This window comes from Danio rerio, chromosome 1, assembly GCF_049306965.1.
Source record: "Danio rerio strain Tuebingen ecotype United States chromosome 1, GRCz12tu, whole genome shotgun sequence".
NCBI classification, from domain to species: domain Eukaryota; kingdom Metazoa; phylum Chordata; class Actinopteri; order Cypriniformes; family Danionidae; genus Danio; species Danio rerio.
In genome coordinates, this window is record NC_133176.1 from 34,001,738 (window position 1) to 34,131,765 (window position 130,028).

Genomic DNA, 130,028 nt, shown 5'->3' on the forward strand with positions numbered 1-130,028 from the left:
TTTCTATCACTCTATTATGACTGTGTACGCACTATAGACACAGTTCTGTTCAAACATTTTTATCATGGGTGCCCTTTAACACACATACACAGGCTGTCTGCCTTATGTTAGACACAAATGGCCCATTTCCACTGAGCGGTATAATATGGTACAGTTTGGTACTTCTTTACAGTATGTCCATTTCCACTGTCAAAAGGTACCAAAAAGCAAAACGTACCATAAAACTTTTTGGGTACTCTTTCAAAAGGTTTTCAAAACAACAGAACAGTACCAGGAACAGGGATGGGCAAAACTTGATCCACGAGTGTCTGTGTCTCTGCAGTTTTTTGCTTTAGCACTAATCAAACACACCTAAACAAACTAATCAATGACTTCAAGATCACTAGAAAGCTACAGGCAGGTGTGTTTGATTTGGGTTGAAGCGAAACTATGTAGGACAGTGGCCCTCCAGGATCAAATTTGCCCATGTATGCGCTAGTCTTACAGCTGAACGCTATTGGTTTACAGAGAATCATCAACCATTTTTGACTCAAGCTCAAACAAATTTTGCCGTGGTGTTAAACAGCCACATGCCAAGAAGAAGAACAGAATCTGCTGTGCGTCCTGTTGTTGTTATGAGGTTGTCTGAAAGTTTGTGGAAAGCACGAGTTGTTTTACTTTCTCTAGAGAGCTATAATTGCTTGCTGCACATCTATTTGGAATAATTAACTTGAGCTCAAATAATCCAGAAAAAAACAGAGAGGCAAATGATTCTTTCAGCAACATAAAACATGAACAAACTGCCATGTTTAATTATTTTTATCACCTTTTGGACTATTATGAACTTGGAATGACGGAATTACTTTCTAACGTTCGAAGTTAAAGAAGTAACCCTTCGTTCCCCGAGTAGGGGAGCTATACAGTGGATTTGATGTTGGGAAAATCCACGTATGGGAGGATTCGGATCAGAAGCCGCTTGTCTGAAGAGTATTGAACGGGCCAATGAATGAAATGAATTGGCATCGTAAGCTTGCGCAGGTGTGCTGCATTGCCAATTATCCCAGCATATAAGCACACCTGGAGCGAGCAAACACCATCCTTTTAAGCTGAAGAGACTTTAAAACAGCTAAGGGACAGTCATTACTTCTGTAACCTCGAACGTTCCCCTTCGGTTGGGGAACTTCAGTGCTATACAGTGGATTTGATCTTGGGAAAATCCACGTATGGGAGAACTATGGAAAGCGCCATAATGACTGCACCTTACCAACGCCCCCGATGAGGGGATAGTCAAGCAAGCGTGACGCACCCACATCATGGGAGGCGCGGTCCTCCAACGTGTCTCTGGCCCTAATTTATCCTACTTCAACAGAAGTCTTACGGATTTAGATATATTTTTTGGGAAGTCGTGGGCATCTAGATAATTCTAGGAAAATCCTCCCGATAGGGAGGACGCTGCAGAGGCCATCCGTTACCCAAGGGGGGATAGATGGCAGAATTTACATATGGACAAGCCCTAAAAAGGGGGAGTACGCATAGCAAAAAAGTGGTTAGAGGAGAGGGAAGACACGGGTCCACCCAGGGGGGGGACTTAACCGTGGCGGAATAAGCATATGGGATCGCCTAGTGGGGATCACGAATAGCAGGCACCTATACCCAAAACGCGGGCTGACCAGCGGGCAGACCTACAACGTAGTGGGCCAGCAAGTGACTCCTCCGCTGAGTCAGTGCTGGGGGCCACGGAGGAATCTGCAGGGCTCACCTGACGGGGAACTTTACTGACAGATAAAAAAGGCGCACGTACCTCCGTGTTAGGGAGAATGGCGCAGCAAGCGTGTCTCAACACCCTACCGAGTTGTTTCCTCAATCACCAAAGGGTTACCTAATACCCTTGAGGAAACCGGCTCCACTCGCAAATTGTAAAACTTTGCAAATGTGTTGGGTGTCGCCCAGCCCGCAGCTCTACAGATGTCTGTTAGAGAGGCGCTGCGTGCATGCGCCCAAGAGGATGCAACGCTCCGAGTGGAGTGTGCACGCACTCACGGCTGACCTCGACTCGAATAAGCAAGTGAAACGGCATCCACAATCCAGTGGGATAATCTTTGTTTCGATACGGCACTTCCCTGCTGCCGACCGCCATAACAGACAAAGAGCTGCTCAGATGATCTAAAATTCTGAGTACGGTCCACATAAATGCGCAGAGCGCGAACTGGACAAAGTAAAGAAAGGGCTGGGTCTGCCTCCTCCGGGGGCAGCGCTTGCAGGTTCACTACCTGATCTCTGAAGGGGGTGGTAGAAACCTTGGGCACATAACCCGGGCGGGGTCTCAGGATGACGTGAGAGTAATCCGGCCCGAATTCCAGGCACGAGTCACTGACCGAAAATGCCTCCAGGTCCCCGACCCTCTTGATGGAGGCCAACGCGACCAGCAGAGCTGTCTTCAGGGACAGAAATCTTAGAGATACTGAATAGAGTGGCTCAAAGGGATCTGCTCGCAAACTCGTGAGAACAAGGGCGAGATTCCAAGAGGGCATGAGAGGGGGGCGAGATGGATTATTTCGCCTAGCACCCCTAAGGAACCGGATGATGAGGTTATGCTTTCTCACGGTGCCGCCAGCTACCGCGTTATGATAAGCGGAGATGGCGGCCACGTAAACCTTGAGAGTGGAGGGCGACAGCCTGCTGTCCAACTTCTCTTGAAGGAAAGAGAGCACAACACTTATCTGGCAGTTTTGAAGGTCTTCTCTGCGAGAGACGCACCATTTAGTGAATAGACTCCACTTCAGGGCGTGATGGTATTAACCACCGCAGTCGGTAGGTTACCTAAGTCGTCCTCGCGTCTAAGGACCACACGTGGAGGTTCCAAAGATCGGGGCAAGGGTGCCAGATGGTGCCCTGTCCCTGAGAGAGTAGGTCTCAAAGGGATCCGCCAGGGGAGGGCCGTCGCGAGGAGTGAGAGCTCTGATATCCAGGTCCGGTTAGGCCAAAGGGGCGCAACTAGCAGAACCTGTTCCTCGTCCTCCCTGACCTTGCACAGTAACTGTGCGAGCAGGCTCACTAGGAGAAACGCATACTTGGGGATGCCCCGAGGCCAGCTGTGGGCCAGTGCATCCGTGCCGAGAGAGCCCTCAGTCAGGGAAAAAAACAACTGGCAATGAGCGTTCTCGGGGGAAGCAAACAGATCAATCTGGGCCTCCCCGAATTGCGCCCATATCAGCTGAACGGACTCGGGGTGGAGTCTCCACTCTCCAGGGCGTAACTGCTGCCGTGAGAGGGCATCAGCTGCACGGTTGAGCATGCCTGGAACGTGAATGGCGCGCATCGATTTCAGCCGCGGGTGACTCCAGAGGAGCAGACGGCGGGCAAGCTGAGACATGCGGCGAGAGCGCATACCCCCCATGCAGTTGATATACGTCGCCGCTGCCGTCCTGATTCCAGCACCGGTAAAAAGTGGTGGAGAGCGAGGAACAATGCCAATAGCTCTAGGCGATTGATATGCCAATGCAACTGGGCACCCTTCCACAGGCCCGCAGCTGCATGCCCGCGACACACGGCCCCCCCCCCGACCTGTGTTGGTAGCATCCGTTGAAACAACAACATGGCTGGACGCTTGTCCTAGAGGCACACCAGCCTGTAGGAACGAGGGGTCGTTCCAAGGGCTGAGGGCGCGGTGACACAGCGCAGTAACAGAGACCCGGTGTGTGCCCACGTGCCATGCGCGTCTTGGGATCCGATCGTGAAGCCAGTGCTGAAGTGGTCTTATATGGAGTAATCCGAGCGGCGTGACGGCGGCTGCGGATGCCATATGCCCCAGGAGCCTCTGAAAGAACTTCAGTGGGACCACTAGTTTGCTGTCGAGCTCTCTCAGACAGTTCAGCAACAGGTGAGCGCGTTCCTCGGAGAGGTGCGCTACCATGGTGATCGAGTCCAGCTCCATCCCGAGAAAAGAGATCCTCTGCATGGGGGCGAGTTTGCTCTTTTCTCGGTTATAATATAAATATTGTAATGTAACGTAAACATTAGGCGAGCAGGTTACATTGTAACCCTGTGACCTAGCTACATGCTTCATGAAGAGATACGCAATTTGAGATATTTGGCAGTTTTCTCTAGACGAAACACATCAGAAATTTAAATACAGCCATTCAGAAGCACAGAATAGGCCCTCATGAAATGGTAAGGTTTATAATAAGTTTAATATATATTAACTCTCGTTAACATTATAAAATGTATATGCTGTATTACTGATATGTCTTCTAAAGTTCATTTTCAAATGGTTTATTTTATTTTCAAGATCTGGTGAACTATCTACTGCTGCTTTTAGTATATGGCAATAAATGTCATATAAAATTTGTATTCAACCTCACATTGTTAGCATTTAACACTGAATACAGCACACGAGGTGTACCTGATAAGATCATGTCAGTTTTCTGTTGTTCACCTGTGAAAAGTAGAAAAAGTTTCTAATATATAAATTCGAGGTAAAAAACTTAATTTAATATGTAAAATATTCCTTCTATCGGGTGCTGTTGCTTTTATTTAGAACACAGTTTAAATCGCTCGCTCCTGTCTTCAAATTAGCAATCTGCACTTGCGTTTGTTTTGAACCAGGGGTGCAATACCTAGTTCAACCACTGGGTGTCAAACTTACATACTGCACCTTTAATACCTTTAGTAATCTCTTGTAGTCTTGAACACCTTGATTAGTTTGATCAGCTGTGTTTGATTAGGGTTGGAGCAAAACTGTGCAGAGCTGACCGTGGAAACGCGTCATGCGTCAAGTTTCACAGGATGCTGCAGTGCAAAGTTCAAGCTTGGTGAACTCTGACCTGCGAAATCGCATTACTTGACTGCGTGAGACCAACCAGGTATCAAAACATGACCTCTCTGGACAGAAATTTTAAACATTGAGCAATGGCTCGTTTTTTTAATGTCTAATCATCTTGTTTAATCCCGCCCCTTTTCGCAGCGCCGTACGACAGAATTTCGCACGCTAAAAATCTAGTGTGACCGCAGCTTAAACCTAATTTGAGCTTGATTAGCTAATTCAGGTGTGTTTAATTGGTGTAGAAAATAAAATATGCAGGACACCGGCCCTCAGGGACCAAGTTTGGACACCACTGGTTTATATGAACAGTACCACTGAGAGGAAACTAGGCAAAAGGGGTTACCCCTTTAAGGAAACCAGGTGTGTGTTTTATTTACTTTTGAGGGCGTACTCACACTATGTACAGTTGCCTCGAACTGGGCTAAAGAATGCTTGTCCCCCCTCCTGTCTCCACCGACGGCCCGCACTCACATTAAAGTCTGGCCTGGGCACGCTTTCGTCATCGTCATTTCTCTAGTTATATCGCTTTAGTGTCTGTGTGTGTGTGCATTATTTTAATATGCTTACTTTTATGGTTATTATTTTTAATAAAAAAGAAAACTAAAAATATTTTGATTTCAGTTTTGGGATGTGGATGGTCAGTATTGAGGGGAGAGTGACACATTGCACTTATGAGTAGTTTGATTTCACTGCAGCCCTTTCAATGTCTTTGGTTCCTTTTACATTTCTAATATTGAATATCAGAATTCAACCAATACAACAATAGTGCTTATTCAAAGGGTAAGTATTACATAGACAAGATACATTTGAAGACAAAATTATTCACCCTTTTTGTTATAATTATTTTATCAAATATATTCCAAGTGATGTTAAACAGAGCAAGGAAGTTGACAATTATAATTTTATTTTATTTACGTTTGCTATATTTAACCTACATAAGCCTTTGAATTGCCCATTAAGCTGAATATTAGTATCTTACTAAATAATATGCAGTAGCCTAATGAATTTTACTGGAAAACTTCAAATGAAGTAAGTAAAATGGTATTTGAGTTAGAAAAACTTTCTCAAATAAATGCATAAATCATTTATTCATTGGTTTTCTTTTCAGCTAGTCCATTTATTAATTTGGGGTCGCCACAGCGGAAAAAAAACACTAACTCATCCAGCATATGTTTTAATATCCCAACCCATCACTGGGAAACATCCATACACATACACTACAGACAATTTAGCTTTCACAATTCACCAGTACTGCATGGACTGTGGGGGAAACCAGAGCGCCCGGAGGAAACCCACGTGATTACAGGGAGAACATGCAAACTCCACACGGAAACACCAACTGACCCCGCCAAGGCTCGAACCAGCGACCTTCTTGCTGTGAGGTGATCATGCTATCCACTGCGCTGCCGTGATGCCCAAATGCATAAATTGGATTGTTATTATTTTTATTTATTATTACTACAGATTTGGAGTTATTTATTTGTTTGTTTGTTTTTTATTGGGTATGTGATTGTGATATAAGTTGGCAGTTGCTTTAAAAATAGGTTATATACTATTTATGTCAAACTCCTGGAGGGCCGCTGCCTAGCAGAATTTAGTTCTTTCCCTGCTTCAGCAACTAACAAGCCAGATGGACTCAATTAGTTTGATCTGGTGTGCTTAAAAAGGGTTAAAGCTTAACTGTGCAGAGCTGTTGCCCCGAGTATAATTTTTTAATGAGATGATTTTTAAATGTTTGACACCATGTGTGCTACTCACTGCACATGTTGTTTATTAGTTTAACCTTTTTGTTTAATTGTAAATAAAAAATTCATTGTTTAATTTGAATATACATTTTCTGTTGTTTATTTATTTGCTGCCAAAATAATAAAATACATTTGTCTGAAGAATTTATATGCTCTCTATTTTTAACAACAGATAAGAATACTGATTCATTTTAGTAACACTACAATAACTATATCCAGTGCATCTAGAAAGTATTCATAGTGCTTATTCATAGTGCTTCATTTTTTCACTTATGGCAAAATGGATTAAAAAAAATAATAATTAAACATTCTGCACACAATACCCCATAATGACAATGTGAAAAAAAAATTTGCAAATTTATTAGCTCTAAAAAACCTCTTTATTAGCTCTAAAAAAGAAAAGCTCTAAAGCTCTAAATTGAGCTCAGGTATACATTCTGATCATTCTTGAGATGTTTCAGCAACTTAATAGAAGTTCACCTGTGGTAAATTCAGTTGATTGGACATGATTTGAAAAGGCATACACATGTCTATATAAAGTCCCAGGGTTGACAGTGCATGTCAAAGCACATACCAAGCATGAAGACAAAGGAATTGTCTGTGGATGTCCAGTTCAGGATTGTCTCGAGGCACAAGGCTGGGGAAGGTTACAGAAAAAGTTTTGCTGCTCTGAAAGTTCCAATGAGCACAGTGGAGAAGAGCCTTAGTCAGAGAGGTGATCAATAACCCGATAGTCACTCTGTCTAAGCCCCAGCGTTCTTGTGTGGAGATAGGAAAACCTTACAAAAGGACAACTATTTGGGCAGCAATCCACCAATCAGGCCTGTATTAAGGCTGTAACATAAAAAAATGTGCAAAAAGTGAAGCGCATGTATACAATATTACTCTATGAGTAGTAGCTACACTGTTGTTAATTACAATTAGTTTAATTACACTATTGCAAGTTACTCACTGTAACCAAACCATTAAAGTGACAAACTGGCAACAGTGTTACCAATGTTTCACTGTAAAAAGCCTGATAAGGTCTAACAGTGCAGACTCAGTCAGTTCTTTTTAAATTTCAAAGTGTTTGTTTGCATTGCATGTGTAATGCCATGAAGTCTGTGCTTTTAGGGCTGTTTAAGAGTTTAAACTCCAAAAATGTCAAGAATCTACAGATTTTGCAGAATTAATTGAACATATACTAGTAGATATGAGGAGCTGTTAAAGCAATACTCAAACTTAAAACTCATTTACAGGGCCTCCCACCCGACCCTGCACGTTTTGTATGTATTAGGACACCTGATTCAGATCATCAGCTTGTAAACAGAGAGATCCATGAACTGATCCTTGTGTCAAATAAGAGAGACATACACATTCTGCAGAACCACTGGATTAGGGGGATGACATGTATCATGGAAAAAAATCTTTTCCATTGCAGGAATAAATAATAATTTTGAAATTTAAAAATAAATACATAGCCTTCTTTTTAAGCATTCAACATTTTTTTACTATAGTAGTAGTATTGAATTTTTCCAAACATTATACAATTCTAGTCTTTGTATGTTCATGTTTTTTTTATTTACTCAGAATTTTTCCAGAGTTACCTCACCATGGGCTCAAATATTTGGGGGGTCTCATGTGACAGATCGGTCCACCCTCATAAGGGGCTTCACTCACACTGTCGCAATACAGTAAGTCCACGTACTTCCATGAGCTGGAGACGTAACATGTATAAACTGCCCACCGACCGGATCTGCTATTTAACAGGTGTAGCAGCAAGTGCAGAAGGGTCGGTTTTAGGCAGATCTATCCCGGGACTATGCGCTCAATTTGGGGTTTAATCGTTCTGGTGGCCGCAGCAACTTTTTACTTATATCTGCTGTCTGCCTTCCTGCCGCCGGGTCCGCGTGCTATTCGAGTTCACGACACGGGACCAGAACACACAGACGATGAGCCGGAGGAGAAAGTGCTCAGGTAAGGTAATTGAACTTTTTTACGTTAATGTTTTGTCAGTTTGGTGAGTTTTTAAAGGAGGCGTGGCACCCAACCCCACACCTACCTAACCGTGATTGCGAGATAATCATACTAAATTGCAAGAATGAGATCTTACGAATTCACAAGAATTGATAAATCGAAACGTTACGAATTGCTGTGAGATAGCTTTGCAACAATCTGTCTGATCCTGGGGAATTTTATGTTTGTATGTATAGCTAAATAAATATAATGAACTCAAATTGGATATTGAGTAAGTTGGTAACACATGTGTCTACAATGTTTTAATTAGCACAGATTACAACAGGGTTAATTTATATATGGCCAATATTCGTGTAAAATAATAGGGAAAACATTGTTTTATTTTACTAAATTATTATATCAATTATATATATATATATATATATATATATATATATATATATATATATATATATATATATATATATATATATATATATATATATATAAATTTTAATTATTTGATTAATTATAATAAAACGATCATATAAGAAAATATATGGTATGTTTTAAACATTAGGGCCTATGTTATAACAATATTAAGATTATTAATACGCTGATTTAAATATTTTATTAATATGTTTAATAATATTAAAGGAGCAGTTCAACCAAAACTGACAATTTAGTCGTTAACTCGCCCCACTTCCAATCCTGTTTGACTTTCTCTTTTTTAAAGTAAAATGTTTTAAAGAAAGCTGGATTTTTTTTTTAATTTGATGTGATTGTAATAAATAAATAAATTAATTGCCACTTACTGTAAATTGAATCATTCTATCTGAATTGAAAAGTGTACTGCCATTATGACATTCCTACATTAAAAATGTTTTGGTCTATCTGAATACTGTTGAGTTAAACATGTATCTCTTTGATTTGGACACTGCACATAATGCTTTTCTTACTTTTTGATCTTTTTTTTTTTGTTACAATATCTAAATATTCTTAAATCAAGAAACAACTAAAAAGATTGTCTAAATCTTATTTCAAAGAGAAAACAAAATTATTTTGATCACCCCATTTTTTAATAAAAAAAAAATTGAAAACAACTAATTTTGGGGGGCATATAGTTGATAAAGTTTCTCAAATTAGGAATTTTAAGATATTTGCACTGGAAACAAACAAAAATTAGACAAAAAGAAAATCATTTTTTGCAGTGGATAGAGTAATTTGACATTTTGTTTTAGCTGTACATTGTCAAAACACAATATATTATATATATTAATATATCAATATATTAGATATTCATCCATACATTTATTCATCCATCAATATCTTTAAAATAAAGCTTCTTTATCTCCCTTAGTTATTTCACAAAGAATTTTTAACATCCATACTAACTTTTCATTAGGACTGAACAATATATTAATTGAGCATCAATATCATAATGTGTCACATCACTGGATTAGATTTTTTTTTTAAAGATTAAAAGATAAAGACATTATGAAATATTATTTTGTAAAAATTACTATACAATGATGACCATGTTATTTTACATTTAATTGATTGTTAAGTTTCTGTATTGAATAATATTTGAATAAAATTTCTCTCTCCAGAAAACTATAAAGCATTGTTTATTTAACTCTGTTATATTTATATTGTGACTTATTATATTTTAAGCAGAAGCACTGCAAATAAAAAGACTTATTTTAAACTAAATTAATGAAATCTTTCCAAATAGAGCTATCTAAAGTATCTGGTGAAATTATATTCATGTCACAATATATATTGTTACAATACAAAATATGTGTAATTTTTCCACTATCAAGCAGCCATACATTCTATCCCACAAAGCATTCTTTATAATTTAAATAAAAACATTATTTACACAATCAACATCTTCTTCACAATAAGAAATAAATGTTTAGCTTACAAACCTTTCACCAAATATGTTTTTGTTTCTATGGCATCACTGTGACAACACTTTGTTTAAGTTTTTTATCAATTAAAGCATATCCATCCTTCCATCCATCCATCCGTCCGTCCATCCGTCCGTCCATCCATCCATCCATCCATCCATCCATCCATCCATCCATCCATCCATCCATCCATCCATCCATCCCCATCCTTTCATTTGGAACATTTCAATTGTTTATTATTAATGAATTATATAAATGTATTTATCTTTGTGTTCTCTCTTGATATGTTTGAAAGCTGTTCAGCATTAGCAGACAAGTCTCGGGGGCCTGGCGGAGGGCATGAGGTGACAGTTATAAGATCAGGCAACTGCCTTCTGAGTGTTTTGAAACCCCCTTGAATTTGCTGTGATGTGCAACACAGTGTAAAAAAAAGATGGAAGTTTCATACAGCATACAACATGTCTTTGGCAGCACAAGCTAAAATAAATCGAGAGAAGAAGGTCTCAAAAGCTTCCAAGCTTAGGGTTAGTTTCATCCTGTCTTCCAGATATTTTGAATAACAAAGAAGTGAAAAGGACGTTTCGTGTTGAGTAATGGATCTGCTGTACTTCCACCATCATCACATTCCATCTAAAGATCTGACCTTTTCATAGTATCTTGTGACCCGCATGTCGTGGTTCATTTCTTGATTAGCTCACTCTTCTGTACCCTGGGAGCTGATGAGGCTGAGAGGAAGTTTTTCACATGTTGTTCAGCGGTGATGTCAGAGACAGCTGTACTCTGTGTACTCAACAGTGGTGGAAATAGATGCTGGAGTCTTTAGGATGGGAATTTCAGTGGTTATCAGAGAAGGGAAATTTTGCGTTAACATAGCACATGCATGTATCGTGTTTTACATCAGCATAGCTATAAAAATCTGCAGTTTTTATGGCCTTTTAAATAGACTGAACATGTAAGTGCTTTTAAAGGAAAAAGTATGTAATAAATAAACAATTAAGTAATTAAATGAATAGTAAAATACATAACTATGTAATAATAAATTAGATTTTTTTGTTTTAGTTAGATTTCTTTACATTATTCTTTAGTTACATTTAGTTACATTTTTGTTAGTCAAATTACAACTGTGTAAACATTTTAAATCAACATATATTAAAGTAGTCATATTTTTTTAAACTAAGTTCTAATTGGTTTAGTTAAACTTAGTTTAAACTAAGTTTAGTTTAATAACTCATTTTAAATAAATAAATGAATAAAATACTATACATTATTTATTTCTTCAATACTTATCTTACCTCTTTAGCAGTTTTTCGTTTTTGTTTTAAGCAAAAAAATTTGTGTTTTATACATTTTCCAGAAAATAACATTTAAAATCTTTTGTATTTTTGCTTCTCAAATAAATGATTGTGATTATTTTATTGCAGAACAAATTCATTAGATCTACACTGAAAAAAGTGTTGCATGCAGAACTGTTGCAAACAATTTATTTGTGTTGAATTTAAACAATCAAATTAAATTGAATAATGTTCAACTTAATGTGTTTGTTTAAATTCAACACAATTAAATTGTTTACAACCACTTAACATAATAAAATTGAGTAAACCCAAGGAATCATGTTTGAATAATTTTTTTCAGTGTACCAGAGCACATTTTTGTTCTATTGTATTTATTATTCATTCATTCATTTTCTTGTCGGCTTAGTCCCTTTATTAATCCGGGGTCGCCACAGTGGATTGAACCGCCAACTTATCCAGCAAGTTTTTTTTACGCAGCGGATGCCCTTCCAGACGCAACCAATCTCTGGGAAACATCCACACACACATTCACACACACACACTCATACACTACGAACAATTTAGCTTACCCAATTCACCTGTACCGCATGTCTTTGGACTGTGGGGGAAACCGGAGCAGCCGGAGGAAACCCACGCGAATGCAGGTAGAATATGCAAACTCCACACAGAAACGCCAACTGAGACAAGGATCGAACCAGCGACCTTCTTGCTGTGAGGCGACAGCACTACCTACTGCACCACTGCTTTGCCCTGTATTTATTATATAATATAAAATTATATAAAAACATAGGCGTCACGGGGCACAGTGGGTCATTTGATTTCTTCATAGTAGGAAGGTCGCTGGTTCTAGCCTCAGCTGGGTCAGTAGGCTTTTCTGTAAGGTGTTTGCATGTTTTTCCCGTGTTGGCATAGGTTTCCTCCGGGTGCTCTGATTTCCCCCGAAGTCCAAAGACATGCAGTATAGGTGAATTGAATAAGCTAAATTACCCATAGTGTATGTTTTTAAATGCAAGAATGTTTCACAGTGCTGGAAGGGCATCAACATATGCTGGAAGGGCATAAAGCATATGCTGGATGAGTTTGGAGATTTATTCCGCTGTGGCAACCCCTGATTAATAAAGGGACTAAGTCGAAAGAAAATGGATGGATGAATGAATATAAAAACATAATAATAATAAAAAAATGTTTTAGTTAGATTTCCTAGTTAAACATTTCTTAGTCAAATTAAAAATGTATAAACATTTTAAATCAACATATACCTTATTAAAGTAGTCATGTTTGAAAACATAAAGCAATTTTAAAATAAATAAATAACATATGATAAATTATTTTTTATTATTTATCTTACCTCTTACCTTACAATTTTTTTAAAAGTGTTTTATAAATTCTCCAAAAAATAACTTGAAAATCTTAAGTATTTTTGCTTCTTAAATAAATGATCTTGATAATTTTATCGCTGAATAATACACATTTTTTTCTATTGTACCTATTTGCACTCTTGTCATTTTGTTTAAAAAGGTTTGAGTAAAGATTTTTTAAAAGTTCACTTACTTTTTACTTTATTCATTAGAATCTTTTTTTTAAGTTTAAAAAGTACTAGAAGCTATAAAAACAATTGCTAGAAAATTATATGGTGTAAGAAAATGTTTTTTTGTATTATTGAGGTTGTTTGTTGTCCAATTGGTCCACACTGGTCTCTCTTACTGTTGTACTTGTGAGCCACTCACACTAGTGTACACTCAGCATTAGGAATAATCACAAGCTTATATTCGTCACACTGGGTACACATGTGAAATCAAACCCTCCTCTTTGGCACATGGGTGGGGAATACAGCCCTACTGTGTGCCCAAATTACCCACTGGATGGCCGCAAGAAGCTTAGATTACTTTCAGCTGCACAAGATATGATTCATGTGCTGCAGGCCAATGACCAGAACTACAGTCCATACTACATACACATTTATTGATGATGTTGTCAGATGTGTTTCAAGACATTTCAAACAATCTGGACCTCAAGTACAGCCAAGCCTGTACAGACACACAAGTGTATTTTCACAGCTGAGAGTCTATTTCCATCCACTTGCTGGATCGTGTTTCGTTCCTTTGCTCACACTGTGGACAGTTTTCACTCTTATCTTGCTGACAGTCTAGTGTCTATCAGGAGTCTTAAAACTTTTTCAGGTCAAGAAAAACCCTTGGGGAATAACCTTCATCTGCCCCAAAGGTCATTTTAACATAAAATGTTTTTTTTAATCAAGTGTTATTTGTATAATTTCGAATAAACTAAAAATTATATTACACACTCCAAATTCAATACAATTCAATTTTGTTGTTGGTACACATAATAGTAATAAATCCTTCACTCTACACTCAATTTGAACTGCTATAAGAATTCCTGAGATTGGTTGATTGGTTGGTAGGTAGGTTGGTTGGTTGGTTGGTAGGTGGGTTGAGAGTATGATTGATTGATTGATTGATTGATTGATTGATTGATTGGTTGGTTGGTTGGTTGATTGATTGATTGATTGATTGATTGATTGATTGATTGATTGATTGATTGGTTGGTTGGTTGGTTGGTTGGTTGGTTGGTTGGTTGGCAGGTTGGTTGGTTGGTTGGTTGGTTGGTAGGTTAGTAGGTAGGTAGGTTGGTTGGTTGGTTGGTAGGTGGGTTGAGAGTATGATTGATTGATTGATTGATTGATTGATTGATTGATTGATTGATTGATTGATTGATTGATTGATTGATTGATTGGTTAGTAGGTAGGTTGGTTAGTAGGTTGGTAGGTTGGTAGGTGGGTTGATTGATTGATTGATTGATTGATTGATTGATTGATTGATTGATTGATTGATTGATTGATTGATTGATTGATTGATTGATTGGTTGGTTGGTTGGTTGGTTGGTTGGTTGGTTGGTTGGTTGGTTGGTTGGTTGGTTGGTTGGTTGGTTGGTAGGTAGGTAGGTAGGTAGGTAGGTAGATTGACAAATTAATTAATTAATTAGTCCATTAGTCTGCACAATCCAAATTAATGTTTGTTTTTGTTGTATATGGATATAGAAAAACTAAATTTGCGAGTTGTGTGTGTGTGTGTGTGTGAGTGCGCGTTGTCAAATTCAGATGTTTTCTCAATGTGTTGGTGTTTGTTTTCTTTGCATGTGTTTGAGTTTTCTCTGCCACAGTGACGTTCAATAGATCAGAAGGTTATGAAGTGTGTAAGCGTCATTCTGTCGTTTTCTTTGTCAGTAACATTCCACATTGTACTCTGTCCACTTTTGATTGATTGTCCACAATCTACAACTACATGCAAATTAACCCGTACTGGAGAATTAGAGCAGTATTATTAGTAGACTGGTAACTACGTTTAGATCTAGTAGAAATTGTTTATACCCTTAAAAAGTTACATGAGCATCACATACAGGTACGTTAGCTGTCACTATGGTACCTTTTCAAAGGTACACATTTGTACTAAAAGGGTCCATAGTTGAACCTCAAAAGTATATATTATAGTATATAAAGAAGAACACTTTTGTACTTTTAAGGTACTAATACAGTATGTACCCTTGAGGTATTAATATGGACCTTTTGAAAAGGTACCAACCCAGTCACAGCACGCATACCTGTTTGTGATTCTCATGTGACTGTTTTTAAGGGTTACGTTTTTTGAATGAGAAACTCATCCCATCCTTGCTTGGGCTCAAGCAAAAGACATTTTTGTTGCAAGTAGTGCATAAAATTGTTGCAATAGTTTAACCACTGAACCACCGTGTGGTGTGACTTTAAAGATAGATATGTCCTTCATTTTTTCCAGGTTGAAGTTCCCATCTGATCTGGAGGAATTGAGGGAACTAGCCGAACTTCTGAAGTTCTACAAGACAGAACACACAGGCTATGTGTTTATCCTCTTCTGCAGTGCCTACCTCTACAAACAGTCCTTCGCCATTCCAGGCTCATCTTTTCTGGTTGGTAACAGAAATCCACTGTGTTAAACAGTTTATTGTAATTGTTTTTCTGAACCACCTTAGTAGACTGAACTTAAAGTGCTTAATATTAAAAATATTTTCCCAATCTTTCTTGTCATGTCTAGAACATGCTGTCAGGGGCTTTGTTCGGGCCATTACATGGACTCATCATTGCCTGCACTTTGACTACAGTGGGTTCCACCAACTGCTACCTGCTGTCTCGCACGTTTGGCAAACGTCACATTGTCAGGCTCTTCCCTGAGAAAGTGGCAATGCTGCAGAGAATGGTGGGTCACCCCTAACCCTTCAGCACATTAATTAATGTTCTAAAAATAGTCAGGAAGTGCATGTGTGACTTTGCATTTTGTTTGTTTATACTGTACTTTGCATGTGTTGTTACTCTGTAGCACAACAATGGCAAGGTTATAGGTTTAATTCCCAGAGAATGCATGAATAAAAAAAAGAAGCTAATTCAAGCATTCTATGAGTATCATATATTTATTTTATATTGATTTATTTATTTTTATTTGATGTTTTGTTGACTATACTTTATATTGCAACTACATGCAAACTAATTCTCATTAGTTTCTCAGATTATAGCAGACTGTCTGATTTACATCTGCTGATACTGCTTCAAAAACAGACATTCAATGTAACTTATAATTATCACAATCTGGTGTTTTTGTTGTGTCGTGTTGTGTTTCATGTGCTCTCTGTTATTTTCATGTGATTCTTTGTTCAGTTTTACTGACAATTATTCCAACTGTATATCCACCTGTGTCCCCTGTTAGTTATCAGTTCAGTCATGTGTTTTGTATTCGTCCTTAAGTGTGCTTAGTTTACAGTTTTTCTCAGTCGCTTTGGTGCATTTCTCACAACACTGTTTACATTTGCACAACAGTTAATACATTTTTTTTTTTAAACAATTATTCATTTGTGCACATCATAGTAGCAGTTTCTCATTCCTTCCTACAAATTGCAAATGCTATTGTGCGTGCATCAATTGCTTTCATAGAACTCTCTGCTGTTCTATAACATACATAATTATTTGCCTCTGTCATGTTAGTCAAAATTAACTAAACTTTTGAGTGCTGAATAGTCTATCCATTTAAAACTAATAGTCCTCATCTCATCACTTGAGTCAGCATATAAAAAATGTTGAACTAATTGTCAAAAAAATGTAAATCTTTATTTTCCTGAAAACGTCTTAAAAATTTTACAATTTCAGGAATGATTTACAGACCTGTGTATGTTGTTTGTTCAGTTCCAATATGTTCTGCAATATTGTTTACAGTTGTGCACAGCTCTACCCAAAGAAAGTTTATGTTTGTTGTAAATAAGGTGTGTTTATTCTTTTGCACAATGATGTGAATAAATTAGAATTGCAAAGAGCAAATGCAGTAAAAATGTAAAACACATATTCAGTGTCTTGTACTCAGATACCTCACTAAATGCAGTGATGTCTAAATTCACTGTAGTTTTCAAATGGCTGTGCAAATAGTATATAGTGCTGTCTTGAGAATTTTCAGGAAGTGTCACCAAAATCTGACTTTTTTGCATTGGAAAAAATGTACAGAGTTAACTGTCATAATGAAAACATGACAAAGCCATTTGACTATCTTGTTCATAAACAATGGTGTCAGGACTTTCACTGACATGAATACTTGCTTTTGAGGAATGAGCTATCCATTTTGAGCAAATGACACTTTTACAGGTTATCAACTAGATTTTGCAGTTTATACTATTTGTTTTGAGAAACGCATTAACTATTGTGCAAATGGAAATAGTGTTGTGAGAAATGCACCAAAGCGACTGAGAAAAACTGTATTGTTCAGTATTGTCACAACTTCCTGTCCTACCTGTGTTTTGGTGTTCTAGTGCCTGTTGTGAGTGGTTTTGTTAATAAATATGTGTTTTTCATATTTCCTGAGATGCATGTTTTTGTGAATAAGCTTACGCATGACAATAATCAACAACATTTTTATTGAAGGGACCATCAAAGTAAAGTGAGACAGACAGACAGACAGATATATAGATAGATAGATAGATAGATAGATAGATAGATAGATAGATAGATAGATAGATAGATAGATAGATAGATAGATAGATAGATAGATAGATAGATAGATAGATAGATAGATAGATAGATAGATAGATAGATAGACAGATAGATAGAGGAAAAAGCCAATGTCAGAGTGTATTTTTAGGCTAAGTGCAAAAAGCACACCTAGTTGGAATAAGGTATATTCATGGTTTACGCCCATCAATGCCTGATTGACAGAGACAACATGAGTAAAGAGCGAAGCAGGATTACAGCGTGGATGGCGTACCTCGTAAAGCACACAGCATTATCCTTTGATGCGATCGATCATCAAACTGGTTCGAATCCACCATCTGCTGAAGTTGTGCTACTTTTTCTCTCCCCATTACATATCAGATTGAAAATATATTTATTTTTAATAGAAAAGAAACATTTAAAAAAAAATGCAAATGTGATATAAAGTCACAAGTGCCTCGTGGGTATTTAATAATGTTTAACTTTAGCCTATTTTATCTGTGTAACAGCATCTACAGTAAGTAGTGATTATATTTTTAAACAGTTGTTTTCCACCTGGTGTTAAATGTTAGCAACATCAGGTTTATAATCAAGTTATGGTGTTTGCCTCTTCATCACGACGAGAGTAGAGAAAATACAGGGAGAGGAGGAGAGAGACAGTAAATCATTGATAAGTGTGTGTATTATGAAAGACTCAGATTCATAGAACTAGATTGGAGAGGCATTATGTGTTATATGCCATGGCAATAATATGCTTTATATGTTTGTAAAAGTTTTAAATTAAAAATGCCCCTTATAATACTTTAATAGATTCATTTTATTTGAAAATTATTATATTATTCTTATTTTTTTAATCCAACTATAGGGGTGCGGTGGGGTAGGGGGCCTTACAAGAAAATGTGCCCCTGAGTTCTTAATCTGGGCCTGGTAATCACAGTAATAAAACTATAATGCATAATATTTCAGATATGCTCCAGTCATCAGTGTGACCTTCAGAAGCAATATTAATATGAATAATTCATTATCAAGAAACATAAGTAGACAGTTGTGGAAACTATGATATAATTAATTACTCTCTTTACTCTTTAAATAAATTACTTTATTACTTATCAAAAGTGACAAAAAACATAGATAGATTTATATTGTTGCAAAATAATTTATTTCATACATATGCTGGTCATTTTTGAGCATAATATAAAGTCAAATTTATGTTTCCAAAAAACACAAATGAAAAAATGATTCATAATAAAAACCTTTATGAATAGTAATATATGACTGTTATAAATTAGCAGATAATCATAATAACACTTGTTCTGAAAGTTACACTTAACTCTGAAGTAATTATGCTGAAAATTCATCATTTTATTATTATTATTTTGAAATGTACTTTTGGTGAGCAGGAGAGGCTTCTTCATATGCATGAAACAAATATGAATGTTTGCAAACATTTGACTGATCGTCTGTTTACTGTACAAATGACATGTTTAAGTTTACAGTCAGCTATGTGTGGAATAGCTTAGAGTAAATAATGCATGAGTGGAACTGAACTTTGTACATACATGCGATGAACCCACACCGAAAAGGATAAACAGTTGGCTGATGTTATTGATATTTCAGTTCCACTTTATATTAAGTGGCCTTAACTACTATGTACTTATATCAAAAATTAAATACAATGTACTTACTGTGTTTATAATGTATTTGTGAACACTTGTGGTGCTTTTGAGTTGGGATGGAGGTTGGGTTATGGACAGGTTTGGTGGCATGGGTAGGTTTAAGGGTGGGTTAAGGTGTAAGGGATGGTCAACAGTGTATTTACAAATGTAATTACAAAAGTTAAATACAGATGTAATTACATGTATTAATCAAGCGTAAGTACACAGTAAATACATGTATTTACACAATAAGTACATTATAACAAACTATTAATTCCTATATAAGTACATATTAGTTAAGGCCACTTAAAATAAAGTGGGACCGATATTTCTTTAAATGTGTGTGTGTGTGTAAAGGATGTAACTAATCCATTAAACTAGTTCTTTACTAAGTAAAAAAGTGTACTTACGTTACAAAATTAAGCTAGAAATACAGAAACATAACACGTAAAGTGTAACACTGAAGTTGATTTATAGACCATTTTGAGTAATGTAAACAATAACAATGGTCCTAACATATTTCTCGTATTATATGTTTAATTTGCATAGCTTTCAAGAATCTAAAAATGTCCACATATTAATAAATAATGTTATGACATGCATTTTAACATTAAGATATGATTTTCCTATTGTTAAATTGACAAAATAGTTTGACAACAAGCAGCAAATGTTTATGGGCCAGTGACATCGCCACATTGAAATGGTCTATAGTGTAGCTTGCACTTCAGTTACAAAAAAAAAAAAAAAAAATCTTTGAACTATTGTCTAATTAGGATGTTTTACAAAGTTTTTGGTCCGGTTGGCAATGAACAGCTTCCTGAAGGGAAAGTTCAACCCAACATGAAAATATTTTTACCATTTGCTCACACTGAAGTGGTTCTAAACGTTTATAAATTTTTTTCTTCTACTAAACACAAAGCGACATGTTCTGAGAAATGCTTCTGTTGGAAACCAGTAAACCTTGATTTCCATATTAGGAACTGAAAATACAATGGAAATCAATAGCTGCTGCTTTCCAACCTTCTTCAGTATATCTTCATTTGTGTTCAACAGAAGAAAGTAGAGTAAATGTTGACAGAAATTCTATGTTTGGGTGAACTATCTCTTTAATATTTTTTTTCTAAATGATTATAATTATTTTCATCTGTTATCTTTACAATTTCTGAGTTGAAATATGATGATGATATATGTCTTTTTATCAGGTGGAAGAGAACAGGAGCAGTTTGTTTTTCTTCTTGCTCTTTCTGCGCTTCTTTCCCATGACACCCAATTGGTTCTTGAACGTCACTTCACCAATCTTCAACATCCCCATCCCTATATTCTTCTTTTCCATCCTCATTGGTGAGCATTACTTTACTCATGCACTTATACATGAATATATTTTCTTTGTTGGAGGTGTAATAACAGTACATTGCAGTTCTTTTTTTTCTGAGCTTATAATAAAAATTAATCTGTTGCATGTTGACTTTAAGTAACTTTAAAACTTGTCAGCTAGCAGTGATTAGATTATTAGTAGACTGTTTGGTTAATATCTGCTTAGCAGTTTCAGAAATATTTGTGTGACAATATTTTATTTCATTACCTAATTATTTGTTACTCTTGTCATGTATGTCAAATACATATTACTTATGTTATCAGTTTCTCATTTGGAATTTTTACCAATAACTTTCTAACAAAATGTTATCAGCAACTGTTTAAAACTGTATATAAACTATTCCATAAAAAAAAAATCCTATACTCAATACAGAGTAGGGGTGCAATATCAAAACCAAAAAGCATTATTGCAGAATATGGAATGATGTGTTTTGTGGGAAATTGTTTGTCATAATATAGCAACGCAAACAAAAATGCTGATGTTAGCACAGCACTATGAAATAATTTGTTGGGGTGCAAACAAAATTTGTCAGTTTACAAACAACACCTAAATTTAAGTGCAACAGAAAACTGTGTGATTGGTTGCAATCAATCAATCAATCAATCAATCAATCAATCAATCAATCAATCAATCAATCAATCAACCAACCAATCAATCAATCAATTGGAAATTAATAGACAATTTAAGGTGCTGGATGTATGACATCATTGTCTCCATTCGCAATGTAACATTTCACTTGAAATGTACGGTATAGAATAGAATAGAATAGAATAGAATAGAATAGAATAGAATAGAATAGAATAGAATAGAAAACTTTATTGTCCACACGTGTAGTTCATTTTTGGCCTCCCAAACATCACAAATACAGAACACAAACACAGAGCACAAACACAAACACAAAGCTTTCTACACCACAGATTACCAAACCTCAACCCTAGACATACATTTATCTACTTCATTGTCATTTATTCAATATGGTAATAGCAGACGGTATAAAAGATTTCTTAAAAATATTTGTTTTTGCTGTGGGTACTCTGTATCGTCTACCAGAAGGAAGCTTTTCAAATTGAGTCCTGAACTATCTGTGAGGCTTTCCGTCTGGTTTGATTTATATACAGTTCCACAAGCTACTTCTGGGGGTCCATTCTGATCTTACTACCGGTGTTAACGATCTTTACAAGTTTATACATGCTTCTAGCTCCAAGATTTCGGTACCAGCAAGAAATATTATAGGAGATAATACTTTCAACCAGACTGGTATAAACCTTTCTCAGAATACCCATACTAACATTAAAACTATTTAATTTCCTTAAAAGAAAGAGTCTCTGTGTTGCCTTCTTATAGATATAGTCTGCGTGTTCACCAAAATTAAAGCCACTATCTAAAATCATCCCCAGATACTTAAAACTGTTTACAATCTCCACATGTTGACCCTCAATGGTAACTGGATGACATATAGGCTGCCCTTTCCTACAATAATTAGTTCCTTAGTTTTCAAAGCATTTAGTGACAAAGCACTCTCCTCGCACCATGTCACCAGATGTTCTATGTGCTCAAAGTAGACCCTCTCTAGCTCCTCCTTTCCTTTGACCCTAAGTCCAACCACAGACATGTCATCAGCATACTTAAATATGGTAATATTGCTTTCAGAAATCTGCATTTCACTTATATACAGTTGAAGTCAGAATTATTAGCCCCCTTGTGATTTTTTTTCCTTTTTTAAATATTTCCCAAATGATGTTTGACAGAGCAAGGAAATTTTCACAGTATGTCTGATAATATTTTTTCTTCTAGAAAAAGTCCTATTTGTTTTATTTTTGCTAGAATACAAGCAGTTTTGAATTTTTTTCACATTCATAATAAATTATTTTGCTGTCTGATGTATTCAATATGTTCTGTCCTGATGGGATTTTTATTGTTTAACTTTAACCTGTTCATATATATATATATATATATATATATATATATATATATATATATATATATATATATAATCTACATTATTTACATTAAAAATAAAAACGCTATAGAAAAAAACTTAACAAAACCTTTATTTCTCTCCCCAGGTTTAATCCCTTACAACTTCATCTGTGTCCATACGGGTGCCGTCTTGTCAGAGATCAACTCTCTGGATGACATCTTTTCATGGTCCACCCTACTGCAGCTGCTGCTGATCGCGTGTGTGGCGCTGCTTCCTGGAGCTCTGATCCGCCGCTACAGTAAAGACCACCTCAAACTCCACGGCCTGGAGCCCAATGGACACCAGAAGATCCTGAATGATCGCAAGACTAGATGACCCAAGGAGAGACTAAATAGGACACTGTGTCTGTTGAAAAAGGACTGATCATTGGCCTGGGGTCAAAGCCTTATAAAGGAGAGTGGAAATTAAATGGACGTAAATACTAAATAGTAGTTATCAGATGCCTAAGTGTCAAAGAAGAGATTGTCAATGTCTTAATGGAGGATACACTCCAACTGCTGATTTATTACATACAATATATAGCACTGGAAATTGCCTCATTTTATAGGAAAACAGATTAGTAACAGCTTACAGTTTTGAAGAGCTTTAAGTTTTTGATTGAAGTAAAAAAGATTTAGCTATGTTTGTTTGTATGCTAAGGCTTTATTTATTTGTAGCATCTGTAAATATCTAGAAATGTCATGTGTTTTGTAAGGTTTACACAATTAATAAAAGTGAACAAATATTTTCCCTTAAATATTTTATATTAAATGTATATCAATTCATATTTACACGTGAACACTTTGTTTTAGCCACTGAAAAAAAAGTTCATTTGTAACTAATATCTCTCTATTCTGACTTGGCTATTTTTTTTTTCTGAATTGCAAAGCTGTGAAATGTAAAATGTGAATTTTGAGAAAGTCAGAACTGCGATAAGACAGAATTCCTAGCTCTTCTTTCTAGAATTGTGAAGCAAAAAGTTCCAATTACTACAATTGTGAATACAGGATTGGTAATTATAGTCCTGCTGTACTTATCACCAGAGCCTCTGTGCACTTAAGGCTCTTAAAAAGCTTTAAATATTTAAAATATTAAATATTTTATAAGTGATTTTTAGAAATCCTACCCACACATTTTCCTTAAGCAACATTATGTTCATTATTTGCAGTTTGTTACTAAGGCTTATTTGACATCCTTTGAAAAAAATATATATAAATTGCAATTGTAAGAATTGCATGAACAGGTGCTGCTTGATTAATAAGTACATTACAAAACTTTTAGGGTCTTGTGCTTTTTAAAGTCAGCTAAAGCTGGAAAAATAAACTGTTGTCTTAATGCATACTGAGGTTGTGAACGTTTCTTTCTTTAAAAAAAAGAAAAAAAGTAAAACTTTGCAATTTTCAATATTAAGACGTTTTTTTTTTAAGTTCAAAACATTAATGTAATAAAAAGCATTCATTTGAAACTAAATCATTTTCTCATAACCTACTATACGTTCAGGGCCATATTTCACAAATTTTCTGCTAATTTTAAAAATCTGTTAAAACCCATGGAACATTTACACAGTAAGTACAATGCAGTTGAACTAAACAAACTTTAGTTTGGCAGCTGCACAGCAAAATCAAATGAAATATTTCCACATAGTTCAATGTGAGGAAGCTTATACACTCTCACACTGTAAAAACGCCAACTTTCAAAAAGTCCTCTGAACAAAGATTAATAAGTTAACTGAATTTAAATATTTTCATTTGAAATGCTGACAAATAATAGTTAGTTTGTTCAACAAATATGGTGCTTCAATGTGAAAAACTTAAAATATTTCGTTGAACTAATACAAAATTCTTAGTTTTGCGTTGATGCGTGCCCTTCTTGTTGGCGCATGCGCCTTATAAGCTTCTGGCGCATGCGCAATTTACTTCCATAGCTCACTGCAGGGGGTACCTGTCACGTGCGCGCGACAAAACGAACCATCTTTCTTTCTGCGGAGCTACGTGTCAATCGTTTTCATAATCGATTGTATATAATTGTATACATGTTTTTGTGCGATGTGCTACCCATCTGACTGCCCGATCTATTTTACCAGTGTATTAATGATGTGAGAGACCGTGATAGAGCGGTTAAGAGAAGTGGTGGGCAAAGCGAGGCTTCGTGAAACACTGAAACAGTCGAAGCAAATGTGTCGAAGCTTCGAAACGTTTCGAAACCTCACTCTACAGTGACATCTAGTGGTCATTTTTTTATATATATTGCACTGAAACAGCTTCAGCAAAGAACGATTGAACAAATTGAGGGATTAAACCCCACTTTGTAAAAGTGGAATCCTTCAAATAACATAGTACAGTGGTTAAGGTGTCAGACATCCATGCAAGAGTAGAAGGTTTCGAAGCCAGTCAGTAACAGTTGTTTTAAAATGCTTTAATACCAGTTGGTAATGCTTTGCTCTTGTATCGTTTTGTTTCAACATTGGTCTGATATCCGAATAAACAATTTGTGAATAAATATGTCTTGTTTTTGTCTTAAAACAGGGTTGTTGCTAGATCAAAAACGGTGGCCTGAAGTTATCAAGAATTATTTATATTATTCATTAAATTTCCCATTTATTGTATTTTATTAATGTCTACCCAAACCCTAAACCCAACCATACTGTAAAAATATTTATTATTGTTTTACAGTGTTACAAAAATGATGCTAAATTGATGGCGTAACTGTAGCTGTATCCTATTTAGGCTACACAAAACAGAAACATGATTAAAATACATAAAACCATGATTTCGAAGTCGGGATTCGAACCCAAAACATCATGCTAAGCATAGATTCAATAAGCAAACCCACAGTGCTCTAAGCCATTTGAGACAGAGATAATTTGGAGACCTTGGCAGTCAAATTAGGATTCACCAGGTCTCGAAACGTATCTAAGCTGATCGATGCTTTGAATCGCTTTAGTCACGTGACTTGGGTGCTTCGGATCATGCTTCGGTGCAGTGATTGGAAACACTTGCGCTTCGGGATCTCGACACTGTGTCAAAACATCAGTTTCACGTCAGCCATCCCTAGTTAAGAGCAGGCCAACGACGTTTCTGCTAAATCATAGGTATGTATGTCTTTTTTTGTTGTCATCTAACGTTATATTATTTGATATGTTGGCTTTGATGTGCGCGTGTATCCTAATACGGAACTATTTGTTATAATTTAGCCGTGAGTTACTTGTTTCGTGCACTTGGTTTTGGCTATTTACATCAATAAAAGTTTAGAGTGAATGTATTTAAAACAAATAGCGATTTCAATCGAGTCATTTGCTTTAATAACTCACGATTAATACAATGAGTATCATATAACATACCAGATCAGGTATCCAAGTCAAATATAACATTATGTCCTGTTTATCTAGATTGCTGTCAGCATTGCGCACATCATAACCTTTTTTCCCTTCGAACCAGAGCCAGTGGAACAAACGGTGACGTGTTTAACTGTGTAATTTGTGTGAAAATCGTGTGATTTTCATGTAATTCATTGCTTGATTTGTTAGCTCGACTAAATGTCTATCATATTCAGACCAACTTGCTTTAACAGCCAGCTAGCTTTTATTTACATAAAAAATATAAAGGGCTAAATATATATTTTTCTTTCTTTTTGCTCAAAAGGACTGAAATATTGACAATGACATAATTCAATGCAAGATTTCCTTGAGGAGGTGAGACTTGCTATCATCAGTGAAATTTGACGGTCATTCACCAGCAGATGCAAGAAACCTTTTCTCTTTGCCCAAAAGAAGTTGTTGAGATTTAGCCAGGAAGAAATTAGAGAGAGATAACCTGGACTTTAAGGAAGAGGTAAGTCACTATATTGCAATTGCTTTAGTTTCATTCAAGGTAGTAATGATAATGCTAAAAATAACAAACAACATTATTATTATAGGTAATTCAAAATACATCTGTATTCAGCATTTGAACATTTAAATATTTGCATTTATATATTTATATATATATATATATATATATATATATATTGTAGATCTGCACAGAGTTTTCTCAGATCTGTAATGTAGATCTCCTGAGACAGTTAATCGAGTGACTTGATAAATATACAGCACCTCTCCTGAAACTCTACAGAAAAGAAGGGATTCAATGGGTCCAGAGATGGATACAACTTTAAACAAGATGGATGAGCAGGTACTCATTAAGATTTTTTTTTTTCTTATACACCCGTCTGATGTTTTTAACATGTGCAACATATTTTGTCCTGTCAAGAATTTCATGCTCAGGTAATACAGTCTAATAAAACGTAATTGCAACAATTTAATTGTCCAGCCCTTTTGCATTAATTTTAATTGTGTCAAGTTGTGTTTTGATTGTGAGATGGAAGTAAGATAAATAACAGATGTTTCACTTGTTTTGAGTGACCATTTCAAATGAATACATTCAAAGAGGAAAATAGAAAATAATTGCTGTAGTTTTTAACTCAAAGTAATTGTCACATGAAACTAAACATTTTTCTAAATTTGCCAACACAACCATTATCAAATTCCATTGTATGGAAACCACAAAATTCTTTTTTAAAAATAAAGCCATGTGTTTTTTCAACAGCATGAATAAAATACTATGCTCATTTAAATGTACTAAGTACATTTTTACTTACAAAACAATAAGATTGTAAAACACCCTTTGTAAATGACTTTCCTGTAGGTCACTGATATTGTCACCGATCGAGAAAGAGCAGCTCTTGAGGGATTGCCAATTTTTCTTCGTAAAAATTCTGCTTGCTTTCTCAAGATATGTCTGGTAAGTTACCCATTTTCATACCCTATTCTACATTTATTAGTCTGCTTGGTAACACTTTTAATAGCTGCACGCCATAAATAATTTATTTAGTATTAGCGAATAGTTAATTTATTTTCTGTTAAGCATAACTCTACATGAAGTGCTCAATGATTGTATATTTTTAACTTTAATGATTCATTTGTATTACTAATTTAAGTATTGCATTATTTACAAACCAGTTATTTAAGAATAGTTGGTGTTTTTAAGATCATTCAGAATGCTTAAGTACACGATTAATAAACTATTCAAATTAACATTTAAATATCCTAATATTAAGGTATGTAATAATAGCTACTTTGTATGTTAGTATATGCTTTATGAGCTTAACTTCATCCAGTTGTGACCTAATCTAAAGTGAGGACTATTTATGCTTTATAAATCCCTTATGAATGACAATTAAAGGCTCAGTTATATTCTAAACAGGACAATAAACAACTTTCACAATTGAAACTGTATCAAATAAAAGTAAATCTTTGCAATTTTATGTAAAATAAAAGTTTAAAAAATTGCTAAATATTAAAAAGTTGTCAATATATTGTTCAATTATTATATATTATAGACTATTCAAAGTGTTACTGTTTGTATGTACGAAAGTATTACATGTTTTTATTTTCTTTGCATAATAGTAATAACATTAATAAGTAGTAATTAATATTACACATCAATTAATTTTCCCATTACTTAATCTCCTATAAGGACACGGACCCTGAAGACCACAGCACCAGAGATTAAAGGATTGGAATCTTCACTGTGGTGGAAGATGATAATGGCACTTTTGCATCCCTGCAATATGTGATGAACCTCGTTAAAATCTTGGAGGAGGCCATAGTACTTCAGGATATCACACATCTGCCTGCAGCCTTCGCTTACTTGTTCAGCCTCTTGTATAGACTGAATATGGAACACCCAAAAGAACTCAAATATACTTTTTAAGTGATTCAGCATGTTTTATGGAGGTTGGTGGCACATGATCTGCGAGAGTTCAGTTCATTCATTCATTCATTTTCTTTTCGGCTTAGTCCCTTTATTAATCTGGGGTCGCCACAGCGCAATGAACTTGTTTTACGCAGCGGATGCCCTTCCGGCTGCAACCCATCTCTGGAAAACATCCATACACACTCATTCACACATACACTACGGACAATTTTAGCCTACCCAATTCACCTGTGCCACACGTCTTTGGACTGTGGGGGAAACCGGAGAACCCAAAGGAAACCCACGTGAACGCAGGGAGAACATTCAAACTCCACACAGTAACGGCAACTGACCCGTGACCACTTCCTAATGTGCCACTGTTTCAATGTTTTGAGGTCTGTTTTTGGACTTTATGTACTTTGTTGACAAAAGTGCAGTACACTTTAAAGACTGTATGAATGGAGTGGCTTTTAGGGTTTACTCTGATTAGATGATTGCATATTCACCTGGTTTGAGTGTTTAGACACACTAATAGCTTGGTTTTAGTAAGGTTGCCAGTTATTTTATGTTGAGGCAGTGTACAATCTTTTCAAATCTGGAAACATTCAGTACTAGTTGTGTACAAACTAGCCCAATGCTGAACACGGCTAATGTCAAATGCTGATTTTGTATGCAAATGTTTTGGATTGTGATTTGAACACAGTTAAAAATAAAAAAAAGTGAATTGACTATTCTTGTGTATTTAATTTGAATCCTAAAAATTAATAGTAAATGCATAATGAATCAGTTTGTTTTATTTTGTTCAGTAAACTAAAAAAATCTTGTTGGGTAAACATAATCATTTTTGTTCAGTAAACAAAAGATCTTGTTGAATAAACGTGAAAATTTTTGTTCAGCAAACAAAAGATCTTGTTGAGTAAACATGATAATATTTGTTCAGCAAACAAAAATATCTTGTTGGGTGAACATGACATTTTTTGTTCAGCAAACAAAAATATCCTGTTGGTTGAACATGATATTTCTTGTTCAGCAAACAAAAATGTCTTGTTGGGTGAACATGACATTTTTTGTTCAGCAAACAAAAATATCCTGTTGGTTGAACATGATATTTTTTGTTCAGCAAACAAAAATATCTTGTTGGGTGAACATGACATTTTTTGTTCAGCAAACAAAAATATCTTGTTGGGTGAACATGACATTTTTTGTTCAGCAAACAAAAATATCCTGTTGGTTGAACATGACATTTTTTGTTCAGCAAACAAAAATATCCTGTTGGTTGAACATGATATTTTATGTTCAGCAAACAAAAATATCCTGTTGGTTGAACATGATATTTTATGTTCAGCAAACAAAAATATCCTGTTGGTTGAACATGATATTTTTTGTTCAGCAAACAAAAATATCCTGTTGGTTGAACATGATATTTTTTGTTCAGCAAACAAAAATGTCTTGTTGGTTGAACATGATATTTTTTGTTCAGCAAACAAAAATATCTTGTTGGGTGAACATGATACTTTTTGTTCAGAGAACTAAAGAATTCAACAAAATATTTTGAGTTCACTGGTCTTCAAACCCTGTTTGTTGAGTTAACTCAAAAAGCTATGTGTGATAGGTTGCCTAATTATTTTAAGTTTACTCAACTTTTTTTTTTTACAGTGCAGAGATAAAGGTACAGTACCTTTTTAAAAGATACATATTTGTACCCAAATTGTCCACATTGTCACCTTTAAGATGCTTAATAGTACCCAAATGTACCTAAAAAGTACCTTTGAGGTACTATTATGGACTCTTCGGGTACAAATATGTACCTTTTCAAAAGGTACTGACCCAGTGACAGCTTCTGTACCTTTATTTCTGAGAGTTTAGTTGATCACACAGCTTACAAATTATTTAGCTTACTTTGAATTTCTTTGAATTGCAATGTAAGCTGAATACCTTGTAAATAAAGTATCAAACAAATTATGTATTTATTGTCAACAAAATTATTTAGAGGGAGACATGGTGGTTCAGTGATTAGCACTGTAATGTCACAGCAAGTAGATCGCTGGGTCGAGTCCCGGCTCGATCAGTTTGTATTTCTTTGTGGAGCTTGCATGTTCTCCCCATGTTCACGTGGGTTATCTTCGGGTGCTCCGGTTTCCCCCTACAGTCCAAACACATGCGCTATATGTGAACTAAATTGGTCAGATGTTATACCAGTACTGGGTTGCAGCTAGAAGAGCATCTACTGTGCAAAACATATACTGGATAAGTTGGCGGTTCATTCTGCTGTGGTGACCCCTGTTGAATAAAGGGCTAAGCCGAAGGAATATGAATAAATAAATAAAAATTGTTTAGTTATTAACTATTAGTTGCTTTTTTCTGTGTTAAAAATCTCTTTATTTACAGCACACTATACAAATAAGTACAATTTCAGAGTAGGGCCAACAATTTGACCAACTGTATAATTACAAGGTGATTCAAAAAGAATACCACAACTTTGAAAATCTGTATTTAATCGGATGAAATATTATGGAACCTTGAATAATCAATATGGAGTACCTTAAGTTTTTTTTTTTTTTTTCCAGTAGAAAACAAGTTCATAGATGTTCAATATGACCCTCTCCAGATACAGTGACATCAACCCAAAAATTGTGGTATTTTTTTTTAAATCTCCCTGTACAGTATACAAGTTTTGCTTTAACATTCAAAGCTTTTGAGTCATCAGTGACACCAATAAACTGATATACTGATTTAGATGTTGTTTTAAACACTCTTTATTGCTCAAATCCATAAGGAAGGTATTGTGACCCTTCCAAAAAACATAAAAACAGACAAGTGTATTCATGAATATTCACTTAACCCTCCCACTTTTAACTAACACCCTAAGTCTGAAATTAGTTTGTTTACCCTTCATTGACTTCACATGATGTCATTATATGAATCGATATCAAAAACTGATGTCAGATCAGCATTAACACCCAAAGTGATTTATTATATGTGGTCTAGAAAGACATGAGAAACAGACACAGAAACAGCTGCAGATAAGTACTACGGCAAAGATTATGTTTCATCTACATGATGTCTTTGTAAATGATATGAGAAGAGATGGTCTTGAGACAGCCGGACACCATCCGGTTTGACACAGCAATTTTTTTTCTACAGAAACCCAAATTGAAAAGATCAAATTCAATCGTGCCTACTGTTATTACACTAATATTAAACTGTCGGAGATTATTCCTATACTAAAACCTCACACAAATACGATGTTAGAATAAATTCAAAGCTGACGTGTTAGTGGCCATTTCATCAGACATGACCTTGAAATACAGATTATAAACTACAGAGCCATTTGTAACAGTAACATAAAGATAACATTTTCTAAATGTCTCCATACAGGCTGAAGAACACTGCGTATAGTTGGATTAAGCTGTATTCTTAGACAAGACTACTTGTTGAGACGATTATTTTAGTACAAACATAAAACTGCAAGAAACGAAGTACTGTCAACCCAAATGTTCAGTTGCCCAAGAGTTGTTTTAACCTCAGAGTTCATTCGATCCAAACGGTCCATAAAGCAACGATTAGTTTCTCGTGAAGCGGCCTGAAACCTCTTTTTGCAAGAACGAGCAGGTCTTATTTGTGCCTTGCGCTAACTCTTTTTTTCTTGTTCTTTTATTTAGAAAAATAAAAAAAGCTCTAAGTTTGAGAGCTCTACAAGGTATACAAAATATGCAAAAGGGAGAAAAGATCGGACTGAGGTACCCTGTTCTTGAGGTAGAACGTTATATTGTACTGATTCACACACAGCTGTGTGGACTTTCAAAATATGATTTTCATATCTCAATCGTGGATGCTTAATATCAATCTTACAGTATGCTCTATGATTAGGTTTAAACTGTACATTACTGCAATGCTGGTTGTTTGCATTTGATCAGTCAACTGCATTTAGAGCATATATACATTTATATTTGATTCCATTGGCCTTTCCAACGTGCAAGGGTTAAGGATGTCATTTTTATTCTTCACCTATTGAATTTATCGTCATTATATATCAAAGAAATGTTTTTACAAATAAAAATTCAAATAATAATAATAGTTTGCAGACATTTTCTCCGTCATTTTCTGATGTCACGTTTCAAAAAGAACTTTCAAAAGAAACAGTGCACTCATTTCAGCGCATAACAATAGGGGGAGAAAAAAAAAAGGGGGGGGGGTATATTGATTTGCTCCACAAAAAGTATGCTTGCGGAAGGCATTAGCATCATATACAGTACATTCATGAGTGTCAGGTAGACCTAAAAAGGCTTCCATGGGCTCCTATTACAGGACCTACAGACACATTGCAGATTACACATCAAATTCTGCTTTTTCAAGTGTGTACACTGCTGTTTGGGGTCAGTAAAATTTGCAGATTAAATCTGAAACACTGAATAAATTTTAGTTTAAAATACAATTTATTCATGTGATAGCAACGCTGAACCTTTAGCAGTACTTCAGTTTTATAATTTATGAGAAAGTTAATTTGGTAAAAGATTTATATATATTTAGTAATATTCAAATGCCTTTACTGTCACTTGATTTATGCAAATAAAAAGTATTTCCATTATACTCACTGACTCTAAACTGAATGCTAGTCGGTTAATATTAAGATTACGTGTAAAATCACAAGTGGGGTGTACAGTACATTTAGATTCCCGAAGATGATGCACATTTTTTTGTGCTTTGCAACTGTACAGTAATTCTGCTTTTATGTGCAGTTGGCACACAGACAGCTCTCGTGTTGTGTGAGGAATAAGATTTGTGTTGGGAAACATTTAAAAATGAATACAAATAAGAGCGAGAAAAAGAGAACAGAACAGCAAACAGAGATAAAAGCTCAGACTCAGCAGTATAAAAGAGGATCTGGAAGTCAAATGCTGGCACACATGTTAGCGCTCTACTTTCGTCATACATGCTATAATATCATTGAATGTTTCTAGGATATATTTGTAATAATTTGGCTGAGTACACACTAAAGATTTTACAAAGCACATTAGATTTTCTACATGGTAAACACCACAAACATGAAGACCAAAAACATAAAAATTTAATTCACTATAGGAGTTTTGCTCCTATAATGTGTGTTGTGGTGTAACAAAGTCCCGAATGTGAATACTTTAAATCTCATAAAATCTCTTGAGACTTGAAAAATACACATAAATAAACAAACATTTGTGCTGTTGCCACCAGGCACGTGCACACATAGGGCTCAGGCTCAAACTGTGCAGTGCACATGCCCTTTCTACTCTTGGATAGAAAGTGCCCTTCCAAAATGATCAAAAGTGCCCCCGCGACAGCCCCAACCCTCCCCGCCCCCCACCCACCGCCCTTCAATAGGCGCGTGACAACACCGCTCTTGAGTACGCACGCTCCCCACCCCCAGCTTTACAGTAAACGCGCAACAACACAGCTGATCAGAATGCGAGCGACAACACCGCTCTTCAGTACACGTGTGACAACATCAATGTTTAACAACAACAATGTTTAACTTTGCAAAATAATCTCTTACTCGTATTCTTTAGGCCACAGCTAAATTAGCCTGATTATCTTGTGGTGTGTATATAAATATATTACAAAAGCAAATTTTCCTAAATAAATCTATAAAATATTTTTTTATTTTAGGATTGTTTTAACATAGCTGTGCAATTTATTATATAAGTTCATTAATTAATACACCTAAAGCCCAAAGTACACTTTTTTTTTTTTTTCATATGTGCGTGCACATAGCCAAAACAACAGACTCAAAAAATTCTCCATTTGATAGTGTAAATGAATACAACAGACAAGACACTGAAATGCATAATAGATGTCTGTGTACTCTCTTAAAATAGTTGCATGTATGCCTTTTTATTCCCTTATATAACTGTACTGTTTTTGCTTTGTTCCATATTTCTTTAGCTCAAATTGTAAAGCAAAAGTTTTAGCAATGCCCACCCACCAAGCAATTTTGTGTTTAAAAGCCTATAATAAAAATCTAAGTATAAAAATCTTGGCTAATACAAAGCTAAATTTGGAATTTGTATTGGTTATACTAGGTAGGGAACTATGAAAACTATGCAAGCCAGACTTTCAAATTGAACTAAAAAATGAAAGTACCTCAGTTATCCAAAGAAATCTGCATCACACGCAATGTATGCAGATTCTAGCAAACACATATATGACAAAGTATACTTTGGGCACAATCCACATGTAGAGATCTACCCACAGTGTGCCATCATCACATCCAGCACTCACATCACAGTGCACATACCCTCCATACATTCTTTCGTCTTTTCATTTTTTTTAAAAGGGCTCAAAGAAATATCAGGTATCTCTTTGACCTGATAACACTTTCAATCATCACTTTTGGGGGTTTTTCATGCGCAAAAAAACACGTTTTTGTGCTTAAGGTTCTTTGGTTGTTTTTAACTGCTGGTCATCTTTATCATCTTTTCTCCCTCTCTCTGCTTCCTGCTCTGTCTCATTCGCATTTTGAGTATCTCTTTAAATCTTTCTTTCTCTTTAATTCTTTCTTTTAATTTTTTTCGATTTGTCCTTGCATGAGCTACATTCATTAGCTGCTGCTTGCTGGCGTCTGCTGATCAATTTGATTGTTCAGAAGGTGTTTGCTGCATTTGCTGGTGCTTCCGCTCTTGCTGTTTGACCTGTTGAACGATCTCCCTGATCTTGCGTTGGGCCGTCTGTAAACAAGCACATTGTAGCCAAAAGGTGACTGGAGGGCACATGCAAATAGATCATTTACATCAACAGCTAATGTTTATACATTGTTATGTAGTGTAAACCTGTCTCCAGTGACCTGTGGAATAATTTGTCCAAATGAATCAAACATTCCGTTACTTCTCTAACAAAAGTGGCAAAAAAATTAAATAAAATTGCCCCCTGTTGGTTCGGCATGCCCTTAACATGCATCCTAGAGCATTTTTGCAATTTCATGTGGACAGAGATTTTTTAAAATTAATTTTAAAAATATCAATGTATGTGTGGGTATGGCCTGCAACGTTTCAATAATTTTTGAAATGCCACTTTTTGTTCAAAGGTAAATAAAAGCTGAGAAATACATTTGTTTTTCTACAATGATGTATTTTGTAAATAATGAGAAGCCCATGTAATTTCTGGTAAAAAAAAAAATTGCTTCAGAATGTGCCAGGGGTATGAATAATTTTGGGTTTGACTATATACATACATATACATATACACTTGTTTAAAATCCGTTCTGAGTTAATTTGTTCTGTTTTACACAAAGAAAGAAATACTGAAGCATGTTGGGAAAACAGCAGTCGTTGAATTCCATAATATTTTAGTTCTTATACTGTGGCTGTTTTTTTCCAATGTATTTCTTTAAACAATAGATTCACTACTCTTGTGTTACTTACACTCAAATAGTTTAAGGTAGTTACAGTAGTTCCCAATTAGTATGATTTCCCTTCTTGGGTTACTCCTTTGGGCATTAATTCATGTTTGTATGTAAATAAAATCATAAAATAACTTTTTATTGTCTAATCAGAAACCTTAGAATGAAAATCAATTTTGAGTTATTAATTTTGATTTGATTTATTGTAATGACGGCTTGACACCAGTCTTTTAAACAACAAAAAAGTAAAAGGTTTAAGACCTGGGAGATTGTCAAAACCATACCTGACTGGCAAAGAAATGTCCAATTATTTTGACAAATACATCATCGTTCTCATCTGGTGTCTGGTCCCGTGGTACAATGACCTCGGCGCTGGTGAGATTCTGCAGCTCATTGACCTGTGGGTGATAGGAGGTCAGAGGTCAAACACACAGACTCTGTTACAGAATTTTCATTCTTGTTTTAACTTTCCTTAAAAGAGGTGCCATTATTCATCACAAGATGAAACAGCAAAATATGAATTATTGGTTTCTGTTTTTTATTTTAAGTTAATATTAATCTTAAAGTTAATGTTTTTATGCAATTTTCATTACTTTATTGCCTACTCTGTGTGTATGTTTTACTGTTTTTTAACACACAATGTTATTCAGTGATTGGTGTTGGGTGTAGTTACTTTTAAAAGTAACAATCTTACTCTTAAACAACACAAAAAAAGTACATAACACATTCAGTGCTCAGCATAAATGAGTACATCCCATTTTGAAAAAGAATATTTTATCCATTTCTCAGTGAATATGGGTAATGTATATTGGTGCATTTGCACATTGCAGATTTGTTGAACAGATTTATTTAGTAAAATAATAATTCAGTCACCAAACTGAAAAAAAGTAAAAAAAAATAAATAAAAAAAAAACTACAACAATTCAACATAATTTTATATGTACTTTGTTTCTTTTAATTTTTGCTATTTTGAAAATGTTATTTACTATTTTTCCCTAACATATAAAATTGGGCTACAAATTTTTTAACCATTATTGTAAGTTATTTTGTTAGATAAGCTCCAGATTTGGCTTTAGTACTGACTAAACGAATGTATATGCACAAATATAATATAGCTTCCTATAGAAAATATTAATTTAAATGAGAGATTAGTGAGGGGTGTACTCCAATATGATGAGCACTGTATTTCACATTACTTTCCTTAAAAAGAAGAACAAAAGAAGAATCCAATTAGTAATGTTCAGTCCCTTGATGAGAAAATCAAGTTGAAACACAAACAAGCACACCTACCGTTTTGCCCCCCTTCCCAATGACTCGTCCTGCAGCAGTTGATGGCACCTTTATATGCGCCTCCAACTTCACCTCTTCTTTAGCTGTGAAAAAATTCTCTTCTTTCAGCTTCCCATATATCCTTCCCTGTGCCTACAACCACACACATATACAAACAAGATAAATAAAGAACAAATATACAGGTGGATGTGAAACATGCCTAATAGAATCTATTTTTACGACTGGGAGTGTAAGCAATCAAATAGCATCTTTTACCTTGAACTGAGCTTCTGGTGGTCCAGTGATAATGACCATCCTCTCGGGTTCATCAGGGCTCTCTGGTGCAGCAATCTAAAGAAGCACAAAACAGATTTTTTTTCTATTTAGTCTTATTTAAGCATTTAGGTAGCAATAAAAAAGAATCTCAACTGCTACTTTCTATGTTTACTTCTATATTTCAGCTGGGTTCTGCAGCACTGTGATTGCAGCCTTTAAACGATGGGTTGTATTATTGCATCAAATCATTAAATTACAACTGACTGTCTAGACCAGGGATGGGCAAACTTGATCCTTGAGGGCCGGTGTCCCTGCAGAGTTTTGTTCCAACAGTAGTCAAACACACCTGAACAAACCAATAAGTGTCTTCAAGATCACTTGAACTCTATAGGAAGGTATGTTTGAATAGGGTTGGAGCTAAACTATGCAGGACACTGGCCCTCCAGGATCAAGTTTGCCCACACCTGGTCTAGACTGTAGAGCCACTTTACCCATGTAAATATGAATCATTTTCCAGAAAGTATTTCATTTTTTAACCATATTTTGTGGCTGGGCTCTAGTAACTGCCAAATGCCACAGAACTCAGTTTGGCATTTTTTGCCGCTATGGGGTATGGGGTCAGAGGCGATCTTTTGAGGGCCGTCTCGTCCCTGTATGAACAGTAAGAGTCTAGTTCGCACTGCCAGCAATAAGTCAGATTTGTTTCCAGTGCATGTTGGACTCCGGCAACGCTGCCGCTTGTCATCAATTTTTTTCAAAATTTTTATGGACAGAATTTCAAGGCACAGCCTTAGGCTAAGATGGTCTGGTTCGGGAAGCACAGGATTTCATCTCTGTTATTCACAGACAATGTTGTTCTGTTGGCTTCATCAGACATGGACCTTCAGCATGCACTGGGGCAGTTTGCTGCCGAGTGTGACGCGGCTGGGATGAGAGTCAGCACCTCCAAGTCCAAGGCCATGGTGCTCCACCGGAAAAAGGTGATTTGCCATCTCCAGGTTGGAGGAAAGTTCTTACCCCAGGTGGAGTTTAAGTATCTCGGGATTTTGTTCACGAGTGAGGGAAGGATGGAACGTGAGATTGACAGGCAGATTGGTGCAGCGGCAGCAGTAATGCGGTCGATGTACCGGTCAGAAGTGGTGAAGAAGGAGCTGAGCCAAAAGGCAAATCTCTCGATTTACCGATCAATCTACGTTCCTACTCTCACCTATGGTTATGAGCTTTTTATCATGACCGAAAGGACAAAATCTCGGATACAAGCAGCCGAAATGAATTTCCCTTGTAGGGTGGCAGAGCGCACTCTTATGGATAGGGTGAGGAGCTCTGACACCCAGGAGGAGTTCCGAGTAGAGTCGCTGCTCGTCCACCTCGAGAGAAGTCAGCTGAGGTGGCTCGGGCATCTGTTTCGGATGCCTCCTGGACTTCTTCCTAGGGAGGTGTTCCAGGCATGTCCCACTGGGAGGAGGCCTCGGGGAAGACCCAGGACCTGCTGGAGGGACTATGTCTCTCGGCTGACCTGGGAACGCCTCATGATCCCCGTAGGAGCTGGAGGAAGTGTCTGGGGAGAGGGAAGTCTGGGGTTCTCTCCTAAGACTGCTGCCCCCGTGACCCGGCCCCGGAAAAGTGGCAGAAGATGAATAATTGAATATTATATTATATTATTAATTCCTTTTTGGCTTAGACCCTATATTATTCTGGGGTCGCCACAGCGGAATGAATCACCAACTTATCCAGCACATAATATAATATAATATAATATAATATAATATAATATAATATAATATAATATAATATAATATAGTGGCGACGTAGTGGCGCAGTAGGAAGTGCTGTTACCTCACAGCAGAAAGGTTGCTGGGTCAGTTGTCGTTTCTGTGTGGAGTTTGCATGTTCTCGCTGCGTTCGCTTTGGTTTCCTCCGGGTGCTCCGGTGTCCCCCACAGTCCAAAGACATGCGGTACAGGTGAATTGGGTAGGCTAAACTTTCTGTAGTGTATGAGTGTGTGTGTGAATGAGTGTGTGTGGATGTATCCCAGAGATGGGTTGCAGCTGGAAGGGCATCCGCTGCATAAAAAAAGTGCTGAATAAGTTGGCGGTTAATTCCACTGTGGCGACCCCGTATTAATGAGGGGAGGCGATGATTACTTATAATATAAATACTTATATTGTATTATATTATATTATATTATATTATATTATATTATATTATATTATATTATATTATATTATATTATATTATATTATATTATATTATATCCGTCTTTCTGATGAGACGTTAAACCGAGTTCTTGACTCTCTGTGGTCATTAAAAATCCCATGGCACTTCTTGTAAAAAAGTAGGGGTGTAACCCTGGTGTCTTGGCCAAAAGTCCCTTAATCAGCCCTTACAATCATGGTGTCTTAATCATCCCCATCCACCAAATTGGCTCTATTACTGTCTCTCCACTCCACCAATAGCTGGTGTGTGGTGAGTGCACTGGCGCCGCTCTCCTTTGGCTGCCGTCGCACCATCCAAGTGGATGCTGCACACTAGTAGTTGTGTGGAGAGACGCCCCTAATTGATTGTGAAGCAATTTGGATGAATGACCATTCATGGTAAATGCACTATATAAATACAAATTACATCACATTACATATTATAATTTATATTATGATAATAAAGATTACCCATATACTCTTTATTTCAAATTGTTTTAGTTGTTTCAAATTTCCCTTGATATAATGCGGTTCACTTTTCGCGGTCTCACAGTTTTACAGATTTTTTTTCGTGCAATTCGACATGCTTCGTGCAATTACAAACATGCTCTGTTTTAAAAACGTTTTAAACTTGAAAGAGTTTATTTTAATCCTAGTTTATTTGCAAAATGTTCCGTGTTCATGTTTATACATGTTATTACAGAAACATGGTGCCTATCAGTCAATCACTGGGATTAGGGTCCTATTTTAATGTCAGAAAATGTAAAAAAAAAAAAAAAAAAAAAAAAAAAAAGACTTGATAGATTCATTTTACTCCAATATGACAGTGAACACACTATACATAAACAGTTCTTTCCAAACAGCTTACAATGGTTTATTTTCATCATAGGAGTCCTTTAATCTTTTGTTTGTTTTATTATTGAACTCCAAAAAAAAAAAAAAAAAAAAGCAAGCTTAAATTAAAGTTTTAATGAAATGTTTCTATTATCATTTAAATGGGCATTGAACTCCATTGTGTTATAAATGGAATTTTTTGTTTTCATTTTAATAAATTAATTATGAAATTAACTAGTTAGCCTAATTCAATTAAAGTAATGATTTATATTTATTTTTAAATATTATTTTAAAAATTAGATAGAAAATTACCTTAGCAAATGTAATACAATTTGATATATTTACCTTTAGCCCACAGCCCTCAATTATTTTTGTTTTTTGGGGCTCCATAAGAAAAAGTTTGGCCACCCCTGATTTAAACAAAACCACAACCATTGACTAAATACCATTTAACAAACAAAAAAGTAACAGTTTTATTAAGTGACAATACCCTTTAGAGAAAACTAAATTAAATAACAAGCCTTAACACACAATCTGCTCCAATTCATTCTCTCATTCAAGCCCAATTTAAAGCTGGTTAATGTTGGCACTGAGAGTGAAGTGAACTGCAGTGGGAATCAGCATGTGTCTGTCTGTAAGTGTCTCACTTTTATTGAGGCTCCAGCGAAGTGTGCCAGCTCTTTAATGTGCTGCCCTTTCTTCCCAATGAGAGCTCCAACTGCCGGAGTGGGGATAAAGAGATAAACCACTTCCTGTTCACCACCCTGACACACACACACACACACACACACACACGCACGCACATAAACAAAAAGTAAGTAGTCTTACTTGCCAAGATACATTTATTCATACAGTGCTTATAAAATAGCTGCAAATCAACTTTACAGCATTACCTTACTTAGATATGTTGACAAAAGCAAGAGAGAGTGAACAGATGAACAGATATTCACTTCACTTGAACAGATTCAAGTGGGAAACTGAAAAATGACTAAATTAAAGAATCAACCCAAAAGGCCTCAAAATCTTCACACTTTATAAAATTTGACTCAATACACACATAAACACTATATCCTCTGGTAGGTTTTAAAAAAAATCTTGAATGCAAAAACTGAATGCACAGTAATAAATGCATTGAAAATAGACACACAAACTATTGTTTGACCCCCATGGATCATAAAGTACAAAGTTAAAGACTTAATAATTAAAATATAAATAAAAATGTGTTAAAATTAGGTAACAACTTTGAATTAACATGCTTTTATTTATTTATTAATAAAATAAATCGAAATATTTATACTTATTCATAATCCAATAACATAAAATATTTTAATAAAAAACATTAGTTTGCATTATATATTGTGTATAACACTGGGTAAATGTGTTTATGTGTAATATGTTAAATGTGTAATATGTTGTTTACATAACTTGTTAAAATATGAAAATATGAAAAAAAAAACAATGAAAGAAACTCAGAAAGATTTGAAACAAGGTAAAAAGGTGAGTAAATGATTACAGAGTTTTCTTTATTGGGTGAACTATCCCACACACACATCAATTTAAAATGTTTTACTCGAGTATGAGACTATGTGACAATAAACAGAATTATGCAGAGTAGAAAATTAAATGAAATAATAACAAGTACTCACTGCTTGCTGAAGAGATAAAGCTCCAGAAGAAGGAACCCCATATAGACCTCCCATTATTGAGGGTCCCTGTGATGGCAAACATACACACATAGGATTTGATGAGCTAAATGTGAAAATATATCTTAAACGCATTTAAAAATAAACAGATAAATAATTAAGGCAGGACACTGCAGATGATAAGGATGATTTTGTCATAAAATTGTTATACATTTTGAAAACAACAATCTGAACATTGAATAAAGTCAGGTTCAATATTCTTGTTTCTTTTTTTTACAAATTAGAGTGAAAATATTTTATCAGAAGGGAATTTAAGTATCTCTATTTATCAATCCATAATTCATAATAATACTGCTAACATCCATGAATACTTATTCATAATAATTTATTTAATTAATCAAATAAATGATGCATGAACATATCCCTCTCTAAAACCTTCAGAATGTAGATGTGAATAAAATTAAAAGTTGGGTGTAACTTTGGCATTTGAAAAGTTTGAAAATTATAGCCTAATTATTATTTTTTTTAAATATTTTAACAGACTTTAATGTTAACTATGTTTTGCTATAGAAATCTACACACAAATTCAAAAAGTGCCATAAAAACAAATATTAGTCTACATTCGCTGGTCACTTTGTTAGGTACACTTTACTAGTGCCAGGTTGGACCACCTTTGGCCTTCAAAACTGCCTTAATCCTTCATGGCATGGATTCAACAAGGTACTAGAACTATTCCTCAGAGATTTTGATCCATACTGACATGAAAGCATCACACAGTTGCTGCAGATCTGCACATCCATGATGCAAATCACCTGCTTCACCATAACCCAAAGGTGCTCTATTGGATTACGATCTGGTGATTGTGGAGGCCATTTGAGTACAATGAACTCATTGTCATCTTAAAGAAACCAGTCTAAGATGATCCACCTGCTACCCTGCTGAAAGTAGCTATCAGAAGATGGGTACCCTGTAGTCATAAAGGGATGGACATGGTCAGCAACAATACTCAGGTAGGCTGTGGCATTAACACAATCCTCAATTGGTATTAATGAGCCCAAAGTGTGCCACGAAAATATCCTCCACACCATTACAGCATCACCACCAGCAGCCTGAACCATTAATACAAGGCAGGATGGATCCATGCTTTCATGGTGTTGACGCCAAATTCTTACCCTACCATCTGAATGTCGCAGCAGAAATCGAGACTCATACCAGGCAACATTTTTTCAATCTTCTATTGTCTAATTTTGGTGAGCCTGTGTGAATTGTAGCCTCAGTTGCCTGTTCTTAGCTGCCAGGAGTGGCACCCTGTTTGGTCTTAAGGTAGGACATGAGATGCGTTCAGAGATGCTCTTCTGCATAGATCGGTGTAAAAAGTGGTTGTTTTAGTTACTGTTGCAATTCTTTCAGCTCAAACCAGTCTGACCATTTTCCCCTGACCTTGGGCATCAACAAGGCATTTGCGCCCACTAGATATTTCCTCTTTTTCAGACCATTCTCTGTTAACCCTAGAGAATCCCAAAAACCTCAAAAAAAAATAAAATACAGTTTTTATTCCTGCAGTCTCTCATCTTAAAGTGGACCTCTTATACCCCATTTACAAGATGGAAAACAAGTCTCTGATATCTCCAGAGTCTGTATGTGAAATTACAGCTCAAAATAGCACACAATTTTATTATAACTCTTTGAAAAAATTTGAAAACTCTTTGATCCAAATTGTGCCATCTTGGTGACTGTCACTTTAAATTCAATGAGATTGTGCTCAAGCCCTGTTAAAAAAAGGGGTGAAGCTACAAATTCCTATGCATCACCATAGCGGCAGATTCAAAACAGGACTAACGTTATCTCTTTGAAAAACTGAAACTCAAAAGAAGAAGGTTCAGAAAAAGGTAGGAATGGAGATTATGCACTGACATTATCTTCAGCAGGTACAGTGTGAAAACTCTAATGGCGGACAGCTGCTTCTTACTTAGGGCAGTCTATGCTAATGTGGGAGCGTTTTGACCAATGGGTGGAATAAAAGGTGATTATAAAAAACTAGAATTAAGAAAATTTTTCTATTAAAGGCTGGCTATATTCACACAATGTTGCCGCACAGCTGGGTTTAAACCCCTTATAAAACATATTTTTGCATAATAGGTCCCCTTTATGTTTAAATGCAAATTTACACACATGATACACAAACATTCTTTTGTCCAGTCATTCACATCTCAGTGTCCCAATGCAGCAGCTTGTGGCCAGGCTGCACGTGCTGATGCTCACCAGCAGAGGGCTGTAGTTGGCAGGGGTGGACAGAGATCCACGTAGACCTGAGGCAGGAGGGAGAACAGACATGCCAGAGGAGAAGATCCCCAGCGCACTCAGATTTAGGCCAGCCATCATGTTAGTCTGCTGCTAAAATCAGATAGACAGAGACATGTCAATAATAGAGTACAAGTGAGTCTGCAAATGCAATTGAGAGACTTAAATGAATCAGTCTTTTCCAGTTTTACAGGTTTGATCGAGAATCAACTGTGAATCAAACTGTTACCAAATCAGCAAATTAAATGATTGAACTGTTGTACTGAATTAATGCCATTCTGCCAGATTATCTGTCCAGGCAAAACAAGTTTTGCTTTACTAGGATTAAAGAAACAGGATTAAAGCCATTCTCTGGCACTGTTAAACCTGTTCCAGTTAAAATGTAAAGGAATGTGTCTGATGTTTATCAGGCCTCTTGTAGCATAAGTTGCAATTCATGATTCGGATAAATTGTGAAAGCAAAAATATGATGGTAACTAAAGTGTAAATTTCAATAGCTACTTTTTAATACATCTGTTCATCATATAATAAAGCAAGTGTAAACTTTGACAGCAAATTTTGCTGCGCTTTTGCTCATAGCATTTTGATCGAAATGTAGATGAAAAATGAACTCTAAAGTTATGATATACTCACATTAACCGAAGCTACATCATTCTCATGGGCTTCTCTAAGTTTCTTCATGATCTCCCCTTCTGCTTTACAGCACTCCTCTACCCCTCCTCTCACCGAGATGGTACGTTCCTGGTTATAAACGGTCAGGTCTTGTAATCTGCAACAAATGAAGGAAATTACAATTATCAATTGAGGTGAACATTCAATAAATTCAGTAATTGATTCCAGTTCCTATTAAAAATTTTAAACAAAATCTTAGCACCATTAATTTACGAATACCACACTTACGCAGAGATGGTGATCTTGGTCCCAGTATCTTGCTCTATCTTTTTCAGGTTCCTGCCCTCCTTCCCTATGAGTCTGCCAACAAGACTGTTGTGGGCCAAGATCTTCAAAGGAACTTCCTCAACACTGAGAAAAACGTGCACTTAACTTAAAACGACATGAAGTTGATGATCTTGCACATAAGCACATGCTTTTAGAAGGATAACTGCTTTTAGTATACTCAGAGGTGGGCGATATTGAAAAAATCTAGGAAAGTATTGATTCACCGTTTTATCATGATTTGTGATGTTGGTTTGACTAATCTGAAAGTTGTCAGAGCAGTATAGCCAATCTAATTTCTTCTTTTTAAAACAAAAATCACAAGGCAATTAAATATTAAATTAATAAAGAATGGTAATAATGACAAAGATAAAACACGGAACAAAGATTCACATTACATATACACATAATACCAATAAAACAAACTATGTTCTATATTTTTTAAGTTACAGTAGGTGTATTTAGAAGCAGAGTTTAAGAATTGAATTGAATTGAATGAAGAAATTGAAATTAAATTGTTGTTTCATTAATTTTAAAGGGATAGTTGACCCAAAATTCAAATTCTGTCAATATTTACTTACTCTGAACTTGTTTTAAACTTGAAAGAGATCCCTTCTCCTGTAAAACACAAAAGATTTCGAAGAATGTAGGCAACCCAATACTTGCTGGTCCTCATTCACTGTTTGGTCACCCACACTCTTTATCTAGGATATCTACCATTGTGTTCAGCACAAGAAATAAACTATAACATTTTTTGAACATAATCAGAGTAAGCAAAAATTGACAGAATTACAATTTTTGAGACAAATTATCTTTTAATGGCAAGTGGCAGCATGTTAAGTCTATTAGTCTGCTGTCATTTTAAGACCTGCACATATTGTCACACAAGGTCTTACAGCACATGAAATTTAAATATTTCTGTCTTTATGAAAAAATGTACTATCCTGTGAGTTTAATGGTACTACTGAGTTAATATATGTCAATGTATGTCAGGTTGTACAGTTTATTAAGACAGAGGGTTCTAGCAACATATACAACAGGCATTGTAGCACAATACTACAATATTTTTTCAAAATCAGATTGTGGAGACAATTAAATCTGCCTCGACCAAAAAGCAGCACATGATTGCACACCCCTCCTAATGCCATCCAAGATGTAAGTTATATTTTCCTTCAGTACAACAGTTAAAAAAAGGTTTCAATATCTGAAACCATAGTCATTTGTTATTCATAAAATGGAAGTCAATGGCAGTTTGAGAGTTTAAAAAATCACACTCTTTAGGGAACGCAAGATACTCAAACACTGAAGTGAAATGATGAGTCATTTCAACATTATTTGGACCATGGTTTCAGCTGAAACTCTTCTTCAATGTTGTACTAAAAATAATAATTCAGCTAGATTTTGGATGGCCTATAAATGTGAGTTTACTATCAGGAAATGTATTTGTAAAGTGTAAAGTTACTGACATCTTAGTGTCATTGGCCTCTTTTTCCATGATTTCCAAAATCATCCTGCAGGCTTGTGAACAGCCCTCTTTAGAGGAGTGAATAGTGATGGCCTTCTCAGTCGCCCCAGCATTCTCTTTACGATGGATATCTATCCTGAGATAGAGGAAAGAATGACACCACAATTTTGAAGTATAATGTGACTGAAGAGTTAGGTGTCAGAAAACATTAATACCATGCTATACATTTAGCACCCATCATGAAATTCCTGTACATTCATTCATTTTCTTGTCGGCTTAGTCCCTTTATTAATCTGGGGTCGGCACAGCGGAATTAACCGCCAACTTATCCAGCATGTTTTTATGCAGCGGATCCCCTTCCAGCCGCAACCCATCTTTGGGAAACATCCACACACTCATTCATACACACACTTATACACAACGGACAATTTAGCCTACCCAATTCACCTGTACCACATGTCTTTGGACTGTAGGAAAAACCGGAGCACCTGGAGGAAACCCGCAGAAACGCCAACTGAGCTGAGCCGAGGTTTGTACCAGCAACCCAGCGACCTTCTTGCTGTGAGGTGACAGCACTACCTACTGCGCCACGGCGTCGCCGAATTTTTCATTGAGAATGTCAAGCAGCATTGTTAGGATAATGAAGTAGTTAAACAGGTGAAACAGGTCATCTACAGGTGATTTCTTTCCATTGCTTTGTGTTACATATAGCTTTATTTGAACACACGATAACTCAATTTAAACATTGCTTAACGTTTGTACCCGTTTTCGAATGCAAATATTTGCAGATGTTTGCACAACAAATATGATTATTATATTCCACTGGTTAAACTATATGCAGTATAAATGCAATCTATGGTGTTTTCTAATGATGTCTAATGCCTTATAATTTTTTCTATGTAACCAACAGTATATTCACTAATTTGCCAAATCTCTGTACACTGGCAATCATGCATTCTGCATATAATACAAACAGATTAAATTATTTGTATGTACAGTATGGGCCGTCATGCACATAGTACCTATGCTTTTATACAAGTTACACGTTTTATACTATTAGGTTTGTGACACTAAATGTTCCTGAAATAGTCAGATTATGCAAATATTACAGTGCAACCATTTAACTAGTAAAATAATGGTTAAATAAAGATAATATGAGCTCAAGTGGGCAGCATGGTTGCTCATTGGTTAGCACTGTCACCTCACAGCAAAAAGGACGCAGGTTCGAATCCTGGCTGGGCTGATTGGCAATTTTTGGGGGAATTTGCATGTTCTCCCTATGTTCATATGGGTTTTCTCTTTGTCTCTCAGTTTGCCCCAGAGTCCAAAGACATGCAATATAGGTGAACTGAATAAACTAAATTGACCTTAGTGTTTAAGTGTGTGTGTGTATGTGTGTGTGTGTGTGTGTGTGTGCGTGCGTGCGTGCGTGCGTGTGTGTGTGTGTGTGCGTGCGTGCGTGTGTGCGTGCGTGCGTGCGTGTGTGTGTGTGTGTGTGTGTGTGTGTGTGTGTGTGTGTGTGAATGATAGAGTATATGGGTGTTTTCCAGTACTTGGTTGTAGCTAGAAGAGCATTTGCTACGTGAAACATATGACGGAATAGTTGGCGGTTTATTCCTCTGTGGCGACCCTTGAAATAGAGAGTAAGCCGAAGGAAAATTAATGAATGAGCTCAAATGCTGACTCTAACAAAAGTTCTGCTTCCTACTTTTTTTTTCAACTAAACAGAAAAAAATGTGTCAAGTGTAAATGTAAAATGTTTCCAGTCATTAAACTATAATACATGATCAATATCTAAATATTTAAATAAACAAATAAAACAAACTGATTCGAAATACTTTCTTACTTGGACTGTGTTTGCTTGGTAATGTTCTTTATAGTGAGCCCCTCTTTTCCAATGATGGCTCCCACAAACTGAGTAGGTACTAGGATTCTTAGAGGCAGCTCTTGCTGACGCTGCCTGGGCCCCTGGGGGCCTCCCATGGCCCCTGGTTGACCAAACTCTTGCTCCCGACTTCCTGTCACCATTTTAGATGCCCCTCGCGGGACCTGGGGTCTTCCAGCCCCGTCCCTTCCTGCCTCCTTGTCCAGTATGTACGACACACTGAAGGAGTGATTCTCAAAAACTGTGGCCTGTCAACTTGTCAACAGCCCTAGAGAAGAATAAGAGAGAGCGAGAGAGAGAGAGAAAGAGAGAGAATTTGAATTTTACAAAACTTCATTACATCAAATCATATCAAATCAAAAATCAATCACATCACTTTTATTGTCACATCATTGGCAGCACGTGTGCTATGATGAGTGAAAAGCTTAGGTACTGGCTCCAGACAGTACCAAAACAGACAGTGCAAATACAACAGCATACTCCCCCCCAAAAAAACAGGACAATGTAAAATTGACAGTGATTTGTACAATGAATAGGTGTCCACATAGTTGTACGCAATATTGTTTCAAGTATGGATTGGTTAAAGTGTAGTGCATGCTACATATTGATGGTGTGCAGTGAGGGGTATGGAAGAGTCTGTGTGGCGTGTGTTAAGTGTTCATCAGCCTGATAGTCTGAGGGAAGAAGCTTTTCTTTCAGCCGGCTAGTGCGTGATCGGATGCTGTGGAACCGTCTGCCTGAGGGTAGCAGAGAGAAAAGTCTATGGCTTAGGTGGCTGGAGTCGCTGATAATTCTCTTGACTTTCCTCATGCACTGAACCCAATGCAATACAACTATAAATAATTCATTTCAAGTTGTATAAGACCATATGCATTTGAAATAAAAGTAAAAGCAACATTCTTCTCATACATACAGCACATAGCACTGTTACAGCACCAAATGTTTTCAAAAGTATCCTAATCATCAATTTGCTTTTAGTAATTAAAATCAGTCAAAACCCTTGCTTGTACCATACTTGAAATAAAACCACTACATTACGCTCTACGTTGTGTTCAATTTTCTTTCTTCTGCTCATATAAACAGCCATTTTAGCCTGTCGTATTACAAAATTAAACAATTGACAAAGAAATATCTTTTTCTTTACATAAAACCAAGGATAAACATTGCCAAGGGAAAAGTCTCACAGCAACTTGTGAAAAATACTTTATAATACGTAACAATATGTAAACAAGGGACCCAGCCCTACACATTTCACAAAAGCATGAAAAATGATTTCTTTCTCATTACAAAAAAGGGCATTAAGGACCCATTTCTGGGTTTAAAATTAAGAGTGATTCTCAAAACTGTGGCCTGTCAACTTGTCAACAACCCTAGAGAAGAATGAGAGAGAGAGGGAGGAGAGAGAGAGAGAAAGAGCAAGAGAGAGAGAAAACGATTAATTAATTCCTAGAAAATGACATACTTTGGATAGGCGTCAAAAAACACCAGTAACAAGGAAGTGGTTATAAATTGGCTTTAAATATTGTGTTACTATAAAGGATTATGCAAATAAGAATAAGTATGTAAGAATAAATTTTAACAGTTGCTATTATTCTAATAAATTTCTCACATTTTGTACATTTTAAATCACATTGCTGTGACGGACTCATCAGTAGGGCTGGGCAAAATGTACTGTAGTATTTCACAACTGACATTCATTCATGTTCCTCATTCTAAACTGAATTTGCCACACCCTGCAGACTGGCTTGTGATTGAAATTGAATAACCAGCAAAAGATATTGGGATTCAAATAAAGTCGCAAAATAGGAGAATTTTACATAGTTTACATAGTTGAATGACCAGTATTTTTAACTAATTATACTTCTTTAAAATGTATTTAATTATAAACAAGTGTGTTTGTATGTGAAGCCAATATTATTCATTCATTCATTTTCTTTTCAGCTTAGTCACTTTATTAATCTGGTGTCGCCACAGAGGAATTAACTGCAAATTTGTCCAGCGTATGTTTTTTATGCAGTGGATGCCCTTCTAGCTGCAACCCATCACTGGGAAAAAGCCAAGATTACAAAACAGAAATTACCCTATTTTGGCCATGTCATGCGTAGCAATTCATCAGAGAAGGCATTCGTGCTGGAAATGGTCAGTGGAAAGCCTCCCAAGAACTTGTTGGTTTGATACTGTCAAATATGATGCCAACATGAGCATGCACAAACTCAAAGAAGATTGACAGAACTGTGTGGAGTTGAATAATCCATAGAATGACAAAAAATCGACCCCGATTGAACAGATAATTGATTAATTGATTGATCGATTGTATTTGCATGTATAGTGTTACTGATATAGAGAATATTTAGCTGGATTAGGCATAAAAACACAAAATATACCTTTAAAAAATAAAAAAATAAATATTATTAAAAATTAATTAAATTAAATTAAATTAAGGTGACGCGGTGGCGCAGTAGGTAGTGCTGTTGCCTCACAGCAAGAAGGTCGCTGGTTCGAGTCAGTTGACATTTCTGTGTTTTCTCCGGGCACTCCGCAAGTCCAAAGACATGCAGTAAAGGTGAATTGGTGTGTGTGAATAAGTGTGGATGTTTCCCAGTGATAGGTTGCAGCTGGAAGGGCATCCACTGCATAAAAACATGCTGGATAAATTGGGGGTTCATTCCGCTGTGGCGACCCCACATTAATAAAGGGACTAAGCCGAAAAGAAAATGAACTGAATTAAATTGAATTTAATTTTAAATAATTTTTTTTTTTTTTTGTACTTTATGTAGTAACTGTTACAACTTTCTAAACAAACAAACTGGTTAAACATTTGAATGGGCAAGTATGAATGTATAAACCAACAAAAATAAAATATATAATTTATGATAACACGTTTATGCATAGGTTATAATAAAAATATTTAATAGGCTTACAATAAAAAAAAGACTGCTGCTGGTTTAAACTACCTGTTTAAAATGAACTGAAACAACACAATTCTTGTAATTTCTTTGGGCGATTTATTTGTTATATTTCAGTCTACTTTAATTTGGAAAGCATTAATTTAACTTAGGCATTTTGTTTTGAAATAACATGAAGGAATTGTTGGTCCAACTACCTGGTTAGGGGATTTGTAGTTCCCATCATGCTTTGTGTGGGATTAATGTAAGAAAGGAAAATATTGACAATAAAAGTAATCTTAGGTGTTTTAAGTTAATAAAAAGACTTGTTAAAGTTGAATCTTCACTTTAGTTTGAAGACTTAGAAGATTTTCATGTAATGCTTCGAGTTTCGAGATTGTCACCTTGCAAAAGCACCCATGTTTTGGGTGTTGGCAGCTTAATTAGCAAAAATGCAGTTGCTTTGCTCTGTGAGATCAGTCTCGATCAACTGTACATGTAACTCATGACATTGGCTGAAAAAGGGCTCTTTTATGTCATTTAAAATAACTTTAAATAATACTATAAGAGACTGAAATGTACGGCACATAATAGACATACATAATATTATCATACCTTTGAGTTTAAGTTAAATGAAAATACAAATGTATTTAAACTTTTATTTGATAAAATCAAGTTGGACTAACTCAATTGCATTTAGTTTTGTATATACTGTATGTATGCGTGTGTGTGTGTGTGTGTGTGTGTGTGTGTGTGTGTATATATATATACATACAGTTGAATTCAGAATTATTAGCCCTCCTGTTATTTTTTTCCCCCAATTTCTGTATTTTTGTTTAACGCAGAGAAGATTTTTTTCAACACATTTCTAAACATCATAGTTTTAATAACTCATTTCTAATAACTGATTTATTTTATCTTTGCCATGATGACAATAAATAATATTTGACTATAGATATTTTTTCAAGACACTTCTATACAGCTTAAAGTGACATTTAAAGGCTTAACATGGTTAATTAGGTTAACTAGGCAGGTTAAGGTAATTAGGCAAGTTATTGTATAACGATGCTTTGTTCTGTAGACTGTCGATAAAAAATTTGCTTAAAGGGGCTAATAATTTTGATCTTAAAATGGTTCATAAAAAATTAAAAACGGCTTTTATTATAGCCAACATAAAACAAAGAAGACTTTTTCCAGAAGAAATTACCTCAATCATTTTTGGTGATGCAATATATATCGTCTTTACATAAATACCAATTCTAGCAACATTTTAGCTGATTTTTGCAACATCTCTATGTCTGTTGGAGGGATCAGTGTCAGTATGGTTAAAATACACTGTAGTATTTTTTTATAAATTACTAAAGTATATGTTTATGTGGGTGTCTGACAGCTGAAAATAGATCTAGTACAGATTTCGCAGCCTCTGTTACTTTTACCTTGCAATTTTTAAAAGTATATTTCTTATTCTTTATTTAGGATATGCATTTTCACATTATGATTCCAGTGCCTGATTATTAAATTGTTAAAATGACTTAAATTAAATGAATATTCTTAAGAATAAAATATTATGTGTTCTTTGGAAGAGTGTACATGCACTATGATGATATTTTATTGTCTTTCAATCATTATAAAATGTGTGGCATAAAATGGCCTTAAAATGACAATTATATAATTTATGGCAATATATTTTGGTGCACTATATCATACAACAAAAAATAGATATCGTGACAGGCTTAATATTTAATGTAATAAGGTTGACTTGATACAATAATTTCAGTAATACAATAATACATTTTTAATGGTACTTTTATATTATATTAGTTTATATTTACTTGCTCACATGAAATTTAGGAAATTGACTACAATTGAATTATCATGTCAGTTCAACTCTGAATAGTGCACTGTCCTGCTTACAACAAATGCTGGTACAATTACTGAGCGCCGGTCTGTCGCCCAATGACAGGAAATATAAATCAGACAACTCACAACACACACATAACCACCCATTGGGATAGACCTCCCTGAGATCAAAGCTCCAAAATAAGATCCCTGGAGACCAGAAATCCTCCAAAACCGTAAACACTTCTTCCGCCACAAGCATACATATTAAGATACAACAACCAAAGCACTGCAGACAGTCAAAACCACTTTTTACAACAGCCACCAAAATCTGATGACAGCTTGACTGATCGATTCTGACTAATACAGCCATATAAATACAAACAGATTTGTTAAACTATTATCTACAGTGTCCCACAGGGAGAAAATCCTCAAGTTTACTGATGTGGAACGACTTTAAAAATCTAAATTAGTTAGCAGGGAGATTTGATGATTCAGAAGAAGACATTTGTGGCTTAAAGGGTTTGAACGTGTCTGTGTTAGCCATATGAGACATGTTGAAGAGAGGGTTAGACACTAGCTGCCAAAAACAGAACTGGTCCAACACGTACACAACAAACATGTGTATGATACACAAACCTGTATCATACACATGCATACACACATGTACTGTATACGGCTGCACAACATATCGTTTTAGCATTGATTTAGGAATGTATGCATCTGCAATAGTCCTGTCGCTGAGTCTGGATTAAAGTTAATCAGGTGCCAAAGTTCTAAACTGTAGTATTTGTAACTTTAATAAGATAGATTTTGAGTTATTTATGCAAAGAAGTAGTCTATCCATGGTTTTTACATTTGATTTTACAGATTAGGGCTGCGCGATATAGAAATAATTATATTATAATTATATTAATAAGTATATTATGATATAGGAAAAATTCAACATTGTAATTTTCAGTTTTTCTGCGATATATATTGTGATATTCTTTGTTATACGTGAAGCTGGCCGGAATGTGTAAAAAAAAAAAAGTTGTTATATGGACAAGTCTAAAATGGCTTGTTCCAAAGAGCCGACCCCGCAACCATAAAGGACTAAGGCCAAAAAAGAAGAAGAAGATACTTTGTTATATGTGGAAATAATTTTTGGTCACACTTTATTTTAAGGTTCAGCGCGTGTTTTTCGGTGTCCATGTTAACACATTAGAGCTTTCATTTCGCATGCAGAAGCAGCGCGTCAGCGCGAGCGTCACTGAAGCAGCAGTACTGCGATAGTTTCGGCACTGGGTCTATTTTTTCTCAAGTGACAGTGCATTGATAATGACCAAAACTCACGGAATGACAGTACAAAGTAGCAATTTTACCCAATAAATGCATCAATAATATCTACTGACTTCTATATAGTCAATCAAATGAACTTTAACGATTAAAAACTGCAACAAATATTTATTCAGGCCCGAACTACAAAACCAAATGCAAAACAACTCTAGTTTTAGTGTTGCTTAGTAAGTTGCACACTAGTTTGATCATGTATTAGTATTATTATAACTATATTGTATAAATATTATTATAATATAGGCCTACAACATCCTGACAATCAAAAACCAATTGACATGATATCACAGGTGATTGTCTTCTGAGTCTGAGTGCACCAGACATGAACGACTCCCCTCATAGTCCTGTAGGATCTAAATAATTTATAAAATATAAACCTGCAGGTTAAGGAAACAGCATAGGAGGAAGTTGCCGCTAGTCTTGGTCCAGATGAAAAGTAAAAAAAAAAATTGTATTTATAGATCGATAGGAAACTAGATAGAATTGCCAGAGATAGATTGATCTGTGCAGTAGCTCCCAGCTGCTTTTGTTCTCCATATGCGCAGCGCATGAGCTGCGCATGCACTGCTTGTGCTTACGTTGTAAAACAGGTGTAATTTGCTTCTTATTAATAGTTATTATGGTAGTAGTCTAGTTATTGGAGTCACGGAAGTAGACACTGACAACAGAGTTGCGGATCCAAATGCTGGATTTATTACACAGAGAACGATCAGGCAGGCAATGGTCACAAACAGGGGCAAATGGTAACATACAGGCAAATCTAAAAGAGTGACAGGTGAGTGGTCAATCTGGGCAGCAAGCAACATAAAACAAACAAACAAAGCAAAGTTTGGTACACAGCAATGCAAAATTCATCATAATGTTCACTAGACAGCTTACAAGATTCAACAAAGTGTGTTTGAGAGGTGTATAAATAGTGTGTGTGATTAGTCCTGGACAGCTTTAGCTGAGTCTGTTTGCAATCATGGGGGATCTAGGCCAGGTGTGTGGGTGAAGTATATGATGGGATTTGTAATGCAGTTGAATGTAAGTGTTGTCCAGCAGCCTGCAAGAGCAACACTGCTGGTGATTATAACAATTGGGTAGGATTAGGGATGTAAAATAATATCAAACAGAACATGTGCTTTAAAAGTACTAATAAGCAGCCGATATCTTAATAACATGCGTGTTAATAAGCAAGTAGTTAATAGTGAAAATTGGTCTCTAAAACGTACCAAATGTATTAATTTTAATTGACTGGGAGGATTCTGTAGGAAAGTGAATCATGCATAACATGTAATAAACAAACTACAACAAATAAAAACGCAATAAAGCAAAGATAAAAGTGAATTTAACAGTGCATTAATTATGTATATGTAAATATAAAATTACACTGCAAACTCAACTTAACATTGCATACCTTTGCAATGTGACTATTTCAGATGCACACATTGCAATATTGAAGCTAAAATGATACACTTGAAGAAAATGAGTTTGCGATACTTTATCTTCTGTAATATATTTTGGATACATACAAATTCACTTGAATAGCCTTTTTTAAAAATAATTCATAATTCTTGTTTGATTAGAATCATTCTTCATAACACAATCAAATTGCAAGCATAGATAAAGACAAAAGAGCAAAGATGCAAATAAAATAAACAGTGCTTTTCTGAGAAGTTCTATAGTACTCAGATACACAACTTGAATAATTAAATTAAATTGTGTAGTCTTTAACGTATAAATAATTATATATAGATAAATTTGGCAATTTAAAAATGTTAGAATTTCTTGTCCTTTTAAGCTCTTTAAGCTTTAAATACAGGTCTAAAAACATACAAATAATAAACTTACTACATAATGAATAAACTTCGTAATAAAAAAACTATTGTACCTGATCAACTACAATCATAACTCAACATTGCGCATGCTACAGTGTGATTATTTATATGTCTACATTGTGATTTTGATGCTGAAATAATATATTGTGCAGCTCAAGTAGATTCTATAGCTAAATACTATTAGACTCCCCAGAAAACCATTAAGCATTTTCCTTTTATCTTTGCTCTAAGCATGTAACTTGCTTATATATTTTATGCATGATTTTCACCAGTACAGAACCATCCAGATCAATCTAACTTAATGGATGCAATCCAAACAGAGCAATCCAACTTATCAGGTGAAACTGTATTCACATCGCAATCTATAATAGCAGAAAATCTAAATATCACAATGTCAGATTTTCCAAATATTGTGCATTTCGAAATGTAGGTATGATTTATAATGGGGTATGTTCTCAGAAGTTAACTTCCCCTTGCAAACCTGTATCATACACGTCATCCAAATTTGTGTGATTTGTCAGCATGAAATCCGGTTTCAAGGTTTAACACAGTTTGAAAAATTTGAGGTTTTAAAACCACTAAAACATTTGAACTGTTTCAAGGTGCATGTAAGTTATTGGTGTTTTGTTGTCGAGGACTATCATTTTTTAGGGTATCTTCAGCAGCAAAGGAGCATCCACATCAAAAGTTACTGGTCAGCCATCGATGGAGCAAACATTTAAAAATAAATTGCTTATACACCAACATCCTAGCCAAACCATAGACCTGAACAATTCAGTTGCTTATTTATATCAACAGAAAACAAAGATGAATAAAGATATAATGACAAAAGTTGCAATTTTTACCCAGACATTTAAACAAGGACATATTTTAGAGCAGTAATCACAATAGTGTGAAACAATGATAATTTTTCCAAAGTTATCATACTGTCAGAATTATACCAGGCCAGCTCATGCCTAATGTCATTAACTTATTTGCGCGTGCATACACACACACACACACACACACACACGCACACGCACACGCACACACATGCTAAACATATGTATTTAATGCCGCTAGTAAACACTTGAAGAATCAGTTGTAAATTAGGTCAATGGAGTTGTTGTTCTCTGACTACTTGCAGCTTTCTGCTGCAGACCTGCTGTGGCTAAAAGGGCTGAAGTGATAGATTGCTTCAGTTATTATAAATGAAGTTATCTTTGCTTATTTTCTTCAACCTAGTCATAATTTACATGTTCATTTCAGCATGAATCTTAAAAGAATGCATACTGCTAAACAGTGTACTAGACCTAACAATGTAGCTTTAATCTGGATATTCAGATGTAAAATGTTTGTTGTAAAACATTTTATATGATGATTACTTTGAAAAACAGAATATATAGATTATAAACACTCATTTAGGGCGACATTGTGGCCCTGTGGTTAGCACTGTCACTTCACACCAAGAAGGTCACTGGTTAGAGTCCCTGTTGGGTCAGTTGGCATTTCTGTGTGGAGTTTGCATGTTCTCCCAGTATTCGAATGGGTTTCCTCTGGGTGCTCTGGTTTCCCCAACAGTCCACAGACATGCGAGTGAATTAAATAAACTAAACTGGCTGCAGTGTATGGGTGTTTCCCAGTACTGGGTTACAGCTGGAAGGACATCCGCTGTGTAAAACATATGCTGGATAAGTTGGCAGTTCATTTTACTGTGGCGACCCCTGATGAATAAAGGGACTAAGCCAAAGGAATTAATAAACACTCATTCAGACATACCACAAACCATCCCTAGCAATTCTGATAAACATTAGAAAAAGAACAAAAGCACTAAACTACAAATTCTTACAATTCGGTTTGGTTTTAAATTACATAAACTGGAAAATATAATCATATAACACTGCATACTATACATAATCTTCACTGTATAAATTAAATAAATGTACTGAGCTAGCTATTTCCATGATCACCAGCAATCTAGGCTTTTCCGATTGCTGGAAAACATACATTATCAGCCGGACTACAATTCTGCCACCATATGAACTACAACATCCTTCAGGCACCACACACAGACACCTGTTCTGGTTTACCTTTGATTGCACACACACAACTGGAAGCTTCTCAAGAACTGACCACTCAAACTATATGAACTGCTCAGTTTGACACTCACATTGCAGAGTCTTATTGCTAAATACCCTGTAACATCGCAAAGCGTTTTCTGTTTAGTCTTTCCATTTTTTGAGCCTCTCATTGTATTATTGTTTATAATTATCTGCCTGCTGCCTGTATCACCAATTTGCCTGTTTTCTGACTACACTTCCGGGTTTTCCTGTATGTTACAGTTGATCCTGATTGTGACCATTGCCTGCCTAACCATTCTCTGTGTATACTAAAGTACTGCATAAAGATCCTCAACTCCGTTGTCCAGCGCCCCGGTGTTACAGCTATTCAATCAAGAGCAGAGTGATTTCATTATTTTTTGTTGTTTGGTTAATACTAAAAACGAAGAATGAATAAGATGTTTTACTTTAAGACGTGGCACAATGTGAAAGTTACAGACAGTACTATTTCCCAAATGTTTACATTCCAAGGCAAAACTGATTGAATGCTCATCAAGTTAAACTGGTGGGCATAATTATTGGTCATAACTGAGTCATACCACTGAAAAGACTTAATTTGCTCATGGACATGCATTGACATGCACAGAGCCAGTTCAGAGAGTAATTAAAAAAGGGCAAAACACTATTTTTTTTTATTTTAATTAAAAAACGGACAATCACAATATCCATATCCAAGTGCATTGAACCGTGAAGGTCATACAGAAGAGTTCAATATTACTGAGTATTGCAGAATCCCTAACACAAGCCAACAACTACAAGACTGCCAGCTCTGTTAAAGTCTGAACAGTAGGTGAGATTTACTTTAATACAAAAGGATGAGCCAATAAAGCTACACATTGACACAAATTTGTTCAGAGTAGGGTTGTGTGTACAATATGTGTCAGTCAGTTGAAATAAGGATAAACAACAAGACTCACTATCAATCGCCAGTGACTGCAACAGAGTGACATAACAGCACTTGCAGGCCAAATGACATCACCAGCTATAAGAAGATCAGTAGGACACATCACCTCCACTAATGGGGTCAGATAAGTGTCAGTTACAGTTCTGACATCACCTTTGACTCTGAGTTTGGGTCACATCACAATTCACACTGCAAAGAGTGCTAAAATGCATCTGTAACAACTTTACTGATCAGTTTCTTCCCAAGATAAGCCTTAAAACACTATTGTAAGTCTAAGCTGTGGTATTTAGATTGATTCAACCATAATAAATAATATTTTGTATTTGGATTGGATATCGGTTCGATACCGCATTTTTTGCTGGAACTGGTATCACCCAGCTGGCACTGATCCAAATCCGATCTAGCACGTGCGCTACATTTTGTGTAATTTATAACCAACAAATGCCATGAATGTAGTATATAACAAGGCACTGAAAAATGTGTCATGCAGGCCTACCATATGCCAAATCTTCTGAGGCCAATCTATAGTTTTAAGTGAAGCATTAAGCAGTTTTAAGCGTGAATATTCACATGGTTAAATTCATGTTTAGTTCAGCGCTTCCCGCCACTGTGCCTGTCAATCATTCTCCATTCATTCACTATTCAAACTGCGGGCCCTATCATACACCCGACGCAATGTGGCACAAGGTGCGACGCAATAGTTGTTTGCCAGTTTCAGCTTGCCGCAAGAGTCGTTTTGATGTTTTGCGCCACGCTGTTTAAATAGCAAATGCATTTGCGCTCATATGTGCACCCATAGGCGTTCTGGTCTAAAAAAGACGCAGTTGCATTGCTGCACGTTGCTATTTTGAGACACTATAATAGATTTTTAAATAGGATATAAATATTAAGGATTAAAATATTACAAAAAGTATTTTATTTTCTAGCCTACATCAATTTAAATACCACTACCTTCATGCCTTCTTCATCTCGGGAGCCTTTTTCAGTTCATTCATAACAATTTGCTTTTGTATAATGTTATCATTATTAGCAGTATTATTTATTATATCCATATTTATATTTGTTTTATTAAAAACAAGCTTAGATTTGCCCACCTGTCAGGTTTCAGACCATATGGGGCACAGCATGTGTATTTAGATATAACTCAGATTTTTGACCACACTTCGTTGTTATTGTTCATTAATTAGTTTGCTGGAAATTAGAACTGAATTTAGAAATAGTTTTGAAACAAATCTTTGCACTTAACAAACAAAATTAATTATTTATAGGCTAATTGATGTCTCTGTGTACAAGGATTCCCTTTCCACGAGAGCGAAAGTAAAAGTAGATTATGATATACCTTATCTCTCAAATAAAAAATAGCAAAAAAGTAAATAGCAAATGCGCTTATGACGCGACGCAACTGGCTCTTAAAGGGAATGGGAGATGAGACTGACTGGTTTATTCTCAAAACACACCTATAACTCATTAAGAAAATAAGCTCAACCCTTTTAGATCATGCCCCATGGCGCAAAGCGGATTTTTCCGTTCTTATAATAGCAAAAGTGGATTCTGACACACCCTGAAAGCGTTTGCGCCCTGTGCTTTGCACTTTGCTCATGGATCGTCAAAATAGAGCCCTGCATGTCACGTTCATGACAACTCAAAAAACTCCACAAGACTATTTGTTCCTGTTAGATTTAATAATCAGTGAAGAAATGCATTTAGCTCTGCAATAAACGGGTTCATTTAGACCCGTAACTTAGAGTTTATTGCTATTTCTACATCATGTTGCGCTGTGTCTGTCAGCAGATCACATTCGCAACACTGGAGTGGGTTATTACCTGCTCTTCACACACAAAGAAGGCCTACCTGAAAGTTTAAATAGAAAAGGCTCAATCATACATTAGACAGATCCTCAACACACTGATTTGTCCCCTTTGTGCTGCTGTTTGAAAGTGTCAGCAGGTACCGGAGGGCTGCCCGCTGTGTCTCAGTGATGCATCAAGCGCACCGGCTGTGCAAAAGCGACATGCATCGTTTCGTAAAATTATTCTCATTAAGAGTTTATGTTCTCTCTTCCTTCCAACTGAGTTTATTCTTTCAAGCTAAATATGTTAAGTGCTGCTAATAGTTTGTAAAAGCCTGGATCATTGTGGTCAAAGTAGTTGATTAAATTAATAAAAGTTAAGTTTTTTAGTAACAGAAAATTATTTAGCCTAATATAGGCTACTTCTCATTTTATTTATATTAATATTTTATTTAACAGACCAGTTTGTCAGTTTGTGCCCTGAAACATATAAGTGGACCTTGTTTTAAACTTCACCTCAAATATTCGTATTTATTTTGTGGATAACTGACCAACAAACATACACTGAAATAACCAACAAATTATACCAAATGAAATTTGTTTGGATCTGTATCAATCGATACTCAGAATTTAGATATCAAGATCGGATTGGTTCCAAAAAAATGGTATCGGTGCATCCCTAATTAAAAGTATTTTTCTAAACATGCTTTCTGTAAGAAAACATTACATTGATCAAAACAACCGGAAAATAAGGTATAGTGCTGAAAACAATTAGTATATTTCAAATAAACTCTGTTCATCAGATGAAAAAGAAAAGAAGAACAGTTTGCACAAACTGTTAGAATTTGTTTAAAAATAATAATGTATTTGCCCTTACAGAAACAAATTACATTTTAAAATCTGTTAAAATAGAAACAGTTTTAGCTATTTAAGACGTAATATTCTACACTATTACTGTTTTTGTATATTTTTGATCAAACAAGCTTTGGTGTGGTTAAAACTTTCAGTTACCAGCCCCAAATTTACATATCAATCAATCAATCAATCAATCAATCAATAAAAATGTAGTATTATTAATATAATAAATAACACTATTAAAGGGGTGGTTTAGAGTGTATTTTTAAGGCTTGGTTATTTTTATGGGATGCAAAGCAATGTGTGCTCATGCTTCATTTGTAAAACATCTCGTTATTTTTTCATATATCTTACTTTAATTATATACCACTCGGCTGACATGAAAACGAAATCATATTTCCTAGTTCCTCTGAAGGCCAGCCCTCAAAAAGCTAACATAACTGTAATGTGCTGTGATTCGCGGATCGGCTCCATGTCACCAGGAAGCATAAAGCATGCAAATCACCATTGTGTAAACACTGTCAGTTGGCGTAACTATTAGCTGCAGCAGTTTGAGCCTGAATCAGACAGAAAATGAAGAGAACATAGCTGAACCTAATGCCAGCTCTCTAAAATATTCGGGTTGTAGGCATGTGTATTGTTAGTAATATAAAACATATCTTTTGCGAGTTCATTATTTGAGATGTAGAACGCAGGAAAAGCAGTCGCTTAGAGAGACACTGCAGCGCTGCTGAAGACTGTGGCTGTTTACATGGGTTTTTACAGATAAATATTAATTGGTATAGCTTAATTGTTAAAGGTGCCCAGCAGCATTTCCCCTTGTTTATGTCCTTGCTACAACATACCATTAACGCTAGAAACTCTGCATGTATCAAAGGTTGTAACTATTCCTTCTTTGAGAGGTTTTTAGCCGAATCCAGCACTTTTGTATAACTCTCTAGAACAAAATGAAAATTAAATTGTAAGCACTTCTCTCTTTGTGTCCTTTGGAAGCCCAAATACAGAAACAGAACAAGCTCTGTGGAAATAGCAGTGTTTGGATGACATTTTAGCTTTCTCTGCTATAACATTACAGCGCCTCAGGCCAAGCCCCTTCACTGCACGAGATGTATGCGCATAACCTAAAGGGTTTTTGACTTCATTAACCCCGATGTATTGTTTTGTTGTCCTCAAACTACGTTCACTGTAGGCTTTGCTAAGCTAACTCTGTATAGCCAATGTCTCCCTTTGCATTAAACTTTGAGTGACAGTACCATTCAGAGATGTTGTTTATGTTCACACAGCTACATTACACATCAGCTAAAGTAATAAATGAATAAAAAATAATAATAGTAAATAAAATAACATACTTTTAATGTATATATACATTATATGTAATACAATCTATACGCTCTCAGAAATAAAGGTATGCAAGCTGTCACTGGGGTTGTACCTTTTCAAATAGTACAAATTTGTACCTTAAAGGTCTATATTAACACCTCAAGGGTACATATTAGTACCTAAAAAGCACAAAAGTATTGCTTTTAAATTTTGTAGGTACTAATATACTTTTGAGGTACCAATATGGTACTAATGTGTACCTTTTGAAAAGGTACCACCCCAGTGACAGCTTGTGTGCCTTTCTTTCTGACAGTGAACAAATTGCCACAATCACATCATTTTACTACCTACAAACTGATATGTCAATAGTTATTATAAATTATATTGTTTAGCCTAGTTGTTTTTGTCAGGATAAGTCATTGTAACCTATTTTTGAAATCAAATTTGCAGTCACACAGTAATGGCTGTGAAACAGGGTAATAAGGATAAGGATAAATAACAATATTTTAAACAATAATCCAATTTTAATCTACTTCCGTCCATAAAGATTTTGGGATTTTTGTAAATCATCCATCTGTACAATATGTTACAATTACTTTCTCTTTCACTTATACACTTATAACCAATATTGACTCTTTCTTTGTATATAAATAAGTTTTCATATTTAATGTGAGTTTGACCCTTTGACCATTGGAAATAATAATAGATTGATTCATTTACCTTACAGTGTGCTCATCTTGCTGACACGGATACAAACATTAACTGTGCTAACTAAACAAACTGCCAGAGAGATCACCTTCACACTACACCCTGCTCTTCCAGTTCTGCAGACATGCTGAGACTTCTGTCAAATTCCACTATTTTAAATACACATTAGTGACACACCTCTTTACAGAAAAAAGACAGAGATGGTACACTCACAGAACATAGCAACAGGACAATCCGGACACCCCTCAGACAGACACCACAATGATTTAACAGTAGTTCCACGTCATTTCTTGGTGTCACCAATCAACATTAGTCATGTAACAGAGGTTTCAGGCTCTCCACCCATGTGTTTGTGAAAAGCCAGGAAAACTTGATCTGTTTTAATGAGTCACAGGGTAAACATATCCTACTGTACAATCCTTGTTAAAACACATCAGGGCCATGGCCAGAGAATATAACGCAGGAATATATTGTATCAATGTATTGTGAAGCCTGTATGACAGGTCGTTTTTGACATATCTTGAATGCCAGTCCAAAGGCACCAAGAAATGCATTTATACTACAAGTCTTAATGTTTGGGCTATGTTTCCTGTCAACGATGTATTGTAAGAGAATTTACTATGTGCAAAGTTACAAATGCTCATGGCAATCCAGATAACATGACCGCACAGGTAGTCAAGAACACATTCTACATGCAATTTAGGAGTTGCTGTTCATTTGCAAAGTGTTAAATACAAATTTATATGGAATCACGTTTATATGGAATGATCGATTAACCCAATAATCCGCAAGAAGGTCGCTGGTTCGAGCCCCCGATGATAGGTTGTGGCGACCCCAGAATAATAAAAGGACAAAGCCGAAAAGAAAATGAATGAATGAATAAATGGATCCTCAAGTGAAGTGGATAAGCCATAAAAGCAATGTGCTTACATACACCTACAGACAGACAAGGCTTTTAGCTGTAAATAATTATATATATATATATATATATATATATATATATATATATATATATATATATATATATATATTAGGGTTGTGCCGATATGCCGATAGAGGATGCCATCGTCCATCGCCGATGGCCGACAAACTTCACGATGCTGAGTCTTTTATCCACTCTTGGAAAAGTGTAAATGGTGGATTAGGATTCAGCACATGATCACTAATAAGATGTGTCATTATTAGTAACTGGGTAAATCTGTCAGTGTTCTTTTCATTCTCTCATCTTCAGTGCTTCACATTTCTGCGGCTGTAGCTCCTGTCATCTGAAGGCAGCAGGCATTGACTGAGTGATTGACGGCTGATATTAACCAATCGTTCGGGTTCAGTTTTAGAGCAGTGAGCCAATAAGAAGAGCACAAAGGTAAGGCAAGCACTGTGGGCTTTTTTACTTCAGCAATTTCACATAATCACATAACAACTGTTTATCTGATCCTGAGCATTGCGTTGGGCAATTTTTAGGTGCAAAAATGCATTCTGCATAAATGTTTTTTCCTAAAAATGTATGCCCTACAGTGAACTCCAACCGAACTTTTATCTCCTCCACCAGCTGTGGGAAAAGCCATTATAACGACACAGATCACTGTGCCTATTCATTTTCGAGTCCCGCGAAAAAAAAGTGATTGACAGGTGGTCATTTGTTTGTAACTTTATTTATTTATGGTCTATTTATAGGTAAAGCAAAGACCATGTGGGTCAGGTAGTGAAAACGGTAGGCTACAATTAATTTGTTATGAATTAATTGATATTTAACAACCACTACCCCCGCCAACGGCGACGATGGCATCGTCCATCGTGATTTTTCACATTAGACATTGTACGATGCCAAATTGGTCAACATCGCCCAACTAGAGCTGCACAATTAATTGTAAAAAAATTGTGTTCTCGATTCGACCCCCTAGACGATCTTAATCCAGCATTTCTACGATTCTGTCAATCATATTTTCAAGTTCAGGAGAGAAGCAATGGTGGCCGCACAAGTCTAGTTTTTCATACATTGTTCAGCAAAGTGGACACCTCCAAATGGTGTTGAAAGAGTCACATGCTATATTTCTAAGATACAATTCATCTCAAAAATGTAATTTCTACCTTCATTTAATGTATTTGCGACCGCAAAATCACACGTGACATGAGCTGACTGTCAGCTGTTACCACAGAGAGGGCGGGGGTGTGCGCACCTCTGAATGAAGTTTACTTTAGTAAACAGAACCCCCATAAGCTGTGAATAACAGGTAATAAAGTTGTAAATAACATTCAGTTTGTGGCACAGAGTGAATGTTTCGGAGCCGGGTGGCAAGTGAACCGCTCAACCCGAGCTCATTGTGAAAACGTAGCCCCGCGGACGTTTCTGCGGACTGCGATTTACGTCCCGTGAGGTACGTATTCGAGCGGTTTTTGTTTTCGCGGATCTGCGAGAGGCCGCTGTGCGCGCTTTTTCCCGTCTCGGGCGCCTCTCGGGAGTGCGGCCGTTCGCGCCCGCGCCGTTCTCGCGTGAAAAGCCGCAGGACCGCCCTCCTCTTCCTCCTCCTCCTCCTCCTTCCCTAAACCCGAGCGACGGTTCGCGAAAGCCGTCCAGAAAAAAAAAAGCAAAAGCAAACGCCCTCGTCTTCGATTTCGACCGCGTTTTCGGATCCCGCCGCGTTCTCGCCCTTATTTTTTGAATTCCGTTTTTCGTCTTACCTGATTTCCGGAACCGCTGTTCCCCGGACTCAATCCCGGTCGTCGTCCACGCGGCCGGCTCCTCCACCTCCTCCGGGGCCTCCGCTCCGCCGACACAACGTTGTGAGCTAAGCGGACAAACTCGTTGCAACGGGAAAGCCCTCCACTCGAAGGCGAGCTGTCGGCCGCCGAGCGCAAAGAGGAGGGGCGGAGCAGCGCCGCACCGCCACGCAGCGTTCGCTCGAAAAAAACTAAACTCGGCCTTACGTACCTCCGGAAACGTAAATCGCGGTCTCCAGAACCGTCCGCGGGGCTACGTTTCCAGAATGAGCTTGGGTTGGAACCGCTCTTAGCAATGAAAATTAAACCAAAAGCGCACACAGTGTTGCCAGATGTAGCTGACTGATTCCAGCCAAAAAAGTATTCAAAACCCGCCGAAATGCAAAAATACCCACCCAGTCTTCTGTATTCATGAAAAGCACATCAGTGACAGATTTTAAGCAGAAAATAACAGATTGTAAGCATATGTTCCAAACAAAATTATTCAACATCAGAATTATCATCAGCATTAATGACCAGGACAAATCTAAAGTCTGTTCAAGTCCACCATTCCAAGTCTATACAAAATTTAGCATTTTAACCAACAGTACAGCTACACAAAGCCTATTGCTGTTTTACCACATGTTCAGAATAACAATAATAATAGCCCACTCATATTAACCTTTGTTTTATATCTACAGAATCGTGAGAAAATCGTGAACTTAATTTCAGGCAAAGGATACGCATTAATTATTTTACTCATTGTTTTTGTTTAGTCATTTCATTTAGATATTCTTTTTCTCCCTTTTTTAATTATTTAATTTATACTTTCATTAAAACAAGGATCACACTTTACAATAAGGTTCCATTAGTTAATGTATTCACTAACATTAACTAATTATGAACAATACTTGTACAGAAATTATTAATCATCATTCAACATTTACTAATGCTTTATCAACATCTTAAATCATGCTTGATAACATTAGTTAATACACAGTGAGTTAATGAACTAATGAGGAACAACATTATTTCCATTTTCTAATGTTCACTAACATAATCAAATATTGTAACTAATGTATTGTTCACTGTTCATGTTAGTACAAGTATTAAGTAATATTAACTAATTCAACTTTATTGTAAAGTGTTACCAAATTAAATAATAAAGTGTACAATAAACTACAAACAAAAGCTTTAATTTTGATCACATTGCACTATAGAATAAAGTTAGAGGTGTAATCTGCTGATTTTCCTGCAGGTGACCTTATAACTCTTAAGATGTACATAGGGCTTTGATGACTCCAAAGTAAAGACTCTAACATTATGGTCAGTCATACAAACATTTTTTAGCTTTATATAAAGTATTACTTAAGTATTACCATTTAAACATTTAAACAACAAACTATAACAAAACAAGACAAAAAAAAAAAGGTCAAACAAATTAAGAAACACCGAGAGGGGCACACAAACTGAAATATATACTGTAGTGATGGTGATGAGTGGGAAGAAGCCGCACCTGTGTGTGTGTGTGTGTGTGTGTGTGTGTGTGTGTGTGTGTGTGTGTGTGTGTGTGTGTGTGTGTGTGTGTGTGTGTGTGTGTGTGTGTGTGTGTGTGTGTGTTCCTTTGAAATTTTGTAGGTACTAATATAATTTTGAGGTACCAATATGGTACTAATGTGTACCTTTTGAAAAGGTACCACCCCAGTGACAGCTTGTGTGCCTTTCTTTCTGACAGTGAACAGTGTGTGTGTGTGGCAAATCATTTCAGTCTGCGGCCATTTTTTAAACATACGATCTCAACATACAAATTAAACAAAATCTGCATTTTTTCTGGTTACCCAAGCTATTGCGCATGTGCAATCAAAAGAACAGAGATCACAACACCAACCTCATTTATGGCCATTCTACACATTATCATGGGAAAGGCTAGATTGAGTAGACGTTAATAAAATACAATAAATGGGAGGTGAAATAAATAATAAAAATAATTTTTGTTAACTTCCGTCCCCAATCGTATCTGATCTAGCAACAACCCATTATCATCCTCCGGATAAAGATCATCTGATTGAACTGGTCTTCTGAAGTAATCCACAATTTGGTCTTGAGGGTGAATCTCCTGCTGAAATGACTTTAACTAAAACTTCATCGTTTACAAGTTTGTGAGCATTTCAGTAGTTGCTGTCATGTGATGTGCATTTGACAGGATGGACTGCACCTCATGTTAGTTTCATACAGATTACAAAACCAAAACTATTTTGTTTTCAAGAGCACTTGGTTCAATTAAAAGTAGAGATTTTAATCTTTATTTGGATAAATTTCTTATGTCTGTGAAGCTTGTTGTTCCCGTGTGTTTGTTGACCAACAAACTGTCATAAAAGCAGACATCTGTTATGAGCTTCTCTGTCAGTGTATAGCGATCGATGATTGGCTCCTGTACCAGTAGGTGAAGCTTCATTTACCATATTGCTTGTTACACTACTCCCCATTCAAAACTATACGAGTGACATATCTTGTGTTATTCTACAGTCTTCAACTTAGTTCATCAGCGATCTACAGTCCCTAGATCACTGGTAATTGTTCCTGTAACCTACTTTAGGTTAATTCAAGTTATTGAGCAAAACTTACAGTATGAATAAGTATACACCACTACTCTGCTTCTCTGAGTTTATACAATAAACTGTCATGAACTAATTTCGCACTCAATTTTATGTTTATTTAGCATGTGCAGTCGTCTTAATTGATGTAACCTTCTTTAGTTAGAATCTAGAATTATTCTGCACAATATATATATATATATATATATATATATATATATATATATATATATATATATATATATATATATATATATATATATATATATATTTTTTTTTTTTTTTTTTTTTTTTTAACAGAACCACAATGTCTCTTCTTCTGAATCAATGTTTGCAGAACTGCTGAATTTATGTATGGTACTTAGCAAGTACATTACAAGTAACTGTTCTTACATTAAACATGAAAAGGAATTTAATTACAGTAACTAGTTAATGTATAATTCTGTACAGTAATTACTGTAGACAATTACACTAACTAGTTAACTAATTACACTCAGAGCTGTGCAACAAATTCCAGTCTGTCAGATGAGAGGAGATTTTATGTGTGTGTGTGTCAGTGGGAAAACAAAAGCAAAACAAAAGCTATAGGAAACACACCAAACAAGTACATTTGGGGGCTTAGTGATCAGGTTCAAGCATTGAACGACAACTGTTTTCAAGGTCTATTGTGGTTTAGAAAAGTCAAGGTTTTAAAACCACCAAAATATTCTGTTTTTTTTTCTTTTCCTTTTTTATAGTACAACAGTATCTCCAGCTGAAAAGTTATTCAAAGATGCAAATTTAAATGGTAAAGGAATCTATGTTTTAGAAACTAATGAAGACAGCAGAAGTCAATGATTGATTTTCGTTATTTAGCCTGACATGCTTACTGTTCCAAAATATTTTAAATGTTTGTCAAAATAAAATATATTGTGTCCAAAAAAGGGTAAAAAGTTATTGTTTTTTTAACCAGAGATTTAAAAAGAAGATATTTTAATAGCAGTAATCACAATACAGTGAATCCGTGATTTTTTATTCAAAGTTGTCATACCGTCATAATCTTATACCGGCCCATGCCTACCCAGGTTCTTACTGAACAACAAAATGATTATGATTAAACATTCCCAAACCTTTCCAATAAATCAATAAAACCAGAACAAAATGACCACAACACAAGGTCCAGAACCTGCTGAGCTCAGGTTCTCCATTAGGTAGATTCAAGATATGTTTAAGGGCCCTAAAGTGGCAGTGGCCCTCAACCGCCTACAGACACTTCTAAGCTGAATTAACCCGATTTCCCACTTCGTCTCTTAATCACTTAAGCACATAAGCATCCTGAAAGAGTCAGGGCCAAGAAAGCGAGCAAGTGCATTTTCCACTTGAACAAAAGAGGTAGAAGAGTGTATTATTAAAAGTACAACAAATGAAAATCTACTTTATAGACTATGACTGAAGGGTGTGTGTTAAGTTTTAATCTTGAATACCAGCCATAAATTCAATTTCTAATCAAATTAGCCAAGCACTAGACATAATCTCTCTCAGTGCTTTAGTGCGCGAAAGAATTTTGCCTCATCAGCAACTAATGCCTCGCCTTAATCAGATCTACAATATCTGGCCATCTAGACCAGCAGAATCACATCTAGGTCTGATCAGCACACAATCTGCTCTTGCAAGTGTATGTCTCCCTGAAGTGAACCGGTCAGTTTTGTAACACTGCCAATTTCAGTCTGAGCTACTACCAGTGGGATCAAAGCTAAGACACTACTGACTCTTTAATACACAGAGTGATCCATATGAACTTTCACCTCTGCTCATTAGATGGATCTATACTAGTCAAGCCTGAACTTAAATGTTACTTTGAACCAACCGCTTGAAGGTCTTGGCAAGATTTGCTACACACAACAAAAACACTGTCTTAGTCCTCCTGATGCTACATGATTAATCAAGTTCTGTTCTAAACACCTACTGTAGCTACCCACAAATGCATGGTGAAATCTTTTTATATTTAATAGTCATATTCACATCTGACAGAGGACTATTTTATCTGCTACTGGACATTACACACAAAAATTATATATATATATATATATATATATATATATATATATATATATATATATATATATATATATATATATATATATATATATATATATATATATATATATATATACACACACACACAGTTGAAGTCAGAATTATTAGCCCCCTATTTATTTTTTCCCTGTTTTCTGTTAAACAGAGAGCAGATTTTTTTTTTCAACACATTTCTAAACATAATAGTTTTAATAACTTATTTTTAAACTATAAAAAATAAATCTGTTAAAAATACGGTACAAACAGTAAAAGTAATTTTTCATTTTTACAGTAAACTACTGTTTTTCATTCATTTATATGTAATATGTCTGTATTTTGAATTAGCAACATCTACACATCTTTTGTTACACAGATAGGCACGTTTACACAGCCATATGCAGGTGGTGATGAGAAAGTTACATAATACAATCAATCACTACACATCAAAACAACTTCAACCACAAGCAGAAAAGTGTATCAGTGTATAGAAGGTGCTCAGTGTCATTCACACAGCTACTAAACTCCAGTTTGGTAACACGCAAAAAATAAAAGTCATGAAATAAACATTGTTTATCAACATTAGATGTAACATAAATCTCTAATGTACATTACTGATGAGGAAACAACTAAAAACATCCATAGTAATGACAACAAAAAGTATAAAAAGGGATGTGCCATGCAGGGAATTCTGGGAAAGTCAGTTTACGGTTAATCGCAGTATATATTAAGGAAACCTACTGTTAACCAGGTTACGGATTTTTACTGTTGCATTTTTTCAGTTTTTTGCCAAGACACTTCTGTACAGTTTAAAGGGAGATTTAAGGGCTTTACTAGGTTAATTAGGTTAACTGAGCAGGTTAGGGTAATTAGGCAAGTTATTGTATACCAATATTTTGTTCTGTAGACTATCGGGAAAAAAATTGCCTAAAGGGGCGAATTATTTTGTCCTTAAAATGGTGTTTAAAAAATTTAAAACTGCTTAAATTAAAAGCAGGGGCTAATAAATCAAATATTTAAATTTTATTTCAATATTATTTACTGTCATCGTGGCAAATATAAAATAAATCAGTTATTAAAAATAAGTTACTAAAACTATTGTTTAGAAATGTGTGGAAAAAAATCTCTCCGTTAAACAGAAATTGGGGAAAAAAATAAATAGGGGGGCTAATAACTCTCATCTATATATATATATATATATATATATATATATATATATAGACCTTTCTGTCTATCTGACTACCCCCAAATGCACACACTTAGATTATTATTATTTTTTTTAATTTACAACAGTATTATAAAAGCTGTAATAGGTGATTGGAGGGAGATAATTATATATATAATATATTTATATATGCAAAATACCCATCATCAAACAGCCCTAATTAAATGTGAAGTTTTTAGTTCTTAAGTCCTTGTGAAATGAAAATAAAATAAAAATCAGAAGTTTGTATCAGTAAGTATAGTCTTAATATAATCTAGTTGCTCCAAAACATTGACGAAAATCTAGTGTAAAATATACAAACATCAAAAGATTGCAGTTAATCTGCCTAAATGGATTAACAATTAACAATTTTTTTCACATGACTCATACTTCAGTCTTCATCAATCTTCTGACCAATCAAATGCTCTCTAGCATCTGACATGTCTTGCCTTTAATGTGGTTGAGCTCAACCACTCTCACCGGTAAAGCTGTGATAACAACAAATAATTTTTACCATCATTTTGAGAGCATTATTTAATTTTGACTCTCAAAATTATGGTAATTAATTGGCATTAATTTACTTATTGTGAGGTACATAATTAATTAATCAAGCACAAATAAATGAATACATGTGGCTCTTAACATTTCAGTCGATCAGTTCAAATTTGTACACATTTTTAATACACTGAATTATGTTGTTGTAGAAGACAAAAGCTTTTGGAATAGAGCTCCAGACCTGGTGACTATTATTATGAGTGAAAAACAAGCAGTCTGGATCTACAGTGCTTAAGCTATCACCAATGTCTGCATGTGTCAAGCGGCATGCAGGCACTGTAACTTTTAAATCAGCAATCACTGTCAAAATGAATAAAACCATAAAACCCGCAGGTGATGCATTTTCATTGAATAATAATAAAAAAAGCATCACTGCCTTTTCACATTTTTAGAGGTACACCTGGACATCGCTTACCACATTAACATTCCATGTGCACTATTTCAACACAGCAACATCTCGCTGCCCCCAGTGGCTAATCCATTAGCATTCTGCATAGCTCAGTCAATTATGTATGAGCTGTGCTTTGTGTATTAGTATTCAGATGCCCTCTACAGCAGAAATTATTGTTCAAAAGTAAACATTAGCATACTTGACAAAGTACATGCTATCTATTAGCTACTTCTAAAAGATAGCGCCACAGGATTAGTTAAGGCATACAAATATCAAGTGCTGCAATTCAGTTTTGAACATTCTTGATTAAAAAAAAAATAAATAAAAATTGTTAGGGACATTCTACCAAAAATGTAATTTTTTTTTTGTCCCTGAAATAAAAATATAAAAACAGTGCCAAAAACTTCCCAAAAATTTCTAAAATGATGATTGATTTCTATGAGTTCTTCTCTAAAGGAAGAGACAGTCAGGATACCCGAGTAAACAACTAGAATTAAATAAATACCTCCAATATAGACTAGTCAGAAAAAAAAACTATTCTCTTTAGTGCAGCCATCTTAACTAAATAAACTAAAATTAAATAAATAACTGCAGTGTAGACTAGTGAAAGATCTTCTTCAAAAACACCATAATATCCACATTCTCCGATGAGAGGCTTGATCTCTGTGCTGCTACAGACGCTCATTTTTGATTATATGGTTTCAGTTAGATAGATAGGTTTCCGTTTAAATTAATGAAAAATATACATATAATGTGTTTGTAAAGTGTTTTTTCATGACATATTCACCAGTAAAATACATTGCAGTTGTGTCAGAAACTAATGTTAGGGTTGTAGTCGGCTGTATGTTTGCCTCCCAATCTCTCTCTCTCTCTCTCTCTCCCGCTCCCTCTATGCCGGTCATTTATGTAGGTCCGCCTACATGACAGCTGATGCCTGTCATTTCTGTAGGTCCGCCTTTTTGACAGCTGATTGGTCAGGAGACCGATCTATCATCATTTGGCGACGCAGCGCGGGAATGTAAAAAGCATGTCAGGAAGAGCGGGAGAGAGAGCGCTTTTTCCTTTGATATCGTTTTTACATAATATTTAGAACAAACCCTCATCATTACTAAAACAATTTAATCAAATATGATAATAAAGATGTGTTTAAATTGGTTCAATTAGTTAGAGACAAGTGACGTCAACCTCAACAATGGGCAGCTGGGGGCGTGAGAGTACCGCGGTACGCCACGAGAGTTTCGCGATACGTATCGTGGTTGGTGTATCGCGATATTTCGGTTCGGTTTTAATATCGTTACACCCCTAGTTATTATATATATATATAGTTATTATATATATATATATATATATAGTGTTATACATTTGTTGTATTTTAATACTTTCCTCGCATTAACTGATACACCTAATTAGAAAAAAGCCTCTCTTGTTCATTATGTGATCCCAAAATTAATTTATCTTTTGTGGATTTATACTTGCATGGTCCTTCACAGATCAGGTGTAAAGTTTACACCAATGCAATACAAAATTTAGATATTATTTTCTTGCAAAAACTCTTTAGCACAAATGTCAAACTTCCTGTCATCTAAGAAAATGCCTTCATTGTTTAATCACTGCCATATCTATAAAGCTTTAAATAATATAGCTCCTGTTTATCTAACCAGCCTTCTGTCTCACTACAATCCAACCCTCTCTTTCAGATCTCAAAACTCAGGACTTTTGGTAGTACCTTGAATAGCCAAGTCGAGTAAAAGAGGATGAGCCTTCTCATTTGGTTCCTAAACTCTGGAATAGCCTTCCTGATAATGTCCGAGGCTCAGACACACTGTCGCAGTTCAAAACTTGACTAAAAAAAACTTTTTAGTAAAGCATACACTCAATGCATCACATAGCGGTATGGTGCATGAATGTACTCCACGCATCTTGTTTATATATACTATAAACAGCAGCTACGCTACTTATTTTCTTTATTCTCTATTTCCACATGGGGATACTCATCCCGAGGCCCCCAGAGATCATGCAGTGCCACTGAAGCGATCCAAGACCTGTGAAGAGATGATCCCACGGTTTCCACATTCATAGACCAGGCCGTAGCAGCTGCTGAGGTGGTCATGGAGGAGTAGAGAGCATGCGTCTGATTCCTGTGAGATTCTATGGACAGACGAGTCTTCCCTGACGTCCAGCGTTCTTCAGCCTCCAGCGCTTAAACTGCAGCTCTTTACAAGACGTTTGGCCAAATGAGAAATGTTTGTGCCCAACTGAGCCAGGTTCCTCTCAAGGTTTTTGTCAAGGTTTTTTTTTTTCCTTTTTTTTTTTCTTTCGCCCATTGGTGAAGTTTTTTTTCCTCGCCGCTGTTGCCACTGGCTTGCATAGTTCGGGACTTGTAGAGCTGCACATCGATGGTTTACTCTTCAGTGTTTGGACTCTCAGCAGTGAATATTAAAACACACTGAACTGAACTAATCTAAACTGAACTGAACTTAAACTCTGAAAATTTAACTGACAGTTCACTATATTCTTCTATGTGAAGCTGCTTTGACACAATCTACATTGTAAAAGCGCTATAGAAATAAAGATTAATTGAATTGAATCGAATGTCTCTCCACACCTCTAAACAAATCAAATATTTATGATCAGCCCCAGATAGCAAAATTCATGTGGCTCAAATCCGGCCCACACCAGACACTTAAATCCGGCCCACATACCGCATGGAATGATGGCAATATGGTGGTCCACTGCTGTTTGGCAGATATGGGCCACAATTCCACATGTCAGCCAGAATTCAACCAAATGAACCAAAACTGACCCTATTCTGGGCCACATTCTGCTTTTATTCTGGCCCAGATCTGGCCTGCACCTTACACTTGCTCGGTGTGGCAAAGTACAAAAATCCCAGCATGCAGTGCAGTATGAATACATTCTATAGCTTATGATGCTCCAGATTTCATTATTTGCTGTTGATTCTCCTGTTTATGTTGACGTTGTTGATTTTGTCACTTTTAGTCTCCTGTTTGTGATGTTTGTGGGTTTTGTTCATTTTGTTAATTGTCACCGTTGTTGAGGTTCATACGCTGATTATTGATGTCTCTGTAAGCAGAAATTGAACCATAGAATAGTTTTATCTTATAAAACTTTAAATTATGTGACATGTGCAATCATGTTATCATGTTACTTTTGATTATGGATTAAAACATTGGTTAACATCAGTGAATTATATTATTTCATCACAGGTTGTGACTCACTTAATTTTGTTTATTTATATATTTTTTACTTGGCTTGTTTGCTGTAATTAATAAACTTTTCAAGCAAAGTTCTTAAAAGTTACAGCAGCCCAAAAGAAAATTTATATTAAAAGGTTCAGGGCTATGAGCCCAACTAAAGAAAACACTTTTCTCCATGATAGTGACTTAAAACCATGTGGTCCACATATATGTTTTAAGATAACTGGGCCACATTTACTATATCTTTCCTGGGCCGCTTTAGGCTCACAGCCACATTAGCCAGAGCCAATGGTGCCAAATATTTGCCAAAAGTGGCCCACATTTGTCTTAAGATAGCTGATTTACACGTGTGAGCCACTTTAGGTTTAGACCCAGATTACCCTTAAATGACTATGCCACATTTTTATCAACTGTGGCCCGCATTTGTCCTCCATCATTTGGGCCAAATTTATCATTTGCCACATGGGCCACATTAGCCTCACATTCAGATTCCATTTTGCCATAAGTGCCAAATCTTTGCCTTAAATGGCCCATATATGAATTTGAATCTTTGACCCCCTTTTGCCATTGCACAGGTGGGCCACTTTCATTTTGACTGGGCTGAAGGAATACCACCAGTGCCGCATAACTTCCTAAAGTGGCCCATATTCGTAAGCTATCTGGGGTTGGTTTTCATTACATCAATGCTTATTGTTTGCTGTTTAGCTACTGTTGTCATGAGAAACCATTAAAGTCAGAATTTCACAATACATACATGACTATATATTATGTAATGTAACTTGATAATACTGTACCTTATTAACCCTCTTGTTGACTTATGGGTAAAACATTTACAGGATTTGTTTTTTTTTTTTGTTTTTTTTTGAGACTTGAAATTAAATTTTGTGTCTTTATTGATTGTCCTTTTTGTCCAATAAGACAAACAAATTATACAGAAAAAAGCACATAAGGGTTAATAAAAATATATAATACAGGAGTGACCAATCTTGGTCCCAGAGGGCCGGTGTCCCTGCAGAGTTTAGCTCCAAATTGCCTCAATACACCCTGACTTTACGTTTCAAGTACATCTAGTAAAACCTTCATTAGGTTGTTTAGGTGTGTTTGATTAGTGTTGGAGCTAAAATCACCAGGACACCGACCTTTCAGAAACAAGTTTGGTGACCTCTGATATAATATAATGCAAAAAGTTTAAAAACTAATCTGAAGGATTTGTTTTGGACTTACTGTCCAATGTTGCAATTTGCAAAACAACTGCCATTATCACATTGACCAAACCTGCTAACAGGTTTAACGCTCTAATATAAACTTTTAAGATTTGGGGCCCAATCATACACTCGGCGCAATAAGGCACAAGACATGTTTCCACAACGTGTTGCTAGTTTAAGACCAACGCAACCCTAATTTTACCGTTTTCCATCACATTGTTTAAATAGCAAATCCATTTGCGCCACTCATGGGTGTTTTAGTCTGGAAAAGAGGTGTGTTGAGGTGCATTGTTGGTGCTTTGCTATGAGGAACTAAACTAGACTGCTTAATAGTCCAGCTGAAAGCTGGTCTAAAGTCCAGCGCAGAACTTAAACATTGCTTAAAACACACAGAATGTAGAACAATACAGAAATATCTTAAAAATTTAAAACGAATTAAAGGATTAAAATTAGGGATGCTCATTTCGGTTAATTTTGCCAACTGACAACCGCCGCTCATTAATCGGTTATTAACGGTTAACTGGTCAGATTACTTTTAATTTTATATTAAACAAATTGACGTGTCTATTTTGTGTCTGACACATTAAATATTGCATAAAATAATGATTTATTTTTATATGCTAGCATATTAATAATAGAACAATACAACAGAGCATTTTCACGCACCTGCAGTGTTTAGCACAGAAGAACAGAATAAACTAAATAAAATGAATGAAATAAATAGGACTGCCCTAAATTATTTTCCACTTAAATAATTAATTTATATTACAAATCGAAAACACTGACTGATTATTTTTAATAACCGGCATAGGCTGTTTTTTTCCAATCATATTTTTTTCTTCCGTCAAATAAAATAGCAGACTTTTTCAAATCACTCGCTCCACGGAAAATATGCATTTATTTAATGCCCCGCTTGTATTATTATAATCACAAAACCTTTTTACATTTTTAATAGAAATCATTATTTTAAAGATTATGTCTTGACGTGGTTTCCTTTCTCTCCATCGCGGCTCAAGTGCGCGCGCTGCGTGATGAAAAGACAACAACACACGCGTATATGTTTACTTTTTGTAAACAGTTTTGTTGTTTAAATATGATATTGCATTGATGTGCATACATGCTTTATAAGCTGTAAAATAAAAGGTAAAGCCTATTTGTTGCGTTTATGATGCAGATCCAGGTCAACATCAGCGCTTTTTTTGGCATCAGCACGTCTGTTTCAGGCAATATTCTTCTTCCATTTTGCTTCTTTGGCAAATGTGTCTGTAGGCACGGGTTATACGTTATCGTCCCGCAAGTTAAGTATGTCTTGCAGTTGAACAAGTGGCCGACCACAGCTAACGTGCTTTTTTCATTCCAAAAACTCGAGGCGCACCTCACTGCCTTTATGTTGTCAAGGAAAAAAGAAGAGAAGAAGAGCGCTCCTCTTATAAAACGACTGAATCAGCTGGGTATCGATTGTGCATAAGTGTTGCTGTATATGTTGATAAAATTGTAATATATAATAATATTATGATATTCAAGATTTGTACATTCATACAGCTCCGGATAACTTAAAACAGCGATTAGACCTTCAGAGCGGCAATAATGCGTCCTGAAGTAAAGCGAAACGGCAATAAACTCCAGCATGATAGAGTGATTATATGCAGAGTCACACTTTATCTATAAATAAATGACGCAACTGACTCTTAAAGGGAATGGAAGATGAGACTCTGGTTTATTCTCAAAACACACCTATAACTCATTAAGGGAATAAGCTCAACCCTGTTGAAGCATGCAACGTATTTTCCCATTCTTAAAATAGCAAAAGTGAATTCGGACATGCCCTTAATGCTTTTGCGACCTGTGCTTTAGACTTTGCGCCTAGACCGTTAAAATATAGCCCATTGTGTTTGTTAGTAGGAATGCACTAAAATGAAAATTCTAGGCCAAAACTGAAAAATCTGAATGCACTAGGCCAAAAACCGAAGCTGAAAATTATTTGTAATAATTATTTATTACTTTATGACATATTGTAGTTTTGTAAGAATATTAAATTAACTTATTATTAAAAGATTATATATTATAGATTATACTGATTTAAAAAAACACAAGCCAATTAAATAACCACATTTCTGACCCTGGACCACAAAACTTATCTCACGTGTCTTATGTAGCATAAGTGTAGTTTTGGCAATAGCCAAAAACACAGTGTATCACTCAAAATTTTAGATTTTTCTTTTATGCCAAAAAATAATTAGAATATTATATATGCATAAGAAGAATGGAATATTACAGTATTTTTTTAGTTTTACAATAGTGCTCACGCTTGCTACTTTTGTGCTTTCTCTCTCTTAAAAAGAAGTCGTCACAATTAATATTAAGAAAATGTACACTGTACACTACTATGGTACTAAGGAAATTTTATTTTATTTATTTATTTATTTATTTATTTATTTATTTATTTATTTGAACACGAAATTAAACTATCGCAGGGTAAATTAGTTTAGTAGAAAACTTTGCAATTGTATTTTCTTAAGAGATGGACTAAAGTATTAGGGTATAGTCACAGTGTCACAGTGAAATACTAGAAGCCTCATGACAAAAAAAAGTAGAAATAATATAATGTAATGTATGATAAAAAACTAAAAAAAAACCTAAAACATAAATTTTCTGGATTTTGCCAATAAATGCTAGATAGTTTTATAATCACACCATGTAAAATGGGTCCACCAACAGAAATAAATTTCCAGCAGAACACCAAGACTCAGCACAGTTTAAATACACAGACAGTGTAGCAGTTGTAGTTTGTATTAATAGAATTAATATACAAATTACAAAATAATCCATGACAGTGGAAAGTAACACATCATGTATCTGTAAAAGCAGAAAACAATGCTCCATACAAATATGAAATAACACTATGGCAAACCGTTTTGTCTTTTTTTCATTCTTAGGATATGTATGCTTAATATCAACAATTTAATTCTTGATATCAAAATTTAAATTGTTGATATCAATAATTAAATCCTCATTCTTGATATCAAGACTTGTATTTTGGCAAATAATCATTGTTGATATCAACATTGTTACTAGTTAAATGTAACTTTGATATCAACAATCAGCGTTCTTCATATCAAGATCTTAATTGTTGATACCAATAATATATATTCTGAGAATGAATAAAAGGTAAAAGTACTTGCCATCTGACCAACCAATACCACAAAGTAGACATTACTTATTGTGACTAAGTGCAGAGTTGTTGTTTTTTAACAGCCAGTAAAGGGAAGACTTAGAAAAATAATATTTTCATAAATAATGATAATATATAAGGTGGTTCATTCCGCTGTAGCAACAGCTGATAAATAAGGAACTAAGCCAAAGGAAAAATAATGAATAGAATAGAATAGAATAGAATAGAATAGAATAGAATAGAATAGAATAGAATAGAATAGAATAGACTGGCTTACCAGCTTCAAAGGCCTGGGCGACATGACAAAAACTCCTGTCACAATATAAGTCTTCTCCTACCCTGATAATAATTTATTTCACAGTATAGTAGCATTTCTATAATCAATCAATATATTTCTATCTTCAATCATTTAATAGTATTAATATACTATTAGTAATATATATATATATATATATATATATATATATATATATATATATATATATATATATATATATATATAGACCACATGTAAAAGACTATTTATTTTTTACATTAAAAAAAACAGTCATTCATATGTGACTATATGTCTCACTTTTATTTAGAACTTCATGGCAAATGTTTAATCAAAAATATAGAAATAAATATAAATAAAATATGAAACACTTTTTAAAACTAATAATAACAAATACATTCTAAAATAATTAAAAATTGTTATAATTTTAAAAATTAAATAATTAAAAATAATTCTTAATAATAATGCTAAATGTAAACATTGTACTTTCAAGACTGCCACATTCTCATGATGCTCCTATTCATTTTTCTGTCTGCATCTCTGTAATGCTTGTAATATTGCATTGAAAAAGTATTACCATATACATTGTATTTTGTGACACCACAAAACAAATGATAAAGAAGAATATTAAACAACAGACTTTTTATTTAGTCCATATGATACTATACTGTTATATTGCACAGCCCCATGCACCATTTGCTCTAAAATATAAACAACCTCTAAAAGATCCTAACGTTTCTGTAGCATATAAAGTAAACAAAATCATGAATTAAATTCCTTTAAATGCATGGTTAAAATTTATACCTTGCTTGAATGCAAAGAGGATTTGTATAAAAATGTCTATAAAAATATAAAAACTGGACCTTGGTGTACACTAACCTTGAATGCATCTCAGTGTTTTTATGAGTATTGGAAATGCTGGGTCTGTATGGATTCACAGTCCAAACTCGTGTAAACCACGTTAATAATGCAGGAATGGTTCTCCAGTTTTAAAATAAATTTGACGTATATCAACAAGAGCACATAACAAAGAGGTGAACAACATCAATACATCAAACAAACCCTGATGAGATGTGCAGAAAGCTACACAGAAAACAACAGCAAGGCAAAGGAGTACTCTAATCACTGCCTGCTGCCTCCCACTGGAAAAAAAAGACCTTTAAATCAGGACTCTGCCTATAAAAATGCCAGGACTAATGGGTGTATTATACAGCAGATAAAGCCAAAAAACAAAACCAAATCACAAAGATAACACAAATCCTACAATGCTTGATTTGGTAACAACCTACTGGGTAAAGACCCCCTTGTGGGTTATAGAATTTCAGCTTCAGCCACTTTAAATGTCATATGCCCCTTCCTCTATGGATGCATTGCCAATTATATCCCACTTGGAACAGATTCTAGATGTATGTGATGCAAATGAGGTTTAAGGACTCAAGTCCACATCTCAACGCACAAGAGGCATACTGACTAAGCATGCCTGATTTGCATATGTATGAGTTTGCACACCCTCATTCTCTCATTAAAAACAGGACATTCTAAAACATGCAACACTCTTAAAAATGATCAGATTTGTTTATTACTAGACTATAAGTAAAACAATAATACTTTTAATTAATAATGTACTATTTTATTAATAGTGAATAAGTTTTCATTTTGATGAATAGAAAGATCAGCATTTTCAAAAATATTTTGTAACATTACAGGAGCCTGATTTACTAAATAGGTCGAATTATCACAACAGAATAATTAAAATGGGTGTGGAAATTTAGCAACACAGGCTCATTTCTGGAGAGAGCAAAATACGTCTCAGGAGCTACAGTTTTTGTTTTCGCGAATGCAGGACACAGCTGTGGCCGATGTGTATGCTTTTTCAGATATCAAATTTCTCCTGCGAGTGCTATTCATGCCTGCTGTTCTCCCATAAATCGAAAAGAAGCCGCTGTTGATTGACTGACCGATCGTCTGACTGACCAACTGATCATAATCCCCACCCTCCCCTTCCCTAAACCCAAACAAAAGTGTTTTAAAGGGTCACAAAACACCAAAAACACATTTTTTTTGAGCTGTTGACAGTCGTATATGTGTCCCATACTGCTAAAAACACTATTAGGACACCTTATATTTCACTAAAAAGTGTAAATTGGTTGTTTTTGCGTTATTTCAAGCAAATTCGTACTTCCGGTTTGAAACTAATTTTTGAAGCTGCATCACGGCCATGACATAATAGCATTGTATTCCAGTGTGTGGACTGGACGTCTGTACCAGAGTGAGTCTTATTACGTCTTACAGTGTGCTGCATTAATGCATGAGTAAGGCTTGGTTCAAACCAATCAGCGCGATCTATTGTGCAACTTTCATTAATATTCATTACTGTCACAGTGTTTAGACGACAGAGACGCCATGTTGTATTGGCAAAAGAAGCATGAAGTGTTGCTTTTATAGTTTTCTGCAGTTAAGTTTTGTTTTCATTTTCTCTCTGTGAGAGTGCAGCTGGAGTCACGCGTGCATTACAGTGTATGCGACGCTCAACAACAATAACTTACATGTCTAAGGAGGAACATTATTTACCTGAGAGCTGTTTTCATCTGCAAATGCTGAGATCCGGATTCGCTTGTAGTCTCCTCTTAATAAAGACGCGGCTCTAGTTGCTGGTGATTGTCCTGTCTCTACCGATTTGGTAAGTGAGCGACCAGTGCTCTTTGTTTATTCAGTTTGTTCATATCGAACTATTGCATCGAGTGTAAACATGTTAGCACCACAACCAAAGTTTAACCTCGTGTAGGATTTTCACCGCATTCTGTGACCGGAATAACACACGCGGCTTTCTGACGCTACCTGCCGAGTGCATCTAAGTTTCCGGGAAATGCGGAGGGTTTTTTACTCTCATTCGCCGTGCGGTATTAAACACTGCATAAAAAATACACGCTTAGAGCAGTTGCTCGAATCAAATATCTCGTTTGTCGCGAGGGACATGAATGAATTCCCTAAATAAAAGAGCCAAACTGCAGTTAAAGTCCACCATTTAATAATTTGGCAAATAATTCGATTACAGATGTCCATGTAAACACAGTCCCTTTCTACCCTGTGTGTGTGTGTGTGTGTGTGTGTTTTGACTCAGCGCGTGGTCAAATAGACGCTCCCACATCATGCCTCTTTTGTTCCTCAGACGCTCCCCCCTAAACAGAGCTGGACACGCCCACTTTTCTGTCTTTTTCCAAAGTAGAGGTGTGAAAACACCCTGCTGAAACGAGGGGGTTTCATGGCCCTTTAAAAAGCACAGATTGACCTGCCCATCCTTTTCCCTAAACCCAACTAAAGTGTTTCAAAAAGCAATTCAGAAAAAGAAAAGGCCCCTGATTTTTCTTGCGTTTTCAGATTTTACCATATTCTCACCTTGTTATTTACCTGTTTATTTTATCTTTTAGCATTTGTTTTTGTCTTACCTGCTTTCTGGATCTGTTCTTCATGGACTCAAACCCTGTTGTCGTGGTCAACTCTGCTCTGCGTCTCAAGTACGCCAACGTACATGGTGAGCTACCAGACAAACTGGTAACAGCGGAAAAGCTATCCATACGAAGGTAAGCGGTCAGCTGGTAAGTGAGAAAAGGAACGGTGTCATCCTGTCCCATAGCGTTCGTTTTAGATATGAAATGCAGCCATACGTAGCTCTAGCTACATAATTCGCGATCTCCAGAAATGTATCTAGGGCTATGTTTTCAGAATAAGCCTATGTTGAAATTTTGTTAAGTGATCTACATAAACAAAAAAGAAACAAAGAAAACACAAAAATACAGGAGCTCATTTTCATAATGTCTAAGGGACTGTTCACACTGAACATGTTTCTCCTTCCCAATGCTTTACTTTTCTATTGTTTTTCTGTGTAACATATGATTGATGTCCGCGTTTTTTAGACACAATGTGAAGATAAAAGAACTTGAACTTTCACATGCAGCACAGCTCATAACTGCCAGTTCCACAACAGTGGACCAATCAGATTAACTCAGAGGTGGGGTTTCATTGCAAGCTTTTGTGTCCAGATACCATCATGCTTTATGCTGCATTTTATTTTAGTCCGAAGCATTAGGTCTCGCTTTTTACAAGCAAAGATGCATTCGGTGTGAATGAGCTCTAACACTATGTAAAACAGTTGAAATTGTGTTGCGAACAATTTGCATTTAATCTACTAACAACAAAATGGGTATTTTAAGAGTGTTAAAGGGGTAGCTAACACAAAAATTACAATTCTGTACATATTTATTCATTGTCTGCTCGTTCTAAACCAGTGAGAGTTTCTTCCTTAAGCTGAATATGGTGAACAGAAAGGTGTTTGGAAAAAGCAGCCATTGACAACTACATTATTTTCTCTCGTATGGATGTCAAAGGCTTCTTTTTTCAAGCATTTTCGGATTATCTTGTGTTTTCAAGAATTACAAGAAATACAAAAAATACAAGAAATACATTCAAAGGAGTTTAGAACCACAGGACTATAAGTAAATGTTGAAGAAATCTTCATTTTGAAGTGAACTACCTTGTACATAATCGTGTAAATGGCATAAAAATATATGTGCATATATTCCAAACTTCTGAATGGTATGCGCCACAGATCCCAACAAAATATTAAGCAGTTAAAATTCCCTAAGATGAGAAAATGTTCCATCATATGGATTAAATGCATTCAAAACCATAAATAGCAATGATCCTAAACTACTAATCTCAGTCAGATACCTTTTTCCAACTTGTCACTGATGGTCCAGTAATCATGAAGCCTGACAGCATGAAAGAGTTTTAGAAAGTGTTGTCATTGATTTAAAAGGGTTTGACTGACAATTCTTGTTGTCTTTTCCAAGTCACTTAATATTTCCTCTGAATCACAGAAGAGTTCTAAGTCTTCGTTACAGATTTACTCCAGAGCAGTCATAGCTTATGAACCAGACAGCAAGTTTCCTCCTTCAATGTGAAAAATATGGATTTAAACTTTTATATCAATCCATTGTGTTCCAGAATTTGTGCTCCGTCAAACCCCACGTCCTGAAGCAATGCATGCATAGCCCATTTTATCAACAGGACACAACGTGGCCAGAGTTTGAGCCAAGTAGCGCTCTACGAGACACGTCATCCTTTAAGCTAAGGGGATTGGGATTATTAGACACAAGCGAGGCTTCTATTAAGTGTGGTTACACCCCCCCCCCCCCCAGCCCCAAACACATGCACACATAACTTCACTCAGCTGACTCCAATCCTCCTGAAGGGGTTAAACAGAGACAATCCTGCACGTACACCATCAAGTGCACACTCACACTTCATTCTTGCTTATGTAGAAGTGATGATGCCTCTATTTCTGTGCCAGTATTCACTGACGCATTTAGAGACTAACAATCAGCTCATGAGGTTTAATAATATCAGTATCGCATATAGATCTAATGTAGCCATCAGATCACTGACTATTACGTGATTCAAAAGAGGCTGAAGAAGCATTATCTCCATCACAACCTGATCCTCATCCTCTGACCCACTATGTGTGTGTGTATACAATATGTGTGAAGAGAGTGACACTGTATGAATTTTGCAAAGAAGAAATAAGGAACTGCCGAATCAGTGATCACAGATGAAAACAGATTTTCAAATATTTTGTGGAATGTTATAGAATTTGATTAATAGTTGGATTAATAGTACAGATTGATAAATTACCTAAAATATTAAACTGCAAGACTTCTTTTGAATGATGCATGTTCTGTTCAGCATATCTTTGTGTGAATGAGCGGCACGCTCCTAATGTTGACTATACAAGGACATGAACACATGAACTTCACCTTCAGTGCTGCTCTGATGGTAAACTTTACAAGAATTTAACTCAATAAATGTAGATTTTACATGAACTGTATTTCACATAAATCTGTATTGATAATACAGCCCATTCAAATTTAACTTTAATTAGCATTGCTCAATCTTTAATGTTTTCATTTAAACAATAAATCCGCTTTGTTTGAGGAGTTGTTCTAATGGAGCAACCCTGTGGCACAGTGGGTAGCACGATCGCCTCACAGCAAAAAAGTCGCTGGTTCAAGCCCCGACTGGGTCAGTTGGCATTTCTGTGTAAAGTTTGCATGTTCTCCCCGTGTTCATGTGGGTTTCCTCTGGGTACTCTGGTTTCCCCTACAATCTAAAGATGTGGTACAGGTGAAATGAATAAGCTAAATCGGCCATAGTATGAGTGAGAATGGAAGAGTGTATGGGTGTTTCCCAGTGTTGGGTTGCAACTGGAAGGGCATCCGCTGCGTAAAACATATGCTGGATAAGTTGGCGCTACGTTTCACTGTGGCAACCCATAATTTATTAAAGGGACTATAAAAGAAAATAAATGAATTAATTAATTGTTTGAATGTAACTAAATTAAATATTTGAAACTGAATTAATTTGTTAAAACAGAATTTAGGGAAACATATTATTTCACATTGAATTTATAAAAATAACCAATGATTCATAAAGTCTTGTAAGAGACATACCGTCACACTGTGTTAATAAGAAGAATAAATAAAAATTTATAATAGAAAGACGTGTTGTCTTTACACTACAACCCAAATTTCAGAAAGGTTGGCATGTTTTTAAAAATCCAATAAAATACCTGCTTTAAAACTTTTGGATATTCTAAGAGCTTGTCACATTTATTTTTCTCTTTCCTAACTGTTTCGAGTGTATTGCAGGAATCAAAATGAAAAGTGTTAATATTTACAATTCATTTGCTTGCTCAAATACACTAAAAACTTTGTGTCATTCAGTCATTCTTTCTCTTTTCGCCTTTGTCCCTTTATTAATCTGGGGTCACCGCAACAGAATTAACTGCCAATTTATCCAGCATATGTTTTACGCAGCGTATGCCCTTCTAGCTGCAACCCATCACTAGGAACATCCATACACACTCATTCACACATATACACTAACTTACCCATTTCACCTATACCACGTTTTTGGACTTGTGGGGGAAACCAGAGCACCTGGAGGAAACCGACGCGAACACGAGGACAACATGCAAACTACACACAAAAATGCCAACTGACCCAACCAGAGCTCGAACCAGCGACCTTCTTTCTGTGGGGTGATGTGTGCTTTTGACAGTAATGCCTAGTTCACACTAGAGGATTTTAAGCCTGATTTGAGCCCGATTTGGAAGTTAACGAGCTCGCCGACAGATCGGGCTGTGATCGGGAAGAAATCTGCGGGTGCTCGGCGCTCGCCGCTCTTTATGTGTGAACTACTGAGCAACGCATCAACGAGGCTCGCTGACGCGTCGCCGACACCTCGCAGACGGAAATCCAACATTCAGCATGCTAAATATTCCAGAGCAGTCGGCCGACTCAACCCCACGTGTGGTCAGATGTAGTGACGAGCTGCAGCCAATGAGAGAGCATATCAGCACGAGCTGAATGCCTGTGTGTTCAGGAGCTCAGCAGAAACATCTGTGATTGGTCAGAATGGGCATCAGTGCACTTGCTTCATTCTGCGTTAGCACAGACATGAGAGTAAGCTATATTAACAGTGGAACTAGAGTTCTGTAACTATTAGAATTACCATACTGCTCATTCTGATCGTTCTCATATAAAACACCATATTGTCACAACATATTTACATTCAAAGCTATTATTGAGATATTAAAATTAAGCTTTGAATGTCTGCCATCATATTTAATGACACCATTACCCTAAAAATATAATATTTTTTTTTGGTAATACAGCCTATAAATATGTAGTTAAGATACTAAAACACTTAAAGGTCTTGGCTTTCATTTTCACTTTCAAACAGGAGCTATTTAACAGCACAGAATATGCTGTTTTGAAAGATATCTGAAGTAAATTGATGTTTTTGCCATCAGAAAGTTTTGTTTATGTTAGCAGGAAGTTGCCAGGCAAGAAAATGCACACATATTTAAAGTCACAGCGAAAAGTATCAGACATGCATGCAGTCATGTTGACCAATATGGTAATTTAAGGCAGAAATGTTCAGTTCTTTACTGTTTTGTAATAAAAAAAATAACAATGTCAGAAAGAAATAAACTGATAGTTAGAAAACGGCAGGGTGTTATAAATATGTTAGTTTTATTTCAAAGAGTTATAAAATTACAAAAATTAAAAACTCTCTGTATATCTATCCACTCAAACCTTGCAGATGAGTGATTAATGCGCTCATAAATCAGCTGATTTGACAATGTTTTTAAATGCTTTCTCCAAAGCTTGAAAAGCTGTCAGTGATGTCATCAGCACACAAGCAGCCAATAGTGTTCAGCATTTTTCTGACGACTCCTCCCTCAAATTTTCATTGGCTGTGGTTTGGTAGCTTGAATGAGCTGATGGGGAATGAGATGTTGTCAGATCATGTAGTGTGTGACCCCCCTCTTGTGGATCGTTCACGGAGTGTTGCGTAGCGTGAACACCACAGAGATCAAAAGACACAAAGTCAAGTCATGTAGTGTGAACAGCACAGCGATCTGCTGATGTTTAAAATCCTGTAGTGTGAACTAGGCTTTAAATAAAAGAAAGATAATCAGCAAATAGATTTTTCTGAATGTTATTGCGTTTTAAAAAGTGTCTTAAACATTTATGGTATTAAGGTTGTATTTACCATTTCTTTTTCTTTTGGCACTGTAGATTTGAAACATCTTTAAAAAAGAGCTGAAAAAGTTTACACAGTCATACTGAAAAAAAAGTTACAGCCTAGGACTGCATAAACTGTGCTCAGCATATACAAGTTCACCCCTCACAAATCTACCTTTTAAATTCATATTTTAAAAGGAAGCTATACCATATTATATTTGTCCATATACATTAAGTTAGTCAGTACTAAAGCCAAATCGGGAGCTTATCTAACAAAATATATAACTTGCAATATCAGTCTAAAAACTAGTACAGCCAAATTAATGTTATAAAAAAATATTAAATACAAATATTTAGAAATGAGGAAAAATCAAAAGAAGCAAAAAAAAAGAAAATTTTGTTGCATTATTTTGCTTGATTTAATTGTATTATCTTTAAACTTCTTAATATGTTTGGTGACTAAAATATTTTTTTTTAATAAATATATCTGTTTAACCAATATACATGGCTTATATCCACTGAGAAATGGAGAAAAATATTTATTTTCAAAATAGGGTGTTCTCAATTATGCTGAGCACTGTATTGTTTCACCATCGATATCCTAATGTATGCACACACAATAGTCCCATTGTGGGATATGCAATGCTGAGTTGAGATCATAGTTGACCAGACAACAGTTCAGAACATATGAGAATTCTTTGGTCATTTAACCATAATAAAGTAAAAGTTCATCGCTTAAGGCTTAGTTGAGATACATTATCACTTGTCTGCTTTTAAACAGAATAACTGAGTGCTCAGGTGTCACTCTTGGTGACTTGATAACGGAGTGAGACACTGTTTCCATTCATAACAGTGACACTCTGTAAACTCTCTACTAACATAGTAGAAAAGTAGGTGATTGTCTTCAGCATTTTTTTTTTGTGTGCATAAAACAATAGAGTCGGACTGACAACTCTCATAATTCCGATAAGTAGCCCAATCTGTCTATCAGCAAATGCAGATTTGAACAACTGCGCAGCCGTTTGTATGCAGCTCCGCCGACCGCTGCGCGTTCACGAGAGAGAGCATGCTCAAGCACGATCAGTAAAAACATGCTAAATCAAAACTTTTTAAAAACCTGAATAAATATTGGAGTTACCTTTGCATGCTGGAGAAAGGATGACGTCTGAAGGATTTCTCTTAGACAGGTAATGTTCTGTTTTAAAACTGTTTTAGCTTCACGCAAAGCTGATGTATCGTTAGATGTTGTTGTTACAAATGGGCTATATCTTCACAGAAGTGTTGTTCAGCTACTAAAATATTTAAATGAAAGATTGATAAGACTATTTTCAGTTTCATAAGGGACCTTTTACAGCATCGATGATGTAGATTTTAATTAGTTTAACAACAAAACACAATTCTGCCTAGTCTCTCCCTATATTGTTTACCATGCAACTCTAAATATTTGCTCTGAAATAGCATGTCAGTTTGGCTTGCACTCCACCAGACAAGCACTAGTCGCTTTTAACACATGAGAGAGGGTTCTTTTGCGGTGCTCGTGTTTTAGGAGGCGTGGCTCTAGACGGCATCTGTTAGCATTGTGGAAGATCACCTACTGCACCTTTAATAATGCATTGTTACAATCAAATTCATTGTTTACTTAGTTAATTCACTGAGTTAACAAGAGATAACAATAAACAACTTTATTTTCATCAGCTAACAAAAACAAAGGGGATCAAAGCCTGTAATAAATGTATTCATTGTTTGTTCAAGTTATTAATACATTAATATTAACTAATATTACACTTATTGTAAATCATTTTTACATAAAGCATGTTGTATTCTTTTCATTTAAAGTCTATTGAGAATATTGAGCTGGACATTCAATTAAATTGCAAATCTAGTTGAAATAGCAATATCAGTCAGACAAAAATGTGATGTTAGAAAAAAATCAAAAAATCTAAAAATCTGTTAGACTCCCACAAAACTATAAAGCACTGTTCACTTCACTTTTAGCTTTGCTCTATTCTATTTATCGATGCTAACAAAATATCACAGTATCAGATTTTCCAATATTGCACAGCCAAATTACAGACAGGAATAAAGGTTTGCATTTTATAATGGCAAACTCTTGTAAATGCAAATATGCTCATGAAAACCTTTTTTTTTTATATAAAATCACAATGCCGATCTGAACAAGAGAATCAAAAGTGTGTGAGCTCCTTTAGTATAAAACACACCATAAGCAAATTATTTTTAAGGCATTTAGATGAATTAAGTGTTGGTGAATACCTGCATTTCACCACTATGCTAAAACTCTTCTAAGTATAAATAGTTTTCTACACTTTCACAAAATCATAGTGGAGCTAAAGAATTTTCCAGGACACGCTAACAGAAAAAAACTAACATCTACAGTAATTTTAAGCATACAATATCAAACATTAAATCTTTAATATCCTTCACAGGACAGTCACACAATCACATTTAATATACTTTTTTACAATATGACAGTGCTAGCCTGTTTTATACTTCATTTTTAAATACATAATGTAAACAAAAATAAAAGAAAGCATTAAGTTAAATACACGAGATAAAAAGCTGCTATCACTTTGGGGAGCCAAAATCAGTGTAATACAGTCAAATGTGTTACTCGTTGTACTTGTAACACGCAAACTATGGGATGTCTGTCTCCACAGCCCTGAAAATTCATGCTTCAACCTAGATATTTGACAAAATAAAGTAATGAAAGTACATTGCATAATGCAATTAGATGAACAAAGTTGTAATTGAATGTTCTGTTCCTAAAAAGTCCTAAGTTCTAAGAACAGAAAGAAATCAATGGGGACCGAATAGCTTTTAAAAGAATTTTCATTTCTGGGTAAACTGTCAGTGTGATACTATAGTATAAATACAGTTAGGTTCTTTGTGCAATAAAAATTACAATCAATTTATCTACAGAAAAGTATTTTTTATATATAAATTTCACACACACACACACACACACACATACACACACACACACACACACACACACACACCTACATACACACACCTACATCAATGCTGAAGCATTGCACAGAATAATGTAAATCAAGATTTTTTGTGCCCTATAATCTTTGATAAAAATAACTTTTCCTCCCTCTTGCAGTGATATCTCTTCTCTAACGATGTAAGATTGACCAATGACTACCCATAAGCATACAACAATCCAGTCAGTTCCCAACGGACACAATCAAATCCTGTCCTACATTCTACTTCTTCAAGACATTTTACTTGAATATAAATAACAACATCAGAAGAAAAAACAACTGCAACTTGATTCATGCTCATAATAATAACACACATGATTTTACCATTAAAAATGAGCTTTTCTTCAATATATAAACATGTATTTGTCATTAACCACTTCTTAACCCTTTAACTGCCTGCTCTACCAAATGCTTGACCATGATTTGACTTTTAAATAATGACAAACATAATCATGTTACACTACTACACTTGATTTTGGTTTTATTGTAAATAACAAAACAAAAGAAAAAACAAGAAAGCATGTTAAATAAGAATCTGAAATATTTTATGGCATACTTAAAAAAATAAAGATTATTTAGTATTCAAAATTATTTTATTTTGATTATTTTTTTAACTAAATTGGCCTTAAAATATGAAAAATCTGAATATATGAAGTGTATGTATTAATTCCAGTACTTTTACCATAAACCATATCAACCTCAACCAAATGTAATTATGGGATGTGTTGAGTGAGTTAACTGGCGACATTAGGAGATAAGAAATACAATCCAAAAAAAATTTTTTTGTTGGTGAGGCAGTTAAAGGGTTAAGATGTTTGAAAAAAAGAACAATAAGTAAAACATTACATTATTGACTGGCGTAAACTACTGCAATATGAATCAGCTTATACATGTCACCTAACCTGTTGATCAGCCGACACCCACAAGCAAACAGGGAGTGTTCCTCTCTTTTCATTTTCATACCACGTTTGTGTTTCTGCTTCCCAACCTTTCACACAGTTCTTATACATCACAGTTTTTTCCCAGTAAATTCCCTCTCCTGTGAGCTGGTCTCAGTGGGCTATTGTGTTGCTCTAGACTCCACTCACACACTCCATCCTTAACAAAAGCCCGGCCAACCTGCCTATACCTCCACACTCACCAGCTATGGGGTTTCCATAGCAACTCCTGCACCATCCCCAAGTCATCAGTGTTGCTTCAGTCTGGGAATGGGGCAAAGACACTGAACGTGATTAAGTCAATGTGTGTGAGTGCATGTGCAATGAAAGTAAAAGAGTAATTGATACAGAAACAGACCTTAACCACCTGATGGCCATTTTCTATCTTTAGCCAAAAAACGGTCACAAGTATTTTTAATGGAAGACGCAATGAGAGAGACAATATAAGGATGAATGGAGATGGAGTTATCCATGTAATCTCTTAATACCCCTGCACTCCCCCTACTGGTGTAACCGATCTCAAATAGTGTCCGGCTTATCATATGGTGTCTGCAAGTGCAGTTTAATTATTTTTTATTATGACTTTTTCAAATTAAATGGCATATTAACTGATGATCCTTAATATGCTTGCTCTTCAGTTGACTTTTGACTGCAAATTTTTATCAAGTAAAAATATGTTTTATTTTGTTCTAAAAGTCTCCACTTTTTGGTTTGTTACACAACTTTTTTCTAAGATATCTTTTTTGTTATAACATTTTATTAAGCAAAAACTTTTATAAAATGAACTGATAGAATCCCTAATAGAGTGTTTATTTTTTTCCAAATGCAAAAAAGACATCAGGTCTTTCAGCCGGGACAGATTTGCAGGGGCACATGGGGATTTTCAATTTAGCAATATTTGCCTTCTGGCTAGCAATGAGGCGAAAGAAATAATATCAATCTGGCACTTATTTTATGAAGTGTCATTATAGGAGGTAAACCGAAAATTGCTTTTATTGGGCAGGGTTTCACAGGAATATTAAGAGCCCTTGATAGTATATAAGAATAGAGACTTGTATAAAATGGTCTGCCGCGGACAAAGAGCATCTATTACATCTGTGATCAGCTGTTAAAGAAAGTTTTGTTCTTTTTTAATTGTTAATTTAATTTAACTTTTGCTTTGGTAATCAATAATTGGGTCATTTTTTTTTCTTTTCAATCTAAAAGTGGGGTTTGTCTACAAAAAAAAAATGATGCCTGCAAAATTGTTGCAAGCCAATTAAATGTGTTGAATTTAAACAAGCAAATTAAATTTAGTAAGATTCAACTTAATTTGTTTGTTTAAATTTAGCCCAAATAAATTGTTTACAACCACTTAACTTAAAAAAGAGCAAACCCAAGAAATTATCTTTGAATTATTTTTTACAGTGTATATTTTACCCATGTGTTGGAATGAAACAGCACAACATTTATTAGTGCAAGTATAACTGCAATATCGTTTTACTGAATCAGCTTAGGTTTGCTTTATTTTCTATATACATCATTTCTAAAAAGAATCATGTTAGAATATGAGCATTAAATACTACCTGATAGGCTTTTGATGAATGTTTGCACTTCTCTTAATCATCACTGCATACACTTCCCTTGTATGCTTTGGACTCAATATAAAAACTAAAGAACGCTCATAATGAAGCAAAAATTAACAAATGTTTCTCTCTCCCTCTCTTAGTTTGTATTTCTGCTTTCCAACCTTTTTTACAGTACTTATAGATCACAAATTTCAATGGTAAATGTCTTTTCTTAAGAGCTGGACTGAATAGAATCATATATATTTTTTTACTCCTCAAGTTTAAGCTTATAAAAGTATGATGAGCCTAAATAAAATATGACCCTTCGCAAACTGTTCCATTTCTTTAAAAAATAAAATAAAATGATAGTAAATCCATATGTCAGGCTTTACAGGGTTAAGACACAATTTCTGGAATTCACAGTACATACCAGAATACAGTCAGAGTGAATGTGAATTTAAAAAATCATTGCCCTAACTGTTAGTGAGTAACATTAATCAATACATCCTAGAAGTGCAAAGAAACAATTACAAGTACATTTCTGCTAAATATGAAAACAATTTCTTTAAAGCTAACTGTTATGCTGATTGATTTTATTACATATTTGCCTATATTGAGATTCTAATTTCCACTGTTAATTTCCTCTGCTAAAGATTTAAGTGAAACTTTTTTTTGTTCAAATTGATACGAAATGTTAAAATTAATAAAAATTATTTAATAATAAAAGGGAACAAATTCATCACTGCAAGTGCCACCACAGTAAAATATATATTTTTTAGAAAAACAGGAAATCTTCTAACTTTGTATATACAAAAAAGTGCATTTAAATGTAACATTTTAATTAACAACAGGATCCCAACTGCAGTGGAGTGAGTCAGTTCAGCAGAATGTAATGAAATCAGAAAGTGCCGAGCAGATACATTTCCCACACTGGAAACAATGCGAGTAAAAGATTGATGTTGGGATTTTAGGAATCAAAAGGAGTGTTCAAACAGATATCACACTGCTGAAAACTGCTATTTTTACACAGCCCTAATTAGCAGAAAAGGAATGCTGTTACAGAGGAAGAAAACACAAATCTGTAATTTATAATCCTAACAAGGATAACGAATAAAGAAAACAGAATATTTTAATATATAATCTTTATATTAATGACCAAATACACAAGATCATTGTGCATAAACTAAAAACAGTGACTAGCCAACTTAATATAAAATAGCATTTGCCCACACTCATCTGCTGTTCTAATCATGATAGCTACATTCAACATGTGTTCTGTGACAGGATTCCTCTGCATCAGATGACACAGGGTGACAGAACTGAAGTCCTGTTCACAGCGTGGCATCTGATCCGCTCGGCTCTAGTTACACATACACACACACACACACACACACACACACACACACACACACACACACACACACACACGCACGCGCACACACACAAGCCGGGTGCCTTGGCCCACTTCCACTGACTGTAGTAGCGCTGTCTCCGCACTACCGCATCTATGCAGATTTAATAAAGAAAAGTCTTTCCGAAAATGTACTTCAGCAAAAACATGTATAAATAAATAAAGTCACTACCTCCTCAAAAAATTTAATTTAAAAGGTTTTAAATCTTAAAAAAAAAATGAAAGTTCTATAAATTGTTTTATTAACTGAGTTATTTCAACTTAGTTAAATAGCAAAACAAAACAAGCATCTTTTGTGTGAAGATATAAAAAGAGCATTGGATTTTTAAACAATTTGCAATTTACTTTCAGATAATAATTATAAACTAATTATATAAACAGCAAACTAAATAAATATCTTATACTATCAATAATTTTGCTTCTATAGAATTTAAGCTCCATTAATTTTAATGCTTTGTTTTTTTAATTTAGTTTATTAAATGGCTTTGATAATTTTGATCAAATCATCGATTGATTCTGTATAACTTTGCTGACACACACTCTCAAACGATCTGTATTTCTAATTCACATGAAATTTAAAAGCACTGATTTAATTTGTTTTAACACCCAGCTTAAAAATAAACCCAATTTAGTGGAGCAGGCAACATTTTTTATTTTTATTTTTTAACTAAAATACAAATTTAATACAAAACGTATACTCAAAAGCTGAAAGAACCTTAAAAGTTCTGGTTTTGTGCATTTTTGTGATATTGCTGAAATTATGTTGCTCTTCAGATTTTAACAATTATCACCAATCAACATATTTAATGTTTGAATCTAAATATGTATCGTGTTCAATGTACAGTATTATTATAAATATTATACTTATTATTACAATGTTGTACATGTACAATTATTACCAAATAATATATTTAATAAATGAATCAAAATGTATTACAATAATTGTGATTATTATGGATCTGATTCTTTCTTGTGGAGTTAAATAGGACCCTTTTGCAATAACAATTTGCAATTTAATTGATCATCAGGAATGTTTTTTTTTTTCATGTACTTACACTGCAATATAAACTTACTTGAAACTTTTGAAAACTTAAAATGGTTAAAATAAAATCAACCATACAAACTAAACAAAAAAGCAAACAAACAGAACTCATACAATTTATTAAGTGTTAATAATGGAGGATAATTACAATTTAATTATAATTTAAATATCATTAGTGATTACACAATATTGACATCAAATTTTTGTTTATGTTGTTATTAAAACATAGAAATAGATTTAATTGGGAAATTAGAATGCTTTGCCACAAACACAGCAACAAATTGAAAAATCTGTAGATTAAAATGTACGACAATAAGCTTGTATAAAATGTTTAATATAGAAACAGTTTCAAACAAATTGAAAATTAGTTTAAAACCTGGACTGTAAAAAAGGTTCAAATGCAGCTCCATAGCCACACAAAGTACAACAATGTACCCTATTTAAACGACACAAATTTTCAGTTTGCAAGTAGTAGTGTGTGCTTTACAACCATTACAGTGAACCTAATTATGTTCTTAACCAACATCTAACCTCGGAAGGTGCTTTGAAGACAGTGGGGGATCTCACTTTATTATTAAATACAACCAATAACTTAAATAATGTTGTTTTTTGTGGGCTGAAAAAGTCTGCAAATGTAAAAATGAAAATGTGAATCTAACAATTCCCTCTCAAAACCGAACGAAATGCTTCACTCAAGAATGAATATTTGACAAGTTTAATGCACGAGTTATCTGATTCTTATAACATTACTTTCACAAACATTTAGATCAGTCTGTTAATTTTGGTTTTGCATGTTGTGACATCAAAAACCGGGTCATGATCATTCTGAACACTGAAGCAAACCATTTTCACAATGTTCATTTCATCAAATTTAGCAAATTTATATGGGAGTTTTAAGATTTTTAAATTTACCTTTTCATCCCAACTAATCATGATTACATAGTAAAATCCTTGCTAAAATGATTTCTTAAAAAAAAAAAAAAAATATGAATGTATTAAAAAGGCAGCAAAGACATTTGCTATAAACTGCAGGCTGGCCACATAGAAAGAATGTAAAGCTGGTCACGTGGTTCTGCTTTAAGTAGCTGAAACTATGCGGTAACCTTTCTGTTATTCAAACATATCTGATGTGTTGGAATCTATCAGATATGATTTACATTAACAGAAAAACATAAAACTTTCATAAAATATATTTTAAACCTCACTGGATAATTTTTACCATTCAGAGAAATTCGCAAGCCTTCACAAAGCAGATTAGTTTCTCAAACATTTAAACACAATCTATGACAATAAGCAGAAAACAAATAAACAAAATAGGCTATAATAATAACTACAACAATAATAAATGTAAAATGCTTTAAAAAAACATCTGAAAACGACAGCAGATATTCTACTTATGCGTTTTTAAACAAAACGTAACATTTTATCACGTAGGCTAAATACGATTAACGCATTAAATACTTAAAAAATATACCAATGTATAAGCTGCAACAGGGACTGTTCCAACATACGCAAACCACAAAACATGTTATGTTCAGATCCGATTCTCTCAAAGCCAGTTGTGCGCCTGTGTGTGTGTGTGTGCTGACACAATGGACAAAAGCACTCGACCTAAACAGGAAGTTTGACTTTGTGTCATTTTAACAATGTTTCAAGCCTTCAGTTATTTTTACACACACTTTATTTTCAAGATATAATTACTACGTCATTATTACACAATAAATTCGTAAAGGTATGCTGTTTCATCTAGAGAAATAAACAACTAAACACTATTGTGCGTTGTTTGATCGACTGAGCAAAACAGCAACCGAAAACAACATTACCCGTTACATAATAACAACTTTGGGTATAAACAAGTGAGACTAGGCCCAAACGATCATTCAATCAAGTCTAAGCAGGCAGACAAGCAATCCAACCAAATATGACAGCCGAAATTTACCTCAAGTTTCTAGGAAACCTTGAACACCTTCCTGTGCAAGTCCCTGAAACAGACAACTCAACAGTCTTGAAATTACAAACCTATAGGCTAACCTTATATTTCCAAACGTCAACTGTCAGCGTTATTTACAATATTGCATACAAGTATGGATAAGATTTACACAAATACTTAAGAGTTTAACAAATGTACAAATTAAAGGCACAGAAAAATGACAATTTCCAGTACTAAACTGTATTATTCTAGGAAACGGGCGCAAAATAAACAAAGGTAGGCTACAAACCTAAACAAGTCTGTTCCCTCCCACTTCTTAATAAACTAGACCTTAAACGCGTTACTTATTCACGAGCTTATCGACAGCCTGTTGATATTCGAATTTAATCTGAATGCATTTTCATACATAGCCTACACAAATGCACAGACCGAAAGGATTCATGCAATCACACACCCCTCACCCCTGAACTATATTATCATCTCTTTTCTTCAACCCCATTGACCCTAATCACAATCCACCTCGTAAAAACATACTTAGATGTTCAACCAACTGGACAAATGTATAAACATACCGTTTCGTCCTGTGGAGCCTTTCAAATAAATTCAGCAAGATATTACAGAAAATTAATTCTGCGGGAAATCCGTGAAATGCACCACCCGGCGGAAATATCCAAAACGCATCCCATCCTGACAAATAAAACCAATTCCCAAGGATGCGTGTAACTGGAAAGCTTGTAGGGAACTTGTTCAGTTATATATTCACGTGGTTATTAAGATTTTCGTGTCGTTTCGCGGTAGTAAGAGGAGTGGCTGCCGATGGTACATGGACTCTGTCCAATCAGAACTATTGTCCTTCTTCTCCATGGTTTACTTCATAGCTCCTCCTCTATTTACTATAGGCATGAAACTGAAACTGAAATGCATATAAGGTGCTTGTTTGATTAAACTCTTTAAACAGCTCTACCTGTTGACAAATCAGCATTTAATATTTTTTACAATATCTGTTCAGAGTTTTTTTTTTCCTTTTTTAACAGTTAGTGTCACTTTCTGTTATTACAACCTTAATTACTACAATATAAACAACGCAATTTTCACAAAAAAACACAAAAATAAAAACAAGTAGGCTAATATAAACGGTTGTTCAATTTATGCCAATTGATATTACAATGGTAAAGGCTATATATTTTCAATCTCTTTGTTGTTGAATATTTAAACCAGAAAAATATTCAAACTATACAAAATGCAATATTTAATATGTTCATTATGGAAACATGAGCATCAGTTCAATCATGTAGGCTAAATATAAAAATATTGTATTACCATAACAGTATTTGACAAAACAAAATACTAATAAATTATAAAACTGATTCATTTAAAAAATACAGTAAATGTTAAAAAAAAACTACCAGCTAATATATAAAAAAAATATTCATGCACTGTAAAAAAAAAAAGTTGAGTAAACTTAAAATAATTAGGCAACCTATCACACATAGCTTTTTGAGTTAACTCAACAAACAGGGTTTGAAGACCAGTGAACTCAAAATATTTTGTTGAATTCTTTAGTTCTCTGAACAAAAAGTATCATGTTCACCCAACAAGATATTTTTGTTTGCTGAACAAAAAATATCATGTTCAACCAACAGGATATTTTTGTTTGCTGAACAAAAAATATCATGTTCATTCAACAAGACATTTTTGTTTGCTGAACAAAAAATATCATGTTCATTCAACAAGACATTTTTGTTTGCTGTACAAAAAATATCATGTTAACCCAACAAGACATTTTTGTTTGCTGAACAAAAAATATCATGTTCAACCAACAGGATATTTTTGTTTGCTGAACAAAAAATATCATGTTCAACCAACAGGATATTTTTGTTTGCTGAACAAAAAATATCATGTTCAACCAACAGGATATTTTGTTTGCTGAACAAAAAATGTCATGTTCACCCAACAAGATATTTTTGTTTGCTGAACAAATATTATCATGTTTACTCAACAAGATCTTTTGTTTGCTGAACAAAAATTTTCACGTTTATTCAACAAGATCTTTTGTTTACTGAACAAAAATGATTATGTTTACCCAACAAGATTTTTTTAGTTTACTGAACAAAATAAAACAAACTGATTCATTATGCATTTACTATTAATTTTTAGGATTCAAATTAAATACACAAGAATAGTCAATTCACTTTTTTTTATTTTTAACTGTGTTCAAATCACAATCCAAAACATTTGCATACAAAATCAGCATTTGACATTAGCCGTGTTCAGCATTGGGCTAGTTTGTACACAACTAGTACTGAATGTTTCCAGATTTGAAAAGATTGTACACTGCCTCAACATAAAATAACTGGCAACCTTACTAAAACCAAGCTATTAGTGTGTCTAAACACTCAAACCAGGTGAATATACAATCATCTAATCAGAGTAAACCCTAAAAGCCACTCCATTCATACAGTCTTTAAAGTGTACTGCACTTTTGTCAACAAAGTACATAAAGTCCAAAAACAGACCTCAAAACATTGAAACAGTGGCACATTAGGAAGTGGTCACGGGTCAGTTGCCGTTACTGTGTGGAGTTTGAATGTTCTCCCTGCGTTCACGTGGGTTTCCTTTGGGTTCTCCGGTTTCCCCCACAGTCCAAAGACGTGTGGCACAGGTGAATTGGGTAGGCTAAAATTGTCCGTAGTGTATGTGTGAATGAGTGTGTATGGATGTTTTCCAGAGATGGGTTGCAGCCGGAAGGGCATACGCTGCGTAAAACAAGTTCATTGCGCTGTGGCGACCCCAGATTAATAAAGGGACTAAGCCGAAAAGAAAATGAATGAATGAATGAACTGAACTCTCGCAGATCATGTGCCACCAACCTCCATAAAACATGCTGAATCACTTAAAAAGTATATTTGAGTTCTTTTGGGTGTTCCATATTCAGTCTATACAAGAGGCTGAACAAGTAAGCGAAGGCTGCAGGCAGATGTGTGATATCCTGAAGTACTATGGCCTCCTCCAAGATTTTAGCGAGGTTCATCACATATTGCAGGGATGCAGAAGTGCCATTATCATCTTCCACCACAGTGAAGATTCCAATCCTTTAATCTCTGGTGCTGTGGTCTTCAGGGTCCATGTCCTTATAGGAGATTAAGTAATGGGAAAATTAATTGATGTGTAATATTAATTACTACTTATTAATGTTATTACTATTATGCAAAGAAAATAAAAACATGTAATACTTTCGTACATACAAACAGTAACACTTTGAATAGTCTATAATATATAATAATTGAACAATATATTGACAACTTTTTAATATTTAGCAATTTTTTAAACTTTTATTTTACATAAAATTGCAAAGATTTACTTTTATTTGATACAGTTTCAATTGTGAAAGTTGTTTATTGTCCTGTTTATAATATAACTGAGCCTTTAATTGTCATTCATAAGGGATTTATAAAGCATAAATAGTCCTCACTTTAGATTAGGTCACAACTGGATGAAGTTAAGCTCATAAAGTATATACTAACATACAAAGTAACTATTATTACATACCTTAATATTAGGATATTTAAATGTTAATTTGAATAGTTTATTAATCGTGTACTTAAGCATTCTGAATGATCTTAAAAACACCAAGTATTCTTAAATAACTGGTTTGTAAATAATGCAATACTTAAATTAGTAATACAAATGAATCATTAAAGTTAAAAAAAATACAATCATTGAGCACTTCATGTAGAGTTATGCTTAACAGAAAATAAATTAACTATTCGCTAATACTAAATAAATTATTTATAGCGTGCAGCTATTAAAAGTGTTACCAAGCAGACTAATAAATGTAGAATAGGGTATGAAAATAAGTAACTTACAAGACATATCTTGAGAAAGCAAGCAGAATTTTTACGAAGAAAAATTGGCAATCCCTCAAGAGCTGCTCTTTCTCGATCGGTGACAATAACAGTGACCTAAAGGAAAGTCATTTACAAAGGGTGTTTTACAATCTTATTGTTTTGTAAGTAAAAATGTACTTAGTACATTTAAATGAGCATAGTATTTTATTCATGCTGTTGAAAAAACACATGGCTTTATTTTTAAAAAAGAATTTTGTGGTTTCCATACAATGGAATTTGATAATGGTTGTGTTGGCAAATTTAGAAAAATGTTTAGTTTCATGTGACAATTACTTTGAGTTAAAAACTACAGCTATTATTTTCTATTTTCCTCTTTGAATGTATTCATTTGAAATGGTCACTCAAAACAAGTGAAACATCTGTTATTTATCTTACTTCCATCTCACAATCAAAACACAACTTGACACAATTAAAATTAATGCAAAAGGGCTGGACAATTAAATTGTTGCAATTACGTTTTATTAGACTGTATTACCTGAGCATGAAATTCTTGACAGGACAAAATATGTTGCACATGTTAAAAACATCAGACGGGTGTATAAGAAAAAAAAAATCTTAATGAGTACCTGCTCATCCATCTTGTTTAAAGTTGTATCCATCTCTGGACCCATTGAATCCCTTCTTTTCTGTAGAGTTTCAGGAGAGGTGCTGTATATTTATCAAGTCACTCGATTAACTGTCTCAGGAGATCTACATTACAGATCTGAGAAAACTCTGTGCAGATCTACAATATACAAAAAAAACATACATATTAATTTTTACACATAATAATATATATATATATATATATATATATATATATATATATATATATATATATATATATATATATATATATATATATATGTAAATGTAAATATTTAAATGTTCAAATGCTGAATACAGATGTATTTTGAATTACCTATAATAATAATGTTGTTTGTTATTTTTAGCATTATCATTACTACCTTGAATGAAACCAAAGCAATTGCAATATAGTGACTTACCTCTTCCTTAAAGTCCAGGTTATCTCTCTCTAATTTCTTCCTGGCTAAATCTCAACAACTTCTTTTGGGCAAAGAGAAAAGGTTTCTTGCATCTGCTGGTGAATGACCGTCAAATTTCACTGATGATAACAAGTCTCACCTCCTCAAGGAAATCTTGCATTGAATTATGTCATTGTCAATATTTCAGTCCTTTTGAGCAAAAAGAAAGAAAAATATATATTTAGCCCTTTATATTTTTTATGTAAATAAAAGCTAGCTGACTGTTAAAGCAAGTTGGTCTGAATATGATAGACATTTAGTCGAGCTAACAAATCAAGCAATGAATTACATGAAAATCACACGATTTTCACACAAATTACACAGTTAAACACGTCACCGTTTGTTCCACTGGCTCTGGTTCGAAGGGAAAAAAGGTTATGATGTGCGCAATGCTGACAGCAATCTAGATAAACAGGACATAATGTTATATTTGACTTGGATACCTGATCTGGTATGTTATATGATACTCATTGTATTAATCGTGAGTTATTAAAGCAAATGACTCGATTGAAATCGCTATTTGTTTCAAATACATTCACTCTAAACTTTTATTGATGTAAATAGCCAAAACCAAGTGCACGAAACAAGTAACTCACGGCTAAATTATAACAAATAGTTCCGTATTAGGATACACGCGCACATCAAAGCCAACATATCAAATAATATAACGTTAGATGACAACAAAAAAAGACATACATACCTATGATTTAGCAGAAACGTCGTTGGCCTGCTCTTAACTAGGGATGGCTGACGTGAAACTGATGTTTTGACACAGTGTCGAGATCCCGAAGCGCAAGTGTTTCGAATCACTGCACCGAAGCATGATCCGAAGCTCCCAAGTCACGTGACTGAAGTGTTTCGAAACACCTAGTCACGTGACTAAAGCGATTCAAAGCATCGATCAGCTTAGAAACGTTTCGAGACCTGGTGAATCTTAATTTGACTGCCAAGCTCTCCATATTATCTTCGTCTCAAATGGCTTAGAGCACTGTGGGTTTGCTTATTGATTCTATGCTTAGCATGATGTTTTGGGTTCGAATCCCGACTTCGAAATCATGGTTTTATGTATTTTAATCATGTTTCTGTTTTGTGTAGCCTAAATAGGATACAGCTACAGTTACGCCATCAATTTAGCATCATTTTTGTAACACTGTAAAACAATAATAAATATTTTTACAGTATGGTTGGGTTTAGGGTTTGGGTAGACATTAATAAAATACAATAAATGGGAAATTTAATGAATAATATAAATAATTCTTGATAACTTCAGGCCACCGTTTTTGATCTAGCAACAACCCTGTTTTAAGACAAAAACAAGACATATTTATTCACAAATTGTTTATTCGGATATCAGACCAATGTTGAAACAAAACGATACAAGAGCAAAGCATTACCATCTGGTATTAAAGCATTTTAAAACAACTGCTACTGACTGGCTTCGAAATCTACTACTCCTGCATGGATGTCTGACACCTTAACCACTGTACTATGTTACTTGAAGGATTCCACATTCACAAAGTGGGGTTTAATTCCTCAATTTGTTCAATCGTTCTTTGCTGAAGCTGTTTCAGTGCAATATATATAAAAAATGACCACTAAATGTCACTGTAGAGTGAGGTTTCGAAACGTTTCGAAGCTTCGACACATTTGCTTCGACTGTTTCAGTGTTTCACGAAGCCTCGCTTTGCCCACCACTACTCTTAACCGCTCTATCACGGTCTCTCACATCATTAATACACTGGTAAAATAGATCGGGCAGTCAGATGGGTAGCACATCGCACAAAAACATGTATACAATTATATACAATCGATTATGAAAACGATTGACACGTAGCTCCGCAGAAAGAAAGATGGTTCGTTTTGTCGCGCGCACGTGACAGGTACCCCCTGCAGTGAGCTATGGAAGTAAATTGCGCATGCGCCAGAAGCTTATAAGGCGCATGCGCCAACAAGAAGGGCACGCATCAACGCAAAACTAAGAATTTTGTATTAGTTCAACGAAATATTTTAAGTTTTTCACATTGAAGCACCATATTTGTTGAACAAACTAACTATTATTTGTCAGCATTTCAAATGAAAATATTTAAATTCAGTTAACTTATTAATCTTTGTTCAGAGGACTTTTTGAAAGTTGGCGTTTTTACAGTGTGGGCATGCTTAGTAGTGTTTCAGTGGCTGTTGAACATTGTGATCAGGAAAATGAACCACAGCATATAATTAAATTACATTATATTATTTTAATTAACTCAAAATATTAATAGCAAAAGATAACAATACATATATTTAAAATAATCTTCTGTTGTTGAAGAAAAAGATAGATAAATAGAAAGAAAGATAGATAGATAGATAGATAGATAGATAGATAGATGGATGGATGGATGGATGGATGGATGGATGGATGGATGGATGGATGGATGGATGGATGGATGGATGGATGGATGGATGGATGGATGGATGGATGGATGGATGGATAGATAGATAGATAGATAGATAGATAGATAGATAGATAGATAGATAGATAGATAGATAGATAGATAGATAGATAGATAGATAGATAGATAGATAGATTGTCATAGTATAATTGTTTTCAGTTGGAATAACAATTGAAAGCACTTTCATGAATAAATAAACATTTCCATTTATCAATAATCCATAATTATCAAATAAGATATTTGAAAGTTTTTTTGCATATTTAAAATGAACTTTAACTAGAAATTATAATTTGTTTATAATAAATGTCTCAAACATTAACAGTTTAAGGCATTCTTTAATAAAATGGTTATATAAACAATAAAAAGAGATTAAAAGATACAACTTTAGTGTATAAACAGGTTTGTTCCTGAACTATATAGTCACACACAGGATCAAAACTATTTATACAACTTTTAAAAAATTATTTTGTAGCCTTTATAAAGCTTTTGTTAAATTTGTTTTTTTTATATAAAAGGTGTATAAAGTTAAGCCATGGAATTCCTTATTTTGACATATCTGTCTCTAGTATTCTGTACATAATCATAACTATTATAATAATAAATATAATAATAATAATTAGTATTTATCAGCACATGAAAATACTTTCTTATACAAACATTTAAGATAAAACAAAACAAAACAAAATGTTTTACATTTTTGATGAACATCAATTCCACATCAGCTTGGACTGAGATAATCATAACCTTCTCTGTATGAACCATATTCATTTGTATATAGTGTAAAATATTCATGACATTAGTCTGATGTCTGACAAAGTTTGTAATATTGTAATTGAGTTTAAGTATAAGCAACCGTATTACAATGCATCACTTAATGTTCTCTCGGCCCCAATTGCCACCTAGTGGTGATTGATTGTCTTGCTTTTAATTTTCGTTTCATTTTATACACATAAAACATTGAACATTTAACTAAAATCTGATTAATACAAATAACATTAAATAAAAAAAAAGAAAACTTATTTTAGGAGATACTTATAAGATACTTATTACTGTAAAAGACTTGGATACATGATCAAATTTTACATGAACAGCGAACAGCCCACTTAATAATAATACACTTAATTATATACATTTGCATGCCATAGATAAATAATACGATATTAGTCAACAATTTTGCTTCGTTCCATAAAAATCTAGGCTTTGTGGGAAATGCGATCGGCTGTGGTTCAGATTCCCAAGTGTGAGTCTATTGAGTTTTAGGTATGTCACTTTTACAAGTTTACTAAGGCTGTTAATAAAACATATCAACATTAAACTGACAAATCATTATATTTTGTAGTTTTCTTTCAATTATGAATAAACGTGAATGCGAATTGCATTACTTTTTAAAATATAAAACATTCAGGTTACCTTGGACAAGCAAAGAGCAATACTGTAAGTAATAGATACTCAAGTGTTATATTATTGAATATAATGTAAGTTTTCAACTCAATTCTTTTATGTGACAATTCACACTTGTTGAGTCCTTGAACAGTTCACACCTATATGAGAAAGTGTAATTTTCTTCTCAGCTTCATCAGAAGCAACGAAGACTATGGTAAGTAATTTTAAAATAAAAAAACACTATACCAATTTTCTCACAAGTCACATTCATGATCACTGGCATTTGTTTACCTTTTTGAAAACAACAGCTAAACTGGCTTTAATCAATTATTAAACAGATTTTTAAAAAATCAAAAACTTTTTACTGAGTTCATACTAGAACATAAAAAATACAAAGATTAAATCATCAAATTGATCTATTTGATAACCTATAGAGCATAAAGTAATATTATGTGATTTTGAATGATTAATTTGCTTCAGTAGACCGAGCTGAATAAATTTAGTGCAGGTGTGATATTGCTAAATGGTTTTTATGCCACATGATGGGAGAGAAACATTTTTGTCTGTATGTGTAATTGAAATGTTACATTAAAAGTGGTGAGGGTGATGAAGAATGTCTGCCTCACTCTTTCTTTTTTTTAAGTTCAATACAAACTACAAATGTTTTTGTTTTGTTTTTTTCATTTGTGAATACGATTGTCCTCTTCCATACCCACTCAATACCTATCACAGAGTGTACAATTTAGGGTAGGTCAGCAGCAGCCAGACAGATATTTCACAACCCCTAAAATTTGCTACAGTTTTGGAATAATTTGGAGGGGAGCTATGAGACATGAACACCACCGTGAGTGATCACTGCTGAAGCACTCATGCAATGCATACGGTATGTGGGCTTATGCAAATATTATGGACAAATCACAATGTGACACATCTGACACAACAAAGCAAGTAGAAAAGTCTTACTAATTAATCTGAAACAATAAATACTGCAGTCACACGCTAAAGAAGCCTAGCAAATGCAATCAAAAGCATTTGCCACAAAGGTGGCCTTAACGAAACAACTATCATGACCAACGCAGGCTCATTCTGATTACGTACCCCATATACATTTCTGGAGAGAGTAAATTACGTCCCAGGAGCTACGTTCTTTTTTTGCAGTTTTTGTTTTTGTGAAGGCAAGGCAGTGGTGAAGTAGGTAGTGCTGTCGCCTCACAGCAAGAAGGTCGCTGGGTCGCTGGTTCGAACCTCGGCTCAGTTGGCGTTTCTGTGTGGAGTTTGCATGTTCTCCCTGCCTTTGTGTGGGTTTCCTCCGGGTGTATGGCAGCAAATCAATGCCAATATTAATCGAGCGCAGCGGTATTGTTTGCGCCGAGGAGAAGTGAACCGTGAGCAGATTACAGGGCTACACGCGACAAAACTACAGCTCGCGAGCGTACAAGGGATCTTCATGCGCGCGCTCAACTGATCCAGCATGAGAAAACAAGTCCCGGGCGCGCACATCATCATCTGTGCGCACGATGTACGCTCTCGCAAGTTCAGTTCTCTCCCCTCGCTTGCTGGTTCTTCTCTCTGCTCGAGCGAAACATTTTGGATTTCAGTCCTGGGGCGGGACTTGGTTTACTTGTTATCTCTAACGCTATTGGCTACTCTGCCTTTCCGCAAGTTAGCCGGGATTGGACGCAGGTTAAAAAATCACACCATTAAATATATATACAATTTGCAAGTCATAATCATGAGAAACTTTCTGAGAACTTTATGAACTTTATGAGGATTCAATCTCGAAAAACTGTCAAATAATAATAATTAATTTTCTAAAATAATGACTTGCATTCTTGTGACATGACTTTCTGAACCCATTTGATTTGTCCCGTGCAGCACTTGTCTGGTTTGTTGTATTTTACTTCATTATAAACCACAACAGCAGTGCTCATGATACTTGGGGATGATCTTTCTAGGAAATATTGTATTCAGAAGAGTTTATTTGCTTTTTAGATCTTTCCATACAATGCATACTATATGTGCAGTGCAGCTTTGTATAATATTATAATAATTAACATTGTTTGTAATATAGATCAGTGGAATAATATATATATATATATATATATATATATATATATATATATATATATATATATATATATATATATATATATATGTGTATATATATATGTATATATATATATATATATATATATATATATATATATATATATTTTTTTTTTTTTTTTTTTTTTTTTTTCAATCTCATTTTTAGTTAATGATCGAATAACCTGCATATAAAGACTTCAATCAAAAATGATTAGCCCAATCAAACATAAAGAATACAGTGACAGAGATTCAGATAGGTGTTTATCGCCACCTATTGAGCAACAATTTAATTTCTACAATCTTCGTTTGGCTTTACATATGCATATATTTTTCACATATGCAGTTGAAGTCAGAATTATTAGCCCACTTTTTTCTTGTTTTATTTCGGCTATAAAAGCAGTTTTTAATTTTTTAAAACCCATTTTAAGGTCCATATTATTAGCCTCTTTAAGCTATTTTTTTTTTAAAGTCTACAGAACAAATCATCGTTATACAATAACTTGCCTAATTACCCTAACCTGCCTAGTTAACCCAGTTAAGCCTTTAAATGTCACTGTAAGCTGTATAGAAGTGTCTTGAAGAATATCTAGTCAAATATTATTTACTGTCATCATGGCAAAGATAAAATAAATCAGTTATTAGAAATGAGTTATTAAAACTATTATGTTTAGAAATGTGTTGAAAAAAATCTTCTCTCCGTTAAATAAATATTAGGATAAAAATAAACAGGGGCCTAATAATTCAGGCGGGCTAATAATTCTAACTTTAACTGTATAGTGGAATAACAGACTAATGGCAATATATTTACTATAAACCTTTGTACTTTATGCACTTCATGCATGTATAGCCTATTTTGTATACTATTGTCCATCCAATTTATTCTGACTTGTTCTTCATAGAAAATGAGTCAAGGACAATGAGTCTAAGGAAAAAAAAAGATTTTTATAAATTCGAACTCGTTTGGCTTGAGTTCAGTTTAAATGTTGGTGCTAAACTTCATCAAATGGTTCAAAAACACACATTTAAAGTCTGAATTATTAGTCCTAAATTATTAGCCCATGTATATTTTTCCCCAATTTCTGTTTAATGGAGAGATCTTTTGCCACATGGTATAACTCTCTCTTTCTCTCCCAAGTAATAAAGTTTGTTACAAGAATATATCTCATTATTTTGATTTGTCATTATATGACTTGGTCATGATGGTAAGAATAGGCATTATTATGAGATTAATTATTACAAGAAATATCTCATCATTATTAAGTCGTCACCTATTATTACTGAGAAAGTAAGTCTATTAGTTTCACATTGTGGCATTATGATAAGATATCCTATATATCTTTATTGAACGGGGAAACTAGCTTACCTGCGTCCAATCCCGGCTAACTTCCGGAAAGGCAGAGTAGCCAATAGCGTTAGAGATAACAAGTAAACCAAGTCCCACCCCAGGACTGACAAAAATCCAAAATGTTTCGCGCGAGCAGAGAGAAAAACATATATATATAGAGAGAGAGAAAAACATATATATATATAGAAGAACATATATATATATATATATATATATATATATATATATATATATATATATATATATATATATATATATATATATAAGAACATACTATGGCAAGCCGAAGGTATCACAAATACACTATTAATCAATCGCATTTACAATTAAAATGCCGCATTAAACGGCGCTAATACCATTTCAAACGCCACTAAAGACGCCGTTCTGATTGCAAACGCCACAAATAATGCACGTAAACCTTTAAAAACGCCGTTTTTAACGCCGTTTTAGTGTTAGTAAAAAGCGCGGCTTATAACGCGATTCCGCTTGCCACAAAACGCCGTTTTAACCCTACTGAAACGCGCGTTATAAACAACGCTTCCCTGAAGTATAATGAGCCACGCCCGCTGATTTCCACAGCCAGTAAGCTTGAGCTGCTCTCACCCAATCAACGATGAACAGAACTTTGGTATTTGTTCCCCAAAAATAAGAATTAATGAAAGAAAATAGAAAGTGTATCATTTTGTTTATATTGTTGAAGATAACAAATACCAACAACCCTGTTAGAGAAAATATTATTTGTGCTCATGTTCAGGCTAGAGTGTATAAAAGATTGTTTATTTCTGCAGTCCAGCATGTATTGCTTTTATTAAAGTTTAACAGCTTACATCACAGCCTTTTTAAACCGTATAGGCTATTATTCTGTGTTTTAAATGTAAGTGCTTCTATTTACATCAGCGAGCCTTTGTTATAGTGCAGATACCGGCAGTGAAGTGAGAAGTTCGGGGGGCGTGGTTGATTTTACATAAAGCGTTTGGTTGGAAGCTCGATTGCGCTCATTTTCGCGGCTCCTCCTCTGGCTCCATCAGACAGTCCTTCTGCACATGTCCAGACTCCATATTCAGCAGTCTTTTGCGACAGTTTGTGCCCGTCAAGCAGGCGTTTTGCCCTCAAGGCGTTCAATGGGAAAAGGGGCTGTCGCGTCGTCCATATTTTTTACAGTCATTGCGCGCACGTCTTAAAGAAAAGAACGACAGTAAGCCTGCCAAATGGACCAAGCACCTGGTTGCCTCTCTGTTGCCGAATGAGGGTGCGCCTGATCCGGGGGTCGCGAGCAATAGTGAAAGTTATGCAGAGACTTTGCAGCACCAACATGAAACTGAATGCAACATCCGCTTGCCACAATCTGACCCCGGTACACACACGGAGCGTCCAGCTAACGGAGTTTTCAGTGACAGTGACATAAAAGGGACAGAATTGTTTGTTATTGATTCAAATGTAAATCAGGTAGACAAACCATACAATGTGTATGTTAGGATAAATGGTCTGAGGGTAAAAATGGAAATTGATACAGGAGCGGCGGTTTCTGTGATTTCAGAAAAACTGTACTAGCGCAGATTTTACAAGGTAAAGTTATCTCTTGCCACATGTGTGTTGAAAACGTACAGTAAAGAAACATTGGAGATAAAAGGGAAGATAACTGTACAAGTAAAGTGTAAAGATGAAAAGCACTGCTTAGATTTGTTGGTGGTGAAAGGGGATGGGCCTTCTCTAATAGGAAGAGACTGGATTAGTCGCTTCAATCTAGATTGGTCACGTGTAAACAAACTCACTTTTGAGACGGTGCAGCAACTGTGTGACAGATATTCATCTGTTTTTCAGCCTGAATTAGGGATGCTGCAAGGCATAGGTGCAAAGCTTCATGTTGTAAATGGTGCTGTGCCTAAGTTTTGTAAGCCATGCCCAGTACCGTATGCCTGGAGAGAGATGGTTGATAGGGAGTTGTCAAAACTACAAGCTGATGGGGTGATTTCTCCTTTCAGTTATTGTGAGTGGGCTGCTCCTATAGTGTGTATTCCTAAAAAGGACAATACTGTAAGGATCTGTGGAGACTACAAGGTTACTATTAATCCTTGGTTGGAAGTTGAACAGTATCCGTTACCAAGAACTCAGGATTTGTTTACCAAATTGTCAGGGGGTCAGAGGTTTACCAAGTTGGATTTATCTCAGGCGTACCAAAAAGTACCGCTTGAGAAATATTCCAAACGATACCTGACCATTAACACACAAAAGGGGTTGTATACCTTTAACAGATTACCGTATGGGGTGTCAAGTGCACCTGCGATTTTTCAGAAAATCATGGATCAGGTATTGCAAGGTATGGAGGGTGTAACCTGTTACCTTGATGATATTTTGATCACTGGAAGTGATACACAACAGCATATGGATGCTTTAGAAGGAGTTCTAAAGAGACTGCAAGCTTACAATCTTAAAGTCAGAAAAGACAAATGTACTTTTTTCCAGAGTAGTGTCTCATATTTAGGACATATCATTGATGCTGAGGGTATTCATCCAATAAAGAAAAAAAACAGATGCTATTGAAAATGCCCCGGTACCCACTAATGTAACTGAATTGAGGTCTTTTCTAGCTTTGCTAAATTATTATGGCAAATTCATTTCCAACCTTTCTACCCTCATACAACCCATGACAGAACAGTTGCATAAGGGTGTAAAGTGGAAATGGTCAAAGGAATGTCAAATTGCATTTGAAAATGCAAAAAGACATTTAATGTCAAATCAAGTTTTGACACATTACAATTCAAATCCCATGCCCGTGAAAGGGGATGATTCTGTGCATTCCAGTGCTATTTACAGAATTTCTTATTTGGAGAAACTGCCTGTTACTGCGAAAGAAATTGCACACGAAACAGAAAATGATTCTGTTTTAAGAAGAGTGAAAGAACATGTAATGAATGGATGGCCACAATACATAAAGGATGATGCCCTAAAGCCATATTTTTCTAAAAGGATGGAACTGTCTATTGAAGATAATTGTTTGGTTAGGGGCTATCGTGTGTTAATTCCTGAGAAATTACAGGAAAGATTACTGAATGAGCTTCATGATAGTCACTGGGGCATGGTAAAAATGAAGTCATTGGCCAGAAGTTTTTTTTTTTGGTGGCCTAATCTTGATGTCCATATCGAACATTTGGTGGGTTAGTGTGATGCATGTCAACAGCAGCGTAGTATGCCTTGTACTGTGCCTGTGCATACATGGAAATGGGCATCCGTTCCGTGGGAGAGAATTCATCTAGATTTTGCAGAAGATCATCAGCAGATGTTTCTTTTAGTGATGGATGCCTATGCTAGATGGCCTGAAATCATTCCCATGAAAACAACTACATTAGCTAAGACTATTGAGGTGTTAAGAAATTTGTTTGCGTCCTATGGTCTTCCGCAGGAAGTTGTAAAGGATAATGGACCGCAATTTACCTCCCAAGAATTTGAACAGTTTTTACAGTTGAATGGGGTTAAGCACATTAAATCGCCTGCGTATCATCCAGCATCAAATGGGTTAGCGGAGTGTATAGTGCAGAATTTTAAAAAGACACTTGCAAAGAACAGAGTTGCGCAGAACAGAACAATTCGTCATTGTGTTGCAAATTTTCTACTCAGTTATCGCAACACTCCTCATACTACTACTTGCAAAACACCTGCAGAACTTTTCCTTAAAAGATCAGTTCGTACACGGTGGTCTCTTCTCAAACCACAGTTTTCACCAAATCTGAAGAGTGAGCATTCTTCAATGATGACCAAACCCCGTAAACTCAGAATTTTTACTGTAGGTCAGAAGGTTCTGGTAAAAAATTACAGGGGAGGGAAGAAATGGTGGACTGGTACCATTTCAAAAGTGCTGGGTCCAGTATTGTATTTGGTTGATGTAAATGGGAAATGTGTAAAACGACATGTGAATCAGATGCTGGGTAATAGCGGAAGGTGTGACAGTCAAATAAATCAAGATGGTGTGATGAAACAAGGAATGTGGGACCTTGATGAAGCAATAAATGTGGATGTTGAACAAGGTTTTGAAGTACCTGAGACAAAATCAGGGGAAGAGTTGGCAACTGGAAGTATGGCTGACTTACCTAAAACTGAAACTGTAAATAGTCAACCTGTTAGAAACAGGTGTACACCCAAGAGGTTTAATTTGTAAATAAATAAAGAAAATGTAAGAGAGCTTAGCTTAGCTTATTTTTTTGTAGTTTTTGTCGTAAAAGAAAATTGTGAAGATTTGAAGTTACAGGGGAGGAGCTGTGGTGTTTGTTCACCAAAAATAAGAATTAATGAAAGAAAAGAGAAAGTGTATTATTTTGTTCATATTGCTGAATGCTACTGTTGTTGTAGTTCAGCTGTAATTGTGTGTGTTCTGTACATATGCCTGTGATTGATTGTATACAGGGGGTGCTGCCGGGTTATATGTGAGTGCAGTGATCTACAGAGATAGAAGAGTGTGAGACAGTATCATGCTGCTGTAAAACCACTAAAGAATAATAAATCCTTTTTGCTTTGTTCAAAACGTTCTAGTGCCGTGTTTCAGTGAAGATCCAACATATTTCCACTACCGGACACAACAAGAACCAGACCAGACTAATAGAGTGGAGGAACTATGACATCAATTTGTATGCAAAAACCCGGAAGCGAGTTAGCATTTTAGCACTTCCGGTTCCCTCGTCCCAAAGTCAATGGGTTTTTTGTATGGGGTTTCAGTAAAATCGCTTAAATAAGGTCTGTGGCTAACACAAATTCAAGATACTTTCACGTTTTGTTCTACGACATAAAACACATCAGTTACAGCACACTCTTGAATTTTTAATTCGGCCATGCCTCTTTAAAAAGACGGTTGCTATCAAGTTGCTAAATGGGACTACAGGTGGTGTCGGAGACATTATACGTCATCGAGCTGAACTGGTCTGGAGCGCAGCTCGCTCGTGTTGGGAATTTGGATTTGTTTGTTATTTTGGTATTTTCATGAATAGTATTTTAGAGTTTGTTGTATTATTCTAATTGGGAATTCAGATTGTGTGTAGATAATTCCTTCACTTGTAAAGGCTGTCGAGACAGATTCATTTGCTGATCATTTATTTTAATTAAACGATATTATGAGGATACTGCTTACCAGTGCAGCCTGCCTCTGTCCTGCTCTCAGTAATGCAAACGAGTCAATAAATGTGTAAAAATACATGCATGTACATCATCTGAGCACATATTACTCTGTCATAACTGCCATTTTTACACTTCTCCATAACATATATAGCAGATGTGACTGTATATGCTGCTTTTCGCTGAACGTCGTCGTGACATAACATGAATGAATGTTGCTCTGTGTCCATGATGATGGAACTTGCAGGCCATTGATAGACTTGTTCCTCCTCACGCCTCATTTATGTCATCTGTTAAGGTAAGCAGGCTGTGTGCACGCGAGCGATACACTTAATTAAATATGTCTTATGATAATACTATGTAGGCACATTTTATACACACAGTTTTAAAACTTTTAGAACAACCGTAAAGCAAAACACATGTATTTCCCACGTAAAAACGATCCGAAAGGCACATAGGTCTATGTGTTTTTTGGGTGTTTATTTGTTTATAATATCTAGCGTGGATTATAACATAATAAACAGAGAGATTAACTCTTTGTCTTGAACAATATTTCTAAAAATAAGCTTGATAAGTTGTCTGTAGCAGGGTGGGGCTGTTTGTCACAGGCGAGTGCCCCGAGGGCACTGTAGTCCGTTTATAGCCTAATGTTAGCTTTTCAGTTCTTGCGTTTGAATTTAATATCCAAAAGTGCTAAAAGTTGTATTTTCATGTGAGGATTATCCGGCTGGACAAAACGTGTAAGTGTAATGAACAGTGTTTGAACACAGAGCTTATTATTTGCAATCTTCGAAAAGCCTATGGGAAAATTCTATAGAGATTTTCACGAGGGAACCAGTTTCATGCTAGCAGCCAATTAGCCTACAACGTGACGTCATACTGTAGTTCCTCCTCTCTATCCCCTTGTTAAGTGTGACCTCACGCGAAATTTTGGTATTTGTTATGCAGCAAGCCCAGAGATTGTTGTGTACACTGTGACTTTATGTAAAATTAACTTTATTGTGTGATATGAATAAAACGTTATCATAAACGAATGATTTCTCTACCTAAATGAATGGCGGCTTGGCCCCGGAAACAGTATTACATATGTCACAAACACGTCACCACTTAACAAGCAGATAGGCCTATTTCACAAACCATCGATCGAGACCGGAAGTAGGGAAAACTCATTCATTCATTGTCATACTTATTGCTTTTTTATATATTTATTATCTGTTTATTGTCCTGTCTCTGTAATTCTGTTGCACTGTAGAAGCTCTGTCACAAAAACAAATTCCTCCTATGTGTAAAACATACCTGGCAATAAAAGCTCTTTCTGATTCTGATAATAGAGTGTGAACTCATTTTTCTCAGTTATTAATAAACTTACCTACTTTACAAATGGCAGATGTTGTCTGTTATGTTGACTGTTTCCAGTGAGATGTGACGTGACAAGGGTTATAAATAATTTTTTGAGCAATTCATTTTTGATCATCAAGGTACAAATTATAAAAAGATAGGCTGGCATGAATTTAAAACTGATTGTTAATAACTGTGTTTATGTGTGTTTGGACACTTCTCAAACAGAGCTTGAGAAAGTGGTAACTTAATTAGAGGCAGGTGCTATAGGTCTCTAATAAGTACGTCAGCTTGGGGTAAATGCATTCAGAATTCAGCAAATAATTATTTATAATGCACCTAACGTTATTGCAATATTAACAGCAAGTGTAGTGTAGTTAGCAGAATCAGCTCTACCTGTAACTAGCAGTATGTTAACATCGGATCTGCAAAAAAAGTTGCATAAAGTTATTTTGATAAACATGCATAAATATTTAATACACACACAAACACATACATTAAACATATATATAATAAATATAAAAATATACATAAAAAATACACACACATACATGCATATAATATACTTCTCAAACAGAGCTTGAGAAAGTGGTAACTTAATTAGGGGCAGGTGCTATAGGTCTCTAATAAGTACGTCAGCTTGGGGTAAATGCACACACACACACACATACATTATACATATATATAATAAATATAAAAATATACATAAAAAATACACACACACACATACATGCATATAATGCACTTCTCAAACAGAGCTTGAGAAAGTGGTAACTTAATTAGGGGCACATACTATATTATATATATTACACACATACTATATTATATATATAGTATGTGTGTAAGTTTGCATATCAATTTCTTTAGATCACACTTGCTTCTGTACTGCTGGAACAGGTTTGTGCAACCATTTATTTGCAATTCTTTACCAGACAGCATATTTAGTACTCTCGGCACCAAGAATGTTCCAGCTGCACTTGCATGAACAGATAACATTAAGTAAACCACTGATCCCTCAAACTGTTTTAATTTAACTTTTTAAAATTTAATTTCAAAACAATAAACAAACATACATACATACAAAGTGCATAATGTGTAAATCAATTGACATTTTTATAAAAACTCCAGAACCAGTTGATGAACTGGTGGTGCACAAGCCTAAAGCTTCTGGTAGTTATTGGCTGAAGAGCAGGAGAAGGTGTTAGAGGTGCTGGTGACCGATGTCACTGGCTGGTGAGTAGGAGGAGGTGCTGGTGGCCAATGTTACTGGCTGGTGAGCAGGAGGAGCTGTTGGAGGTGCTGGTGGCCGATGTTACTGGCTGGTGAGCAGCAGGAGCTGTTGGAGGTGCTGGTGGCCGTGAAGTACTTGAAGTCTTCATCAGACACACACCATCTATCTAGCAGAGCTTGAGAGATAGTAAGGCTTGCCACCCACCAGTTCCTTCAGGTCCTTTATATTCTCCAGTGCCTTATCAACATCACCTAATTTAAAAAAAAAAAAAGTGTAAGTAATATTAAACGTGAAAATGTATTATTGGAAAACATCTCTCATTTAAGTCACAAGCTTGGTAGATTATCATTACAGTTTTGTGCAATTATAAAAGATACAACATGGCTGTGACTAAATGTAAATGTAAATGTAGATTTGTTTTTAACTTTAATTATCTTTGCTGTCCTCTAACAACTTTAACCATGAGGTAAACACAGAACAAAACTTTCCATCCGGAGCTCCTTCACGGGACTCCACACTTGTAAACAATCGCTCGCGCCATTAGCGCGGCTCTCGGTCAGCGCTCCCAAGCCGACCAATCACAATTGTGCTACGCGTTGTTGCGACGTGTAGTTAGATTTTTTGAGAGGTGCACGTCAGTGACGCCGACGGCCGCGGCCAAGGGCTATGCGTCAGTGCCGTAGCATACGCCGGCGTTTGACGCAGAAGTATAGACCTTTTTCTTGGAATGCAAAATTACCCATTATGCTTTGCGTGTATGTGAAAGGAGAATGCGATGAACTTCCGGTCTGCAGCTGATGCGTGTAAACAGTCACATTTGGACAGCTTTGAAACGATAGTTTTAGTCTATTTTACCTGCTTTTATCCTCTTTGAACTAATACTGTTGTCCATCAGCATCATCTCCTGGAATGATCATTTAAAGAAATGCGATCTAATAGGATGGAAAACAGCTGCTGTGAGGCATTTTCCCCTCGTTGTCAGACGACATCTTCTGCAGTTTAAATGAAGCCTTGTCATCGCTAAAGTCAACATTTTCTCTTTAATTCAAATATATAACCAGCCCAAACAAATGTAGTTCACCAAAATGTTTGACACACACACGTAGCCTGTACTGTGCCACTGACACATTGATTTAATAACTGTGACAAAGTGAAAATATAGGCTAGTGTCATTTCGAAATGACAGAAAAACACAAACCGTGGTTAAAACAACACACAAAATAAAACACAAACGGCTCGCGATTAGAATGGACAGCAAATCAGCCAGCAGAGTATCAATAACAGACTTTTATTGGTCATTTTTGTAAAATGCACGACTTTCATACCTGTTAAGTTTTATGCCAGTACTCTGGTTTGCTCTCTCTCTCTCTCTCTCTGTGTGTGTGTTAAAGAGCCGCTGAGCTAACAGCTGAAAGGCCGGGAAAGCACACACACACTATTTGTGACGGCAGACACGTGAACTGGGAGAACGTTTTTCTCGTATTTCTGACGCGTTTGAACCACATGTGACAGATTATAACGGCTTTAACAGACACATTTCTACGTTGTGTGTCACAAAAACACTCTGTTATACATTAAAAACGTCATTGAAACCCATTTTCGGAGCGCAAATTACAAGTTGTACATGCTGTAAACGGAAGTTTTTAGCATTCTACCGGAAGACGCTGGTTGCTATGGCGCCCTCCATGCAGCAGCCATGAAAAAGGTCTATAAATCAGCCTTTACGCCGGTCACTTGACGCAGAAGTATAAACCAGGCTTTATTCACAACAGTTCGTTTAAGTGGAAGCATCGAAAACTTTACGATGGCGAGAAGGACCTTCATTTTGCGTTGCAAACGCACATTTAAGGAGTGCACACGAAATGTAACTGAGGATTCTGGACCAAATGTGTTCCAGTTAAACATAGTGAGGTAAGGATTGCTTTATTATTCATTCCTTTTTAAAAATTAACGTTAATTTGCAAGTAAATATCTTACTTGTGGTGTCCATGTGAGCTTTTAGCGTTCCAAAATATAACTCTTCAATATGCCTTTTTTATGGTAAACTCCTAATGCATAACATTTCTTTACTTTTATAACTTTGTACAACGTTTTCATGTTATTTTGCTTTTTAGATTGGAAACAATGCAGAGAAGCCTTCAGTGGGCTAGAGGGAGGCTAATCGATGTTACTTCTGCAGATCAGTTGCTTGGTGATTTAGCAGAATACATTGCAGAGGTTAACACACACAGTCAACACGAACAGCAACGTAAGCAAACATTAAATAAATGTTCCATTAATATATATAGGTATCTGCAACAATCATATGGCTGGATCTGCAATGTTGATATCCGATTGTTAAGTGTGACGTCACGCGGAGCGGCTTCCGGTCCAAGCGCTCTATTCAACTGAATGGGGAGATTCATTAAATGGTAATAATAAACGTTTACAAAGCGATTTAATACTTTCAAAAGTCACAATAGCAATATATATGTACATGCCTAATATCCAATCGCCCGAAAGTGATTAATTGTTTTATAAATTGTTAAAATTTTGGTATTTGTTATGCAGCAAGCCAATGAATCGCATAAGCGCCCTCATAATATATTTTGGCCCATTAGTGCGACTGCAGATAATGGTTGTAGTGCGACCTATTTTGATTTTTTGTAAAAACGTGCTGAATCGCTCTTCTCTGCCGCTATATTGGTTCATATTAGCTGTCAATCACTCAAGGTATTCCGCTGTCAAATGACAGGGAAGGAGCTTTAATGACCACGGAAAATACAAACGGCTGAAGAGTGAAAACTTAATGCACGCAGGTTTGCAAACCCCACCTAAAGTTGAGGGCGCAGATGAGAGCGATCATGACACGTGGTGGATATTGATCAGCCAGCTGAGATCAATCGAGTACGTGCTTTTCGGAGAAGGTGTCCGAATCTCGATGCGTTGCATTCACGGCGTATTCAGCACAAATGTCAGCTAAAAGTCAAATCTAATACTGTACATATCATCGCCAAAGAAGCTCGCCTTTACTAAGTTTACACTGAAATTGCGGCTCATAACAAACAGCGGTATTGCGCCGGTGGTCATCGCAAGAATCCTGCTCAACCTGCTCATAAATTGGGTCGGCTGACTCACCTGCTTTCCACTAACACAGAAAAATTAAGATCAGCTCAGACTGAACCTTTAAATTGACACAAACTGAAACCAAAACTTTTAAAGAGTGATAGAAGTGAGACTTTACTTACTTTCTTTTGTCTTTTCTTTTTTGAGGTGTATATTATTTTTTAAATTTATTTACTGATGACTGCTTTGCAGCTTTCAGCATTGAATTAAATTACTTATTATAATCTTTTGTTCGTTTTGTAGCAGAAATATTATTTATTAAATTGACATTCATATAAAACAGCAGTGCAAAACATGTATTTTTTTACTGCAGTGCTTAATTTTTGTTTGTTGCAAACTATACATTTATTTTTCATAAAGTAACAGGTTTTTTATAGCAGATATTAATGCAAGTTCAAGGCAGCATCATAATGAGAAATGTAATTAATTGTTACTATTATTGTCATTTTCATCCTCATTAATATTCTATAATTATTAGACATTCATTTTGGAATTATTGCACACAAATATCAAGTCATCACAGCATTAGTTAGATAGTTGTTTCTGGTTTTTGTTAGTCCTATTGATGTTGTTTTAAAATATAATAAATCCCTTAAAAAACAATTTGCAGCGTTGCTCATTCATTTTTGTTGGGTGCTCCAAAAATTTTTCTGGTGCTCCTAAATTTTTTTTGGTGCTCCTAAATATTTGAAATTAGGAGCACCGGTGTTACCAAGTAAAAAAGTTAATTTCGAGCCCTGGCTGGAGTATATAATCCTTTTAGAAGCAACATTTGGGTGATGATCCAATAAAGCTTTTACAGTTATAAGAGAAGTGGCTAACGTGGATAAGATATTCCTAACCAACTTCATCTGCAATTTTCTTGACCTTATGCTCCAAAAAGAGCAGATTACCCCAGTGTAATCTAAAAACACTATATTTTTTGTGTTCTACTGATGATTAAGGCAATAAATTATCACTTAACATCCATACAGCCACTCTCTGGTCTGACTCAACTATTCAACCTGACTGACATCTGTTGTTCTGTCATGAAAAGGTATTTGTAGGAAAATGTATTGCAAAAATCCAGAACATTAAAAGAGACCTGACAACTTACCCAACTAACAAGTTTACACCAGTGGAGTTCAGGATCAGACTTCCGCTGAAGTACAACCAGAAATAATTGAGTTAAGAAAAACTGTATTCAACTGCACTGTTCCACAAATGGCTAGAGCTTCTTATGGCCACTGTGAGGTCCCTGCACTCGGAGGCTGCCAAAGACAGTGACAATTCTCTGCAAGCTAAAACGCTTTACGTTCACACAGAGAAAATTATCCTGGTTCAAACTTAAAAGGACTCCTTCCCTGTAGAAGTCAAAACTTAGAAGACTGGATAGCCAAACCCAGCATAATAGCCATCTCGGATCCCATGCACCAGAATGTGATAAGGCACAGGTCTCCTCAGAGTAGTGAGACAATTAATTAGAAAGGTGACCTCAACCTGGATGTTATCCACCCAATTCTGTTGAATCCTAGCTATTCTACAGCTAAGTTGTCGATCCAAGAGACAGATCACTAACTTAAACAGGCTGGGTCTGAAAGGGTGCTAGCATAAATGTGTGGCCAACATTGGATATGTCTGGAAAGAGAAGCTTTAGAGCCAGATCAAAAGTATCCCAAATAGACAATACTCCATTCTGCGGGCTTCAACTTCATTAATTAGTGTTTTATTCAACTAGGGTACATTGTTTCAGCCATCTTTTCAGTGAGAGTTGGATGTCCAATGAAAAAAATATGACAACAAGATGTGTGCACCTTGATCAGATGAAACACCTTGACACGGATGCATTTCTTCCTTGTCACTTTGTTTTATAGCATGGTGAGGTGAACTTGAGAATTTACTCTGTGACAACAGTACAATCTTTGTGGGTAGAAATTGAGAGCTATGTGACACATTTTATGTTCAAGAGCTGTTTGCACCACTGAAAATCATATTTCCCTACATTCAAATATGGCACGTAATGAAGAGTGTGTAGCTCCAACAGGAGTGGTCACTAAGGGAACGTATCAGTGGTGTAATCTATGTATGGCAGTGGAATAATGCATATGTAAGATGAAGTAGAAACAGTCACTGCTGCAGCAGTGGTGCAAGGTAGATGTGGCTCCAGGTAAATGGTCACTGCTACAACAGTGGTTAAAGCTAGATGTGGCTCATCCAAAAGCAGTCAGTTGAAGCAGTGATGGAATGTAGATGTGGGCTCCAGCAGTATGATGTCATTGGTGTGGCAGCGAAAGGTAAAAGTGGAATCCAGCATGAGCTGTCATTGCAGAAGCAGCAATACAATGCATAAGTGGGCTCCGGCATAAGCTCCCACTGTTTTGGAAATGATGCAGTGCAAACGTAAGATGTAAGAAAACATGCTCTTAATTAGGGAAACAATCATAGATAGAATTGTGAAGACATTTATCATTCATGCAGTTTCTTGATGGCAGAATGTTTATTGTAAATGTCATGTGGCGACTGATTGCGATGCAATGTGTAATCTAAATGTCTAAACTAATCTAAACTGGTGAGACAAGGGATAAAACATGAACAGACAGACAGATATGGTTCAACAGCCTGGAGGGGGATTTTTTACAGTGCCAGGTAAGAAGGTGAGGAGAGGGAAGCCGTTCAGGTAGGAGTCATTTGGCTAAGTAGCAGGGTTAATCCTCTGGACTGGTGAAGTACTGGGTCTTTGTTAGAAGAGTGAGGCGCCAGTCTAGCCACTACTATCTGCTGGAAACAGAGAGAAAAAAGTTAAAGCTCATACTATGTCTCTAATTTCTCTGTTTATATGCTCCCTCCCTTTGGAAAAGAAGTTGGGTATGAAACATCGGTAATAGCCCGCTAAGCCCAAAAAGACATGTGCCAGGGACTTATTGCTAGGCCAGAGGGGCGTCTGTAGAGCATCTACTTTGGCTTGCTGTGGCTTAATTAGTTTCCGACCAATGGAATATCTTCACCTACTACGAGCCCGAGATGACATTTCTTGAGGTTAGCTGCAAACCCTGCCTGTTGTCGCTTTAAAAGCACCCTCGTCAGACAGATAAGATGTTTTTCCCACTGCATCTAGTAGATTACTACATCATCAAGGTTGGCTGCAGCATAATTTTGATGGGGTCAGAGCATTATGTCCATCATTCGTTGGAATGTTGCTTGCGCTCTATGCAGCCCGAAGGGAAGGATCCGGTAGTGCCAGTCACCGCTAGTGGTGAAAAGTGTTGTGCAAGTTACTTCCAAACTGTAATACATTACAGATTACTTATTACTGTTATTGAAATGTAATCCCTTACTATACAATATTACTGTCTCAGAATTGTAATATGTTACATTACTCTTATATTACTTTTTAGTTACTTTCACCAAAATAACTACAGAATTAGAACTTAACATTATAAAATTCTATAATGTTCTATAATGAGCATTTTACATCCAGTAGAAAGTGATTTGATGTATCAGAATTACTGTGACCTCTCCAGGCTACTAACAATATAGTATATAATTGGCAATGTGATGGCTCAAGACAATCCAAGAAAGGATGACAGCCAGAATTACAAATGATCTGTTTAAAGTATGGTAGAGGTAAAGTGATTATCTGGCAATATCTGTGAATGGCTTGGCTATATTCATATTAGACACAACAGGCCGATACACGCCATGACAAAATGCAGATTTTGTTTCTTTTCTTATTGTTGCCATTATTGTATTTACTTTACATTCATGTGGTTTACAACACAAAACCGTCCTGAACAAAGTGAGCATGATGAACAGCTTTCTCAGTATAATGTTTGTGCACCGATTTCCTGTTTGTGGACAAAACTGCTTGCGAGCTCTCACATACGCTGCTCGCGCACAAATTCTCACGATATCTCAAATACGCACTGCTCATGCACAAGTTTTCTTGCGTGCTCTCAGTACACTGCTCTCTCAGTGAGATTATATGCAAACTCACAATTCGTGTCTTGTGTTCCCTCTTCCTTTCAAGCTTTTTAATATGAATTATATTAGTACACTATTTATTAACAATAACCAAAATACTAAAATTTTTACTAAAATACAAAAATAAACTTATAATTTTTAATCTAATAAACCATAACATTGTTGGCTGTATGTTATATGATGAGATATTTCAAATAAAAAAAGCATTTAGACAAAAATAAAAACTAACCCAAGCAGAAATGTAACTAATAGAAAAACTTGATAAGGTATTATAGCCTACTGTACTATTCACTCTTCAAATAAATCTCATTATCAATCACAATTTTTTATGGCAACAAAAATAAAGTGAACTAGCGTCTGTTGTCTTCCACATTGTTGATGAGATTGTGGAGGACATTTTCCCTGCCATCATCTTCATTTTGAAAAGAAGCTGTTCCACAGGGCCCCTGAACACACATATTGTCATTAAGTACTGTAATTACTTTGTTGTGGTAATACTGTGGTAACACCTGTGGAAGGAGTGGGAAGTGGGCAGTGTTGGTCATGGGCCACGAGGAGAAGGGGAGCTGGAGTCTGTGTCAAGCATCAGTATACACTGGAGTCGGAGTCACCAATGTTTGCACATGGTAACAACATTAAGCTGCGGTCACGCTAGAGTTTGATGATGCAAATTTCTGTCATGCGGCGGGATTAAACAAGATAATTAGACATATAAAAAGCAAGCAATTGCTCCATGTTTTAAATTCCTGTTTAGAGAGCTCATGTTTTGATCCTCGATTGGTCTCATGCAGTCAAGTGATGCGATTTCGCAGGTCAGAGTTCACCAAGCTTGAACTCTGCACCGCAGCAACCTGCGAAACTTGATGCATGACCTTGCTTTTCCGGTCTGACTGTCTAATTTCAATTAACCAGATCTTGAAGATTCGAATCATTGATTCGACTCAATTGAGCCAGACTGAATCAGATTAAAAGATTCAAACTTTATCTACCATTTGTCCAGCAAATAGAAGACATTTTATTTTACCAATCTTGTTTATATTATTTCCATGGCCAACGATATTAACATAAAACAGTATTGGGCAAGGTAACAAGATCTACAGCTCGAGGCAATGACTTAGAAGCACATAAACAAGAACACAGTTTTTACAAAATGAGAACAATGTATTGAGCTACACTACAATACATGAAACTAACTACATAATAAGCAAACAACAACCAAATGCACACATACACCCAAAGGCAGTTCAAAAGATGCTAAATGAGTTGACAACTGTCCCAAATTAATTCTATTACTTCTTACAAAATCTTAGAATCCACAAAAGCAGAGATATGGCTTATCTTTAAATGCTTAAGATCAATCTGCAGCAGATCAGCAAGAGACAACGTTTGTAACTTGCGAATTTGCTGAAGTCGAGTTTCCCTCGCCGGGCTGGCCTTGGGGAAGCACGGTGCTCCTGATTGGCTGGTGACTTCAGTGATGTTCTTGGGATTCACTTGTGGGCAGCTGTCTTTCTGGGTTACCGAGGTGATGGACTCTGCTGAGAATCGGTTTGCAGAAGTTTGTGTGGTTACGGTGGGACTGAAACTTAAGAGGTTTGCATGGGGAGCCGCTAATCACTTGGCGGCACAGTGTCTGAGCAGGTGAGAGAGGGCAGAGAGCAACAGTGAGCACGAGCCAGCTAATGCAAAAAGCAATGTTTCTTTGTTGCAGGGTGTTTTTAAGTGACCTGGGGCCTCATGTATGAAGACTTGCATTGCAATCATACTAAAACATCGCATACGCACAAAGCTGTAAATGTGCATACGCAGTAAAAAATTCAGATGTATTTAACCCTGGAATCCCACGCATATTCTCTGTGTACATCCGAATGAATGTGAAACTGAGCGCATGTGAACGAGCGCAAAATCTCTCCCTGCCTTCTCCCCCGTATGAATATGCTAATGACTCTACTTTGACAAAACCAAACGAAAAAGCAATGGCAAAAGCAAGCAAAAAGAGAAACTTTGTGAATTAGAGATGTGCCTATCAGAGGTAGACCAGAGAAAAAATGTGTTATTTGCAAGTTTGTTCTCCGGGATTAATAACAAAAGAAGAAAAAAAAAATAGAGCTGACGCGAGTAATGCAGTGGGACACCTCGTTGGAATGAGCTAATTGAGTGATAGTTGAGCAGATGTCAGCAGCGCGAGTGGCGTAGCTCTTAAAGCGCATGCTAACATGTTTTGACACTATCATTCCTATACCCGGTTCGAATCCAGCGTCTGATGAACTTATTTTTCTTTTTTCCCCATTACATATGAGATTTTGCCTACTCTTCATCAAGAGGAAGACAAGTAGGAATCATTAATAAGTGTGTGTATTATGTAAAGCGCATTTGAGCATGACATATTATTTATTGAATGGTAATGTTTCTGATTGACGCATGTAAATATGTCTTCAGATGGCATCTTTATAGCAATGTGTGTGCAGTTAATCGCTCTGATTACATTGGGAAAACCGGCGGCCGCTGCAAATTGCACTTTATGTTTGGCTTGTCAACTGCACGAAACTATGGAAACCTTATATACCTGCTAGAAATGCGGATGACCCTGTCCCATACAGCTGCCATTGCACGGCTTAAAGATACTTTGTAGTGTGCAATTTAACATAATTGCCTCTAGGAGTCGACAATGGAAATAAACCAACACAGACAAGAAATACACGTACGCCAGACATGAACTTGGCTTGGACCAATGCACATTCTCACATTTATTTAATTGTTAGTGTAACGGATCTGCTTCTACTCAATAACACCAAAACAACACCAAGAGTTGCTTTCCTCTATTTTATTTAGTCCAGCAGAAGACAATTAAACACAAACATGTTGTCTTCTGTCTGTAGTGCACCACCGACACCCTCATCAATACACACCAGCATTGTGTGGTCAGATGAATTGTTTTCTTGGTAACGCTTTCTTTTACAACCCGCAAAGTACCGCGTAAGTACAGTGAAATTACAGTGTACTTTTCTGTAATTACTGTGTAAGTATAATGAACGTATGTGTAGGTATAAGGGAACAAACCGTAATGCTTGGGTAAAAAGGGGGTAACAACCAGATGTTCATCACGAAAATTACCGCATAAGTACAGTGAAATAAC

General features: G+C 35.5%; 2 protein-coding genes and 2 long non-coding RNA genes across 9 annotated transcripts; 2 read left to right on the plus strand and 2 right to left on the minus strand.

The window, feature by feature from the left end:
• The first annotated feature begins 8,199 nt into the window (after window positions 1-8,199).
• On the plus strand, window positions 8,200-24,030 carry tmem41ab (transmembrane protein 41ab). 2 transcript variants are annotated; one of them, XM_073931882.1, is made up of 5 exons: window positions 8,200-8,507; window positions 15,493-15,643; window positions 15,769-15,930; window positions 20,557-20,695; window positions 22,796-24,028. In XM_073931882.1, the coding sequence occupies exons 3-5, from the start codon at window positions 15,772-15,774 to the stop codon at window positions 23,023-23,025; spliced, it is 528 nt and encodes a 175-aa protein (XP_073787983.1). In that variant the 5' UTR covers window positions 8,200-8,507; window positions 15,493-15,643; window positions 15,769-15,771; the 3' UTR covers window positions 23,026-24,028.
• Window positions 24,031-26,720: 2,690 nt separating this feature from the next.
• LOC137490664 (uncharacterized) lies at window positions 26,721-28,280 on the plus strand. The gene is made up of 3 exons (XR_011010539.2): window positions 26,721-26,858; window positions 27,372-27,467; window positions 28,203-28,280. It is a non-coding gene; the product is annotated as an uncharacterized lncRNA (long non-coding RNA).
• A 2,879-nt stretch (window positions 28,281-31,159) lies between these two features.
• igf2bp2b (insulin-like growth factor 2 mRNA binding protein 2b) lies at window positions 31,160-100,819 on the minus strand. Of its 5 annotated transcripts, none has more exons than XM_021474969.3 (12): window positions 100,550-100,819; window positions 48,559-48,865; window positions 46,714-46,848; window positions 45,212-45,334; window positions 44,945-45,080; window positions 44,273-44,401; window positions 42,014-42,079; window positions 41,015-41,131; window positions 37,339-37,413; window positions 37,084-37,215; window positions 36,078-36,191; window positions 31,160-35,122 (listed from the first exon to the last, which is right to left on the minus strand). In XM_021474969.3, the coding sequence occupies exons 2-12, from the start codon at window positions 48,738-48,740 to the stop codon at window positions 35,024-35,026; spliced, it is 1,308 nt and encodes a 435-aa protein (XP_021330644.2). In that variant the 5' UTR covers window positions 48,741-48,865; window positions 100,550-100,819; the 3' UTR covers window positions 31,160-35,023.
• A 1,340-nt stretch (window positions 100,820-102,159) lies between these two features.
• Window positions 102,160-105,710, minus strand: LOC137495492 (uncharacterized). The gene is made up of 5 exons (XR_011015330.2): window positions 105,611-105,710; window positions 104,872-105,060; window positions 104,452-104,609; window positions 103,844-103,939; window positions 102,160-103,107 (listed from the first exon to the last, which is right to left on the minus strand). It is a non-coding gene; the product is annotated as an uncharacterized lncRNA (long non-coding RNA).
• Window positions 105,711-130,028: the final 24,318 nt, after the last annotated feature.

Coding starts and splice junctions, on each gene's coding strand:
- tmem41ab (XM_073931882.1), top strand. CDS start 15,772: ATGCTGTCAGGGGCTTTGTTCGGGCCATTACATGGACTCATCATTGCC. Junction 15,931..20,556: donor TGGCAATGCTGCAGAGAATG/GTGGGTCACCCC, acceptor TCTTTTTATCAG/GTGGAAGAGAACAGGAGCAG. Junction 20,696..22,795: donor CTTCTTTTCCATCCTCATTG/GTGAGCATTACT, acceptor TTCTCTCCCCAG/GTTTAATCCCTTACAACTTC.
- igf2bp2b (XM_005159949.6), bottom strand. CDS start 48,740: ATGGTGACAGGAAGTCGGGAGCAAGAGTTTGGTCAACCAGGGGCCATG. Junction 41,132..42,013: donor CTTTATCTCTTCAGCAAGCA/GTGAGTACTTGT, acceptor TGTGTGTGTCAG/GGTGGTGAACAGGAAGTGGT. Junction 35,123..36,077: donor GACATTTCTTTGCCAGTCAG/GTATGGTTTTGA, acceptor GCTTGTTTACAG/ACGGCCCAACGCAAGATCAG.